The sequence below is a fragment of the Pempheris klunzingeri genome, chromosome 22, assembly GCF_042242105.1.
Source record: "Pempheris klunzingeri isolate RE-2024b chromosome 22, fPemKlu1.hap1, whole genome shotgun sequence".
Taxonomy (NCBI): Eukaryota; Metazoa; Chordata; class Actinopteri; order Acropomatiformes; family Pempheridae; genus Pempheris; species Pempheris klunzingeri.
Genome location: NC_092033.1, coordinates 6,018,965 through 6,163,143, shown reverse-complemented (window position 1 = coordinate 6,163,143; position 144,179 = coordinate 6,018,965). Strand labels below are relative to the sequence as shown.

At 42.6% G+C, this 144,179-nt stretch overlaps 3 protein-coding genes across 5 annotated transcripts in view; 1 reads left to right on the top strand and 2 right to left on the bottom strand.

Moving 5' to 3' along the window:
- The window catches only part of mdfic (MyoD family inhibitor domain containing), a 20,103-nt gene extending 8,096 nt beyond the window's left edge, over nt 1-12,007 (bottom strand). The window contains exons 1-3 of one of the 2 annotated variants that reach the window (XM_070853781.1): nt 11,774-12,007; nt 11,300-11,497; nt 9,201-9,311 (exon numbers count right to left, since the gene is read on the bottom strand). In XM_070853781.1, coding sequence (XP_070709882.1) covers nt 9,201-9,311; nt 11,300-11,393 — 205 coding nt within the window. In that variant the 5' untranslated portion in view covers nt 11,394-11,497; nt 11,774-12,007. The remainder of the gene's footprint in view (nt 1-9,200; nt 9,312-11,299; nt 11,498-11,773) is intronic. The other variant, XM_070853780.1, reaches the window with a different exon arrangement.
- Nucleotides 12,008-33,681: 21,674 nt separating this feature from the next.
- On the bottom strand, nt 33,682-127,108 carry foxp2 (forkhead box P2). The gene is made up of 18 exons (XM_070853602.1): nt 127,097-127,108; nt 126,319-126,384; nt 94,840-95,026; nt 76,762-76,851; nt 67,368-67,505; nt 65,585-65,674; nt 63,293-63,479; nt 61,687-61,981; nt 59,813-59,917; nt 53,705-53,792; nt 51,818-51,901; nt 47,947-48,157; nt 46,710-46,813; nt 46,420-46,521; nt 43,784-43,905; nt 43,415-43,484; nt 42,137-42,444; nt 33,682-37,448 (listed from the first exon to the last, which is right to left on the bottom strand). Exons 3-18 carry the CDS (start codon nt 95,014-95,016, stop codon nt 37,304-37,306), a joined length of 2,316 nt encoding a protein of 771 aa, XP_070709703.1. The 5' UTR covers nt 95,017-95,026; nt 126,319-126,384; nt 127,097-127,108; the 3' UTR covers nt 33,682-37,303.
- A 15,272-nt stretch (nt 127,109-142,380) lies between these two features.
- The window catches only part of LOC139222094 (protein phosphatase 1 regulatory subunit 3A-like), a 6,464-nt gene continuing 4,665 nt past the window's right edge, over nt 142,381-144,179 (top strand). Inside the window, exons 1-4 of one of the 2 annotated variants that reach the window (XM_070854066.1) lie at nt 142,381-142,896; nt 143,136-143,215; nt 143,986-144,035; nt 144,153-144,179. The exon at nt 144,153-144,179 is cut by the window's right edge and continues 62 nt beyond it. In XM_070854066.1, coding sequence (XP_070710167.1) covers nt 142,440-142,896; nt 143,136-143,191 — 513 coding nt within the window. In that variant the 5' untranslated portion in view covers nt 142,381-142,439 and the 3' untranslated portion in view covers nt 143,192-143,215; nt 143,986-144,035; nt 144,153-144,179. Of the gene's footprint in view, nt 143,216-143,985; nt 144,036-144,146 lie in introns of both variants that reach the window. The other variant, XM_070854065.1, reaches the window with a different exon arrangement.

Below are 144,179 nucleotides of genomic sequence, written 5' to 3'. Positions count from 1 at the left end.
TTACCTTTCCTTTTGAGAAAGTCAAGCTTTCAATTTACCAAAGTATAAATAGTTATTAAGAAACCACCACGTAAACCCAGAGTATATAAGCGGCGACTCAGGTTTCTAACATACTGCTAAGCCCTGAAAAGTGGTTTAAGTCTGCAGAGATGTGTGCCTCAGTAGCATGGTCCTGGATAGTCTTTACACACTGTGGCAATCTTTATTTTTATCCTAATGAACACGATGACTAAGATGAATGGATACAAAGGAATAATATTCATAATCATTGATCATGATAATGATGATACTGTCAAAGATGACAGTGACAGACTTGTACAGTCACCCTGAGACAAATGAAGACATAATGAGAGAAGGTAGAAATACAGTAAGTCCTGCTGGAAGTTGGGGAATCAAAAACTTTCACTGTACATGCAGAGCGATGAAAGAAAAGATGTATAACATATGGTGCGGCTACCGACTGAAAAGCCTTTGGTTGATCGCTGTGCACTGTACAACTAAATGCGATATAGAGGAGCCTTCATCATGTCCACTCTGAAAGGTATCGAGCAGCCATCATGCATTTTGATTGTATTGTCAATCCTAATTTCAAGATAATGTATGCAAATATGAGCTGGGACTAACGGAGCAGCACAGACGGAGTGCTCTTGCATTGTTCCTATACAACACCAAACACAACCTGCATCAGAATTTAATATGAACAACTCCCGGCAAGTTATAAAAAATTGTATGAGTTGTGCAGGTGCAGATGGGTATGTGTCCTGAGATAACCGAATGTTCACAACCTGACAGGCTGCATTAAAATACCATGTTTTGAGGAAAAAAACTGGACACAGAAGCACACACACACACACACACACTTACTTCAAATTGGACTTGTAACCTCCCTATTTCTAGCACATCAACAACTGTTGAGAGTGTACATTTGTAGTTGAATAAAACATGGTATTCCCCTACACACGCTGTCACACACATCACAGGGGAAACTAGGGGGTGAGTGCTTCTTGACTGTCTAAGCAGCATCCCAATTTGGTCCCAGCTACTAGTAGCTGACAGCCTCAAATATCTGGGGAGCATTTTTAAAAGGCCAGTGTTTGATGGATTCATGAAGAACACACAAATATAATTGCCATTTGTCACTGAGTCTTCAGTGGCTGCGCCACACAGGGACCGAGCACCGGAGTGCCTGGAGAGCGCTGGAGCTGCGCCAGAGCTGTACGGGGGATCGCTCTGTATGTAAAACTGAGTATATAAACACCTCCATTTTTGTCACAGAAAATAGGTCCTACAGGAGGGAGCTGGAAATTGCACCCAAAAGACTGAAGAAGAAGAGGAGGAGTATATATGTGTCACAAGCCTACCGGATCTCACACACACACACACACACACACACACACACATACACAGGCAAAGGCACACCTACCAGGAAGAAATATGCATGCATGCATGTCAACTAAAACAGAGCTGTATAAACAAGAACTCTAAAATAGTCAAGTACATGAAAAATATAACACAAAGGTCAAACAGGGCAGTATGGAGATTCTCATTTGCACACTGCTATGCACAGGTAAGGCATGGAGCGGATTGAACAACCACACAAGCTCTGTGTTTCTAAAGCTCAGTCCTTTTTAATATTAATGCCCCTGAGACAGGGAGAAAGAGGGAGAAGAGAGACGAGAGGTGTTTGCCTAAGCTTATTAGAATGCCCATCATAGAGAGCATACAGTTATTCAAATGTCACATCATGTCAGCCAAATAAACACCACAATCCAGATCTTGTATTTATCTCCTAATGGCCGTTATTACACAATGCTATGAGTTTGTGAGTGAACACTAATGGAATATGAGAGTGGAAGAGGGGCCTTTATTTTTAGTTATGAGTCCCAAACAGCAACGGGTAGGATCCACGGAGACAGTTAGCTCTGAAATGCTAATTCTACTAACACGGCCAGTGTTTTGTTTATCTTTTTGTGCCTTGTATTAGAAAAGCATGTATATTTTCTGCTCGGCTGGCCATGTACCTGTATGATTGAAATGCTAATTTGTAAATGTGCAATGACCTAGCCAGGCTCCTCTTACCACCGCCACCACCCCCTCCTCTCTCTGCCAAAACAGCCTGAGGTATCATCTCTCCTCCTAACAAACAGCAGCGTGTGGAGCAGCCCCTGCCTTTCAATCCAAAGGGATATATTTTCTCATTAGAAATTATACATCTTCCCTGCCCATATTTATAGACGCAAAACCAGGGGAATTATAGTGCAGAGAGAGTGTGGGGGACAGAGAGAGGAAAATAGTACAATGAATGTTATTACAAAGGGCTCTGATTGAAATTTTCCTTGGGCGTATCAAAGCCTCGTTTACCGTTTGACCTTCCAAACTTCGGAACAAGGACTTTCTAGAAGGACGCATTGGAAGAAACAGTCAAGGGACTCTAGGATCATCATTCAAGTGTCTCAAGACAACAAATCCACCTAACTGTGATTAGCATCAATATAATGCAGATATCAGTAGTATGAAATGAGAGCAATTTGACGATGTCAACGGGCAACCAAGACCTCGCATTTGATTAGAAAATTAGACTCCCGTAGTGTAAAGATGTGGGTGCCATGCAAACTCTGTGGTCTTGTCTTGAGCGTTTACACAGAGTGGACGGCAACCTGACACGGGCTAACAGAAATGTCACTTGTTCCAATAGATATGAAAAAAAATACGTCTCTGGACATCACACAGCAATCCTGGCCCTGTCAGTTCACACAAACGCACATAATGTTGTGTATTTATCCAAGATAAAATGATGATGATGGCGGCTGCACGGATGGTGATGACCGCTGAGGATAGCTAAATTACCTGCTCTGATATTGGATCCTCATCAGCCAGTGACATGCACTGTATGTGTGTGTGGGCGTGTTATGGTAACCTGCAACAGAACTCTATTAGCTGTCTTCACCTGTCAAGGCTGATCATATTGTGTAGCATATCATTTAAGTAGGAAACATCACATTTTTGTCTGTTTTTCTATCCCATTTCAGGACAGTCAGTCTGAATTGCTCAGCTCATTTTCAGTGGTGACACACTTATTTTCCATTCTGTTTTAATTCTCTGTGACAGTCATTCAAATTTGGCTCCGCCAACCTGCTGAAGGGGAAGTGACATGTGAAGACAGAGCTTAATATTATTTTCACCCCCCCCTACCGCCACTGCTTCCACCCAACAAAAAGAGAAGCAGGGCGTCAGGGATTTACTAATTTCAAATTTTGCTTCTGATTGAGTGGAAAAAATAACCCCCTCGGACCTTGTTCTGCTTAATTACATTTTACAGTAGCAAAGGCAACTTGAAAGACAAGAGCTTGATTTGATGACATGAACCTCTCAGCGTACTCGGTGCGTGAGGCTGGTTAAGGTGTGTGTGCGTGCTGGGAAGGAGAGTTGGTGGTGAGGGAGAGGGGGGTCATCAATTATCCTTTGATTTCAAAACGGAACATTTTCCCAGATTAATATGTCTGACTGCTATCTAAATCATTGAAACTCCCAATGAGATGCCATTTTCTCTTACATGAATCATGTTGAGGGGAAGTCATTCACACTCAGCCCACCACCCCCCCCCACCTCGGAGCTCAGACCACAGAAGTCTCTGGTCTCTCCACTGTTGTGTGGAATTTGCCACGGTGCTAATTTGGGTGCTTCTAATGTAGCAGAACGCAGGACATCAAGGAGCATTGAAAGCCTTGCAACCTGGCTGCTGTGAGAGACACTAAATGGTGCCTTATTCTCTTTCTCTCCTCATTTCTGAGATGAATTTGTACGAGACTGTTTCTGCATTAAGCTTTGTCAAACGCCTTTTATTCTCCCTCATCTGTTTCTCACCATCCGAGAGGGGAGAAAGAGTGGAGTAAAAAGACAGCCGAATGTGCAAGTGCAGTATCTTTAAAAAGCTGCACATCTTGCACGGATTTAGGCTTTACACGGCTAGCTACCACAATTTCTAGAAAGATCAATTATGACGTGACTCAGAGCAGGCCTGAGGGAGCTGCCAGGCTCCATACTCCAAAAACGTGCTCCACCCTCTCCTCGCTGACGACTCAAAACAAAACCGGAGCAACAGAGCAGGAGTGAACGGGAGGGGTAGAAGGGGGGGGGGCAGGGGAATGGGAGTATTTTCAGTTTCAGTTACATCGATGACTCAAATATTCCACCAGCTTCAAAATCTCCTTGCTGAAGTAGAAGTTCCACAGGAAACTCACTTGTTTGAAATTCAACGGCAGGCGCGCAGACGTGCACATGCGCACATTCGTACTTGTACACATACACACAAAAGGCACACACACATCAAAACGGCAGACGTACAGTCAACCACACACACCAAATAAATACAGTGTGCAACTGCGGCAGATCCACTAACGCAGCCACTAGTGGAGTCACAGATGAGGATCTGGCAGTAGCGCTACCACTCCCTAAAAGCCAAAATACAGCAGAGGTCTGTCTCTGGGTCAGAGAGGGGATAGGCAGTCTATCAAAATACCCCCACACCTAGTTCCTTTATTTGCTCAGTATCAATCTCAGCATTAACCCTCTGCTAATGGGACAGCTGTGGGTCAGCGCCTCACATCTTCGGGATGCCAATCAAGGCCTTAAGCTGAGAGATCAGCCTTTGGGACAGAGGTGCTCGTCTGCTTCTGAGTGGCTTTTTAAACACGGAGACGCCCGTATCGATTTTAGCTCTAGCCTGAAAGAGAGGAGGAATGGGGGGGTGTATTGCACAAGTCGGGGCCTGTGTCGGCTGTGGCTGTCTGTGTGTCTGGACGGGAGCCACCCCCTGGTCCCCGGTCACCCTCTACTGATCAGGGGGCCTGACAGAATGACCTAGCAGAGAGGCACTGAACCTGCAAACACGAAGGGGGCAAGGAGCTGGAAGCTCGAGGGGGTCGGGGCTGGCGGGGGCAACATCAGCAGAGATCTCAGTAATAGAAAAGGGTTTTAACCTTAATGTTGGAGCCAAAACCCTGTTAGAGGCCAAGTAATCCCCCCTGCGCTGCTCTCATTTGAACTGGCTGATTTTTTTTTTCTCTCCCTTTCTCATGAAAGGCACTGACACCGTCTTGTGTGGTACTGGTTAGGGAGGCGGTAAACATGAGCTGAGCAGTCCACATACCTTACCTGTGCTAACCAGATGGGCTGAATCACTGAAAGAGCTAAAGGAGGCTAGGTTTATTCCATCTATGTATTGTATAGATTATAGAAAATCCATTATAAAACTGCCAAAATGCTAAAAATGTACTATGCAGATGTGCAGTGATGAAAAGTGACTTAATCATACTCACGTACAGTACTTAAGCACAGTTTGAGGTACTTCTACTTAACTTGAGTTTTCACACTGTAATTTTATTTCACTACATTTATTTTACTACTTAGCATCTAATTGACTTACAAAATGTGATGCATTATTATAGATTCAACCAACGAACAACAAAGTAAGCACTTATAAGTTGCACCAGCCCCACTAAATGCAATATAAAGTGCTGCATTCATGTAAATACATCTGTATATTTACATAGCAGACATTTTAGATGTAGGGACTTTTCTTTTAGTTTTGCACTAGCCAAGTAAAAGATCTGCATATTTCTTACACCACTGCAGATATGTGCTGCACAAGAGCCATTTAGACAAAAAAAAGTCAATTAGTGTTCAAATGGCTTGGAAAGATTACCCTTAATATCGAAATACTTTGCTATAAAGTAAAAGACACACTCTTTCTCCACAATCAAAATCCATATATGTTGCTTTGTATCTAACATAAGCACTTAAAAGACTGCGGCCCATGCATATCTAATCATTTGGCTCAAGTATTTTGAATATCTTAAAAAAAAAATTAACAGTGAATAGGCTCGGGCACTTCGGGTAAAATATGCTAATTAACACACTTGAAATTTCCCATATGAAATCTATCTGCACCAAGACAATGAGAAAATAATTACAACAGAGGTAGAATTACAATGGCCATTTTAATCAACCCCTACACTAGCATTTCACCCTATTTATACAGTTTTTGATTCTATGACCCAATGGTAAGTAATCACTTGAAAATTATGGTTTAGTTTATAATAGGCCTATGCTTTAGACACATTATTTCTGCAGAGACAGGGCTCTGAGGACTACAATAGAGATGAATCTTGCATAACAACAATCACCATGCACTTCCTATAGTGAAAAACATTCTGGGAAAAGAAAACTGGCATGAGGTTAAAAAGTCTCTTAAGTAACTGGAATATACATGAGGCAAAGTGCGACAGTCTGAGAATGTTGATTCCACACTTGGGCAGCAAAAATATTTCAGCATGATGGTGATGAAAATGATAATGACTTGGCCTTTGTTTCATCTTATTCTAACTCTGCCACCTGTCTAGTATCATAACACTTTATAGTTTTGTATATCATTTTAATTGTTACACTGTGAGGAATTTGCACAGAGGTGCAAGTATGAAATACTCTCCATTTAAACAACCCCTTTTACTACATTTATTAGGGGTCACAAATTCACTTCCAAAAGGTCAATTCTGCGCACAGGTAACCTTGAAGGTGTGCCACTGAAGAGCCCAATCAGAGATTCACACAAAGGCCAGACTAATGTCTTTCTTTAAAAAAAGAGAGTCATGTTATTTGACCTTTCTTTCACAATACAGAATTTCACTGAGATAAAAAAAAACAGACCTGTTCTTCCAAAGCTAGTGAGGTCATCTTTATCAACCACAGAAGCATTTAAAAAAAAGTATTTGACAATCTGGTGAATAATGTGACGATTAAACTCCTAAAACTGGTGCTGTGTGGCAGCAATTTATTCTGAAGCAGGGGCTGGAGAGCCGGAGCCCTGTTTGCAGGAGATATCAGCTGCTTGAAAACCCAGAACGGTCTCTTGAGGAATGTCTGTCTCCCCCACAAGATTCTCCCTCCTCCCCCAGGATGGCGGAGCCACAGAGGAACTGTTCACTGACAACGGCCTTACAGGAAGGGCAGAATTGTACTTTTTTTGTCTAACAAGCTGCAGCGGTTTGCAATCCCAGGAACCACCACACAAGGACATTTTTTTTCCACTAAGCAAATTTATGGAACTTCCATTCATAATAATAATCTTAGTTTTTTAGGTCACACTTGATGATTAATTGTGTGGTGAGGTTCAACTACTCAGTGTAATGTGCACTGTGGTCCATGAAGAACAATAAAAAATGAATATGGACTTGCTGCCATGTTTATGTTCCTGTTTTAAGGGGACCCATTGGTTACAAAGACAACTTGTCAAAACAATGTTATCATAACTGAAATAGGATCTGTGCTGTTATTACAAGATTATAATAAGCTTCCTCTTGTTGTGAAAACTCGCCATCCACATTCTGAACACAAGCTTTAAAGCGGACATCAGGGGGGAAAAAACAGCGAGCGCCAGGATGCAGGCAGGCAGATGATTTCTTATTGATTTCCTGTTTCTGCATTGAAGAGGGCTCTCAATTACCCGTGTCTGTGAGCAATCTGATTGGTCACATCAACAAACAAAACCACAGTGGGACTATGGCACAGATAGTTTAACTTGAGGCCTCTTATATGTGAGAATTTCTTTGATTTAACCACAAACTGACACGGGTACATTACAAAGATTATCATAGCACAAATTTGGGTTTTTGCCTTTATTTGACATGACTATTTTATGTTCTTCTAACTGTCTCAAAAGAAAAGAGAAGTAGCATATCTTCCCCCCTCTATAATTCCCTTAGCAGACAGTCTGTGTGTGGGTGTGTGTGTGTGCAAGACAGAGAATGTGTGGATGTTGGAGGGGGGTGACATCAATTACAACGCAAAACTGTTGTCACAGGGGTTTATCTGCTGAGATGAAAGAAAAGCATGCCTCCCTCCAGAAGTGCAATACTCCACACACCTGCCAAGCTAGAAAGACCTCTTGACAGAAAATCTTTTTTTTTTTTTTTTCTTTCTTTCTTTTTTATGCAACTGAACCTCTTTTCCTCGCTGATTCAGTAAACAAGCCACTGGCAAGTCATTAAGCTTAATACCAAAAAAGGCAGGAAAAGGCGCCCTGGAAAAGTTAACAACCTAGAAACAAAAGAACTGTTGTGTCAAACGCAAACACAATCCTTATTAAAGCTAGGCACTTACATGGATGGAAGCAATCAGCTGCTATTAGCCTTTGCTGACACATCTCACTCTTCTTAAGAACAATAAAACACACACACACACAAAGCTTTTAGTCACTCTCCTTTTGTGACCTGCACTCCATAGCTCAGTATCAACTCATTTTACTGAACAAGAGTGCACCTAGACTTAATTAGATCTGCTAATAACTCAAGCAGTTCATTGCCAAATAATTGTTTTGTAAAACCTCCCAGTGTCAGGACATTTGCATAAAAAGAATTTAATTATTTTAAGTTACAATACAGGTTTCATAAGTTATGAAATCAGATCATAAGATGTCATCATCATACGACTATGCCAGTGTGTTTTTAGAATGGTAGATAATTGGTAGGAAAAATACACCCCTGCAATGTTGTTGCAAGTCTGAAAGCTGAAGGACACTGAGGACACAGTTCGACAGAAAAATGCCTCTAGCAGCTGGCACAATTCTTCTCCAAAAGGTAAGTGTTTGGTACAGAGCAAAAATATTGTGGCTAAGATGCAATCAGTGCGTTCAAACAGTCAATGCCAGAACCACAAACAGGATTTCCCCACTTCCAAAACACAGGACTGAGGCTTGGAAGGAGAACGGGGGGGGAAAAAAAATGGAGAAATAAGCCAAGTTTTGGTCATTATGGCAAAATAAGAGAGCACGCATGTTACCACTCACTTGCCGAGAGACCTCAGTGCTATCTTGATATTTTTTTTTAATTGGAAACACTGACACTAATATTGTAGTTGGCCTATTGACAGTGCCTCATGCATGTACACCGTGCAACTGTTCTAATAACTGTTCTTGACAGTTGGAGCGTGTTCATAAAAAGAGGATGAAATTATAAGTATTTAAATGGTAAATAAAACGATGATAAACACCCACTACTGTTCAGCTCCACCATCTGACTAAGTAAGTAAAATATGTTAATCATTTTCACTCTCTCCAATAAAACGGCTCATTGTTGTTTATCATAAAAATAACACTGAGATATCCTGCTGTCCGCCCACAGCTTTCCCAGGACTTCAGAACTTACTTCTTACAGGCTCGCAATAATTAGGCTTCTCCTCTGTCATGAGACTTTGTCCCTCAGATGTTGGTTTCCTGGGCGACGGTGTTCTTCCTGATGATTCACTGTCACGAGTGTCTAGGGTCATAAGTATTTAACGTTAAACATGGTTGCAGAAGGAAAACCTGTTGCACACAAAATTAAGCAGCAAAATAGTATGGTGAGGAGAGGAGAGGACCTCTGGTGTTTACTCAAATGTTTTATCCTATTATGAGCTCAACTGTTCTAAATTAACATGTATTACAGCCGTTCCTCCAAAAACAGATGTAAACTTTTACTGCAGGGTCAGCCACAGTGGACGAAATATCAGGGACAGCAGGACGAGCCAGAGGTGCTGAGGCCGCTCTGCCTACATTTGCCAGAAAAAACACAGGCCGCTGGCAAATGGTTGCACAACATGGTGGGGCGGTTCAGGTAAAGGCCTTGCCAGAGCTCTGGATCTCATTTTCTCTCCTTCTGTTCCCGGGTGCACTCTACCTGCCAAGCTTCTTTTTTACTGCCATAAAGGCTGCATTCATCTAAACTGGAAAAAGTATGTGGCTAAAAGCTCTAGGCCTGATAGCTGTGCAAAAACACGAGAGACAGTTCCACTCATCTCTCTAAGCCGTGTCTTCTGGCTTCTTGACTTCAAGACTCGCTGACGCTTTGCTCACTGCACACTGCTGCTTTGTTCAGTAAATAAACCTTCCACAATGACTTTATTCACTGGGTTGGTGCCAGATGCCTGTTCATAACCCGCTGTTTTTCTCATAGCCTTCAGGTTTCTCAGTAACATACTGCATCTTGTGCCACTTTTGCTGTGATTCTAGAAAAAAAACAATGAAGAATGATTCAGCAAAACCACATTTACCAAAGTTTGATGTGTTTGTTCCAACGCTACAACGCTCTCTGTTTGTAAGCAGTGATGGATGTGGGGGGGGGTCGGAACAGATTGGCGGAGGCCAGTGGCCCCAGATAGATGTGACACATATCTCGGCTTGGAGCTGATGTATGGTAGCAGCAGTTGCGTTAGCAGCAGCACTGTGTGATGCATCGCAGTATTTAGTGATCACAGTTAGAAATAAATTGGTCTATTCTCAGTACATCTACAGTCCCCTGAGAGGGGAAATCCAGTCTTAACTGCAAACGCCTTTGAAAGTCCAGCGAAAATCCATTCGCAATCCAGCAGCCCCAGTGATTGCTTACTTTGTCCTACTTTGCTATTTTTTGACAGTGCCATAATGATGCTTGGTATAAATAGGATGGTTAACGGTTCATTGCTTGTTTGAAGAAAAATGAAAAGGGGGTGTGGGGGTAAGCTTATTTTACATGTGATAATCTTAGGGGCAACTAGAAAGTTAATTAAAAACTATAATTGGCTGTGGTTGCTGTTAATAGTCACCAGGGCGTTTCTTCAGACTTTATTGAGGGGAAAAAAAGCAAAAACATTATCAAGGTTTAACACTGGAGCACAGCCACTGATTTACACTAAAAATCACATGAATATAATTTAAAGACAAGGCTTATATTGTCCCAAGTAGACTGATAAACACTGATACGCGCCAGTTATCTGTTCTACACATTCACCGACTAATTTTCTATATTTGGTCTTTCTCTCGTTTTCTCTCATGTTTGACTGTTCGAGCAACTTGAGCTCTTGACAGAATATGTCACCGATATTTATAGCTCCGTTTCAATGCTGGTGCTCTGGCAGCACTGGGGAAAAAAAAAAAAAAAGCAATCCACAAACATTCACAAGTGAGAACTTCATGTACACGTGAGCTGTGCTTTCTACACAGCAGGGACGTTTTTGACTTGTGGGCCACAATTTGGGTGACAGACTCAATTAGAGAAGAATTGCGTTGTTAGATGCGATCCAGTGCAGAGCTGGACATACTTACACTTTGAGAGGTTATTAAACTCACTCTTCTACCAACTTAATGAAAAATCAGTTGCATGACATCTTGCTGAGGGACCTCTGGGACTCTTCCATGCCCCCCAGGGAGCCCCAGACCCCACTTTGGCCACCTAAATTCAGCCTTGATCTCCCCTGCTGCTCATGTCCCAGCTGCCCTGTGTGCTCTTACCTTGTGCAGCTGACAGCAGGGGTCTGCTCTCTTGCTGAGGGCCCTTTCCTGGCCCTGCCGGCCCATCCGGAGGACAGACGGTCTCCTTGGACATGAGACAGTCGTCTTTTTGGGACACACACAGCAGAAGAAGAAGAAGTTCCTCCTTTTCCTCAGCCCTCAGCGCTGTGAAAACCAATGTCTCATCGTCAGCACGGACTTGAAAACACAAAGCCACACCGTGTGGGTCATTACTCAACTCCAGAGAGAGACGTCTGCTTATTCACACGAAGAGAAAGTGACGTCGAGCTGCAGTAAAACTTAGTGGAAATTTCCCCCTCTCTCGCTTTTTTTTTTTTTTTTTTTACATAAACTTGCAGTAAGACTTCCAATGTGCAGCCCATTTGTTCACACACTCCCCTTTTCTTTATCAAAACGCCTGCAAAGTGCCGTTTAAAGCTAAAGCGGACATTTTGTTTATAAAGCACGACTTACCTTTCAAACATGACAACTCCCTTGCTTCAAAACTGATTTATTCCCATCATTCCTTCCTCCAACTCTTTCCCAGCGAAGAAGAAAAAAAGAAGAGAAACCGGGTGTAAACAGTAGCAAAAACTTTTCCGGTAACTTAAAGTTGCCAGTCCCACTTTGTCCAGGTGTTGTTGACGTCTAATAAAAGAAATATCAGTAATAATCCTGGCGGAGCCTTCGACGGTCAGTGGCGGTAGTTTTCTGAGGATAGTTGTGTCTCAAACATTTTCATCATATCCGGATTCCTGTAGTAGCTCCAGCCAGTCAAGTCATTTTTCCCTGCCGGAGCTTCCCTTAACGGCAGAAAAGCGTACAAAGCCCTCCCTAAACATGTGTCCCCACAAATAAAGTTAGGACAAGCGGGAAAATAGAAAATAAAACCAAAAAAAACGGGAGCTTTTCTCCCTTGTTCTGCATAAAATGTGTGAGACGTAATGAAATAAAATGCTAAAAGTACAAATATCTTTTAAAAATAGCACATTCAGTGGAGCCGACTGTGAGATTAAAATATCAAATGAAGGTGTAATAGAAGCAAAATTATGTATGTGAATTATAAATATGTGTAGACCAAAAGAAAACAAAAAACATTTTAAAGTTTTTATCAACTTCCGCCATAGCCTTGTTGCTCAGTTGCCTTGGAGATGGTTTGATTGTTATCACGTGACCTAAGACAGTAAGTCACGTGAGAAGGCCACACGGTTGGCGCTTGTGTTGACTTTTTTTTTTAATGTGCTATTATTATTTGTCAAACTGTTCCAAAGTCAAGATAACAATCAAGTTTGAATTATATCCATTATAAACATTTCAAAATAATAATGTGTTTTTATTCAGTAGCATAAAATGCTTTTGAGCTCATCTGATACATAACACAAGTCAGTGCCATCAAATAAAACCATCACTTGTGATCTTTAAAAATGTCATTCAGTAAAACTTCATGTTTCTAAGGCTTTTATTGCCTAAAAATGATTAATATAAAAGTTCCAATCATGACAAATGTGATTTAATAACCGTAATGTTGGGCTCCTGGGCATCCTCAGTCCTCTTTAACAGTTCAGAAAACAAGTGAAACATTGTTTTATCGGCGTAACATTTCATTACATCTCCTAATTTTATTACATTGGCTTGTAAACATCATGACCTGAACTGATGATGTGTTTCACAAGCCCACCACAGAAAATGTCACTTTACTCCTATTTCAGGGTTTCAGATACAACAGCTGTGAATACAGTGGATTCTTGTATATGTTCTTTATGTGTAATTGCGTTGACAGCACTTTTAAAGCAGTACTACATCTCCCAAATCCCAAATACAGTAAGTCTATTAGGATTTCTGTTGTTGTTTTAGCTCTTGACTTTGTTGACCTAACCCTAACTCTATGTATAACCGATTTAAAGTAGGTAAGAAGCAGGGAGTGAAATATGAAATGTGACCCCAAACACTAGTAAAGTTACCTCGTAAGATGTCTTCTTGGAAAATGTCCTTTCGCAAACATTGAAACCCATGTTTGTTTATGCATATCCCATTTACAATTTAAAACATTAATCATCTTTATTTAGTGCAGTAAAAACATTGCCATGTTGTCATCTTCATCAAGTCCAGTCTGTGGCAATAGGAAGAGTTACCACTTCAGTACTTTTCAAACTGGGTTTACATTCTGGGTCTCTCTTGGTGGGGCCCCAAACAATAAGGAGGAACAACTGCATTTCACTGAAACTTACAGTGTCTTAAGTGTTGCTGGTTGAATCCTTGTCAGCCTGAGTTATAAACCCAGCCCCTGATCAACCCAAACTCTATGAAGAATATAGGCATCAACTAACCTTGAGTTAAAAGTTGGAACAACTATAATTATACACTAGAATCCTATTCTAAATAACCTCTTTAGTACTAACTGCATATTTTACTTTTCTCAATTTCAATTCATGTATAATTCACTTTAAATAAATGGCAACGCAGCCTCATGCTGTGTCCTTTGTGTAGTCAGTGGGGTATTGTTTAGTGCAGTGTCTTGCTGATTGCCATCATAGCCATTGAACCCTATTGGTAACAGTATAAGTGAGATTTAAGCCTTGGTAACATGAGAGTGTGGAGGTGATTGATGTGAAATATGCCCTCCCTCATTGACTGGCTGAACTCCATTTTCTGCTCCTAATGCAGAAATCACTGCGGGTCCCCAGCATAATGATTTACGATGAATCTGTGTCAATGTTGAACTCGGCAAACCCCACGTAATCCATCTTGCAGATATACCTACCTACCTACCCCGCCCCACCTTGCCTTCTCTCGCCCGCCCGTCCCCTGCCTTCGCAATGGGATGGTAAGGAATGCAACTCTCTCTCTCTCTCCATCTATAAGTGTTGAATCCATTACAGGGCTGATGTGTAATCACAGAGGACCCCTGTGCCCCCTCAGACTGTAATTACCTGGATACAGATACTCCCTCACTCCATCCCCTAGAGCTGCTCAAAGCCAAGAACTCTGTTAACCAGCATGCAGTGCTTTCAGCCTGCCTATCTGGGTGGCAATGCGGAGATATATTTGAGAGATGGGGCCTGTAACAAAAAATCATGGATAAAATTGCATTTAAGTAATGGGATTTTGACCTTGCAGTGTGTAATGGCCATAGTTCACCTCGGAGATTGAATCATGCACAGAGCAAATCAAAGCCTGAACCTCGAAAAACTGACTGCGAGGTCTTCCCCCCCGCCCCTCCATATGGAAATCTTTTGAGGACTGTAAATGCAACATGACTGCACCGTGAAATCAACCCCCGTTGTCTGTCTTTGTCTCTCTTACATGGTGACATCGCTGTTGCTGCTGACAAACATTATCTTGTGTGTGATCATGTGCATAGTGTCATCCCCCTCTCCCTCCCCCTTTCCTTCAAAATAAGTCAAAGTGGAGCCGGCTGTGTAGACACAGTAGGCTGTCACACTGTGTCAAGCGTCGGTGTCAGCGTTGCATCTGTTGCAGTCACATCTCAGAAGACACAAGGAAATGTCTCTCTGTTGACTTCATCTGTTTGTTTGGCAGCCTGCCTGATTGCTGGAGTGTGTACTGCGGAGAGGAGCGCCGGCTCAGTCGGTGCACACGCTCCCGACAAGGCTAATCCTCCTTCACTGGGAAAGGAGGGATTCTGGCCCCAAACAAACATGCATCTCTCTTTGTGGCTTTCCCTGGCACACACACACAAACACATACACATACACAGACACACACACACACACACACACATCCCAAAAACACTCGCACTGCAAGCTCCTACACTGCACTAATCCTACCATCGAAACGCTTTGCTGCTTGTCTTGAATACATTTTATGAACAATATAACAATAGTTAGTTTATGCAATACTTTGACATTTTAGGAAATACGCTTATTCGCTTTCCTACTGAGAGTCAGATTAGATGATTGGTACCACTGTAGCAGGAGCTGGCATCCTGTTAGCCTAGCTTAGCATAGCCAACTAACTTGGCTCTGTCCAAAGTTAAGAAAATCAAACAAACTGACTGGAGGGTTAAACTATGAATCTCAAAAACAATCTGAAAAAGACATTTTGAGTTTTAGTTTTAGATGTGCCACTATTTCTTGGCTGGGAGTAGTTCCCAGGCAAGTGGGGGGACTCCAAGAAATAGCTAACTGAAATAAAAATTGAAATGAAATATTCTGGCACATAAATCCCAACAGTCTGTCTTTAGAGGTGTTGGTAGATGAATTTTGTTACTTTTGATTAATGCCAGGCAGCTTCCAGTTTGTATGCTAAGCTAAATGTCTCCTTGCTCCAGCTACATATGGTAGCTGTACACACTGTAGCCTATTTAGTGTACAGACATAGTAGTGGTAGCAGTGATCTCATCTAACTCTTGGCAAGAGAGTGTTTCCAAAGCTGTGTAACTCTGATACACTGATAATGGCATGAGAGCAAGAGTCTGGGCAGTCCAAATGTTTGGTGATACACCTTTAGCATTGACTCCGAAGATCCTCTCTTTTCATGAGTTTATTGCTAACCGCGTTTGTTTCTTTGTTACAGACTAAAACATCTGCAGAGCCTGAGTTGAAAATTAGAAATGATTGTAGGACAAAACATCTGTATTTATCACTAATGAGCGTATCCCTCTGCAGGCTGCGATTCTAATAGAAATGCAAAAGTCGGCCCACATTGGCCTTTGCGTCGACTTTAATGGCCAGGCGAAAGAGTTGAAGTGTCGCTTTGAACAGCAAGAACTGGCACCTGTACCTGATCAAATCTTCAAAGATTTTATACACAAGTGCACAGAATGAGTAGAACCTAATAAGTAAGGCTTTTTGAAGCTGACCGTGACACCAGCTGAACCCTGACGCCCTCACATGATTAATAGCAATATGGTAAGTGCTTTTTTTTCCAAGGAAAGGATTGTTTGAGGCTGTCTGATCAAAACATTCAACCTTTTATTGGTCCAACTGTCAAAGGAGGCCGACTTTGTGTTTGGCAGTTTGAATTATTCTGTCTGGATGGGGAATGGACATGAATAGGGCATGAATTGATGGACTCATTAAAGAAAAATCTTTCTATGATCAGAATGAAGCCTGTTACTGCAATTGATTACAGTTTAAATGCAAACAAACACCATATTCCTCAAGGAACATGGGCTCTGGGAGTTGAATAATGACTGACTTTCTGCTTAAATAGCTGCACATCTGGACTCCAAGTTTTCAGCGAGAAGAGTGCACATAATCAGTTGCAAATGTTCACACAAAAGCACCAGACTTCATAAATATGTATCCCTCGGATAAAGAAAGAGAATAGCAGGTGATTGACGATTAATACTGACATTAAAAAACAAAAGGGCCCACTCGGAGGGTTATCACACGCGCTCCATAACTTGAGCCAGGCGATGCGAAATCCACATGTGAAGAAGACGCCTGTGCCACAGCTTTAGAGAGGATTCAAAATGGCTCTCGCCGGCTCCTGGAAGAACATGAGATCAAAGTTGACATCCATCTGTGATTAATTTCACTTTACTGACAATCATCCAACGCCACCGAGACAACAACTGTGTTTGACCCTTCATTCAGGCTCAGTGCTCTGCCATATGCTGATATTTTCATGATATGTGGAAACCAGGAAAAGGTGGAATCTGGTTTAAAACGTATGTCTAAATGCAGAGACCGCTCGATATGAGGAACATAAGTACTCATTTACTGATACACTCACATGCCAGCGCCGTCTCTGCCTCTTATTAGCCACCTTTTCTTTTCTCCAGCATCATAACACATGGAACCAACACATCTCACATGATGACAATTTACACTGTGGGTGTGAGTTACGACATGCTACTTAACATCACATACGTGCCACTCAAGCTTACGGAGACGTTGACTTATTAGACTACGTTGTGACAATTGATGCAATGTTACAAGTTCGTGACGGAGACGACTTGTAGCTGCTTATGTGATCTGAACCTTCAGGCACACTCTCAGTGAGAAACACCCGTGATCACTGCAGCTGTGAATTAGGAGCAGCAGCTTAATGCTTGTATGATATTATTCTTGTTTTTCCAGATGCTATTTTATGCATTTCTAATCCAAATTCCACTAACTGAATGAATTAAATATCTGGACACATTGAGTTTGTTCTCCTGAAAGTTTTGTGTCTTCTTTGTCCTTTGCTGCCTTTGTTGTCCAATGTGGGATGATAATCAAAAATGTCAGACTGTTTGGATTTCTATGATCCTTCACAGATTTGTGATTAGCATAAACCATAAGCCAGGCTAAAGCGACACTGGCTAAAATCACAGTTGGATCCTTATTTGTTAAGGCGTGACGCTTCATAGACTGTGTGTCCTGCTTTGAGCTTTCTCACATGGTGCCAGCACATACCCCTGAGTCCTGTTAGCCAAACCCCCTGGGTTGAGCCAGATCAAATTTTACTCACAGCCACCCACATGCACACGAACCCAAATGCGCAAATGATAGACAAACAAAGTACAAATATGCTCCCATTTTCATGCAGTAACTCTCTGTCTCACACACACATACACATGCACAGACACACTTCCCAGCACGCTCCTCCACAGTCCACAAACATACCTATTTCTTGATTAATTGGATGCCCTGCTAAAGCTTCCTAGATTAGGCTTTGACATAGGTTATAATTAAATAAGACAAATTCAGGAAGTGTATGAAATCTCTCATTTCCTGAACAGAAATGTGAGTTTTAATTTACCTCATGCCGAGACGAGCTGTGGTCACCTGCAGGGAGCCAATTCACTGTGCATCGCTCGGTGCATGATGTCTGGCTTGGACAGAATGCGTCGTTAAAATAAACCCCCAATGCCAATTTATGGAACAGCGGTCAAATATTTATCCAGTTGATGAGCTGGGCTGTGTGTTCCTCCCTGACAATAATTAAAGACAAACCAGAGCTAAAGGTGAGCAGCAGCCATGACATCATTTCACGACGGCGCTCAGATGGCCTGGTTTGAATAGACAACAGCCGACAGTAAAAAAAAAAAAAAAGGGCTCTGATTTGTTATTTTTCTTTTCTTAATGTCATCCATCATAAGTAAAAGGGGGTTGTAAGATGTAAGATGCTGCTTTGGTTATTTTTTTCCTGTTAGGATGTGCTGATGCATGCTGGGTAAACATCCTAAATGTCAGAGTGACTGCTTAATCAAACTAGTTTAACCTCCTCAACAGCTGCGGCAAGAACAGGCACAGTCAGTCTGGAAAACAGAAATAAATGAGTTTGCCTTGTTGATCTGAACCTTTCACCCCAACCAAAGCACAACATCCTCCCCCTCGCTTGACATGACGCAGTGGAATATCAGTCTAATCTGGAAAAAGGAGTATATTCCCCATCTACCACTGCTCACACAATAGACTTCAAAGATGTGAGAATGAGCCTTATTCCCTTATGGCGGCCCGCTACCTCCTCAGCGGAAACTATTGAGACGTAGGCATGAATGGGTATGAATGGGGCGCTGGGCCGTGTGCTGTGGGAAGGGCCTGTTGTGAGAGCTGGGGTTTCTCAGACAGGGATCACAGCCTGAGGTGCTGCGCGTGTCCAATGAACAGTGCTCAGCACCCTGGGATAACAATGAGAGCAGAGCACTTCTGAAAATCAATAAACTGCTGGAGCTCTCCGTGGTCTCCTTCATAGAGAAATAACAGCATGCCAGAGTCTATCCATGTCTCTTTTTCAGTCAATTTCTTTTTACACTCCGTTTCTCCTCAGCTTTTGTTTTCATATAAACACACTCATGTAAAAATGAAGTAAGGTCAAAAGAGTGTGGACCAGCAACATAGTGCACCACATACAGTAAACACTAACCATTCTGCATTTAATCTTTATGCATTGTGAATATTTTCTATGCATCTTTCAGTTAAATATGCCCTTATAAATGTCACATCTAATCCATGGACTCACGGCATTAACGTGAGGATTGCGAGACGTGCATGGAAACAAGTCAGGACGGGAGAAAAGAGGGATTTGGTAAATCTCCCATCAAAGTTGTCTAATTATGTTAATCAAGAATTCTCCAAATGTCAGCATTGCTGGAGAGGATGAGATTTGGAGAGAGAGTACTGTAAATGATGAGCCAACCAATCAGCTGGACCACAATGATAGTAATGACATTAATTAATTTAAGTTGGACATACAAAAGAGGCAGGCTTAAATCATTGGCACACTTCAAGAGTGAACACATGAATTAATATCAAGAATCAATTTGTTGCAAGATAAATGTTTTCTTACGCTGAATCAGCAGAGATTTCGCTCAACGTTTATGGAAATTAAGAGTTTTGCTCAAGAATGATAAATCCACCATCTGTGAGGAGTGACAGCCACAAGAATTTGCTGATAGAACTAAATTAATAGCAGCATGTGTGTGAAACATTGATCCCCCCCCCCCCCCCACTCTCAAGTATTAAAACTGATCAAAACTCTTCAAATATTATGTCTGAGCATGCATTCAAAATAAGGGCTGCTGGAAAGAATTGTCAGATAAGATCATTGTGGAGGACACATGCTAGTAAGAGACCAATTTGACCGCAACACATCACATAGAAATTTAGAGCTTTAATTCATTACCCTTGAAGGAAGAATTCAGCATTTGGGAAATATGTTTATTTGCTTTCTACGGCCTGCAGCCAGGTGGCTTAGCTTAGCATAATAGTCAGAAACATTGGGAATCAGCTAGCAACCCTCTGTCTGAAGGTGAATGCATTTCATATCTTTAATCTGTATCTATCTTCTTTTCTTTAATCTCCTATCTTTCCAACTTTTAAGACATTTCTGTAGTAAGGTGTAAAAATGGCCTGTTTTTACTCTAAATAAACAAAGATTGGCTGAAGGTCAAGAAGTTTCTGAAATTTGCGCGGGGAAAATAGATCATTAATAATAGCACAGTGACACATGCTTTCAGACTCCAATAAGACACTAGTGTTGTGTGGGAGACAGGGTACAGTAGCAGGCATTAAAAACAATCAAGCTGTTTATTGTGTTTGCAATAATTAGATCTTTAACTGCGGGAGGCTTTTTCCCTCTGATTCTGTAATTTGATACAGTATCGTCTCATCACTGTGCCGCAGGTTAGCCACATAGGGAGGAAACATTAATCTAATCTAACACTTCATTCAAAACTCCGGGGGATCTCTGCTAAGCGTTGCAATCTCTGACTATTAAATGAATGTTGTTGTTTGTTTCATGACGGAACAAATACGATATACTTGATGAATTAGTTCCTTGGTTGAGCAGGAAATTAGATGATTAAAATGACGAGCGGCCGTGGTGGCAGCATTATTACCGTTACCATTACCTGTGGGCAATATTGGATAACTAACAGATTGCAATTCAAATATAGTGTTATCACTTAATGCTAGTATTTATCACAGATTGATGAAGTGGATCACATTGAGTCTTGGAGATTTTCTGTGATATATGATCCAGAGGCACACAATCATTTGTTAGATCTGTTGCCAGGGAACCATTGTAATTCTTGATTACTGTCTGCATTTAATGATTGAAACTCTTGTTATGTGCATTTTAAGTGTGTAACTGGATGAGAGTGGCAGATAAAATGTCCAAACTGTAAATGAGAAATGGTCAAACTTGTGATTCCTGGCAGTCAGTGACGTGTCAGCCATTCTTTAAGACACATACATAGACTGTTGTATAATTCCCACGACACCACAGAACTCTCTGGAATGGGCTTGAGACAGAACAAAACATTACACCCTATTTGCATGTCATTAGGAAAATGGAAAGCCACCTCCCCCTGTGGGTTTAACCCCTTATAAATATATTTAAATATATAAATATCATGAATACATTAATTGAAATTGCCCTCACAACACACCCACTAAAAGCACGCCACAGTCCCACTGCGAAGCTGCTTTGCCTCTCTCGGGAGGGGTCATGCATGCCGACTGCTCCACACACACCTGGAAACATGCACGCACACAAACAAAAATCATTACAACTTCACCACACATTTCGCCCAACTTATCCCTGACCTTCTAATAAAAGCACACAGAAAGGCTCACACTCCACCCTCCATAAAGTAGTCGCACACACATCCTTCCTCACCACCCACACCTCCCAGCCCGCGCTCTGACTTTACAGCACACACTGTCTCTCTCCGTCTTTTGCTACTTTTCCCCTTCTCTCCCTCGCCTTTCTCTCTGTTTTCATGGATCAGCGGAGAGAGCAATTACATCAGCGTCGGTCTGGCGGCCTGGAGATGAAGAGCTGTGTGGCTGTGGGCAAACACCTGGCCACGGTTAGAGGAGCAGAGCAGGAGCAGGAGGAGTAGGAGGCATGAGGAGTAGGGGGAGGAGGAGGAGGAGGAGGAGGAGGAGGAGATGCAGTGTAGACAGATGTGCTGCAGGTTCTTTGGGCTGTGGGGAGGCCTGGAAGCATGGTGTGTGTTGGGGGTTGAGTTTTGATGGAGAGCACTGAAGCACAAACGTGAGAACCAACAAGATGTATGTGTGTGTGTGTGTGTGTGTGTGTGTGTGTGTGAGAGTGTGTCTATTTGTAAATTATGTGTGTGTGGCTGAGTCGAGTCAGTGAAGCCCTAAAACAACCCCCCCATCACAAGCAGTTAACATTACAATCCTTCACAGCAGTCAAAACTCTGCACCACCAAAGTTTCAGGCTATCCATTCAGCATGCGTCTGCCTTTCTACTTATTGACAGAGTCACTGTCATTTGCATTACAAAAGAAAAGTGTTTGAAAATATGCACAAAACATGTCATCTCTGATATGGCTTCAAAAATGCTTCAAACATGCCCAAAAACAGTGGAAAAACTGCAGTGAAACTCAAATGTAAAGGGGACAATAGTATGTAAAACACTTCCTGTGGTGCTATTTCCTCTTATCTGTTGCTGAGGGATATTTAAGTTTAATGCGAAGAGAGAAGAAGGAGTGAAAGAAAGAGAGAGAAAGTGCATAAATGACGAGAAAGAAACAGGAGTGAAAGAAAGGGAGCGGCAGAGGGAGGGAGGTAGAGAGCGAGGGAGCGGGGTTGCGTGAGGATCACAGAGCTGCTCTTTGACCTCAGTCTAACCTCGAGGAGACCTTAGACAGACATGTGGTTGCCATCTGGCCTGGCTTACCATGCTATTATACCAGCTGATTTATTCTTAAATGTTACTTGGATTGTGCTGCTATGGCTGATTTAGCTTTAGTTTCATTCGTGGCTCAAATTGGTTTAACTCTTACTTAAAAAAAATGCATTCTTATATTGTGTATATCTGTGAATTTTAGTGATGATATAAATGACAGCAATGCCTTCAGTCATGTTATTTGTTTGATTTGATCTGATTATACTGATACGTGTTGTTCTTCAAAACATAAGTATATTCATGAGGTGCTTTTTACTCCGTTACTTTTGTATGAAGTTCACAGTTAGTAACGATCTTGCAGACAAAGATTCTCAATGCAAAACATATGATAAGATCACAGACCTTTAAAAAGGAATCAGATGTGTACTTTAAGCAAAAGATGTTTGAACAAAGCTCAGATTTTCCACTAATGGGCAGCCACACTGTGTTTACACATACATGTTAAAAAAAACGACACTGAATGGACACGAAGCATAACACCATCGGGCAGGTTTAAGTGGCACTTCAAATGTAGCTGTGTTGGGAGCTTGTGCAGACCTAGTGTGGACAGCAGCAGGACCTGAAATGACATCCAGAGAGACAAACAAGTAAAACACTTGGATTGGATGCTGCTGTTGTAGAGTACAGCAACATAAACTATATCTGTTCTTTTCTTAGATTCTTGGCTTAAATTCAGCTCACTACTAAGGGCAAGTTTCTGTAATCCAAAGGCATTTTTTGAAAACTTTGCAACTTTCTATTCCTTTAATCAAACAGTATAATCAGTGCTTACTATGTTCAGGTGAAATTCAAGATTATACCCAATATATCATACCAGTGCTCCTTCAATGTAGGGTTTCTCAAGCAAGGAGTGACTTCATTTTGGGGCCTATTTTATTTACAAGAGTATGGAAGAAAGTCAACATTGTACACTTTGCTTGTGAAATTGGCCCCTGAATAAGGAATGCAGACTCATGAGTGGGAGGTAGCAGAGCAACAATGGTCTTTATTTAGCAGTGACAGCATAGTTGTTATCGGAAAAGCAGCCAAACAGTCTCAGCATGAGGGTAGAGAAGGCAGTCAGCCTGATAAAACAGGTATGAGGTCATACAGAGAGGCAGGCCAACAGAGGAACTGCTGGATAGCAAAGACTACACAGACTATATATGTGTATATGGTCTGCATCGACAGAGCAGGATGACACATTAAATTCTTAAAAGGGTTTTAGAAATTTATAAATGTTATTTAAATTTTCATGGGAAACACCCAGAAGCTGTACTTTTACTACAATTAAGGCAATGTAGAATTTGGCCAGGAGTTATGATAATATAACAATTTTGTCTGCCCACTATAAAATGAAATGCATATTCAAGATGAATATTGGCTCAACTGTTGATGATTACGCTGCTGGAATGACAGATCCAGTTTGTGGAGCTCTGTGTATAATTGCTTTGCAGCAGCTTTAGCTTGAATCGTACACCCAGCTAATGCAACTCTATCCGAGGACGCTGATGTTTTTTCCCTGCAGCTCTAACCCAACTCAGCGGCACTTGTTGCAGATGAGTGTAAAGCCAGAGCACGCCTCCTAGCCAATTAACAGCAAAATCAACCCAAACAGATTTCCAATTGATAAATCTTTAATGATACCAGGGATTTTACACAAATGCACACTTGACAGTGCTAATTTAAAGCAAATAGGAAGCTTGATTAAAAATTCCCCCGGCATGGTGGGGGAAGATAAATGTTTGAATAATTTATCAGATTTAATTGACACGACTGCGATGTTGTAAACAGAAATGTTTTGATGTTCGTAATGCATTTTGACACGATAAGATTTTGGGACGGTTCCAAGGAAGAGAGCGGAGGAATACGCGAAAGTGGGGAGAGATACATGGGGGGAGAAACTCCAGGAAGTGAGAGAGGAGGAGGAGGAAGAGGAGGTAGAGAAATCGAGGATGAAGGGTACTCATAGCACTCTCTATTTACATATTATTCCACATCAAGCTGCCTGTACAAGCACTACTGGGCGTTTTATCATAACGAATAAAAATAAGGTAGCAAAAGTGTGAGGATATGATACACAATGATACACAACCCTGGGAGCCAGCCTGAGGCTACAGCACTTTGGTTTGACCCCAAGAATGTGACACTAAACAAGGATGTAAATACTGTGAGAATCGAGGGAGGAAAGAGGAAGAGATAGAGGGAATGAAGGGGGAGGAGTGGGGAGGGAATTCTGACGCCAAGCGCATGTTTGTCGCAGCACCGCACACAAAAGTACAAGCGCACATCAAGATAGACAGAAGAGAGAGAGGGGTGGGAAGAGACAGGGCAACCATGTCGTATTCCACGGGCGCATGTTCTCCAGGGGGCCTAGCAGGGGTTACATGGCCGGCAGGTGCAAGGCCACCGCTTGTCCGATAAGAAACCGATCTGCATGTGTCTCTCTGCTTCCCTGTCTGCTCGGCACCTGGTAAACATCCCGGTTATCTGCAAACAAACAGAGTTTACTAGTGACTATGAATGAATACATCAAATTTTGATGGAATTGCCATGTTGGGCTCCCTCGCGCTCCGAATGCATCTCCACCATGATACAATGTACACCTGAATACATGAATAGCCAACAAGAAGGGCCTCGCTGTTTGTAGGGGTAATGTTGACTGAATTTTTAAAGATGTTATTTTGATTTGACACGACTGCTGGCTCACTGGAGTTCGGAGGGTAGGGGGGGGGGATACAAGACAGCCAGAGGAGGAGACGGAAAATCATCCAAGGCGGCCTGCGTCTGGGGAAAGGGCAGGATAAACAGCGGTAGGAGAAGCTAGCAAGGACGGAGACAAAAGACAATCAGGTGGTGAGGATGGAATCGCCACACTGACTGTCATGGGGACAGACAGGAAAGGAGGAGGGAGGGGGAACAGACAAAGATACAGAAGCCAGCAGATAAACAGGTCCGGAGATGACAGGCTCACACTGACAGTCCTACACACAGAGACATAAAAGCGCTAACACGTAAAGACAGCCAGATGCAAAGATATACTGTAGAATCAGATGTCAGCATTACAGACAGCAAAATAAAGTCACCCAGACTGCCTTCAGGTAATGTAGGTAATTGGCACCATTTGTTTTTTCTTACACCTTCAATTTATTCCCAACAATGACAATAAGGGGTGAAAACCACAGCGTGCCTCCGCACTGTACTGCATGCACAATGCAAAAGGGGGCTAGGAGCAAAGCTGACATTACAACAAATGCGTTCATGTTGCCTGACAATGTATCGCTTCCACATCAAAGGGAGCCCTTCCTTTTTGCAAAAGAAGCGAGGGTGAAATAAATGGAGGCCCTCGCTTTATTAACTCCCAATCAATAAACATGCAGTCGGTGGCAAGGTAATCAGGAAACACTGGCAAATGGCCTGACAATGTATCAAAGCCGGTGCTCCGAGGCAACAGCACAAACTCTAACAAGCATTTTATTACCGGTAGCTGTTACTGACATTAGTCAAAAACCAAGAGAGATAAAATAGAATAAGGAATGCAGCGTGGCTGGCTGAGAGGGGCCCTTGGCTCAGAGTGCCTCGCATGTTTGATAGCCGCGCGCCTCCTCTTTGATATGATAACAAATATAAATTGTTTAAAAACATCAAATGGGCAGCGATCTGGATGCAGACTTGCTATGACGGATGTCTGATCTAGGGGGCGATGAACGATTCTGCTGCCTCTTTTTATTTGAGATGCAGGATTTTTAAGTGTTGCTCTGCCGAAATAGCTCTTCTGTGTCAATTCTTGTCTGTTTTTTGGGTTTTCCTGCATATCCAAGGTCACTGTGGTGTCCAGTGCTCACAGTGGAGGATGTATTCGGGGCTCTAAATCAATTAAGAATAGCAATACTCTAATGTAAATACTATACTCTACGACAAATAAAAGACCTGCATTCAAAATCCTACTTAAGTAAAAGTACAGAGTATTATTAAGTATTAGTGTGGTATCAATCTTCTCATCCTGACTGTGAGTTGCCTAAAATGTCAGACTATTCCTTTAAAAGTAGCTGTTAAATACATAAAGTGGAGTAAAATGTAAAATATATCAGTCTGAAATATTTGTGTGTCACCCAAAGGATCACACACAGGTGAGGGACCGAGATTGAAACTCGCTCCTCCCATCAGTTAATTTGTTTGTTTCGTTCTAGGGCATGGCTGATATTAAAAGGAGATCTCGAGGAGCGCGGCAGTGGGGAAAGAAGGATGGAGGGAGCTGGGGAAAGAGGGAGCAGGGGAGTGGAGGGGGAGGAGGGATGAGTTTACAAGCCCCAGGTACGGTGAATGGGTGAGTGAGAAGATGCAGAAAAGAAGGCAGTGAGGGGGGAGAGAGAGAGAGAGAGAGAGAGAGAGAGAGAGAGAGAAAAAAATCTCATCCAAATAATTTTCACCCGTGGGCGCTAAAATGCAAATCACAGATCAAAGAGGTTTGGAATGGAAACTAGCAAGATTGGGAGAGAATATCATCAAGCTGGGGTTATATATGTATGTTCAGGATGTGAGAGAGACATGCCGGACCCAAGTAATGGAGCTGACCTGTACATGAACACAGCCCCCTACTGCCACTATCATTTCCCCTCTCCCAGGATTATAGCATGTACAGTACACTGGAAAGTAATTTACTTTCTCCTTACAGTACCTTTCTTCCCTTTCTGTTTCCCACAACCTGTGTTTATAAAGCCTTTTCATCAGCCGGCGAATGTGCAGTTTACACAGACACAAACCTCCCCTCAAAGCAGTGGCGAATTCCCCTCTTACATGTTGACACTGAATTGATGTTTGGCAACCGCAGCGGCCTGTTTGCTTGTCGCCCTGTACAATGAGATGCTCCCCCCACACCCCTCCTCCTTGCCTCCGTCTCTAGAAATGTCAGGAAGGAAAGTCAAGCAGTCACAGAACATAACAACAACCGGCGTAGGAATGTGTATCTGACGAACAAAGAACTTTGCCAGCGTAAAGTGTCTGAAAGAATGTGTTTGATTTAGTTTTATAAGACAAATGGAAATGGAAGCAAACAGAATCGTCCCAAAATGCACCTTGCTAGAGCTGCGGTTTAGTTCACATCTGCCTCAACATACATAGACAAAAGAGGAACCGTGCAGCGGGTAGAGGAGGTGTGGGCACAGAGAGAGAGAGAGAGGGTTCTGAGCTATAGATAGGCACGCAGTGGAAGGATGGGACTGGGAGAAGATGAGGGTAGACTGTACAAAGAGTCCCCACATTAATGCCTAATTAATGTCTGTCTCCCCGTTAATGTCTAATTAATTATTCATGTCTGTATCATCCACCTGAGGCTGTCATAACTTTTCTTGTATTCTGACATTAAATGTGATAATGTTGTCTTGTGGCGCATACTATTGTTGTCGGCTTCTGACTAAAACTGGCAAAAGAAAGCATTATATTATAATGTAAATATATTATTTCAATTATTTCAATATGTATTTTCAGGCTGCACCAACGACGTGCAACTCACAAAGTGTACGTTTTATGTTTTGGAGCGTAATTCCCAGCCTGTCAACATGCATGAAGTCACATTTTAGAGCTGTACATTGACAATATATGACAGAAAGTACATTTCATCCACTGGTGAAAACACCTACAGGAAGTACTCTAGCTTACCTCAGCACTAAATTCATGTATAGTTGTGAGTTACTTCAACTTTACTTGCACATTTTTAGTTTATGCCACTTTATGGTTTCAGTACATTTCACAGGGAAATACTGTGCAGTTATTTTTCAGGTTAAGATTGTACATAAATAAACATCCGATAAGCTTCAAAGCTACAAATTTGTGCGGAAAGAAATTCTCCTCTTCAGCCACAGACGGCTTTTTTCTGTAAGATGACTACTTTATATGATTGATGTGCATTTTGCAGATGATGCCTCTGTATTTCTACTTATGTAAGGGTTTGAATGCAGGACTTCACTAGCAATTACATTATAGCACAGCTTTTACTTAACTAAGAGTCCACCACTGATTTCTTCACTCTGCTGTGCTGGAAGTGGTGAGAACCTATTTCCACTACCCTCCAAGCTGACAAAAAAAAGACCTCTTCTTTGCCCAGATAAACTACCAGAATCCTTTATTCTGAAAACAAATAGGGTGCCAACACACTGCACAACTCTGCATTCTGCCATTTCAACAATCCAATTTAAAAAAAACCCATACACATCAAAAGGAATACCCTTTTTTCCACAAATTGAAGGTTAATTTTCCAAAGCTTCAGTATCTCTTTTCAGAGACAGAGCAGGTATTCAGGTGCAGTTTTCTGTTTGCCATCTGCATCAGCACCAAAGCCCTCCACTGATGTGGATTAGCGGTTCACAGCACTTTGACTCTGACTGCCACAGGATTCAAAACACAGCTGGTTTTTATAGTTGGTCAGCACAACCTGTAAAGGGCCGCTCTCAGTCTTCATCCAGCCCTTCTCTAAGACTCTGTTTCTTCTGCACTGTCGTCTTTTTCTCTTGTGGTATTTGCTTTTGAATGTAAATCCTTAATCCTCCAATCTTTTCTCCTTTCTCTCCACCTTTTCCACTCTTCTTTGTGTTTGTCCACCCATCCTTCTGTCTCTCCTCCTCCTCTTGTGAACCTCTCCATCCCCTCGTTATTGCCAGCCGTCCACATCTTCTGCACCCGGTGTCACCTGCTTTGTAATCTGATTACTTCATAGCGGAATTAGTATGTATATTTAATGCAGTTTTTTTTTTCTTTTCTCCTCTCTGTCTTTTATTCTTTTTAAATCTTGATGAGTGATGCAGGGAGGAACGGAGATGGGGTGGGTTTGCTCTTCTTGCATGTCTGGCGGATATGCCAGGGCCATGCTAATAAATGACAGCTGATTTATGCGTCTGTATTCTTTTATTTATAAAAAAATAGCAAGCGGGCTGATTTCTGATATTAATAATACAAGTGGATCCACTTTGATTAGGCTTCTGTGGAGAGCTGTGCATATTCAGCATTACAATTAAAGCCTCTGATGTGAAATAGGAATGACACGCTAATGAAGCGAGCTAGCGAGCCTGAACCGCGACTGTCCAACAGCATTACGGCCCATCTCGGATGAAGAGTAATTATACGAGGAACACTGAAATGTCATTAAAAATCTTCAGTAAGTGATTTAACCCACCATTCCTCACTAATGCTAGATATTTCTTTTTTTCTTTACCACCCCCAACCCCCATATGATCAACTCCCAAGGTTTTCCTTTTCTTTTCTTTTCTTTTCTTTTTTTTTTTTGAAAAACATCTTCTTTTCTAGAGGGCCAAGACCAAACTTCTCCTTGAGAAGTTCCATAAACAAAAAAAAAGGGCACCAGACTTCTTAGACACAAACATATTGAGATTTGAGACAAAGACATACAATTGCATTGTCCTAATTTAATTGCAGAACTCACTGGTGCCGGTGGTGGTAGGTAATTGAAATCATTCCATTATAAATTCCATTATGAATTGGTGATTAAGGCCAGAGGTGATTACCATGGATTAAAGATGATAGTTTGGGTTTTTTTTCCCCAGCATAACCTCTCCAGCCACCTGCATGCTATCCACCTCAAACAGCTTGATTTATCGCAACTAATATGTAAGAGAGGAAAGTAGTATGAGGGAGATATAATGTGTGAAAAAGGCAAAGATTGTGTTTGAGGGGCATGTTGTTTCTAAGAGGATTTAGTTAATCTGATTCTAACCCTTCATTCTTGTTTGATGTGCTCATCTTCACAGGCAAAAGCAGCCTAGGAGGCTTGTTGTTGTTGTTAAAGCATAAAGAAAACAAATAATGAGCTATATCATGTTCCCATATCATATTCATTAGGGCTATTGTCAAGTCTCTCCAGTGGGGTGAGTGTGTGTCAGAGACAGGGGGAGAGAGAACCTGATAGGGTGTGTGTGTGTGTGTGTGTATGTGGTAGATAACGCCACAGGCAAGAATTCATGAATATCAGCAGTTTCTCACCATTTTGTTGGGTTAATCCCTTGTTTCAGTTGGAGAAATAGGCATTTCTCTTGCATACATTAGACCGGTGCCTGCACATCACATCCACACAAAGTGAAAAGTACCTTTACGTCAGGCCCCTCTGATGTAATGATGAGTGAAGTTTTATGTATCGAGGTCACACAGTTTTTGTCTATCTCAGCAGCTCCTTCGACAGAGTGGAAAATCTGATGTGTGGTGATGGGGCAGGTGAGTTTGGACTCAGGTTTACTTTAAAACACAGTGGCCAGTGGAAAACACAATACTGGAGGAAGCATTAAAGGAGTCTGATCTTTTGGGAATTTTTGGTCTTATTTGAAAGCCATGTCTTTATCCTTTGGTTTGAGTGAAAATGTGCTGAGTGCAAGGACTGAACGAGGATGTTTTTTTTACATAAGAGAGTGCAGACACATGATTTACTTTAACCTAAAAATGCACCAAAAACTCCTGCTCGTTGCTGACAAGACAAACACGTGACTTCTGTGATGGCATCTGATATGGAGCACAACGCCTTGTGGCATCCAACTTGGCACCGGTGGTTGCAGGAGCTGGGTGGGACGGGGAGAGGGCACGAGTCCCCTCGCCCACCACCGAACCGAGCATCATGCCTCCGAGCTATGCAATTATTTTTGCACTGCGTCCAATATCAACTTGAGAGCAATGCAAATTATTTAAGACGCGCTTTTCAGGGCTCGCAATTATAATAATGATGATCTCAATTAGCGTTGCCATTGCCTCGGACTATTTAGCAGGCAATTTTGCAGCCTGGGGGCGAGGGTCTTCTAGGGAGCCGACACGCATCGTCAGGTCAGAAAGGGTGGAGAGAGACAGAAAGAGACACAGAGAGAGAGTCTGCACTCTTAATCAATAAACTGTGAGACTGTGAGATATTTACCACCCAATCTCACAAGGGGACGGTTCATAAATTGACCTAATTGGTCAGAGTTGGAGATGAAATGAATGATGCCAGGATGCGCCGTCTTATTCAGACGAGCAGAACGTAAGTCGTTTGGTCTTTTGCCACTGCACTGAGATGTAGCCCTTTTCAAAGAGGTTCAAAAAATAGACAAGGCTGATACCACTCTCATGTCTGTTTGGTCAATATGAGACCCCAACCAGCACAACAGCTAGCTTAACTTAGCCTAGCTCCTTCTAAAGGTAACAAAATCTGCCTACCAGGACCTCTGTTCCTTCTAAATTGACATATTACATCTATTTTTCCCAGAGTGCCATGTCATTGTCCCGAAAATGTCCCACTAGATAGAGAGCCCATTTGCTTAACAACCCATTATCTAACCCTAAGTCCACAGAAACGTAACCCCCACCAACAACAATACAGCAATGTAGCCTTACCTTGCAGCCTACATCTAATGCCTTGAGTGACGGTAGTGCACCAACTGTGGTACAACTCTCACGATTTTATTCCGACATCAGAAATTTGCCTGCAACGGTAAAAATGCTTGAAACGTTCATAAGTCCAGATAGATAGCCTATTGAGGGCAATCCCCTGCTAATTCAGCACTATGGACAGGGCTGGCTGTCAATGAATGAACAACTGCAGGGAGAATGTGTTCTTGGAACAACGGACATTTTTTTGGACTATTGGGATGTCAGAATAATGGATCCCCAGAACAGTGGGTAGTAGCATCTTCATAGCTACCGGACAGACATGAGATTGATATCAATCATCTCATCTAACTCTCAACAAGAAAGTGAATAAGCATATTTCCCTAAACTTCACATTATTGCTTTAAAGCTTCCGAAACACTTACTTTTTCAAAAATTAACTCAGATATCAGTGCATTCTGTTTCCCAGCCTGTCATGTAGTATACTGCACTGCCACTGTATATTAGAGGGACTTCTTTCCCCCACCATTCATGTGGAAAAGGTTTGCACCACCAGCTACCCTTTCTTTTATTCATCGTACTGTAAATAACTCCACTTTATGAAAAGCAGCCAGTGTGACTCACGGATACCTCTCTAACCACAACCCATTATTATTTCATGGCCTTTGAAAGAAGGGTCTATAGCAGGCGCTCTCACACTTTAATGTCGGAGCTCCCTCTGATGTTGTGTAGTACACAGCGGCCCTTGTTGCACTCCGTATGTGATCCCTCACTTGAATTCACAAACACTTCCAAGTGCATAAATAGCACGGAAGACGAGTGCCTCGCGAGCTAGCTAATGCTCTGGAACGCCATTGCTGAGGAGATAACAGGAGCCTGCCATGGCTGATGCCTGGGACTGTCATTGGGGGGAAGAGAAAGCGAAGTGTGTCTGTGTGCTTTTATGAAAAATGCTGTTGTTTTCTGACCCCTCATGGGACATCATATGGTAAGGAAAAAGAACATGCATCAGCGTCACAATTAAATGACCAGCGGACATGATTCAAAGGGTCCCACGATGTCCCTGAGCACCCTTTGGAACGTGTAGAAAGCTCTCGGCATACAGACGAGCTAATGGGCAACCTATTGGTCATGGTAGATTCAGTTTGAATCTCAATGAGGGTGTCAGTGTGTGGCTGCTCCATGACCGACAAGGTGTGGTAGGCCTGCTGGAGTTGATTTAGCCACATGGCCTGTCATAGCGTTTTACTAGTCAACATCCATCAATCGAAAAAGGCTAAAAGGCATGTTTTTTTTCTTTTGAAGTGTCAAGAGGAAACTGCTGTTTTGAAGATGGATGGAAAATGGAAGACGTCTGATGAAATTTCACATCATTGTTTTCTCTACATGATGCAGAACCTCGATGCTAATAAGGCAGATATTTTTTTTACATGAGCATGACAACAGACTTAATAATGTGATTTGTGCCAAAACCACTTTTGCAGCATGTAACCCAGAAATGAGTCCTAGCTGGGTAAGTCACTTCTTACAAAAGCCTTTCAAAAGGTACACAGCGGCACTTCTGTGTATACTGGGACATGCTAGTGGTACATGAAAGCAGTGGGCTTGAATCATACAAAGGCTAAACCCATTACAGGTCCAGAGGGGTGGGCAATACAGTGCCTTGTCCCGCTCTTCTAAACAAGACTCTAGGTGCTAGAAGCTGGAACAAAGCCTTGTAACATATACATTAAACTTTAATTGTTTTTTTTTTCCCCAACTCCTTCCTTCATATCTCTGAAGTAGCAGCTCCTGAAACGTTAAAAGTGTAATGCCAGCTAGATTTTCATGGCTGTGCCTTTGTAGAATAAAAGATATATGTGTAACAGTGGAGGGAAAAATACTCTGATGCTGGAGGTAGACAGTTGCTTTTCAAATTCCAAGTTTTGGTCCTTTATTTTATTCAGCAGTGAAATGCCATGAATACAGAAAATAATAACGTCTGTTACAATTCTCAACCATGACCTTCTAATGTCAGAGAACCTTTAACGTATGGACACAGTACACAGTAATGAAAAGTATCAAAAAAAGTAGCTGAATCTCGATCAAAAGGAAATGAAACGAAAAAAAAAGTTTTCACCAATTACATAAACATATGTTTGCTACAGTCCCAATTTACTGTATACATAGGGGGATCATATTCCCAATTATTAGAGAAGGATAGCAGTAGAAAGGATACATGACTCAACTGCCAGACATAATGCTTCATAAAGTATGCACAGAGGTACAAGCAATAAATACACACATTAGGTTAAGCCTTACAGCTACGCAAAGCAGATGCAGAAAAAGCAGGTTTGCTATTCTTAGCGAGCAATGAGAGAGAAACAGTAAAAATTCAGGTAAGTCAGAAAAGAAACACTGAGATTTTTTTTTCCTCTTAGAAAAAAGTCTGGTAAATTTATGGGTCCACCAACATTTTTTTACATAAGTATGCACAGTTATCAAAATACAGACAAAATCAACCCAGAAAATCCAGACAATCCTAAAATCTAGTGGAGGAGCAGATCGCAGTTCTGGAGGTCTTTCTGGTATTATGTGCAAGCAACTATTTTAGACATTTTTTTTTACTTAATTTATACAAAACCCATGCAAATCTACAGGTAATATGCATTCTGTGGCTGACAGGTTTTATCCCTCCCAAAACAGTATATCTGAGGTAATGCACTCCTATGCATTGTACGTACATTTAGGCCATCGTCCCGATGATTTTTATTATATTGTTTTTATTGGTTCTTGTTTCCAGTCCACCAAATGATTTTTAGACATGCATTTTTAAAACACAATATTCCCTTACAGGTAATCTATACATTATCATTCTACAAATGTTTGAGGACAACCTATTACAATGCAAATCTTCCATATCTTGACGCAGGGAATGTAAACGTTGGTTTGAGCCACGTCCTATGAGACAAGCGTAGTAAAGTGTAACAGCTCTTGTGGCATTCTAATAACTCGTGCAATCTGTCATAATTGTTCTGAATTTGTTGTGCAGAGGTAGAAGCTTTTAGAAAGCCTTTTTGGGTAAGTGGGAGAACCCTTTTTTTTTTTTTTTTTTTTTGAAAGACGCAGCGTCCTTTTTATTTGGTGTGATAAGATTATTAAGAACGTCGTCTTCAAGTCGTTTTGCTGACTCCAGCTAAGTATTGAAGGGATAAGCTTTGTTCCTGGGCCCAGTACCCTCTTGACGTGGAACTGGTGTGTGTGTGTGTGTATGTGTGTGTCTGTGAGTGTACTTTACATGCTGTGTGTTTGTACAGCACCGCACTTGTCTGCGTGCTAAGCTCTTACAGCCAATTCCTCGGCTTGGCGCAACACTTGAAATCAACATATGCACAGTGTTTCCACTTTGGTCAAAGCAGGCAGATGCGTTGCTCGTTACAGCACAATACAAAGCCACTCGTCGGTTCTTTGACAGCGTACATTTTCTGCAGCTGGAGAGTTAACCGAAGCCCGAAAGTTGGCAGACCAAAAGCACGGGGGTCTGTGTGTGTCTGTTTGCGCGCCATGTATGCTAGTCTCTGATAGGGTGTGTGTGGTTAGCATTTCTTTATCCCATACAAGAGGAGGCAGAATTTTGTGTAACTTTGGTTTACTGAAAACAGAAATGACCATTAAAGCAACAACACTTTTCTAGATGACATTAGCCGTGAGGGAAATGATGTGACGTAGTCTCCACAATAACTACGCCTCGTTAATTGCCAAGTGTGTTCTAAAAAGCTTGCTGCCTATACAGAGTACATCAGTGCTAACACCAGCTGTATCTATATAGTTAGGAAGCTGTGAACCACAGTCAGTATCTGATGTCAAGTTAAAGCAAATATCACCTAGAAAAGGTTAACTTTCACCTTAGATATCCTCTTCTGCAATGGCTATTATTATTTGCTTTTACATGGTAACCAAGCCACATCATTTCATATCAACTTGAAATCATGACTTATTTGGCTTCACTAGATATTTTTCATGTTTGGTTAGCAATGTTTTCAGTTTCGGTTTCGACGCGGCTCGGAACAAAACCGCCATGGAAATAAGACGTGACATTATTTTGACAGTCCCACTTAGAACATTACATATTCACCAGGTTAGAAAAAAATCATGAAAATAAAAAGAACGACTTCTGATGTGTAATGCATAACGAAAAGTAAAAAAAAAAGAAAAAAAAGAAGAAAATAAACTTCACAATAACACAATGTTTCTGCACTTCCATTGAATACACAAATGTTTTGTTTTGGTCATAATCCACTTTTACAGTTAGCTGCTCTCTACCAGTCAAATCACCAGCACAAAATGTCTGCAGTTCAAATATCACATCACCTTTTACCTACAGCACATCTGGCAGAAAATCTCCAAAGTGGACGTTCTAAGAGTTATCAAATTACACATCAAAATCAGCATTTATTTCCCCTCTCTCTTACTCGTGATCATCTTTGTATAGGGCTAAATGAAACAATCCCAGAGGTTATTCAAAGGTAGTTTGCGGAACAAAAGCTTCTCTTTGTACTAGTTTAAAGTCACAGAAGACGGACCAAGAGGAGTTTGGTGGCTTCTGTCTATAAGCTATTGGCCATTGCTAGTGTTGGCTTTGGTTTCTAGCTGTTGCCTGTGACTGTTTGCAGGTAGACAAAGCTTTAGAACGAGGAGGTAAGGAGAACAGCAAGAAGAAAATTATGCAGAAATGCATTTGTTTTGTAAATGGTGCTTTACACAAACTGTTATTTTTTTTTCCCCATCTGAATTTCCAGTTTTACTTTTAATCACAAACAGATAATAGACTGGAAGCCAACTTTTTTTTCTTTTTTTTTTTTCTCTCTTTTTTTCTGGACAGCTGCAACAACAGTCTTGGTACCGCAGTTCCGTTACTGGTGTGATTCAGGGAATGGCATTTACAGTTGGTGGTGTCTAAAATCATATTTTGAAAATTAACAATGGTTAAAAAAAAAAAAGAGCTAAAAATAATATACTGGTTTTCATAATAGTAGCAACATACAGGCAGTGACACAAATATCTGAGACTACTCCTGTGCAAATGATAACAGAGCAACAACTTGAATTGAACCAGCAATTGTCTCTAGACATTAACAACTACTGGGGGTTGGATTATTCACAAACATAAAACGTCTTCCTTTTTGGCAGTATATGAGGCCGCTAGCTTTCAACGGAACATGATTTGCTCGTTTGTTTCATGTTTTTTTCCCCATCCATGAGTCCATCATCCTTGTACTGTATGTGGCCACGCCATCTCTAATGAAATAGGTCTCAAAGAGTTCATTTTTTTTAATCAGACATCTCATGCCTGTCATGTTTGGGGATCCCAAAGGGCTGCAACAAAGAGTTCCTTTGGATCGGTCTCCATCCGGATGCATGCTCAATAAATAGTCCCAGTGGTGAGAGAGAGACACAGAGAGAGTCAGCTGTGGTTGCTTGGACTGTGGAGTGGTTTCTAGTCTTGCAGGAGGTCTGTGTGAGAGAAACAGTGTGGCTGGGTGAAGGGATACGTCGACACAAAACTGTATCCTAATCACTCCAGGTCTTCTGATAAGTTCCCTTCCTCTAGCTCCCGGTCGTCGTCCAGCTCTGGACTGTGATTGGCTGTCGTCACCAGTGACATCGGACAGTCGTCGTCATCCATGTTAAGTGGCTCCTCCTTCACGTGAATGGGTGGCCTGTGACACAATCAAATTGGCGATACATTATAGATTTTTAATTAAATCTTTTTTTACATGTTTTATGACTAGTTCCTGCATCCGATAGCACTTCTTTGACCAAGAACTCACACACACAATTTTAAATAACATGCAAAATGCACAGTTAGAGGAAAACACCTGAGAGTAGAAAGACTGAAAGAAAACATGGTGATGCTGCTTGTTCCAACTATAAAGTAATATGCAAAAGACAGGAAGGGTTTCTGGTCATTTGTTCCCTTTGCTGCACATGGAATACACAAAGTGGTGTTCAGCTAACAGAAATATTTTGTTGTATCAAAAAAACATATAACCACCATTACATGTATTATCTAGTGAGAGTAACAACCATGTTGTTTGCGAGACGCTAATTCGACATGATGCCTCACGTCTACTGTAAGTAAGTGCATGAAAATTGCATGAAAAACATGGCCTCTGTAAGGCCGATAAGCTGTGATGTTCCAGACATGTTTGGCATTTAAAAGTTTACTGATGACACCAGGTTGAAATACATGAAAAAGGAAAAAGGGAAAAAAAACAGGCCACATGATAAATAATGGAGAATTTCTCATCCCTGAGCCCCCTGGAGCAAAGGCAGAGGAGAGGCTTTTTTATCTAGTTAATAGAAAGCGCAGCCACTCGTTAATATGCAGGGGCTGTGCGTGTCGCTCCTCAAGAGGAAAAACCGGCAGCTAGGTTCTGCCATTAATCAACTTCAGCCCCGGCAGTTCGCTCGGACACCATGATACATGTTTTTAACTCTAAATGGATGAATATCTTTAGCCACTGTCAATAAGCGCTGGGCAGGAAGCAGCAACAGCGCTGTGAGCAGGACGCCTCTCTCTTCAGAACAACAGAGGAGTGGGCGAAAAAAAAAAAAAAAGTGTTGGGCGACTAACAAGAATAATAATGCTGTCACACACAAACAAGGCATAACATGATCTGGGGCCCTAGACGGGGAGAGGGGTTTGTGCCACAATGATAAATCTGACAAAACCTAATTATTTCTGACACATCGGATGCATCAGAAAATCCCCCTAGACTTTGAAAAGGGGGAGTGGGGAGAGAGAGGGAGACTTATCAAGTGGTGGTACGTTAGGGCTCGTCTCATAGCCTCTCTCCTGGGCTGCCTTCATCAGTGGAAGGGGGGAGAGCGGGGGGCTTTGAATTTGAAAAGAATTTTAAAAGGTACAGATGACTTTAATATTCAGAGCCAAATACTGTAAATTAATATTCTAATGTGGTGGGATGAAGAGAGGAGACTGATCTTAGCAGGATGCAAGCGGAGCGATGAATATTTCTGTTTCTGCTCCTCAGATTCACGGAGGCAGCGAGAGGCTGTAGAAAAACACCTCGGCCAGAGGTTACAGACACAGAAAAACACCAACTCAGCTCCCTCTGACATCTGAGTCTAATGAAAAATGATGAAAAAAATGAAATGAAAAAGACTTGAGTAAATAATAACACTTTACTTATGTTAATTATTTACTGTTAGTTAATGAAATCCTTTTAGTTGATCATTCATGAAGCAGAATAGCCAGGCCTTCGCTGTCTGCAGCTTTTCACATGTGGTTAATGGCTACTTTTTATTATTGCAAACTGAAAATACTTGAGCTTTGGTCTGCAACTCGAAGACCTCAATTCAGGCTCACAGAGGTATTTTCCCTATTTTACGGTATTTCATAGACTGAATTATAAAACTTACAAATTAATCCATTCAGGAAATAATTCTTAACATTTGTATACTGATATCTTTGCTACTTTCTTATGCTTAATTCAAACTTAAACGACCATCAAAATCATTAAGAATAAAGGTGCATGGTAACACTTAAAGCCCCTTTATTTAACTTCTATAAGCAGCATATGAACTTTTAATGACATTGAAGTGATTAATAATGTACAGTATTTGTCAAAATCCATAACTTCTCCTATGAGGATACATTTTACGTTATCACAACTGTGTTTTACTATATTGTCATTTCTTATCCGTTCATCCTTCATTTATGTATTAGTCATACATTAACATTACAAAAATGAAGCGTAAAACTTGGGCAATGCTGTCACGGCTTGGTTTTCTAATAAGATCCTGATCGTCCTTTAGTCACCTTTACTTAAAAATCACAATCTGTCTTTACTTGAATGCATCACATTGATCAGTTGGCATGGCTGAATGTGAGATGTATCACAAACCGAAGGTCTCCTCTGTTATTTTAATATGCAGCTCATTAGGTGTTTGTGTGGCTTTGAAGCAAAATATGCAGCACCATATTCACAGGCCTGAGCTTTCTGACACTTTATTAAAATATGTGGATGAGCCATTTAGTACTTAATGGCTAGCTGCCATTATTGAGTCACTCAGGAGTAAACGCCGGACTTTGCGGTGTAATAAATACATGGTGCTCTGTGCGTATGTGTGTGCTCTCGAGATGCCTGCTCTCACATCAATTGGAGATTAGCACCAGCAATCATGCGGAGGTATGTCAGGGATGCAAATAAGGTCATTAGTCCACAGGCCTAATGGTAGGTTGGGGGACAGGAGAGGTGGTGTGCTGAGGAGGGCGGAGGACGAGAGGGATGGGGGCGGGAAGGGGAGGCGAAGCAGGGGTGAGGACTTGGGGGAAGTGAGGGGGGTTGGTGGGGGCCAATCAAAGACATTTTTAACATCTCTCTGTGATTCATTAACTAACGCCAAAGAAGGTTGGTCACCAACATTTAGACTTGTGACAGCACAAGACAGCTGATACAATAAAGCCATAGTAAATAGATGTTCTTGCTTTTTTCAGAGGATGTGATGAAGCTGGTACTCTAGGATACATGTTATAGTTCATTTTAATTTTCAAGTTGCTAATTTGCTCGATGGAAACCCCAATTTTACAGTTGCAGAGTTTTAGTCTTTCTTGGTCTACTGTACTACTTCTCTTAAGCTTACCCCTTAGGGTGTACATGAGTGTATTGCACACACATACACACAAACGCATACACATGCGCACAGCCACCCAGAATGGCCTGGGGCGATCTGGTTTGCGGTTAAGCAGATAGCATTAACCTTTAGACACTGAGGGGAAGGAGAGGTTTGTCTAATTGTTGGATTTACTTGGTTGTGCTGAGGGGTCCTCTCCTGAGAAAGGCCTTCAAGGTGATGTACTATTTAGTTTAGTGCTACAAGCCACTCCATTATTTAAACAACATCCTGGAAAAGCCAGTCATGAAAAACACATTTCTTCCATTTTGAGGTTGTCGTGGCTGTGTAAAGGCAGGCGGGAATGGAAGGAGGGAGGGAGAGATGGATGGATGAATGCATCTCATCCTCCATAGCCACTGATGTGTCAAGGCGGCGTGACCAGAAAGAAGAGAAAGCAAGCAAGAAAGAGAAAGTCAATGCTGTCCGGTTACTAAAAGTTAAATGACCTGGGGGAGTGGTAACACCGGGATTCTGTCTAGAACTGGGCAGATTTGCTCTACTTAACACCCCATTTCAGAGAGGGGTAAACACGTCCAAATAGATTAATGTATAGACGTCTGGTAATGCCAACCAAACACTGTTCTCACAGATACACTAAGAGCGAGGCATGGAGCCTGAGTGCATCCTTTATCCATTACAGAAGTGGTTAGCTGGCTTTGCAACATGAACTTTGATGGACACTGTGTGAGAATCAGTCATGTGTAATTTCTGGGAATGTGTCAAGGTGTGTCCTGCGTGTGTGTTTCCCTGCGTGCTACTTTCACCACAGTGAGGGCTCACGCAGACCTCACTGACATTACTGGCTCAGGTTGTTTCAGACATTCCTGAAACTCAGACATCAATTTCTTTTTTAAAAAACAGCTCCATTAAAACAGAGATGGGAAAGAGAGAAATGTGAAAAGTAATTAATGCTACACTTGCTCAGTATTAATAAGAACAGTCTTGCATAAAATATTGCAGCTAAACCCTTATAATGCAGACAGTGGTGTAATTAAAGACGAATGTGTAATAGAGCCTATTTATAGAACTGTTATCCAAAACGTCAGGATCACCTCAGGTATAAGCACAGTGCCATTGAAATTACTTATTGAAGTCTGCTTATGATACAATACATGCTAGAAATTGAACCTTGCCCTCGGGTCACGGCAAACTGAAGAACATACTGGTACGGTGGGTTAAATATCAGGCAATTAAACTAACAAAGGGCATAAGGACAGCGAGTGAATTCATTGGATGGGGGGGGGGTGAACATGTGCTTGCATTCTCAGATAGGTTCCCTATCTCATAAAAATGTGAGATGAGCGAGTGTGTGTGTGTGACACAATTATCTCTCAAATGCTGCAGTGAGTGAGAGGGGTAGGATTCTGGGTTAAAGGATAATGAGTTCACTACACTGGGTGTCAGTGGCTGTTGTGGGTTTAGAGAAGTTTTTATACCATTCAAGGTGCGTTATCAAGGCAGATGTTTGGTTTCAAGGAACAGATCAGTTTTAAAGAAAATATATTGCAAATTCTTGTTTTCACTTTTAAATCATCACAACAATAAATGATATTTTCATTTTTTCTTAAAACAAAAACAGTAAATAATGAGCTCTAATTATCAGGTAATCACTGTGTACATCCATGCTTGTGTGTAGCTGTGATGCACACAGTACACATTACTGGATGTATCAGCTGCAGGAGAAATTCTTCTATGTGAAGGTACTTACATGTGTACTGATGGGGAGTATCCAGGGCTGCTATGTCCGTTGGTGTCCAGGTGGTCGAGCGAGCCATTGAACTCCTCGTGGGCGGACTGCGACAGCATTGGGGGACTGCCGCTCAGCGTACCTGGGGGGCTGCCACCCATCAGTCCCGGTGGACTCCCGCCCAACAGTCCGGGTGGACTTCCGCCCATCAGGCCGGACGGGTCTCCACCCAGGAGGCCGTGGCAGTTGCCTACCATCGGGCCCGTGGAGCCGCTGTTCATGAGGCCGGGGGTCCCCAGCAAAGGCAGAGAGGTCTCTGCCAGGGCAGCCTGTGGGAGAGAGAGAGAAGGAGAAGAAATATTGAGGATTAGAGGTTGAAGGAAGGTAGTTGGAAAGGGGAAGTTAGGGAGTGGTGAGCATTACATGAGGGTTGAAGGTAGACAGAGGAAGGATATAAGGATATGAGTTCAAGAGTCCAAAAACGTAGAGGGCAGGTAAGGTGTGTGGGAGGGAGGAAGCAAAAAGAGCGATATGGGAGGAAAAAGTAGCAGGAGAGAGAACGATAAGATTTAACACAGTAATTATTAAAATACAGTTGTCCTGTGCTTAAGTTTTTATTCTGTTGCAGACTATTTTTCCCCCTGTGACACCTTGCTGACAACTAACCCCCCCAGCTGCCATTCATATGCCCTTGTGTGGTGTGGCTATTAAAAAAGTCCCCCAAAAACTTTACCTCAAAATAATAAAAATCTCCTGACACTTTCGCCTGCTGCGCATTAAAGTTATATACAGTGATTAAATTTTTAAAGTTTTTGCCATGAGCACCTCGCCGGCGTACACTATGAAGCCAAATCATTTATGACAGCTTAGATAAATATTAATGCACATGCCCTTGCATTTGCACATGCCGCTATCAATCTAGGGTGGCTGCCACAGTTGAAAGAGGGGAACAAGACTGGAAAGGAGGGAGAGTTGCTTCCTGATTCGACCACAGGGTGGCCTTCTGAGTCTGACGGTGTACAGGAAAGCAAGGGACAAGGAGAAAGAAAGAGAGAGAGAGAGGGGGAGGTTTGAGAAAAGAGATACAGAAACACACAGGCAAAGAAAGAGGCAGAAACGTGAGTTAGAAAAAGAAATTGCTCTCATGAGTGTGAGTGCTAATGTGGAGCCCTATTGTTCACAACAGCCATACTCATTCAGGCACTCAATTGGTCAATCAGTCAGGCAGTAGTCCTGCCTGTCAGTCAAATACGCAGGCAACTGGTGAGTCAGAAGTTCTCGGAGGCTTTTGGTTCATACCTGTAAGCTGGCGTTTAGTGCAGTTCCATAGCCAAGACTGGAGGGCAGGTTCTTGACAAGTGATGGGCTCCTGAACACATTGTAAGGACACAAAGAAACAAAAAAAAAAGAAATTCACAGTAAATTTCCATGAACATAATAGATGTACCAATTTAAACTGACAATATGTCAAATATTGGTAACTAAAGAACAAACTGCATAGCAGGGACACGATACAGTATATATAGAGAAAGAAATGGGTAGAAAGAGCGAGACAGAGGGGTGTGTTTCAAAGAGGAGTACAGGATTTGGGCCCTCTGATTTTCTATGATCCTCTAGATGTCTTTGACCTTCAGATCTAGATCTAAGGAGAGGTGACAGAACTCATACCCTGTGATCTTCTGCGACCTGCGTTTCTGGTACTCCACCTCATCTACCGTCCACACCGCCCCCTTCACGTTCTCCACACGCACAAAGCACTTGTGCAGACTGAGGTTGTGGCGAACAGCGTTCTGCAGAGACATGACACACCGGTCAGACGGATGAGGTAAAACGAATCATATTCATTCATTAACCATCAAGAAAAAAGAAGGCTAGGAAATTGATTTTTTTTTTTTTTTTGCATTTTGAAGAAATTCTTAACATTCACGCACCATTGATTTAATTAGTAAAAATTGAGTGAGAGCGAATGCTCTTACAAGTCCTGCACACAGTACATATCAATCAGAGTAAGTAGGCTAAAAGGAGGTAATCAGCATAGCGAATGGCTTATGGTGGTGACAGAAGTGGTAATGCCGGCCTTGATAATGGTGATGTCAGTAACCCTTTCTGCTCCAGAAAAGCATTTCTCTTAATGGACACATCGCTTTAAAGATGACAGTATTGCAAGAAAAAAAAGACAGACATCGGGAGGCCCTTGTGTCAGTGTGTGTGTGTGTGTTTTTCAGAGAGTGTGTGTGCGTGCAGAATAAGGAGGATTAAGGTGAACTGTATGTGACATCTATAGGTCCAAATATTTTCCACGTGGTGTCACATGTGGTGTTGAATGCATGCTTGCGTGACACGATTATCTCTCAAATTCATTATCAAAGCTGTAAATTAGAACAGGGTATGTCTTTCAGACAGTAAGGTGTTTTCATTAATTACAAAAACCTATAGAAAAAAATGCCCTCTTATATTAATATGACTATATGACCATATGACCATAATTAAAACATGCATCAGACTCTACAAATAATAACCTTGGCTTTAATATCCCTGCCTCTCATATTTATCATCTCCTTTAGCTTGGTGTGTACTGCTCTTTCTGTAAGAAAAAGGGATTCAGAAAAAATAGAAAAAAAACTCATAAGCAGATCTCGCATCTGACCTGAAAATCCCAGGATTTGATTGATCTTAATGCCCATGGCTCTGAATATGATAATTTTAATATTAATGAGCAAATGAGCAGTTTTATTATGCATGCTATATAGTTAGAACTAATAAGCTTCTGGGTGAGAAAAAAGAGAGAGAGGGGAAAGTGGGGTGGGGGGGGGTAGATCCCTCTTTTGAGCTGATGAGACCAAGCTGAGATATTAAACTACCTTTCATTTCTTCCTTTTCGTTTTTTTTTTTTGACAAATTCTCTCCATTAATCAAATGACAAGCCTATCGCTGATCATCCCACTAATACTTACAAAGGGAATTGTGGTGCTGTAGATGTAAATAGATCACCTTGGTTATTGTGCAGGGTGGGAGACACAGAGACAAGATATTTCTAATGTCACTGTGATATCATTGCTATTGTATCACAGGAACAAAAGAACTTTTTTTTTCAGGAAACCAAGAAAGAAAAAAGAGCATTCAAAAAAGTACACGTGCATGTGGTTGTGTTGTTTTGTGCAGCAAATGTAACAACAGCCACAAAACCCTCTGAGAACACATCTTGTCATAACATTATTACACAGCAAAACATCGCTCTTACTGTACCTAACAAACTGGAAAAGGGCACCGATCTTTTTGCATGCCCTCCTGAATTGGTGATCACACGCCCATGTGCTCATTTGCATCCCAAATCCAAATTAATTCACTTTGCTAAATCTAGTGCTGTGCCATGTCTTGCATACTGATGAGCGGCTGGTTGAGTTTTCCCTCCAGTCCTCTGTGCAGCCACAAAGGCTAAAGGCGGCTAACGAATGACGCGCGGGGGCCACGGGATAAAACACTGAAGACACAGACGCTTAGCGAGGTTTTCTTTATCAGCAGGCAGACACACTTCTGGTGAAAACATGTGCTGCAGGAAAGACATTTTTTACCATCTTTGTGGAGGCAGACAGGACAATAAAGTTGTCGGGACAGATATACAAATGGGCCCTTTTGTGTGGGTAAATAAAGAGTGCTCCTTCCATGACAGGCCAATTCTCACTTTCCTGCCTGCTTTAGTTCTACATGAACACACCCTTAACCCCTCTCTTAGACAGAGTTTATGTGCTTGCGCGTGTATACATGTGAGCTCGTGTGTGCGTGCATGTTTGGCCTACCCCCCCCCTTCATACCGCTGAGAGCTGGTTAACAGGCAAACAGCCATCTTTCTTCCTAATTAACCAATGATATGCGAGGGAAGGTGGTTTCAGGAGTAGGAGGTGGGGTGTCTCTCTCAACAAAAGGTGCTGATGATGGAGTGGCTGCTGTATAATTAGTGCGTCAGAGCCCTCTCCTCTCTACGCCAAGCCTCCGCTATTAATTGCACCAAATTAGAAAACGATATCTGAGGCAGAATAATTCTTTCAGCTGTCATTTCCAAACAGAAAAGGCAGAATGGCGGAAAAAACAAATAGGAGAAAGAATGGGCTCTATTCAAGAGAAAGGTTACAAAGAAGGGGAGCGGAGTGCAAATTGCACAGGGCTGAGTAAATAGATGCTTTCTTGAGGTTTTGCTTCTGACTTCAGCGAGAGGAAGGGGTAGTCTTAACTGTAAGAGGAGTGAAAGGGCACAGTGGGGCGGAGGTGGAGGGTTTTGTAAGGGGGTGAGGGTTCATCAAGGTTACCTTCCAAGTTGCAGCATTGCGTCTGAAGTAGGCGAACGTGCGTGTGAACCAGCTGTAGATTTCATTAAGCGTTAACTGCATGTCGGCAGAGTCCATGATAGCCTGAAATGAGATGACATCAAATAATGGTTTACTAACGAGACCACGGAACTGACACACACACATGTGCGCGCACACACACACACACACACACAGATTGAGAGAGGAGAGAGAGAGAGAGAGAGCGGCCATGATTCATGCAGCAATTAATTTTAATCTAATCAGGCAAAGTTAATTTATTTCCCACTCACCTGTCTTATGAGGGTTGCATAAGTAAATGGCGGTCTGACATCTGCGTTCTTATAAAACTCGTAGTTTGGGGCAATCTCTGGAAAAATAAATACTGTGTCACCACCTGAAATAATTGGTAAATTTTATTCCTTTAGGTACTGAATTTACTCAAGGTTTCATCAAATTAAAAGGGGGGAGAGAGAAGGGGAGAGGGGGGAGAAAGACAAGGTTGGATGGGAGGGGGGGGAGATTGGAGGGGGCACATCAAATCAGCATTTTCCATGTCTAACAAAATGCATTTTTAATTAATCTCTCTCATGAGAGATCTTAAACACTAATACATCCATAAAATGAGATCCGTGTAGTTAGTTAGGGTGAAGTTGAATAATTTATGTGTCTTCACACTAAACACAGAGTGTAAATATAAACATCAAAGACAGAACGTTTAAAATGCAAGGCTTAATACATGGAATGTCTTAATGCAATAAATATTGTATTTTTTCACCATTATTTGAACTTAATTAACATTCATGTAATATTTATGCACAGAGGAAGTTCTTGTCTATTTACATATAGAGTGATTAAACATAGGCTTGCTTTTATAAACCCACCAGACATCTCACACTGGTAAGACCAATAAGCCTCTGTGGTTGTGTGTGTATGTGTGTTTATGTCAGAGTAGATGTATTCACTGTGTGTGTGTGTGTGTGTGTGTGTGAGAGAGTGTATGTGCACATGCATGTCTGTGTGCGTACTAGAACGCCATTATGGGTTGAGTGCTGTTAATAGTGCAGTGCTCAGGGTTTGGGTATCACATGTAATTTGCAATTTCATCATTATGATGTCATTAAATTTGATGCCATTTCAATTTTAAACAGAGTGGAGCAAAAAGTCTGTGTTCAAGTCAACAAATTCTGAATTGAATTTTAGTCAAATCAGTGAAACAATTCAGAAACAGAATCCAAATGTGACATTCACTGCCCCAATGCCTTAATGTATCTGAGCGCGTGTGTGTGTGTGTGTGTGTGTCAGGGTCAGACTCAATTCACATTTTATTCAAGCAATTTAGGAGGTGAATTTTCCTTTCAATACAAAAATCAAATGACCTTTATGTTGCTTTTTTCTAGGGATTCACGTGCAGTCATTTACACACTGTGAACATTTTGTGACCAGTTTTGCTTGACAGTGAATTGTCTGCACTGACTGAACATATTTGTGTATCTGTAGTAACGTGCAGTGCTGAGTAGTTGGTCCTACCCGACGACAGAGGCATGGAGTATTTGTCCGAGTGGCGTCTGCGCATGGCTCCCATACTGGGGACGTTTGCTCCTCCCAGTACTGATGGCACCTGGGGCATGGCGGCCATGGGTGTGATCGGTGCGGTGGGCGTGGTGGGTGTCTGAGGTAAGTTGGGGGGCGATGCTGAGGGCAAGTTCTTGGACATGGTGACGCTGGACACCAAGTTGAGCTGTGGTGGTGAAGGGGGGGGGGGGGCAAAGCGCAGGTGGAGGGTGGGAAAGAGACGGAGACAAATACGAGTAGCAGGGAGAAAAAGGGAGGGGGAGGGACAGAGAGAGAGGAAGGTATTATTTTGTGGTTTCTCTGACAGAGCCGAGTGTCTGCTCTCCTCCTCTCTAACACAGCTGTGTTTCCACTAACAAGGCTCGTGGAGAGGAGCCAGCCCATCTCCACTAATTACAACCACCAAATTGTATCATAAGAATTCTAATTAGAGCACGCTGTTCAAGATTATCCAACGATCAGCCTCCGTGTTATCCCGGCCCCATCTCCCTTTATCTCTCTATTTATCACTCCCTCCCTCTCTCCCTCCCTCCTTCTCTGTCTCCCCCACTACAACCACTCGTAATCCTTTCACACTGAAGCGATGAGCTGGTAAAATTGTTTGCAGTTGGTCTGAACTGGTAGACTGGGTTATCCGACCCTGGTCCAGAACCACAGTCCTACTCATGATGCTAAGTTCCACTTCAGAAAGGGTGACCCAAAGTTACTATAGTGTTACTGCTGTGATCCTGCTATAACAAGTGAAACCAGTGAGTAGATTGTGCAGTGAGTGTAATAACCATATTAGATAACCCCAGTGGATTGACCATTCATAAAAGATTAGTACTGATAATGGTTCTAAATCTAGACTTCTTTCACAGCCTTGTGCTGTATGATCTACTGTAATTCAATAGAATGTGTTTTCATTATTTATTCGCCTTTTTTAGTCGTGCACTACAGTCATGTTCAAGCACCTTTGAGGCCAAGAAGAACTTATAGAACTTAGAGGACTACACCTGTTTGAGACTGCAGTCTAAACGACTCTCTGGATGGACACTTTTGATCCCAGAACTTCAACAATCAATACCACAACTGGAAGTCATTTTTTACTCCACGAGAGGTTCCAGTTAGAGTTGATTTATCAGCCCCTAATCCAGTGTGACTGCCAGTGCACGAGGAAGTAGAACGAGTAGAAGTTCATGTTCTTTCTCAGAGTCAGGCTGGAAAGACAATGCAAGTAAAAAGAAACCTGCATGGACAGTAATGGTGACTCCAGACACACTCACATTCACTCTGTCTTTGTCTCTTCTGCTCCTTCAACATTAGGGACCAGAGAGCGTCCGTCACCTCTAGCATGAACGCCAACTGTGCTCACTAATCGTCCAGCTTTACCAGCACTTTTGCGTTTGCTTTCCAAATCTCATGTGAGAGGCTCTAACCGACTGGAAAATTCCTAACTGACCTTTTAGTCTCTGCGCTAATTTAGTTGGAATGGTAATGACATCGTTACATATTCAAACCAAATTGCCTTAATTGTGAGTCTACAAGTGGAATGCATTCGTTGCGAGAGTTTGAATTAAAACCGACTTGAAAGATTGAAGGGAATGGGAGGCCGAAGGCGCTGAGAGATGGAGGAGCAAGGCTGAGGAGAAGGTAACAGCGGTCATTTGTGGCATGTGTTGATAAATACGATAAAATGTCAAGTTTGAGAGACTCCGGTGGAGGATAATTATATGCCCACTTGGCTGTAATGAGCTGCTACAGTGATGAGCTGGGACAAGCGCTGGTTGCATATCCAGGCCTCTGCTGAGTACAGAGAACGAGGGCTGGGGTGTTATGGAAAGTATATACATATACGTCTGTATCAATGATTTGGATTGACTATATACGTTCATTCTCCTAAAACCTATAAGTATTTTTCTGTTACTGCTTTTGCTTCTAATTGACAGATGCAGACCACACATACACACACTTGACTAGTAAAATCCTAATATTAATCCATTTCTCTACCTGTAGTGGAGTCAATACCAACTACAGTTTTCTCACAAGGGAAGTTGATGAACACTCACATGCTGTACAGCAAAGAACACTTCAAATTATGCAAACTAAATTCAAAATAAATGCCTTCGTGTGTGTGTGTGTGTGTTTGGGCATGTATATTTATAATGTTAAAACATAATTTCCTGTCCCTTTCGCCGCCTCTCAACCTATGAGACACAGCAACAAGCGTGACATGTTTGCAGGCATGCAATCCCATTTTTGCAAAAAAAAGACTTGATTACAGGCAAACGGATGAAGGAGGGAGAGGGGATTGAGCACTCTGTCACCTCTTGCTCATCTGAATACACACTCAAGGTTGGGAGATGGAAGTAGAGAGAGAGAGAGACAGAGAGAGAGAGAGAGATCTTATTATTCAGAACTTGTAGCTTTGCTAACTTTGATTCTCATCCATCCATGGCATGGCCAAAAGGTAGCATTTAATGAAGTGCAATACAGGGAATAAATGGGGTCATATTGGAGACAGTGCACTGGTGTCTTGTATTTGTCTGGCTTTGGTTGCACTAATGAAAAAATAGGACTTATTTCCAGCCCTGATAGGCTAACACAGACTATTCAGATTTATCAAATGTCTCTGTTTCTTTGCGTGTAAATCCATGCTGCCATTTGAAATCCACCAGTCGTCCCCCTTTTGTTATGCCTATTCACTTTTGCATAGACGATTCACATACATGTTATTCCGCGTACCGAATTTTCATCTTACCTCCCCCTAAAAAAATGGGGGAGCCTTAAAACTGAGGACTTAACTGTTCGTTTAAGAATGCTGTCTGAATTGCCCCAACCATCAAATGCAATTAGCTGCTCTTTCATGTGTGCTTTATGTAATGCAATACTTCATTAGCATCATTCATTCATATTCAGGCATGGATTATAGGCTGCAAATTCTTTATTGGACGAGATGGAACCAAGCTGCTGGAGTTCTGAAGATTAAAAAAAAAAAAGCTACAGAGAGAGAGACACACAGAGAAAGAGAGATTGAATAATAAAAAGGGAGTTTGATTCCTGATGGAATTATGGGATAATTATGCTATCTTGTGATTATCTACATTCTATGATGAGAGGTGATGAGGAAAATTATTCTATTGAAAGTAGGCACTTACTAAGCAGCAGAAACACGCTAACAATGTTTTGCTCTCCAATATTTCAAAACGTCTAAAACGGTAAGGAAATAATGTCTGCAAAAATGTATCGTCTTAATATTAAAATTCAAATACTGGTTGGGAGAAATGCATTTATAATCATTCAATCTAAAAGTAAAAAGGCACAAGAAAGAAAATGCAAAATGACATCATTTTTCTTCTTCAATGACCCCTTTCACAATTTTGGATTTTCTTTTTTGTAACCAATTTCAGCAGCACTGTGGGTATTTATGTCAACATCACACCATCTTCGCCACTCATCTGTAATTTTCAGGTGTTTGTTGTTAAAATGACATATCTTCTCCTCTCTTATTTCACTTTTGAGTGCTGCTGTGGCCACCGAGCCAAACTGTCATCAGCAGCCAACAGGTTGTTTTGGCTATTATATCCATCACAAAGAAATGACCCTGCGTTTTAGCCAAGGACTCCACCACTCTGCCATCTAATACACTTCCAAACTCTATTGTCCTCTCGTGGCGCACAATACCTGATAAGAAGCAGATGTAACTCAGTATTACAAATCCCATTGCCCCTTTCATCTTCTGTCCCTCACTGCCACAACTGCCTGGCGGTTAAACTGTTCATTTTCTTTGTGGGGGCCTCATTCATAGCCAAGCTTGTTTACGGTAGCCAGAGCAATATGCACTCACTGGTTTGGGAGATGACTTGGGTTCCGAGGGTCGCATGTGCAAGTGGGTCATCATCGCCTGGAGACGCTCACGTTCTTTAGAAAGCTGTTAAGAGAGTAGAAGAAGAGAGTACATTAGAGTAGATTAGAGAGGAGGAGAGGAGAGGAGAGGAGAGGAGAAAAGAAGGGAAAAAAGGATGAAAATAAAGACTGTGAGACATAAAATTGGGGCAGTTGAATGAGAAGAAAGAAAGAAAACGGTTTGATATAAACCAAGCAGTTGAACATATGAGAGGCTGGTGGAAGGAGAGGGTGCAGGCAGGTCAGACAAAACAAATAGCATTTCATCTTTTTGTCAATAGCAAAATTTAGGTCAGCGAGGCTCTGACAGTAACAAGCTAGTTGGGCCATAAATTAGGTGTTCCTGAGTGTCTGCTCAAAGTCCTGTGGACACTGTTAGGGGGATGGAGCGCAGCCAGCAGCTGCTGAGAGGTGAAGGGGTCTTCCAAACAGGGTGCCAGGTGGCCCCGCCTCCCTGGTCCAGTTAGTGGCCCAGCCATCGCCTATCATCAATCTAATTCACAGGGAGTGACAGGGACTAGACCATGTGAAAGGCTCAACCCCCCCACACCCTTAATACACACACACACACACACACACACACACACAAGGACCAAACACACAGAGAAACAGACAAGCAAGTAGGCGTGCACTCACACAGAGGTGCACACATACACAGAGCTGGGCCTCATTACTAGTGACGGCTCTTGTGGAAAAAAAGAGGAAGAGAGGGATGGTGGGAGTAAGGAATGAAAGAAAATAGAGAAAAGAGAAGACACAGGACAGACAACACAAGTGCACCACTGTAATTGGTCACACTGTAAAGTGTAAAGCTTCAATAACTTTTTGTTTCAATGAAAACAAAAATGACATAAATAACATAAATCCTTTTTTCTGTTCTATTTTCAGAATTGATTTACTTTTAAGATACCCCCCCCTCCCCAGATGCCAAACAATTAAATACAGAATGTTTATCGGACTAGAAAATAACTATGTGTGGGAGGAAATGCTTGACATCAAGCAGGCCTTAGGACTCTGACTCTGGTAGAGGGCAGACAAGGGAGGGAGAGAACACAAGTCACAGCTGGATCTCTTTATAATGCACACCCTACACTTTTGCCATCATATTCCTAACATTTTTTTATCATAATAACTATATATTTAAGATAACTGGTCAGTTCTGGGCCAAAATAGGTAACTATGCAAAGCCTAAAGAACTGGTTTCAACTGGCAGACTGAATATTTCCAGCTGGCACTTTGTTGGAGCCGAGTTTAAAACATACATATCTATTTGTTTCTAAAGGAAGAGGAGTGGTTGTCAGCAGTGCTGAGTAATAATGTCGCTCAATCAGCGCTCTCATTATCTAGCCAGCATGACTTAATAAGGTCACGCTCCACCTACTGAAAATAGTTCCCTCCTTTTGAGCTTTCTTCAGGTGCAAAGTGCAGTTAATTAACACAGCAGACCGGGAGAGATGCGCTCGCTATTAATTGGAAAGAAAAGGAGGGGAAAAAAAGAAAGCAGAGAAAATAAAGCACACACTTAATTCAATTAAAACAGCCATAATGGCTTTCGTTGTAAGGCCTGAGGATTCCTTTGTTTAGTGGCTTTGTTGAATTCAGCAGGTCCTGCTTGTCTGGGAGTATTAAGCAGACCACAGTATGGCCTTTCTCTCGCTCACACAACTTTCAAAAAATAAAAAGTTTTTACTGGATGATTAGTGACTTAATGACTTCACTATAGGAAATGTGACAATGGTAAAAAAAAAAAATGAACAATACATATAGCTTTGTTCCAACTCCGCACTGAGGTGTGTTTTTGCTCATGATTACCTGAAAGAAAACTTACTTGTATTTCCAGCTGCTGTACAACTTGCATTTGAACTCTACACTGGGCTGTGCTCCGATCATCAAGAGCATGTTCACTGTTTAGGTGCCTGAAGGTGGAGAGAGAGAGAGAGAGGGAGAGGGAGAAGGAGAGAGAGAGAGAGAGAGAGGGAGATGTTACACACAAACTTCAAATTCTATCAAATATGTCAAAGATAGCAGAAGACAGCAAATTATATTCATTTTCACCATGATCAAAATTCTGGAGGATGATAATTACAGTATCAACTTCACCACTGTTTTGTTTTAATGATAATATTTCTATACGGGGACAATCATCTATAGGATTCTGTTAGGAACCATTGTTCTACTCTGAAATGAGGTAATTAGAAATAACATGACGGTGTGCGGTGCCATGTTTAACATGACAATAGGCCTGCGTCAGTTTAGATGGCTAACTTCGGTGCCACCCTGAGCGCTGCTTTCTACAGAGAATAAAAGATGCTAGCCCAGCAGAACGGCTTTGTCTCCTTCGTTTACCGAAAACAATACACACAATTTAACACCAGCAACATTTGACACACAAAAGCAGGTCTTCGACTGAAGTTGCATTATCCAGCAGCAGACATATTAAATGTATCTGGTGTGTTCGCCTCATTAGAAGAAAAAGGCAGCCAGACAGCCATAACAGTCAATGAGGGTTTTTGTCTTGATTGGATTTCGTCTGTAGGACACAAAAGAGCCTCGCCATTAAGATAGACCTTTATTCCTGGTAAAGCACACATAAGCAGACACACACACACACACACACACACATACAAATATGGGGCGAAAAGGGGTTTCTAAAGTGTTGTGATGCTGGGTAATGAGCCTCTATCTAAATGATCATTGGTGACAAACTCACAAAGCAAGCTTTGAGGAGGCATGCTTATGAAATGCCAGAGCTGCCACTTTATCTCCAGTAATTATAGGTTAGCTTGCAGACCCTTCAATGATCATTTACAGCGCTGCCTCCAGTGCATTAGAGGGAGTACAAAATCTCTCTCTCTCTTGCTGGCTTTCACTTTATCTAAGAACACACACACACACACACACACACACACACACACATACACTTGCTTATATTATCATGAACTTGCACAAACACAGATTGGCACAGAAAAAGTGTGCACGCACTCACACAGGAATAAACACCCCCACCATGCATTCCTCTATTTTCTTTCAAACCTCTCTCCTCTTGTTTATCTGCAATGTGCAAAACAAGAACTCATTGAGCCAGCTTCTCGTGGCCTGCCAATCAAAAGCTGGATAGAACATTTGTAATCAAATAGCCCTGTACCTTTCAATTACACTGCACACATTTAAAACCATTCCATCTCATCCCTGCTTATACTTTTGTAACCATTTCAGGTCTAATGCTCAGAAATGTTTCATTATAAATCAAGAATGAGGTAGCATTAAAAAAGGAGGGGTGGGGAGTGGGATGGATGAGGGATAGCAGTGGAGAGGGGAGGGACGAACCAGTGGATTTCTCCAGCCCTGTGCCTAATTGCTGTTTCAGAATGCGCATGCAAAAAGGGGGCATTACATTAATCATTTAATCACGTCCCTCGCAGGATGAGGGAACTAATGTTGCAAATACCCTTTTCATTTCACTGCCCATAATGCTATCTTATGCACTTGATGTATGGCGTGTGTCATGAATTACAGCTGCTTCAAAAGCACAGAGCGGGCTGCTCGCTGTCCCTGAAGATACCTCATTACAAAAAAAGAGAGGGGGAAAAGTCTTTATTAAGTTTGCCTCTCATCGACAAGCAGCTTGTTTTTCTTTCATTTTGCCAATGTGTGTGTGTGTATGTGTGTGTTTGAGTGTGATTGTGCTAGGACCTCTTGACAGCCCTCCAGCCAGTTATATCCTTACACACTCACACACAGACACACACACACACACACCTTCCACCACTGGCCAGTTAGAAAGGAGATTACAGGCAGATTACTACTTGTGTTTATGAAATATTCAAATGGCGGCATATCCTACTGTGCATTAATAATGCCACTCAAAGACAAAAAAGGAGGGGGGTTGCAGACAGGGCAGACAGAAAACAATCATGAAAGAGCACCTTATTTACTGATGTGGTCAGAAAAGTACTTTGTGTTTCTCTCCTCTCTGAACTATAAACTGTCTTCTCTAATTACATAAAAATCCCTTCACACTTATCTCTTAGTTCATCTCCTTCCAAGCCCTTTCTCTCTTTTGTGATTTTTCTATAATCTTAAGGAAATTGTCATTGAACTGCAGCTCTGATCTTTGCTGCCTTGTGGTTACCAATAATTGTAAACAAACAAATAATGTGAAGGTGAAATGGACACAGAAACAGAGAAAAGACTCATGTTAACTGTGGAACCCAGGTGTAATTGTTTAAAGCTAGAGGTGGAAGGAGGTCTGGCTGGCTCCTGTTTGTGTTTACCGTTAGTGCCTTGTTTTGGAGGAACATTGATTTCTGAAGAGGGAGTGGCTGATTTGAGGAAGGCCGTGTGAGAACAGGAAAGAAATGACGGAGCTTGAGAGACGTAGCAAAGGTAGAGAAGTCAGACAATTAACAGCCACTAAAGAGACCCATAAATAGTGGGCGAGGGGGAGGGAGAGGTGAGACACAGCTGTTGTTTTTCAACCTCCAGATAAAGATTTCTTTTTTTACTGGATGCTGCAGTTCCTCTCTACTCTTTAAGAGAAGAGAACAAAACATCTCAAAGGTTTTTCCCCACAGCTGTGTATATGAATATGTATAGGCCATCAACGTCCACTAAGGGCCCAATAATAAATCTACTCAAGCCAGCATATATGGATGATACACTTCTGCTAATTGTCTGTGTGTATTATCAGGGGCTACAAAGGCCCAGAAGAGAACAGCAAGTTAGGCCCCCTGACTGTCTACATGTACACAAGGAGACGAAGCATACACACAATCATATGTAACTACACGTGTGCTGTACACTAACTACCATGCATAAACAAGCGCACACACACACACACACATACTCCCTGTGGTGGTGGTGCATAAGTAATGCCCTCCGTTTTAAAGGTCTTGTCACAGTGCAGCAGACATGTGGAGTAGAGGGGAGCTCAGCTATCCAGGGGCCAGTGGCCTGCCTGCCTCCACAAAGTGTATGTGTGTGTGTGTGTGTACATTATATAGAGACGAAGACACTTGGCTGCTGCCTTGTGGGTTTAATTAGCAGTGTGTTACAGACACCAATGTTCAGGTTAGCGGCTGAGCTTGCCATTTTAACATGGAGCCTGCCTTCCTGCCAGTAATAAGGAGAGCAGAGTGGTGACAGAGAGTGGAAGAGTTAAGTGTGTATGTGTGTGCGTTGGGGAGCAACTATCTGTTTATGTGTAGATAAACATATTGAGGTGGGAGGCCATCGATGTAAAAGGTTAAAGGGGAATTGTGAAATCAGGAGCTATTTAAGTCTGTAAGCGTAGTGGTCTATACAAAAAGTGCAGAATGTAAGACTTTGTACAGACAAATCTGGCTCCATACAGCCTTGAAAATTATACATGTGAAGTAGCTAAATGTTTAGACATTGCATTTTCCGTTTTTTTGTTTACCATAAACTCTCCCAACAAAAATAGCTCCAGCACACACACTAGTAGCGTTAATGTTTCTCCATCTCTTTTTTTCATTCACACAAATAGACACACACATACATATACACACACACACACACACATGCAGAAACCCCAACACCCACCACTCAAGAAACATTCCCAGCAATATTATTTCATTTTGAACTTCAGAGAGCTAATTCAGGGTGCCAGCCACCTCGCGGCTACCTTTTCCAGGTGAGAACACTTAAAAGCACACTGAAGAGCTATTAAATGCTGATCTTGACAAGTTTCTTCATGCAACAAAACAATAGATGACTAAACGTGTCACCGCCGCTGAGCTGAGCTCCTTCTGCAAGCTACCAGACGCCTGCTTGACTTGTCCTCCCCCCTCCTCCTCCTCCCCGCGCACGTAACCCACACCCCACTACCAACATCTAAACTGTCATCTAAATCTGACACCCACTTTATGTAACCCCGTTTAAACTGTGCCTGTGTGTGTGTGCATGTGCGCAATGTGTGTGTGTGTAGTCGACTGGCATCTCCGGAAACATGAAAGGACTCCCTCTGACACCGACAATCACTGCTCCAAGGCACGCCACCGAGCAGCCATCTTTGTTCTGATGACGAGTCTGCCTTCTTTGTTGGTGCCTGTTTTCATGTGCTGACTGGGTTACAGTATAGAACCAGCCTCTGACTTGCAGTGATGTGTGTGTGTGTGTGTGTGTGTTGGGGGGGGCATTGTACTGTTTTGTAGCAGCCAATGTTCTGGCAAGTGTTCTTACAAAACCATCTGCCAACCTGTGTTCTCGCTTTCAAGTTTGAAATCTACCTGTTCTCCCTCCGTCTGTCTTTCTCGTTCTCTCAGTTTGTCTTTACAACCATGCATCCTTTTGCATTGGCTTGCCAGCTTACCGGATTCACAGGCACGTTGCTTTATACAGTGCATCTCTGCCCGTCACCCAAATAACCAGCTAAGCTACCTAGACACAGTATCCTCAGAGCACACAGACTTACGTTTTGTTTGCGTGTAAGCGGAGCGTACAGTGCAGAGGGATAGACTGATGTCTTCTTTAAGTAAGTGTACTGAGGTGATAGGACAAGATATCAGAAAACCTACTAATCCGATACAGGCTTGCCTTCTCACACACACATTTGTTCCCAAGCTGCAAGGCAAACTCTTCTACCTGGACTAGTGTGTACGGAGTCCAGGCTGGACAAAGCATTGCACATGGAAAGCTGGCTTTTCATAAGCATGGCTTTTAAAACTATAGTAGACGATGTGTATGGATGTGCTATGTCCTCTGTAGTCAACTGACATTGACATGTATGTGACACATTTTCCGCATAAGCAAACACACTTGTCAGGCTATAGTTGTAATACACTGTATATTCATCTGATTCATTTAAATCCATCTCTGCCAATTATGGAGTGTACGTGTTGATAGAGTGTGACAATCCAGCTTAATGTCATGTCTGGCTATGTCTTTTAAAGACTGGTAAACACTATGTTTATTAGAGTCATTTCGTTTCACAGATACACCTTTTAGCTGTAATTCACAAGCTGATGTAGAATTAGTAAAAGCCTGACCTAAATCCTACAGCAGCTCCCCATGGGTGGAATAGTTTCTTGTATCAGTAATTTTTTTTGCTTTCTGCAACTTATTACAGTCGCTACTGTAGAGAAATGCATAATTTGGAAAATACGCCGGAACAATGTCCTGATTTCAAGAGTTTATGCGAATTCACATGGACATTTACAGCCCGTGAAAAACACTCGCCAGATCGTTATTTCACAGTTAATTACAAATCTAATTAGAATATTCAAATTAAAGCTTTCCCTTTCTTTTCTTCTCTGTGTGAGAGCAGGGAGCCCGGGAAAGAGTGATAGCGAGAGAGAGGGAGAAAAAGAGCGAGAGAGAGAGAGAGAGAGAGGGAGAGAGACTCTCAGTGAGTGGCAATGTGATAACCTGTAATCGGCAGTGCTGCAAACACCTTCTTCCTTTGATGTCCCCCCACTAACATCCTGGCAACAAAGCCGGCCAATTACAAATGAGCTAATTAACTAAATTGTTGATGGAGCATGAAGAGTTCATTCGCTCTGGCGCCTGCACCATGACAACAGTGAATAGGGGCCTTTGTTGTGGAGGTAAGTGTGCGGCCGTGCGAGTTGCCATTAGCTTTTGACGCTTTTTCACAAACCTATCAGGCCCTTCCACGCCGGGAAGGAGATTTGTTATGGATCAGAGTTGGTTTGAATCCTGCACCGCTAGAGCTGAACCCTGTCAACTGGCTGTCTGGAAGGTCAAAATGCGCTCTATGAAAGGCAGTGATGTTTTCTTTGTTAGGCCCCTCAATACCCACAGAAAGGAGGTGCTGTGCTGTAGGGGATTACTTTTGTGTGTTTCACAATAAAATAGATATTAGCTTCTTGTACGGACACACAAAATCCCACATTGTGTTAACAGGAGGACGTCTGTGAGCAGACATCATCTTTGGTGTCATAGAGCATGCTCTTACTTCAAGAACTGTCCGAAGTCCTCGCAGATGTTCTCACAGCCGGGCCACTTACACACACCATGACCATACAGGGGGTGGGTCCCTCCACTCTCTTCATGTAGTGAGCTGAAGATAGAGAAAAAAAAAAAAAACAACAGAGAGAGCAAAAGGATAAAATAAGTGAACAAGAAAGGAAAGAGGGAAGGCGGTAAGGAGAGTGAGAAAGGGAGGGTAGCATCAAGTTCATCACAGAATCTGCAATGGCTTGAGGGAGCTACTGCATGTCAGGCTACAAACAGCAAGTTCAGTTTAATTGTCAAATAACCAATGCAAACATATTGTCCTAACTATTCATTTCCAGTCCATCTAAATAATCACAAGAAGCAACTACATCAACTAAGACACCGTGTAGACCAGTGGCTGACTTCAACTTCAACATCCCCAGTGGAAATCTAGAGTTAGCTGTAGCTGTGTCTCCACCACAGCCACCATCCCATCTTGAAAAGCTATTACAGGGAGGAGGGGTGGACGCTTTCAAGTAAACATTAAAAATCCAGACAGCCATATAATTTTCATCAGGAGATTAATACTCTGTGTAACTTATGTTCTTTGAGGACAAGGGGAGCAGGGGTGCTCTGGCGTTTTTCAAATGGCACCCAAATAAGTTACGACCCTGCCTAGACAGCACATCCTATTAAAGATGACAGTTTAACCTTTAGGCTTTGCACTGGTGTGTGCGTCTGTCTGTGTGTGAAAATGTGAATGAGAGTGTGTTGCTTACAGTGTATGCGTGTGTTTGTCTGCTCATAGGTTATGCATGTGCTTGTGTGCACGCACGCCAATGTGTGTGGCCCAGTGAATATGTGTGTGTACTTGTGTGTGTGTGTTAGTGGCGGCAGAGCTCACACTGTGTTTTACAGAGGGGCTTTCCCCACATCGATCCATGGCATGTTAGTAAGCAGTGCTCCTGACAATACTCCTTGTTCGATCATTATGAGACGCCACACACCCCTCGGGACACAGGCAGATAAAAAGTCTTTTTCCCCCCCCCTTTCTTCCGTCTCTTCTCCCTACCTCTCTCTTTCTCTCTGACTTCCTTCTAAAGGTATCTTTTTCAAGCCTCCTTTTAGTGGTACTGGAGAGATAGCATCTACTTTAAACCAATTACACAGCACTTCCACCTCCAGTGTGAGTCTGTACCAAGCATCCACACAGACACACACACGCCGCCACCCTAAGTCCTTATTATAATATCGCCCAAGAAAAGCCTTTGAATAATGCATGGGCCAGATAGGCAGATATGTGAACAGTCAGTGTTTTGGCGCTGGGTGCATTTATAAAAGACGCCATCACAAGGATAAACATCCTGGAAACGCCACTCAAGGCATCACGTATTCTGTTTACATGACAAGCAAGCAAGGAAGGTAATTTTCAAAAGAGAAAAAAAAAAGAGAGAAAGCACTAAATACTTAATGTACAAGGAGGTTACCTTGTCTTGCCTGCCAGACAGGCTTGTTGTTAAGTGTGCCTGCCTGCATGGCTTCCTCTCCCTGCTTTTGATATCTGTGTGCAAGCTAAGTGCGTTCAATGGCACATGTGGTCCCCTGGGAGAACAAGGCTCTTATTTTTTGAATATTACCAAGACACTAATAAACTATTGAACAAATAAACAAAACATCATGTTTCCCTGTTGTAACAATGCTGTTATTTTAAACGAGGACAAATACTCTGGATGGGAGCACAGAGTTCTGATGTGTTCCTGCACTGAAGCATGGCATAAAAACAAGCTCGTGTGAAGAGTGGCAAACATGCTGCTTGTAAACTTTTCATCTTCTCTGCCTTTTTCCTTGGTGCTGTATCAAAAAGGCGTGTGGATGACATTTCATTCATTTTACCTCTCTCGCTCCCTTTCGCGTTCCCTTTCCCTTTCCCTCTCTCTTCTGTGGTTGAGGATGGGGGACTGTCCGTTGGCGATGGAATGGTGAGAGATGGGCGGCGATGCTTTGGCGGGATTAGAGGAGGAGGTAGTTGAAGAAGAGTTGTTGGTGGAGAGGTCTAAGCCGCCACCACCACCCCCGCCGGTGCCGGTGCCACTGTTGCTGTGTTTGATGCCATTGTCCTCTATGCCATGACCGCCGCCTCCGGTCACGTCCTTCCATAACTGCTGGAGCTCTGCGGGGCTCAGGCCAGCTAGAGAAATCAAGATGGAGAGAGAAGAGAGAGAAGACAGGGAAACAAAAACAGAGAGGTGCGTAGGTAGAGGAAAGCAAAAGGGGGTAGAGGAGAGACAGAAAGAGGGACAGAAAGAATGAAAAAGGGACAATTAAACTTCATGTGTACAGCACATTTTATGAATATGGCTGCTCATCCAAATACAAACTCTCATATCTGGTGGGAGACAAAAGCTGAGGCCTTCACTCTGCAAACTTTACTCAACAGCCAGAAAAGTTGCTTATGACTCACAGCCTTGCCCTCAGTGAGTGACTATCACGGTGTGCTGCTTCACTGCAGACCAGAGTTTGAACTCCTACTGTATTCATCGATAAAACCAAGTGTGTTCTTCCACTACTGGGCCCTGTTAGATAGTGATTTTAACCTGTTAACAGATCACTTATGTAGTCTAAAAGATTTGTGTGTTTTTAATGAGAAAGAGCTATAAATCATTGATCACAGTGAGTGTGTGCATGTTCAGTCTGAGATAAACCAGCTTTGTCCACTGCTTGTTTTCAGCGTGGCGACTAATTAGGCAATATTCACTCCTTTGATTTCCTTCTAACATCTCCTTGCCCGTTGTTTTCCCGTCTCCGCCATTTTGGTGGTAAACAACAAACACAGGTGTTTACTTGGCTCTGGAGCAGAAAATGGTGCCTGCTCTCCTCTCTCTGTCCTTTTATTCTTGTCTTTCTCCTCTTCCTGGCTCTCAGTGACGGCAGTAAACAACAACAACAACAACCCGGGCAGGAAGGAGGGGGTTGGGGAGTGGGGGAATAGAAACAGAGCTAGAAAAACAACAAACACAAACATAGGCAGTGCAGGGCTGAGAGGGAAACAGAGGTAGACAAAGACACCAACAAACAGACAAAAAGAGAGAGAAAGCAAGAATGGAAGACTAAACAAAACAATCATGTGGAGAGTTAGGGACAAAGTGAATGGCAGAGGAGCATACCAATGAGGTGAAGGCAGACAGACAGACATACTTAAGAGATAACGCAGGGGGGACACAGGTGCATACCAATGAGAAAAACAAAGACAGGCAGGATGGAAAGACAGAAGAGGAGAAGGACAGACAGGTTTGGAGATGTAAGGTGGAAATCTGACAGCAGGAGGGAACAATGACAGTGACATAAGCAGACACTCACACCTGCAGACATAACACAGGAAGTATGTGACCAACACTGCTGCAAGTCACGTGCTCAAGATTAACACGACCACATCCCCCTCTCCCTCTTCCTCCTACTCCTTCCTCTCCTCCAGTCCTCCTCCTCCTCCTCCTCCTCTTACCTTGCGGGGGCAGGGTTTGTCCGGGCAGGGCGGCTTGGCCGGGAGCGGGCCCGGGCAGCGAGAGCAGGCCCTGCCGCTGCATGTTGAGCAGGTGCTGCTGCTGCTGGAGCTGCTGCATCTGCAGGAGCTGCTGCTGGAAGACGAGCTGCTGGGCGGCCAGCTGCTGCTGCTGCTGCTGTTGCTGTTGCTATAGAGAGGAGGAGGAGGAAGAGAGGAGCAAGAGAGGAGCGGAGAGGAGAGGAGGGAGGGAAAATTACTGGTGAATTAACAACAGAGAGAGGATGGAGAGGACGGAGTGCCGTTTGTGCTCCGTGTGTGTGGAGAGTCTGCACTCATTCGCCTCTGCTGTGACCTTAGCTATACCTCTCTGCCTCTACTTCAGTCTCTCTGCACGTTCTCCCTCTCTGTCTGTGCCCACTTTGTCTTCCCTCCTGTTTTTTGGGCTGTACCACAGTGCTGTTGCCTTCTCCTCTGTTTGTGTGTGTTCATGCCTGTGAGTACACACACACACACAAACAGACACAAAGCTGATACACCAGCTCGCAAGCCTGTCAGTATATGTGGCTTGTGATTGTGTATGATACTAAGCCTCTGGTATAATCCCCCATCCCACAACCCCCTCCACCATCGCTGATAGTTAATTGTCTCGCCTTCACTGATGGTCTGTTACAGCTTATGTGGCCAGAGGGAGCTGGCAGAATGAGAGATTTACAGCATCACATGCATGTGAATGCATAGACACAAGAGCAAACACACACCGATGTGCACACAGGCATACACAACACCCCCCTTTCCACCCCCTCCCTGCTCTCCTCGCTGAGTTGTTTATCGCTGGGCCAGACAAGTGATTGCGTAAGCCCTGTGCAAAACAACAACAAAAACAACAACAAAATGAAAAACATCAAACTCACCGAGGCAAAACAAGTCAGAGAGGGAGTGAATTTTATGGAGAGACAAAAGCTTTGAATCTGAGCTCTAAAGCACTGGAATGTCTTGCGTGCTTCTGTAACACCTATAATAAATTATGAAACACACAGAAACTCAGGTAATAACTGGTTTTAAGTGCACACTATTAAATTTTGATGTCATGGTCTTTTCTTGTCTGTGATGCCAAAGGACGGGATGCATATAGGTAATTTTTTAACTGTGTTTTTTATATGTTCAGTTGTTCTCTTCTCCTCTGCCTATAGCCTACATGTGTATGTGCACACAGTGTGTCATGCTCAGGTGTTTCTGTATGTTTATATCATAGTGGACCTGAAAAAGCATGGACGTGGAAAGGGGGGTAAAACTTGTGATGCGCTCACTGGAAAACAGGCTGCATAATGGTGTGATAGAGGTGGGGGGGGGGAGTTTACCCCCCCTCTCCACCCACCATCCCTGCCTCAAGAGAAATAAGGGAGCAATTTCTATTCCATATTTGATGGCAGGGCCTCTGAAAAACTCTATTCACAAATCCAAACAGAAACAAAGCCGCCGGGAGGTCAGTGGCGGCTTCCTGTAGGGGCAGCATAATGGGCTGCTTGAGGAGACACTGAGAGGTGCAACAGAAAGAGAGAGAGAGAGAGAGAGAAACCATAAAAGAGGAGAGTGTGTGTGTGTGTGTGTGTGTGTTTATGTGATACCTTTTTTTTCTGATCAATTTAACTGCTTCCACATGCACAGTATTGCCTGGATGCGGCCCTGGACTGCCTCTTAGGGTTCAGCTCTGTGTGGCACTCAAACACGGCTACGCAAATGTGGCTAAGGTTGTCCTGCTCATCTTCTCTTCTCTGATAGCCAAAGAGAACGAGACAGAGCCATGTCTGTCGACCGGCTGCCTGTCACCGTGATTTATGAGCATCGTACACTGTAATTTCAGCAGTGGTGCATGTGTTTGTGTGTTTGTACGCCCACAGAAACAGTTCATTAACGAGTTGGACCTGGAACCCTTTGTTTCTGGTCTCCTTTCTATGAATCAGTGAAAGTGTATAAGTATGTGTGCATGAGTAGTGTGTGTGTGTGTGTGTGTGTGTGTGTGTGTGTGTGTGTGTGTGTGTGTACGTCATTTGAAACAGATTATAAACAGAATGAGCGTCTGGGTCTCCAAAGGTCGGGATGGTAGCAGGAACAGACAGAAAACAATAGTTGGTGGTGTGAATGTTTGGAGGTTTGTCTAATTGATACTGACAATTTTGCCTGTTGATTTTGTTCAGTTTCTACTATCTCCGACTTTTTGCCTCCTTTGAGTCATTTTAAACGACGATTGCAAAAAAGTGTGAGTGTGTGCATGTGTGTTCGAGGTGCACCTACCTCTTTGACCTGCTTGCCAGGGTGCTGCTGCTGGAGAAGCTGGAGATGAAGCTGCTCCTGTTGTTTCTTATAAAACTCCTGCAGGTGTTGCTGTACACACACACAGACACACAGACACACAGGTAAATATACATTTCTCTAATGATGCATATCTACATTGTCTCATTTATGAGCCTACATATCGCTGTAGTATTCAGGGTTGCTCAAAGATCTATTTGATTTCTTTTAAATGCTCTGATACAACTCTAACTAACTTATTCTTATTGATTTACTTGCAAAAACCCTCAAAGCAGATCTCTTACAATTAACTAGACAATTTCTCTTACTCTTGCGTGCACTACCACAGGTCCAGCTGTGCTACATATGTTGGTTATGCAGATACTGTTGCACATCATAAATGAAATATTCTCCTGCTTTTGGCATTTGTATCTTAGCTGTCTTTCACAGTCTTCTCCATATGGACCTTTAATAGTCCCGCAGTTCTGTAGAGGGCAACGATTCATCATATTAACTGCACATTTGACAGCCAGAATGCACTGGCTTCATTTGGAGTCTGAAATAAACAGAATAAACCCTCCAAGGACCAGGTTCGCTACATTGAACTGATTCTTTTAACACACATACTGTGATAGCTACTTAGAGCATGATTTCAGTCTTATTTCATATAGTCGTCAAATGGATTTTTGGCCTGGAATAGAGGTCCATGTAGGAGGCCAGTGGAGTGCATGATCCAGTTGTCTGCAAACTGCCATAGAAAGATCCACATTATTTCACAGACACTGTTATTAAAAATTAACAGGAGCCCTTGGAGCAACTCTAAAATGTTTGAGAGCTGTTGCTGTAGCCACTTAATCAACATAAATCAACAACAGAACTTTAATCTGTTTGACAGACTCCATTCAAGATGATAAACTTGGCTATGTTAAAACTGACCATGTAATTGTTAGTACTGCACAAAAGATATGTAAAACTTTAAGTGCATTTTACTGTAGTTGCTGTGAAGGAGGCAGCGCAAAGGCAGTCCATTGTACTGAAACCAAATCTCGACTGAGCACTTTTAATGAAGAGGAATAATCAGAATGACTGACATTCTTAATTAAAAAACTCTCTTTCCCTTAATCAAATCTATGAGTGACAAATGCATTTCAACTCTGACACAGGACTGTGCCAAGTGTGTGCTTTCTCAAGCTGATTCCAAATATTACATCATCCATCACCTATCATTCAGTTTCTGGTATTCAGCCCAACTGTGCCCTACTCTCTCAGTCCCTGATGGATGCTTGTCAGGGAATTGAACCAGTGACATACTAGAGACGGTTAATTAGAGGTGACATGAACAAGTACGTCAATTTCAGAGTCCTCTTGGTAAGCGTGTCAAGGACACAAGGCTGTGGTGAGTTGGCATGAGTGACTGGTGGCTGCGATATACTGGAGCACCGGAGTGACTCAGGGTTGTGTGGGGGGTATTTTTTGTGTTTTTGTGTATGTTTGCTCACACACCAGACAGGGTAGTCGTCCTACAAATGTGTATATGTGTCTCTACAGGTCAGTGTACGTGTCCCACTATGTATATGATTGTAGGTGCGAGTATGTATACATGTATACTTCTAAGTGTCTGTTTGCCCATCCAAATCACTGTACGTTTGTGTGCATGTGCAGCATACCAGCCTACTGCTGATGGGGCACAGCTTGTATCCAGGTGTGCGTGTGCCTGCATGTGCCGGAGTGTTTGTGCCTAAATGTCTGTCTAAGGGTGCATGCGTTTAAGAGTGACTGTATGTACCTGCTGCAGCATTACAGCCTGCTGCTGCTGGAGCAGAGCCTGGAGCTGCTGGGGAGAAAGCACCTGCTGCTGGAGGATCTGCTGCATCTGTTGCGGTGTGATCACCTGGGGACTCATCATGGCCACTGACACTGGAACCTGGACAGGGGGGGACAAGAGAGGAATGGGTTGAATGAGAGACAGAGAATTGAGAAAGGAGAGGGTAAACAATGAAAGCATAGGAATGGAGTGATCAGTAAAAATTGAGAAAGCTGGAAAAATAGATCATTAGAAAGATGCGTCAGGCCTACTGGCATGGATCTACTGGGAGAGTGGTAATTGGTGACTGAGAGGTAGGGAGAGAAGGCCTCCCATGGCCATGACACTTGGCAGCCTGGAGGAGATGCTGAAGGACAGATGGGTGCTGTGCCTTTGTGTTGCTCATTTTATTTTGCACTGCCTCCACCCCGCTGGGAAAAGTAAGGGATTTAAATAGACGTAGACCTTAATTAGCAGGACCCTTGAACTCCCCCACTTCAGCATGCCTATCAGTACAGCTATTGTGAAAAGGCGAGAAAATACACACGTCTAAAGTTGATTGAAACTACACTGATGAAGTGGACACGTCAGCATGACGTGGTGGGTCAGGACTTTTCCAACCTTTTTCTTTAACGTTGGAATGGAAGAAAAACACGAGACAAACATGGGATATGATGCAGCAGGCAGTTTTTCTTTACCAGATGCCTTCTGCAGTGAAGACGTTTTTCAAGTTTTACATTGTGCCAAAAGCAAAATCGTCGTTTGCCGTTTGCTGACATGCCATTTTGTCATTTTTAGGTGGTAATTATTAAAGGACCAGCTGTCAAAATGCAGTAGAAGAACTTCACCAAAACAAAACAAAGATATGCATCCCATATCACACCAAATTCTTCTAAGACGGCAGCGCAAGCAATTTCTGAGGCAGAAGATCAATAGAGGATGAATGTTTCTCTTCGGTCTTTGATTGTGTGCACACATTCTAACTGGGGAGCGTCGGCCGACGCTCATATTATGGAGTTTCAGCTTTTATTGAGGACTGAGAATACTGTGTTAAATTTTGTTTACTTTTCAGTAGTTATGGAAAATTAAATCAACCTTAATATCAACACACTGCAGTTGATTCTCCTTGACTGAATAAGCCTTATATACACACACTTCACTTGGCTGATTGAAGTGACCCAGATCACCTCTTCCTTTTCTCTGACCTTTAAATTGGAATGTAATCATTTTAGACCCAAAATGTTTCTGACACAACAATGCACTAATGTCATTTTGTTTGGGCTGGACGCTGCATCTTGTCAACAAAGATTCTTGACAGACAAGTCTTATGCTACAATAACACAATTCAAATATCAACATGTAGTAACACCTTCACAGACGCTAATTGCGACAGTATTTGGTATAGAGCTGCCATGACAGTAGCTAGCCTATATGGTGTGTCAAGGGGCCAATAAGACATCCCTGTCCTCATCGCCAGCTAATCAAGCTGCCTTGATTACTTTCCATGCATGTCTCTCCTCTCTCCTTCTCTCTTCCTCTCTCTACCCCTCTCTTTCTCTCTCTCTCTGTCAGGCCTTGACACGTCCTTGTTTAGCTCTCCTCTCCTCAACGCCCACCCCCCACCCCAGGTTTTCCCCCCTCTTTGATTAGCCGAGACATTTGCATGGTCACTACACATTTTTCATTTTAGAAGTCATTATGCATTAGTGGCTCCTGATCGCCCGCCTTGACTAATCCTGATGAACTGAAAATCACAGCTGAAGGTCAACTTCCAGCCGGCCCCGCTGCACATTCATATTCATATTCAAACAAATCCTGCCTCCATTGTTCATTAGGGTCTTAGAGAGAAGGGACTCCATCTAAGGTGGAAGAGGTGGAGGAGGAGGAGGATGTTGTGGTACATCTCTTTTCTTCTCTGGGCTCCTCTATGCAAGAGTGCAAAAAGAGAATGCATTCACAATAAGCGAGGTGCTGAACAAAAGACGTCAAAAGTTGCAAATTAAACAGTCCGTGTGTAATTATGCAAATGCTGTGCTTACACCTTCAATGTTATTAACCCTTAAAGGTACATTTGCTAGGTAAGTAATTACCCCCGCAGTCACTCCTGGTTTTGTGTTGGATTGCCATGACAATGGGACGAGTGCAGCTGAGAAACAACATGAGTGATGCACTCATTAAGACTATTAATTGGATGCTGGCTCAAAGATGTTTTGGTTCACAAAAGGGATGCAGGCTTAGACATGCAGGGTTTGATACCAATGTATGCGCATGCATATATAAAGTGGAATTAAATATAAATTCTATATTGTACTTCAATCAGAGTAAGAGGTGAAACAAGAGCACTCGTAGTCAGATACCTGTAAATTAATAATGCAGGATTTCAGCAACAATGAATAAAAACGAATCTAAACAACTAAGTTACAAAGGGAAGTTCCTTTTACTCTTTCGTTTTGAGAGAGATAATGGGTGATAATCATTTCACCATTGCTCCAAACAAAAAGAGGGGAAGAAAAGGGGAGGAAAGGCAGGAAAAAGAAAGAGGGGAGAAAAGGCACTGGCCCACGTCCATTGTGAAGTGCAGCACAATGCTAATTCCAGCATTTAACTGCATGCTTTTCTGCTTGACGTATCAGAGGCTCCAAGATGAAAGCAGATAAGTAATTGCTCTCCTGGTTCTTATTCTTCACTGACAACCCATAAATTTAATTTTACACACACGTTCATTTACATTTTCGAGTATATGACATGATAATTGCAGGAATATAACACCTCCATTTTGCAGGATACTGCACGAGGGCTTGATTGACGTGAGCGGTGAATTGAAAGGAACAGGAGGCTGAATTGCCTCTCCTAGAAATGATTTTGCCACGACGGGATAAAATTAATGAGCATTTACTAGACGGTGGCAGTGGCGTAAACATCCACACACCATGAATAGTCTCTCTTTCACAGAAGAGGAGCCATGGTATCCAAATGGGTTCTGCCTGTGTTTCTCTGCAGTCCAAAAGGATATATTTCCAACTCTGGTGCACAAAAAATATAAATGGGATTTATTAAATCGTCTTAAATTAGCTGCAGCTGATGTGGCCACTGGGGACATTAATAACAAAAAAGGTGCTTCTCCTGTTTTTAATAGTGCAAATTAGGATGGAAAAGAGTAGTCTGCAAATTACTTTTGAACAAGTCATTTGAATGAAACCCCTGCTTTGCAGACATTTGTAAGAAACAGGCTTGTTTTTTTTTTTTCATTTGAACCCCCATTTGTTTATGTCCCCTGAATAAAAGAGAACGATGAACTGTATTGACATGAACTTTGAAGCCATGTGGTTTGCCCTGAAAGTTGGAGAGCAAAACAAAGGACCTTTAAATTGGCTCCTGATGTGAAAACACTGGTGGGGCCCTCACCAGAACAAGCAGATCATTACACCACTCTTGTCACACCCGCAGCCTGTAACCAGCCTCTCCAATGCCTTGCAAAAGGTCAAGCTCTTCCATGGAGAGCTCAGGTATCTCTTGCAGGCAAAGCTGGCACCCAAGTCTCTTGTTCTGTTTGATTTAACTGGGCATTCTGGCATTAAATGCAAAACACCACATCTCCACTGCAACCTGCTCACTGGCTGGCTAACACAGCTGTGCACCGCAAACTATCTGGACCAATGGACAAATGCACTTCAAGCAATTACACCCACTCCACTGTGTGCCGCTTTATCTTTACAGCAATGAGTTTTTATTAGTGAACTCAAATTACCTAAAGCAGGAAGTGGTGTATCAGGGTTCGAACTTAAACAATTAAAGTTCAGCAGAGAGGAATTCCCTTTATTCGATTTCCTTCTGTACAATTCATTTAGCGGTAATAAGTGTGTGTGTGGGGGGGGCGTTGGTGATTAGATGTCGACCATAAACATTGTGGGAGACACGAACTCGAGGCAGTTATCAGCGATAGAGGTTGTTCCTGTAGCAGTGGACAGGGGACTGAGCTGCGCTACAGACTGCTAAGATAAATGCAATGAGAAATGGAAGGGTCCTAGTCGGTAATTACAGTGGATCCTTGGCAGGGAGAGTCACTGCTAATTAAGCCACTAGCTTCGTTTTACACACAGGAAGAGAGAAAAAGAAACTGAGAAAAAAAAAAAGGAAAAACTCCTCCACTGCTTCACCCCCCATCCCCTATTTCATCTCAATGCCCCCAACCCCCCTCATAGCTTCTGGACTTCTGACCTCTCAACTCCCTTTCAGCTGATACTGCTCATTTACTAGCCAATTACAGCCAAATATGGCCACATGGTTATTGATAGCTGGGACTCTCCTCTCGACGACCACCGAGGCTACAGGGCAGCTGGCCTGGTGAGTGCCTCCCTCTGAAGTTCAAGTGTGTGGTCTGCAAGAAGAACATGTGCACTTGCTATGTAGAATCAAATGGGTGCACATATGCACGGACGTGAGCCACACTCGCTCAAACGCATGTCGTGTTTTCAGCTTAGCGAGATCAATACTCCAGATTGTCAGGACTAAAGCTAAGTGGATTATTGAATGTTTTCCTAAATCAATTTCCATAGCGGTTTGGCAGCAGTGCATGGGAAGTACAATTTATCATAACATAAAGACCCATCATGTAAAAGCCTCTAATAAAAAGCCTGAGGAGATTGGGATGGGCTTAGCGCAATTTCCATATTGATTTATCTCTACATGCAGATAGTCATTGATACACCACTATAGCTGTGTCACTGTGGCTCATGTGCATTGTTTGTGTCATTATCAGTACAAATTGTCGAACCTTTATCATTAACCTGGGACAATTCACTCCCGACTGATGCCTCCCTGCAGGTGTACATGTTTCAAGAGGAAATGAGAGTGACGGATAGAGGGGGAGAGGGCTAGAGTAAAAAAAAAAAAAAGAAAGTGCAGAGAGGAGTGCTGGGATAGAAAGAAAGTGAGAGAGAGCACAAGTGAGAGCGAGAGAGGGGTAGACACTTCCCTCTGATGTTGCAGGTAATATGGCCTCCACTGGATCAGCCTCTTCATCAGTGACACACAGTAAATTACAAGTGCTTCAAGCAGCTCAGTGAATTATAGTTCATCACTTGGAAAGGCTTTCCCCCTCACCACCGGGGCCCAGGCGTATCAGATCTGCCGGTTAGGATCCAATTAACACCCTGGCCAGAATCATCTGATTGCATGTGTAAGGGCTGGTATAACTCGTTTATTGCACCCATGTATCTTCTGTCACAAGGTAAATTTGTTGCTGCTACATCAAAGGTCTGAGCTACTTTTTTTTTTTATCCTTCCCTCCCTCTCACTTTCTCTTGATCCCCCAAACTCAGCTACCTCGCCTTGGGGTTGCATTTCAACTTCTTTTGCATCACAATGATGAACCTGCTCTGTCCTCGCAATTTAGCAATCTTGTCCTGTAGGTGTTGTAAATGCAGGAAAAAAAGAGAGGTGGGGTGGGAGATGGGGAGTGAAAAAAAAAATCTTGTTTTCTGGTTACAAAAGCAGTAACCAAGGGTGTTTGACTTAAAATGTGCTGACGTTTTTTTTTTCTCCTCTTTCTCTCTCAGAGTCAACAGAAGTTTTCCTCATGAATAACATATTATTTTCCCCCCTCTCTTTTTTCCCTTCGCAGTGATAATTTTTCTCTATTTTCAGATCCAACCAGAGGGGATGCAGTGGAAAGATATATTCATAAATGTAAATGTGAACTACCATCCTTTAGCCACGCACGCTGGAGTCAGCTAACCTATACTCGAGCCTTGCGTTGCAGCCCTTTTCCCTGCATCTGTGTGTGTGTGTGTGTGTTCCGGATGAAAGCCAATAAGCAGATGAGTGCCGCTATCGAGATGATATTGGCTCAGTGGTGAAACGTGTGGACCTGACCTTTAAAAGTGTGACACTTCCTACGATGGCCCAGTGCCCAAAACCAATCTGACTGGCCAGGGCAGGAAGCTGTAGAATTTACAGAAAACGCGGCTAAACCAACATCTCTCCCGATCCATAAACCGACCATAAAACCTTAAATATTTTCATTCAAACTTAGAGTGGAGCATTGCACAGATGGGACTGAGGTTATTAGTCTTGTAAAAGGGTATTCACAGCTTGATAGTGTGAAAGGGGCAGAGCAGCAGTCCCAACACTTGGTCAGTGTAAGCTCTCAGGTTCTCACTGGTTAAGAATTGGTTGTTAGCTACTAGAAAGAGGGGGTCAGGGGTTATCCTCACACCGTCAAGTCCCAAACAGACTCATGAGACAGAGTGACATGGTCATTCTAGCTGTTATATGTGCCTCTTAACATTTGGAGGTGGTGGTTTGTGTCACAGTTGAAGCCTCTGGATGACATGTGGTCGGGTGTGTTTAGGTCTGACACTTGTTATGGTTTATTTTGTGGGATTTCTGGCGAATCTGGAGCCGTTCCTCCAGACATGGAGCACAACAACTGCTCATCCGCCAGGTGGTAAGATGCTCTACATCCAGCTCTGCCCTGTTCCTTACAAAAATGATCAACAGTGCCACTAACAAACAAAGCTTGCACAAAGTCACTTCTGGCCGTGTGAAAACTTTAAGTAACTTTCATTGCGCTCGTGTTTGTGTATGAGTGCAGGCCGTGTGTAGATGCATTATGTACGCGTGTGCGCAAGCGAAACAACTGTCAGATTCATAGGCCACTGTAATCCTCTCCGCCTCTCCTTGTCCGCGTTTCTTTATTTGTATTCCAAATGTCAGTGTATAAATGCCTTTCAGAGGGGGGATATTGCCACACAGGAGAGGAGAGAGGAGCAGAGGAGAATGGAGCAGAGACGAGAGGGTGTTGTGTGCCTTGGGAGAGCCGTGTAAGCAGCATGGCGGAGGCAGGGGGATTTACAGGGAGAAATAGGTGTTTATTGAGTGCTCCCGTGGGCTTACTGTGTAATAATAGACCTGTCACATTACGCAAATGTGGAGAAGCAGCTTGTGTGTGTGTATGTGTTTGTATGTGTGTTTGTGCGACTGTTTTTTTACATGTGTGTGTGCGTGCTTGTGAATGCCTGAGCTGCCTGCCTCCGCATCATCAACTACTGCGAAGCCGCGATGAGCGAGCGGATGGAATTAGTCAGGCGAGAGCCTTTAGCCACTAATACGCGTAATTAAAACTGCAAGCTGAGGCACTTAGATGCTTGTGTACTAAATAATTTACATGCCATGATCTATGGATCATTTCCCACTCTTAAATACCAAAGATGGGAGAACAAGAGGAAAAAAGACTGGCAGAGGATTTATCAGTATCTCTACCATAAGCAGGATGTCATGGTAATATTAATCCCTTTCCCACTTTCCACTGTGCTAATCATACAAGGGGATCAATCCGTGTGATTCCTCCGGTGGAAAACATGCAGCTTGATTGCCACTGACTCTTATCAAGCTGTAGAGCTAACAAAATATTGCACTATAGCACCCACTGTGGCCTCATAATCCAGGTAAATAATGCAGCTTTATTGGGTAAACCCCTCAAGACAAGAATTAAAATGTGGCTCTGACAGAAGGGAGGAAATAGAACAATAAGAAAAGCAAAACAAAAGCTTTTTAATCAAGTAAGAGTTTCTGCTGCTTTATACTGATATTTGCACAATGGAGTATTACAGCTAAAATGTCATTTGAAATGAGTAGATTCAAGGGCACATGGCAGAATATTCCCACAGTTAAAATGAACCAGAATGCGCTGTGCTAGTGTGCAACACTGGGAGAGCAGGCAGTGCCTCTCTTGTGATTCCCTGCATCGAGACTTTTTGGAACAAAGAGGTGAGGATGTTAATAAAAGCTGGATCAACAGATGGACTAGTTGGGAGCCGATCAGAAGGCCCTCAGATTCATATTGATTCATATCGCCAACGTGAGGCAAGGATGGAGTAAGCAAATGTAAATATTCAATATTTACCATCTGGTGGTGTTATTAGAGGCAGGGGCTTGGACATGGGCTGACGTTTATCATGCACCCACACTGCTCTCATTCAATATTGTTCTTCCTGCCATGTATGTATTGTACTTGGACACTATGCAGGCATTTGTAGATCAGGATCCCATTTGTTTGAATCTATTTGCTTCGGCATACAGAACCTCAAATAGAGAAGTGCAATGGAGCCAAACAATAAGCTACAGAAAGCTTTAGCTTAATGAACAATTCTTTCTTTCCTGCAGATAAATCAATACAAAGATATACACTCAAATAAATAAACACCCTTTAAAAATATGTTACAATAATTCTTATGCCATTGTGTGAGAGCATACTGGTAATATTAATGCTCTTGATGAGGTTTTGTTGAATTATTTAAATGCAAAAGCATGACTGAGTCTTTGCCAACCTTATCTCTTCGCCTGTACGTAATTAGGTACACAGGGGTGTGACTCCAATTGAAGGTGTCGCCATTGTTAGACTCTGTGAAAATATCAACGGGTGAGGTTAACGCCAATTTCCCTGACATTAATGAAATGCACAGAGCCCCTAATGAGGTAAACCATTGCTCCTTGATAGTACTTATTAGCCGAGTGGAGGGCACAAACTCCCACACTTCAATTTCAAATGGCTAAAAATAAATTAAATAGAAAAAAAAAAAACTAATAATAAAAACATGGAGCAGATGTCAAGGGGCCTTACATAATTTGAGGCAGGAAAACCAACTAACTGTCTTGTTGACTTAAACGAGCAGAACGAAGTGACTCGCTATTGTGAGAAAAATCTGAACAGCAGGAAGAGAGAGCATGGCAGGCAATGTGTTAAAAGTGTATATATGTGCGAGTGTGGTGTAAGTGTGCAACTGTTCCGGTGTGTAAGTGCATATGTGTACATGTGTGACCTTTTCGAAATCAGCGACAACAGAAATAGACAGCTCTACGAATCAATAAGGCAAATTAGTGTTGAAGAGTGGAAATGACAGGCAGTTAAAATTAGCTGTCTGTATAACCCACTAGTCAGGCTGACATGTCTTTCAAATAACTAACCTCTGAATCTTCCAGCATCAACGATGGATCTAGTGTAGCCAAACAGGTCATACAGGGCATCCTACCAAACAGCCTTTGGATATACTTTAAATATGAATTATTGTCTAGTTTAATAAACAACATGCAGCAAATGGTTTTGAAAGCCTCACTGAGAAGTAAAATGTACACTTGAAAATAGTCAGGTGGCCTATGGATGAAACTTTGCTCTCTGTGAGGTCTCTGTTGTGTTTCTCTTGTGTCCATGACACCTCGCTTCCTGGGGACTGGCTTGTCCAGCTTTAGGATTCCAGTGGCAGGTCCGAGGATTGTGTTGGCAAATCAAACACACTTGTGGAACAGAGGAAATCTTCTTTTCGGAGGAGCATGTATTATGGATGGACTTAAGAGATTAGATGGGGAGCTGATTTACCTGCAGTGGACGCTGCTTGTCCTGGCTCTTTGGAGATTTCAGGCCACTGCCTGGCTGCTGCAAGAGTAATTGCCTCGCTGCTTGTAGGGCCTGGGAAGAAAGGAACACAAGACAAAAGGCAACGTGAAAAAGCAGGAAAAGAACGATGGGGAGGAGGGAGGAATAAAGACAGTGAAAATAATATATATATTAGATTTCCTGAAGCTGACTGCAGATATAATTCAAATTTTCAGGGACAAAACAGTCATCTGACTGACTCAAAACCCTGTCAAATATCACTTGGTATTTTCCGCAGCACATTTGGGTTAGCACTATGCTGGAGATACGTTTTAGTAACGATTCACAGAGCTGTGATCAAGGATAAATACAGTCTAGAGCACCCCTGAAGAAGAGGGTGGAGGGGTGGTGGGCTGAAAAAAAAAAAAAAAAAAGGCAGAGCGTCAGTAGAATTGACCTGTCTAGTGTGTGCTCAACTGAAATACCCACTTCTCTCTGCAAATTACCACCACATTTGCATATTCATAATATCAATTTGAAGTAGAGGCAGCACCATGTGAAGTGTCCCTGGGAGCTGTAATTAAAGTTGACAAAATCAACATCAGATTACATTTAGAGTGAATTAACTAGCAGCCCAGGTTTTACACTGTGCATTAAGGGTGCTTATGAGCAGAGGATGGGTGATAGATAGATAGAAAGATGGATAGAGAAAGAGAGACCTTTCCCTGCGTGATGAAATGAGTTCACAGCTGTTTACACAAGGCATAAAAAAAAAATTAGAAAAATCATATTTGTAAGTTGTAAAATTTGTCATCAACACCCTCTGATGTGTTTGCCAGACATGGGTAAGATAAGAATCAGAGACGCTGGGATGTGGCGTCATTTATTTCTCTTGGGCTTGATGGGATTACAGATACCCTCGTGCCTGACGGTGTGTGTACAGAATGTGTGTGACGAGCAGCTCCAGCTTCACAGGTATGGTGGCAGCTGGGCTAGCAGCTTCACTCCAATTCTTCAAGAGCAGATGGATGAAAGAGTCTGGCAGAAAAGAACATTGTGCACAGCTGCTACTACTGCTGCTGCTGCTCCACACAGCCGTATACCTTGTATTCTTCAGGCCCATGAGCATCAAGTGGGAGAGGAGGAGGAAACACACGTATGCACAGATGCACACACACACACACACACAATGCAACACACCACAACACAACAACATCACAGGTGTGTCTTTTTTGAAGAAAAAAAAGAAGAGGACGAGCAGGAGAAGCAAGAAATAATAATAATAAAAAAAAAAAACTCAGATGGAGAGTGACACTTCCTCAGGAATCAGGGGTGCTCATTTTATTTTCTGGTGCTTGCCAGTATCCATGACAACAGCTGCCTTGACAGGGCGTGCATATGGTGCGGCTCTGCCAGCTGGCGGGAACAATGTTTGAACTAGTACATTGAGATCCTGAGCAAACAAGAGAAGAACGAGAGAGAGAGGGAGGGAGAGAGGCAGTAAAAAAAAAAAAAATGAGAGGGAGGAGAAAAAAAAGATGCCATGTCTTAACCCCTTAGGGAACGCAGCCACCCCCTGATCAATTATGAAAAGACAGGGCTGGGAGGGGTGCTTGGAGAGGTGGTGCTGAGTGGGGTGTCTGTCTGTCTGGGTGCTCAGGAGGAGCCAGGCTTTCTGAACTAAAGTAAACAAACACATTACACTGGCACTGGGTCCTAACTGCATTGATCCGTCTCCCTGGTAAGAGGAGTCTAGTCGCCAGCGGTTTTTATGTGTGTGAGTGTGTGTGCAACATGACATCTGTAAGCTGAGCCATGGCCTTTCCACACAACACACACGCACATAAAAAAGTTGCTTGTAGCACACACTAAAGTACACATCAACACCAGCAGCAGGCAGGCACATCAAGATTAAGTGATTTTTTTTCTAAATAGAAGGGAGATCAAGCGTTGCTTCACGTTTGCTTCCTTTTACCAAAAGCAAAAGACAAAACAAATTCATTGAATGCAGCCAATCACTTTGCTAATTAAAACACAGGGCCTAATTAATCTCGCCATGATTGGTAAATCAAAGTAATTATAAGGTTTATTGAGTCCTACACACAGCAGTTAGGGGGAAGGCTGCTTGATGAGTGCAACCCAACAGAGCTGTCAGGAGGAAATGTTTATCCATGTGTGAATCAATAATGACTCACTGTGTTATATCCAAAGTCAAGAGAGCCACTCGATATATTACACATGGTCAAAAGTACAAAGAAAGAGATGTTTTTAACTGCACTTCCAATATCCATGCCAGGTAAATATCTAGGGAGGTGTGGGTATGAGAGTTGACTCACAAGGGTGAAGCAGAGAGATCAACTACACCCGGCTTATTAGAAAAGAAGTCTGGTCAGACTGCATAGAGTTCTTCTCCAAACATAACACAGACCTATCAACATCAGCCAAACTTTTCCAGAGTGGTTTGTCATGCCTGAAACTGTCTGTCACCTCTTGCGTGGAAGTGGGGTTAGCCATTTTTCTGAGAGTCTGTGACGGTGTGGAAGGTAAGGGAGAGAGAGAGAGAGAAAAAAAAAGTCCTGTCCCTTCACTTTCGCTGGCTCTGAGTATTCAGCCATTACAGTAAAAAGCACCAATTTGTGCCACCCACTTCCCACTCTAGAGAGATGGCAAGCTGAAGCCCATCTCAAAGCACAAAAAGCACAAAATGCCAAGGAAAGTCATCAAAAGTTTGCTGAAGAGCTGCTGGAGCGGACAAAAACACAGACGAGTGCAGGCACACCGTCTATTTAACCTGGGTTGCTATGCAAGAAAAAATGACATCCCCAGTCTATTAATGCACACATTGTATAAACAGCACAATGTGACACATTCTTCAGAATGAGAGAGCAAGCCAGGCAGAGAACGAGAGGAGAGAGAGGGAGAGAAAGAGCCAGACCCTGCTATATAAATAACAAGGCACTCACAGGCATATTTGATGTTGATATCCATCACTGAGGTTGGAAAAGAGAAAAAAAACAAGAGGAGGGAAAATAACACACAGAGCGACCAAGGCCGCGGCACGGGGATCCTTATGAAAATAAGATTCAGCCCAAATGGATCTGGTGTAATTGGTTTCAGATAGTGAGGTCAGGAGAAAGGCGATACAGGCAACTATTATGCGAAACGGACTGAGAAACAAGAATGTTTACACAGGCATTCCTCTGCTACATTAATAGGCATGCAGAGATCACTGGAGAGGGAGAAAAAGAGAGAGTGAGAAGAGACTGACAGAGAAGGGAAGAGAGGGGTAACTGGAAAAAAAAACATATCAGCCATTCATCCCTCCCTCCCACTATCCTCCACTCTCCTAGCCCCAGTGTTTAGACTCCATACAGAACATAGTAATAAGGAACACCGATCACAATGCACCTTTGTAAGGAGCATGCAAAGATCTTAAACAAGCATGAAATACATTAGCAGGCCCCGCAATACTGTGCCAAACCATTACAAATCTCCAGATTGCTTATTGTGTGTGTGGTGCTGGGGGGTGGGGTGCAAGAAATAAGCCATCCACTAAGAATGTCACTCTTTCAAATCCACCTGGAGACTGCACAATATGCAGCCATGACATTGGAATTGGATATATCTGAGGGGCTGTGACATTGTATTTGGACAGTGCAGATCACCTCCAGGCTTGGGTCACATTGGGAGTTGTTGTTATTAGGGGATAGAGCGGATATTGGAATGATGACACAGGTATGAAATAAGCCCCCCTCAACAGGTACATCTTCACTCAACGTTGAGGCCTCAACAGGGTGTTTCCATGCTCCAGAAAACAGCTGTAAACATGGCGCATCAATTGTTGATCAATAAGAAATGGGTTGTACCGTGATAACACAGCCTCACTGTGGTGTGCAGAACAGATGTTTTGTGTGTATGCATGTGTGTGTTTGTTGTAGGGAGTAAAGGGCTGCTGTTCAACACTAGGGCTGTCGGCCAGAACAACTCCAGTCATGCTGACAGCTTTGACAACTCCCACACACACACACACACACACACACACACTCTCTTAGAGCATGCCTAAGCGCGCACACATACACAGCACTGCACCACCAGGCTTATCTATCTTTGCTTCCAGGAAACACAGACACAGAAGGAGGGGGAGAAGGAAAAAAACAGGACCAAAAAAAGAAAAAGTGTTACACTTTATCAAGCTGGAGAGAGTCGCATGCCACAGAAAAACAAGGCACAAACAGTTTAAGCTGAACAAACAAACATGGCTGATTGGACTGAGGCTGTGGCCCGCTGGCAGGGGAGATATGCGCTGACACTCCACACCAAAATATTTACACCCTATCTCCTTATATAAGTGGATTCAGGGCAGATGGATGGATGGATACGGATTTGGAGGGGCTGGCTAGAGAGGATAGACAAATGAGAAGAGAAGGGAAGAAGGATAAGATGCCCCACACAATGTCTGAATACAAAAGTGGGGCCGGAGTTTGTGCAAACAAGCAAAGTGTGACCAGGAAACACTGTCGGAACAGCAAAGGCCCTAAACAGGCTTCATGCACGAATGGGAGAATGGATGCAGTTGGGTGGTGTTAAGATTACAGAGACCATCCTGAGACAGAAGTTCAGTCGCTCAACTGACAATACAGTAGTTGTCTAAAAGGGATTAAACTTGAAGAGTGGTGTCGCTCCATGCCTTTGCTTGTTTTGTACAACGTTGCAATGTTGCAAGTAGACAAAAAGGCAAGAATGATTCCTTAAGTATGGGTGAGAATATCTGTAATGATGCTTTGACACTTGTAAATTAGCACAGTTACTAAAGTTTTTTATATTTGGGTCAATGCTTGATGTCTGTGGGCTTCTATGGTTGCTATTGACCAAATTCCCCTTAAGTAACTCAGCCACAGGAGTAGAAAGACTCCTATCCTTTTCTAAAGGTCAGAACTGGTGATGACGTGCCAGTGCCTCAACAATGGCTCCAGATTCACTTCCCTTATCGCCACCACAAAGCCCACACAAAGCACGATACACACCTGGATTCAGTCACCTCTGCTTGGCTGAGTACTTTGAAAGGAAATAAAAACGATGACTTCTTTTGACTGCAGTTGCAGACACAGATAGCAGCAGGAGGAGTTGCAAATAAACAGACGCCAATGTTGTCATAAAGGTTGTTGCAACGTGACAAGACTGGATTTGGTCTTTTTTTGTGTCAAATGCAAATGGGACTGATAAGTGTATACACAAATCAAAATCAGTCATGGCAATAGTGGTTGGCACTTTCTCATCACTTATTAGATCCACCCAGAATCCAAACTGCCCAAATTTGGATCATGTGGCTCCAAAAACTGCAAGGATGGTGGCAAAATTCAGTTCTCCAAATTCCCAACAGAAACGTGTGGGTGATTTTTCAGCTGGTACTTCCATGAAAAACTAGAAAGGACGAGAGAAACTAGAGAGGAATAAAGAGGGGACAAAAAGAGAATTTGGAAAGAATGTAGGAGTAATGAGCATTTTAATGTATGACTCAATAAATCAACAGTCTGCAGCGAACGAGGGAGGTAGAGAGAGAAAGGGAGGGAGAGGTCCATGGAGAATCTGCTTGGGCCTCAGGATGGAGGTGAAACTATCCAGCAGAACAATGGGCTTCTGTATCCTACTCTGGTATCTCTAACTCAGTATTTTCAGCTACTTCAGCGTCCCATGTCTCAAATCTGCCTTGTGCTCATCTGTGGTTGAGGTCTTTTTTTGTCTTTACTAAGTGGATAATAGGTGTTTGGGACTAAAACCCTCCGTACTGATCACTTGTTCACTTCTATTTCTTTCCACCTTTTCACTGCACTTTTAATTCATCTCAACTGCTTTCTGTCTTCCCTCCCTCCCCCTCTTCCCTACTCATATCACATTATTCATTTCTGCCTCTCATCTTTGTGTCTTTCTCCCCCTCCCTCTCCCCTGTCTCTCACCCCTTGTTTATTGATTCTCTAGATTAAGAATTCCTAGGGTGGAGGATTGTAACACACAAGCATCAAATTATTTTGGGGTGTGCTTATTTGCCTTTCCCTTGCATCTATTTGGCCTGTGTCTGTAGACAATTATGCCTACCCAGCCCCAGACTCAGGTGCTAATAATGAAGGACAAATAGAATCATAAGTGTAAACTTCCCCCACTGATGAAAATTTATATTAACTTTCTGCCACAGTAAACAGAGCTGCATAGCTACCCCCTCACGGGAGGATTGACGAGATGAATTTGCTCACTCCTACCCCAGGAAGAAAGCTCGTATAGAAGAGCGGTGGTGGATTGGGGGGGGGGGAGCTCAGGGGTGTCTAGCTCCATTGTGCAATTTCACACTTATTTTTCCGCAAACGAAGAAAAAACATGGGTCTGTTTTGTCCATCACAGATAAAGTGTGTGTGTTTATGTCTGTGAGAGGGAGTTGAAGAGTGCATATGCACCAATATGTATGTGTCTGCTGAGATGTTGGGAGGCCGTGCCAGTAATAACAAAGAGCACGGCCTGCTGTCGCTCACTGCAACCGCTAACATCCCACCTCCTGCTGTTATCACCATGGATATTCTGTGCAAATACAATGATATATGTGTTCCAGCAAGGGAGAATCATTATTTTCAGCTACTTTCAAGCTGAACTTTAACACAACCCTCCTGAACTGGGGTGAAATTTGAAACAGGACTGCCTTGTCACAGTAAAAAAAAAAAAATCCATTTTGATGACAGATGTCATAACTGGTTCTATTTTTCAGCCCATCTTCCGTCTATTGTCTCACTGCATCTCTAATGCCTCTTCACTTTCAGTTCCCCACAATGCCCACATTTCCCTCACTTTCTCTCGCTGCTGGTGGCTTTCCCCAAGTCTTTACTTTGACCTGAGCTGTACCACTACGTTTAGATAAGGTGACAGCAGGCCTATTCAGCAATGCTCTTTATCTACTGCTGCTCTTAGGGAAGTCCTTTAGAGTGCGACAACCGAGAGCTACCACAATATACTATCACAGCGAGACAGAGAGGAAGAAAAAGAGAATGGCAGAGAGAGACGAGACTGGGAAAGGTATTTGTGTGAGTGGAAGAAGGGAGAGGAGTGTGTGCCTGAGCATATATGTGTGTGTGTGTGTGTGTGTGTGTGCGTGTGGTTTTGTTTGAGGTGGACAGTGAGTGTGTGTGAGGTCAAGTGTTCACTTTGCAAAAGCAAAGCTGGCACGGGGTACGAGTGTTCAACTGTGCAGGCCCCCAGCCCGGCAGCCACACAAATACACAAATACACACATTCTCACTCTATTACACGCTCTTTCACTGTCCTGAAGCGCTTGATTTCCTCTTCAGGTGATTATGATCCCGCTCCTTTTCACAGTTCCAGGAGAGTGGAGGTCACACAGCTGGATGAATACCTGATATGAAATGTTGCATTCGGGCCAGCCATAGTTCATTAGGAAGAGAGGCTAAGCCTAGTGGAAAAAATGGAATTGTAGGATGGGAAGAAGATGACAACTGCTCAGAATTAGTTGCTGATAAACAGTAGATTACTCACACTCACAAATTGAGCAAGCTTAATTTCATTTGATAAAGTACCATACTGTCTATAAGACAGTGTGACACTGTATTAAAAAAAGATCTATATGCCTATTTTAGCTATTCAGTGAGTGACACATCTGTATTTCAGCACAGACTAGGCTTTTCTCATCATTCTTGTCAGAGGATCAGAACGAAGAATTAAGTTGTTTTTCATGGAGCTGTCTTTGTTGACAATGCCTTATTTTAAGAGGCTCCCACTCCAAAAAACATGGCCAGAGGCGACTAGCTATCTGACTGTGGCACGAGAGAACAAGCGGCTGCCACAGAAGAACTAATTTTGTGCTGAATGCCAATACCAACAGACGCTGTTGAAAAGATGAATGCACTGACACAGACGCGTGTATGTGCACTGTACACACAAGGCACTCGCACAAACATAAGGGCTGGGGCTATAGAGGTAAATAAAAGGTTACTGCATTCTGTGTGGGTAAACAGCATTTAAGTGTGTTTATCCTCAATTAAACCACTGATAAAGACACACAATGTATGAACACAGCACATATATACTCAAAGCCCACACAGGAACACAAAACAATGATTAGGAAAAACAGGAAAGCCTCTGAACGTCAATGTCATCTATCTTTATGCCAACCAAAAAAGGGGCTGATGTTTTTTAAAATCTAAACTGCCTTTGTTTGTGCCAGTGCACATGCACACACAAGCAAACCGAGCTTCTGTGCCTGCTTAGTGCATGTGTGTCTGTACGTGGGTGCATGTGTGTACATCAGATCCCGTCTTGGGGGCTCTGCTGTTGCAGGTCAATAGTATGAGTGTCTGTCTGTCTCGTCCTGGAGAGCTCAGGTTAAGTGCTGAGTCTAAGTGTTATCCTGTTCTGGGGTCGATGAGAGAGCACCCTGACCTTAGCTGTAAATGACCTCAACTCACCCACTGCATGGCTAACCCCGAAGTTATTCTGCATCACATCAGGTGAGGGAGGAAAACTTGATTCTTTTTTTGTTTCCTGCCAGTGAAGCATATCAGGACAGACTTTTAATGGCCATTACATAGTTTACACAAGTTTATGTGACTACTTTGTCTTGCCATTAGCCCCTAGTCACCTCAGCGAGGACTGCTCTCCACTGAGGGTGATGTATCTTTCAATGAATGCTACAGTTAGCCCAAAGATCAACTCAATAAATAGCCACTATATCTGCCTGTAGAAGGGCAATGGATCACATTCACCCTCCCTCTCTTCTCCCAATCTCTTTGCTTATGTAACACCTATCTTTTCCCATGCTCCTCCTTCTCTCTTTCTTCCCTCCACCCTGCATTGTACCTCTGTAGTTGTCTTGTGAATATTCCAATTACAGCGATGTGTGTTTGACCTTTAAATGTCCTGTAGAAGATATAGTTATCTGCCTTCCACTCTGACACCCAGCGTCTATCAATCAGTGTTCCACCCCATCCCCCCATCTCTACCCCCACCAGAACAGGCTGCTAGACTTAGCTAGGTCTTGCGCGTGTGTGCATGCATGTCTGTGTGCGTGTGTGTGTGTGTGTTTACATGTGAAAAGTGAGGAAGAGGTGGAGAGCGGGAGCTATCACGAGCACAGACTGCGACTGGGGGTAAGAGAGGCAAAGAGGCTTGGAGAGTCCCCGTGATAAAAATGTAGAAAGGCATAAGGTTTGTGTCTGAATACATAAACGTACACCACTTATACACAGAGAGAGAGAAAGAGAGATGTTTAACATTTTTTCTTTAATCTGCCACCAGCCTGACTGAGCCTTACTTCCATAAACAAAGCCTTTTCCAACAGCATCCCATATCACGCTTCTAAGAACAAGCAAGCGTGAGCAGAGTCATACTTCTTTAGTTTCATTCTTGCTCCCCGCCCTTTTCCAAAGGGCTAATCTACATCTTTCATTGAATCAAGAATGGAAATTCACAAGAAATGCTTCTTTTTCAATTTCATGCTGAAGTAGCTCAAGTTAGTGGATGTAATTTCTCCTAACAAGAAAATTTATCACTCTGTCGCACACTTAGTCCGGCTATGTGAGAAAAGGGCCCCCTTTCTGCATTTTTTTTCTTGGGCTTTGATAAATGTGCCAAAAGCATGATCGCTCCCTTCATAGCACTCAATACAAGGACAGAACAATTACAGTGGTTATTAAAAAAATAAAACCTCTGGCTGAAATTTATATGAAAGATAAATGACAAATCATTTAAGACTGTGAAGGCATTACAAAATTAAGTCAGGACTAAGGGATGGGGTCATTTTACACATATCATTGGGGCCTTAACTTCTGAGTGTCAGAATTATGTCATGGTGCAGACACACGCTGGTTAACACACTACTGACACAAAGAATATGGAAAGAGTGAAAAGAAAAACAAGCAGTTTTTTTTTTTTAGAGGGAATCTCTCCTCACACATTTAATACTTGTGCCAACAAAGAAGTATTTCCTCTCTGTGACAAAAATTCTGGGAAAGACTAACGATGCACACAACTCCAACAAATCCATTTGAAGTTTTGTGCAAATTAGGATTATCAGGTTCACACTGAATTGGATGATGAAGTCCAAACAGGTGAAAAGGAATGCACGAAGAATAGTATCGCTGAAACAATACCACGCATGGCCAAGCCACCAAGCTAATGTATATTTATCATGTAAACTTCTGATAAATGCATATGCAGAAACAATCAAATCTCTGGGTTTCAATTGGGAGATTCTGCACCATGGACTCAAGCGTGAAACCAATATCAGCTTAGTGTCTAGTCAAGCTTGAAGTGCTGCGCCGAGCCCACAAAGCATGTTCTGCATATGCTCATGGGCGTCACTTTTATCAGGGTGGAACAAGCAGCTTTTCAGTGCTATCACTGATCAATTCGTGCGAGTTAAGTCCCCCAGTGTGGGTAAATAAGCAGTGGTTAGGCCTTGATGAGGAATGGCAGGCTGTTTGAGCACGAGCGTGGACTGGGGAGAGGCGGGCCTGTCTATCTCTGCTGCACTGGATTCCTAGTGTGACTTCCACCATCAACCCTCAGTTAGACTGCATCTTATTCTCTGTAAACAAATGCTCAGTTTACCCTCCCAAAAGAGCTGGCTGTAAGTGGATTTATTTTTTAAAAATCACTCCCCCAGGCTTAATAGAAGACGAACTGCTTGCTCTTTTTACCCAAATTTAAAAATAAAGCAAATAATATATATGGTACTATTATAAAGTTGGAAATGATATAGATGTCAGACCACCTTGACAGCAAAGTGAGGACCTGACCTTGGCTCATACACTATAAAACCCGCCAGCTTCAGCTCTAAAGCCTGCAGTGAAGAGAGCCAAAGCCAGCGCTAAGTGACATGTCAGTCAGTTCGTCTGTTTGGAGCCTTCAATTCCCCACGGCCTGAGCTTATTTACTGCATTTGTATGAAAAGCTGTGAAGAGGAGAGGACTGAGAGCCGGGCTGGCTCTCTTACATATGTATACAGTGTTTGGAGGCAATGCGTAAAGAGCATCTCCCCTTGCAGCCTGGTAGCGTTACAACTACAAACAACTTGGGAGAAGGATAGAGCCATTTATATATTCAAAAATGGGTCAGGGATGAAGGTAATTGGAGCAGCTGAGAGTGTTAACAAGTGCAACAAAAAAGAAAAAAAAAACTGTGACGATACCTGGAATCTGTTAGCTGAGATTCTGGGCGCATTAGAGAAAGAGAGCATCAGTGACATTAAAGATGCTACTACTTTTTGCTAGTCATCTTCTTAACCAGATTTGAAGTCATTTTAATATTAGTTAGGGAAGGGGAGGGGGGTACACACAACAAACCATCAGGCATGCGTTTCAGAGTCTGATTTGTTACTATTCATGGCTAAAGCAGAGAGGAACTGTAATACTAGACATGCTTGTTAAATTCACAACACTCCAAAGCTGCCTTCTAGCAAATCCTGTCTTTTGGTTGTCAGCTTAAGACACCCCGGCATATGCATATGTAGGATTTTTAAGCTCTGTTAAATGGATAGCGGTGTCGTGGCCTATCAAATGACTATAAGCCACTTGCCTTTTTTGGGGGGGAAGGGAACCATTTACAGAAAAAGCAGACAGCAATGCATTACCTTGTATGCATTGGAAATCACCCCCCACCACCCACCCATGTTTTCTCTATCCTGTTAACTCCACATTAGAGGAAAACAGAGCCATTTACATGTACGTTTCCAGGCTGAGGGTGACAGTAACAATCCGCACCACCATATTAACGACTGGTATTCTGTTAAAGCCAACAACAGGGGAGTGGCAACAAACAATGACAGAATGCCTGTTTTCGATTGTGAGACCATGAAAGATGAACCGCCATTCACCACCAAGGCAGTTTGCAAATAAATTATTGTGGAGGGTATTGAGCTGAAGCAATTGCTCAGTCCACTCAGATAATGTGCGAGTGTGTGTTTGTATGAGTGTGTACACATTCCTGTATATGCGATTGTGCTTGTGTGAGTGGACTTATAGATCCAGTGCCATTTATTTCCCAGAGCTGGAGCGGGGCAGTTAGGGAGGCGTAAAAGGAAATGAGTTGTGAAGTGGCCATTGATCCTGGCCTGTACTAGGCTGGCTAGAGACTGCAGGACTACTGGCCACAGTATGTGCTACTGAATGGCTGCCTCTTATTTACACTGTGGTGGTTAACCCTGGCCCAGTTCATTTATCACTGGGTTAATGTGCTACACACGGAAAAAGAAAAAAGAAAAAGAGAGAAAAAATATGTGTCAGGTCAAACAAAAGGTCTTATGTAGATTGAATAGTGACAACTGTCTTTTGTTTAATGCTTTTATCATTGCTATCAAAATATATAATGTACGTGTGGGGTCTGTTTTACTTTACTTTTATATTTCATTTCATATGAGCAAAAAAGCGTGTCACAACAAGTGACCTCTGTGGCATCGATCTGATATCCTGTATGCACACAAAGGCATGCACACACACAGAGTCCGTTCGGTTTTTTTCTACCTTCGCTGCCCCATGACCTGTAGAACACACCGCCTATGCCACAGCTCCCGACTGCTTGAGCATAAAATACCCATTAAGTGTTTATTTCCACCAGATTTCACTCTCTCATCCTCTCCTTCTCAATTCATACATAGCTCGCTCTCTCTGTCCCTTTCTCCTCGTCTCTCTTTCAAGCCTTGCAGCTTGACATTTCGCCATTCTCTCAGGGGACTCCTGTGCGAAATGGAGTTACCGGGAGAGCGCCACTGTAAATTCCAGAAGGCCACATGTAATGTGTCCTAAACATAGATGGACAGCCCAGGTTTCAAGGAGCTGAAGAATGAGCTGGAGGAAAAAAAAGGGGAGAAGAGGGGAGACAGTGGGAGAGGAGGAGGAAGAGGTGGCATCTAGGTAGATAATAGAATAATACTGTGTTTTGTCTGGGGAGGGGTGAGCAAACAGTAGCTATGCTGTCATTCACACCCTATATCTTTAGTGTCATCGCGAAGGGGGAAACTACAGGCCTATATGTCACAGGCCTGTATGTACTATTCTGTTGAGACTGTCTGCCACTAGCCAGGCTTGAAATAAAAAGGATGGCTTTCATTGTAAATAAGTCAGACGCAAGGATTGCTCGGGAAAGAGCTATCTTTTCACTGAAAGGGGAAATAATTTTACAAAGACATACAGCACATGCTGCTTCCCTAATGCTTCTCCAGCCTTTACAGAAAGCCCTTATCTTCACACAGATGATGATGGTTAACAAAAGGCTCCTTTATGAAATCGCTCATATTTCAGCGGAGGTCTGTCTCCTGTCCTGAGAGGTGATTGATGCATCAGGCCAGGACCAGTGTCTTATTTACACAGTTGAGTGGGGCAATCTCAGGCCTGAAAGATAAACCTAATGAGCTTCTTTGTGTAAGGGTGCAAATGAGAGACACCATCCTCCCTCCCTCCTTCCTTTTTCCATCCAAAGGGACAGTCTGGGTGATTAGGCCTTTAAATTATGCTCAAGGGCAAAGCCCAGATTTGCATCTTAGGTGTGTATGCGTGTGTGTGTGTCTCTTCTCGAATGTGGTACGGTGAGAAAGACAGAGAGGCAGGTGAAGGACAGAGAGAGAAAGATGCTTGAGGCTTGTTTGTGAGAGATGATGGTAGGTGAACACTGCGTGTCAGTGTTGTGAGTATTTACTTACACTAAACAACAAACTTGACTTGTTATAAGAGGGAGGTGAGCTCATGTGTGTGTCTGTCAAATGAGACACACACACACACAAATACACTGTCATTTTGTCCTTTGTCTGTGGGGTAACTTTCTCCCTAATGACTTTCATTTTGGGGAGAATTTCATTTGCCCCTAAACCCTAAATATTACCCATCACTTGCTGTCAGATTTCTCATCCCTTCTATTTCCTCCAGCTAAACAGCTCGGAAGGCAGGTTAATTGCTGTCACTCTCAAGTTGGACCACTGCCTAACTCTCATGTAGCGACAGGGGTAGCCTAGAAGTAAGATGGCACCTTGGCGCACTTATTGTAATTTATGTCAAAATGCTGCAGTCATTTAAATGGGGTTGGATAGTTTGCATTTTGCTGCATCATGTGCCTCAGGAAAACACTGCAAAATTGCATACCTAATCAGTTTACCAACATGTAGACCTCTACAACACTCTCTTGTAAACTGCATTTTTTGGGGAAAATTAAATAAATTATTCCCACAAACAAGCAAAGTACACATTTCACATACAAAATAAACACAGAGCTAGTTTTCATGAAGTCATAAACAACTAAGAGCAGAGAAAATTAAACGTTTGATTTTTAAAGCCACCATTTTCTCATTGTGTTGGAGTTTAATGAGTCAGTGATCTGTATGAGTAGTAGGCTGCAGTGACAGAAGGCTGTCCCTATAGCTATCCAGAGGTCTCTGGTTGAAACAACTGACCCGGCCGCAATAGATAAGCCACAGACTCCATCTTGCTCTGTATATCAATAGACTCTGTACAGTAGTGCCCCATTTAGAGGAGGCAGTAGTCGCGAGTATTGGCTCATCAATCCCGCTGATAACCCTGGCAGGATTAAGTCTACAGAGCACTGTAATCAACTAACAGCCTCATTATGGGACATTATGGTATAGATCCAAAGATCAATGCATAGCTCCAATGTACATACCTTGCAGCATCTAATATTAAAACTACGAATGATAAATGTATTGGTAATATGAGCTCAGCAAAATTTTTTTTTTTTTGCTCTTTTTTAACAAGGGAGCTTTTATAGTGATCATTTTAGCATAGTAATTAGGGCTGTGCAACATTCATCATTTGCTCTGATACATATCTGCAGCTGGCAAATTGCAATCAGATACAGTGGGTATCTAATCTGTGATCTCAAATCAAATTAGGTCTATTTAGACAACCTTGGGAACGGGGTGATGAAACCCTGACAGAAATTAGGGTCTGGAAATTCAATTGTGACACGCTGGTTATTATTCAGATACATGGATAACAGAGTGTGTGGCTTTTACACTGAGCACAATGACCTGTTTAAACAACAATACAGATTGTATACAAGATTTGCAGTCAAAAAAATCAAAAGGAAAAAAACTCAACTATCAATATTTGAATATGGGAAAATTGCTCCTGTGTAACATAGTCTTGATCTGTGTCCAATAAGCCTTTGGCCGAATCTGAGGCGACGAGACCTTAAGATGCTGCTTTTCTAATTATAGCTGCAGGTGGTATTTTGGAGCTGCTAGGTAATGGCAGAACCCACAGGGACAGTGGAGAATTCATCAGTGCTTATTATTAATCATCCCCCCAGCAGCGTGATGAGAGACTGGAGCTTCTATACCCACTGGACCACTCAATGTCATTCCAAATATGGGTGGAAAATTACACCCAACAGCCTTCCTTCAAAATGGACTCAGAGCAGACGTGGACTGGAATTTTTTAGCTGCGCACAGGTGTAAAAAAAAAAAAAAAAAGAAAAGAAAAGAAAAAAAGACAAGTACAAGTGTGGATGGACGCATGAATATATGACCACACGATTGCATGCTTCATACACACTGTCATTCACCTATGCAAACCTGCCAATATTTCAGACGAGCACGCTTACAACTGCAATACAGCACAGCTCTGTGCTAATAAATAAAAAAGAAAAAAAACTCCATCTTTTGCCGTCTTCCTTGGACTGCGCTCTCTCTCCGAGGAGATGCAGTGTGAGGGGGCCACAGGAAGTGTGTGTGAAGTTAACAGCACAGGGCCCCTGTTTTAAAAAGCCTCCAGAGACCTGTTAGCTGGACTGCTCATTTCAATGTGTCTGTCTCTAGATTGGGAGAAGGCTTGGGCTGGCCTCTTTACGAGAGGCACACTGTCATACACCCCCCCACCCCACCCCATCCCATCCCACCCACCACCACGAGCTCTTAGCCGTCCGTCCATCTCACACAGACTTAACTAGACACTTCATGCTTACGTCGCTTTTTCTCTCTGTGCTGTGGCCTTTCTTTCTTTTTTTTTTTCTAACAGGGCAGCTTCTTTGTTTTTAGATGACTTTTTGAGTTTACATTTATATGGACACATTCATACCTGCTTTCCCTGCTTATGTCAACCAGACTAATCTTTGTGATGTTTCATATTAGATTTCTAAATGTTTTACTAAGATGCAGGCAACTCTCAATAAAATAAAAACCACAAAACATTTCTCAGATTATTTACAACTATTCCTTATTTCCATATTTTTAATTTATAGCATTTAAAAGGAATTGTAATTAAAAAAATACTACTAAAATCTAACAAAAATGCTGAAAAAGATTTTTACATAATCAATTCCTTCTGCTCTCTAGTGCAACGTACTGCATTAAAGTGGGGTGCTCTGGTACAACTGTTGAACAGCATCTTCTTATCCTGCTCTCTATCTCTTTCTATTTTAACCTCCATCTGCGGAGAGAATCGACACAGATGGAAAGCAGCCCTCTACCCAACACCTTCAAATGTAAAAGAGTGATGACTGAGAGAGGGAGAGAATTGACCCCAATCAGGTGTGAGTGTGTGTCTGTGAGTGTGTGAGTGGCAGAGTGGTGATAAATGGGGGGTAAGGCTACAGTGCTACGATGCCACTGCAGCCACCAGCAGGACCACTGAGGTTGTGCTCTGGATGGTGGATGTGTGTTGAGATGGGATGGGGGTGGGGGGGTGGAGGAGGTGGCGTGGGGGTGGGGGGGGGGGGGCGCCTGCAGGACATGCTTCATTTTGCTAGTCCACCCCCCCCACACACACTCCAAATCCCCGTGCACATACAGATGCAGGCACACAACGCTGTCTATTGTATTGCCCTGACCAAACTGACCACGGGCTTTCAGCTGCCTCCAAAAGTACACACACACACATACACACACACAAATACACGCTTGCATGAAAATTCCCATCAAACGCAAAGGACAGCACGCATCATTACAAACCCGCGGCGTTGTCCCCCATCCACCCTAAAGCACGGCCCTCTGACCTCCTCTCCCACTGCTCTTTTGGCAAACTGTCAAAGCCATCATTCACCGTGAAAAGACACGAGAGACACTTGACTCCTTTACTCTGCTGGCGACTGACTTTCACAACTCCTGCCCCCCAACCAGCACCTCCCGAACCCTCCCGCGGTTCATTCACCCTCAACTTGCTCTGACTGAGAAGAATGGAGTCAGTACAATCTAACATGGATATGAAGAAGGAAAAGTTCAAGAGACGGAGCGTCAGATATTTGGGATTAGTTAGTGGTGCCAAAACAGCTGAAACAATTCAGTTAAATCTGTATGGTAAATAACCAACAGAAGGGAACAATATTATCAGTGAGAGAAAATGATCTCCAAGTGTGTTTCGAAAAGTCTGAATTATATTCTAGTTGAAGCAGAGTGAGACAGAGAGACTGCATGCAAATTAGTCTTTCAAAAGTGTCCCGGTCAAAGGTTTTTCTGCCGCTGGTGGGTCTGTACGTCTGTATCTGTGTGTGAGCCTCAGACTAGTGCCGAGTTAGGAGGCCCTCTGGTGGATACAGCACTGCCATGACACACACACACACACACACGCGCACTCCCCAAAGTGATCCGTACGATCCTTCAACACACAGTCTTTCCTTTTCTGTCTAGCTCTCTCTCTCTCGCACACACTTACACACACACAGTCTTGCATATACGCACACTCTCCCATGGCCTCACATGGCTGCAATGAGCCCTCTATAAATACAAACTGAAATGCCATCATAAAAACCACAGCAAAATCTATAACCAACTAAGCAGTCACTGCAAAACATTTTCATCACTCTACAGGCAAAAAGCTTCAGGCAGAACATGCTGACAGCACGACAAACTGCAGAGAAGGTTTACCAACAACACAAACAGCCGATTATACAAACAATTTTTCCATGTACTAAAAAACACAAACAAAAAAAACCCAACATATTTCATCATGCCTCCTGTGCCTATGTAGAAAACCCCAGCGCTGCCTCAGAAGAGAGCAGAGCAGAGCAGAGTGGGAGAGCGAGGGGAAAACAGAGTGAGGGAGAGAGAGCGGCAGAGAGACGAGACGGGGGAGAAACACAACTTACCTGCTGTTGTTGCAGATGCAGCAGCTCGACTGTGCTTACTTCGCTGCTCGTGTCACCAGCGCTTGATCTCCCATCTCTACTGCCAGCCTCTAATTGGCTGCTGCTTAGGGTGCTCATTCCATTTTGACTCATTGAACTGTTGCTTATTGTCTCTGTGGCCGACTCCTGCATCATCATGATTTAAAACCTAGAAGTGATTAAGAGGCACCGGTTAGGGCTCTTCTTGTTACAATTCCCCCCTTTTTCCCTCCTATTTCTTTTTTTTTTTTACGCTTCCATTATCAAGCCCTCGGTCCCCCTCTGCAAATTAAAGCATTTAAAGAAGAGGGAGGGGGGAAAGGAGAAGGGGGGATGCAGGAGGAGCAATTATGCATTCATTGTGTAAATGAAGCAATACAAAGAGATGCACGTCCTGGTGCTATTTAAAATGGGAGGGGTGCCTAAATGTGGCAATCGCTTTTATCCACTAAAATTTGGGCATAAATCTAAGCATCTGGCTTTAAGAAAATATTTTTGTTATTGCTGTTTTTATTAAAACAAATCATTCGTAGGAAATTAAAGACAAAATTATGCTTGAACAAATATGTGATTTGCAATTGAGCATATGCTTAATTCTTAGGATCTCCCTCACGCTTTAGGACAGCCAGGCTACACAGACAGAAACACAGAAGCACGGGCACTCCTAAAATATTTGCCGTCTTGAAGCTGTCAGATTTTTAGTGTGTGTCGCATCTGAATGAAGTTGCCTAATGACGCAAAGCTAATCATGCAAAATTAAAATTTGGTGGGGGGCAGGAGGAGGAGGAGGAGGAGGAGGCACATGGTGCAGGGATGGTGCTGAACACTATAATGGGTTTGTCATCTTTGCTGTGGCTAAATAAAATCCGCCTCACAAGCTTCTATATGGGCAAGATGCTCATAAGTCATTCATTGGCTTGATTCCTCTTTTCCTTCCTCTTCTTTAATCAAACCTTACATATTCATTTATTTTGTGACATAAAAAAAAAAAAAGCATCACTTCTCTCAACGAGATCCAATTAAACCAATGTTAAGCTGCAATCAAACTTTATGGTGGGAGATCTACAATCCGGGACAACATTTTTAACAATGGTAAATAAATATAGCATATTGAATTAATTCTCTCGGCATCTATGAGATATGGAAAAATGGTGAAAGAGAGAGAAAAAGGGAAGGAAGAAAAGGAAAAAAAAATCTATCACGAATATCACTAATGATTGTGCTAAAAACAGCATAAATTATGCATATTACCTCCTCTCTCTCCAGTAATAAATGTTTTATCATTTCCCCCCGCATTTAATGCTCTGTACCTTCACTGGGGCAGAGAGGAGCCCCACCAACATCAGACGACATTCTCACAATAAATAAAAGACACAGGGACTCAACAAACGGCAACTCAAAATGCACTGCAGAATTATGGATTTTGTGCTGCGCCTCTATTTGTAAAATAATTGTTTTCAATATTTAAAGTTGAAATTTAAGAAAATCTGAGACAATTAATATTGCAAAAGAATAAAAAATACTGTAACAACTATCACTGCCTTACAGAGGAAGTTGCTTTGCAGAATCTTGGTGGCACGCCATGATTTCAATTCCTGTTTAACAGCTGTTTTGCCACTTCCACATTTAAAAAACACACATTTTACAGCTTTTTTATTTTAAGAAAGTGCAAGAGCGACCTAATGTCTCATACATGCAACAAAAGAGTGATGAATGGTGATTATGTGTGTGTGTGTGTGTGTGTGTGTGTGTGTGTGCATGTGTTTTTGTGAGCATTTGTGCCCATGGGTACCGTGTGTATACTTTGGCCAGTAAATACCATTTTAATAGAAGTGAGTGCACGTCTTCAATGTGTTTGTGTGTGTGTGTGTGTGCTTGTGTGTGTGTGTGTGTGTGTTTGACGAGGGGCAGATACAGGACAGGCCTTAAAGGATGTCCACAGCCAGGATAAACAGGATCCAGGCAGGGAGAACAAACAGGGCTGAGCTGTTACACAGAGCAGGGCGACAGCTGCCCGGGACACAAGTAAATAGGGAAGAGGCCAGGACAAGGCGTGCTTGTGAACAAACAGGCCCCTGTTTAACACCGCACCGCTCACTACTGATGGAGAGAGAGACACAGAAAAAAAGACAGAGAGAACGAGAGAGGGAGAGAGAGAGGAGTAGAGAGGGTGGGGGGTGACGGAGAGAGACAGATGAAAAGAATGAGAGTGAAAGAGAGAGAAAAGAAGAGTGAGTGGGAGGGAGCACGGAGGTGGAGGTGGTGGTGGAGGGGGAAGACTGGCACAATGTGACATCCAATCCGGTGATGAATCTCAGCATAAGAAACTCAAGGCTGCAGCCGAGATCAGCCGGCTAATAAGTATTCAAATTAGGCATAAATTTTACATGCCCGATGTTTAAAATATTCAGAGAAAGACTGTCTGATTGCCTTTACTACAATTTTATGAACATTCTAATGGAGCCTGGATCTCTCTTTTTTCTGCTTTCTTTCTTGGACCAGCGATGGATGTTCAGAAAACTTGAAGATATATGAGACAAGGAAATAAGGATTTTAATAACATGTGAATGCAATGCAAACTGCTACGGAAATCCAAGAAAAATTGCTACTTTGATATTAACAAACCAATGAATTTTGCTTTTAATGTGCTTACATGTGATTAGTAATGTATAAAACATTAATATTATGGAATGAAAAAGGACAAAAAAAAAAATCAGACATCATGACTTGATCAGGATATCAGGAAACATAATTTGAATTTAATACACAAACAATAAAAGCCCAATACCCAGTTTCATCTGAATACAATAATCTTCCCTCCCTCCTCCAAAATAAAATCTGTGCAATATGTCTAACTGCAACATAATGATAATGCAGATATATGCAAAGTATATTCGCAGAGATCAGATGGTGCTTTAACCTTAATGACAGCGGTGAGATAAATTAATTAGCCATCTAAAGGCGGCATTCAAATCTGCCAATTAGAATGTCAATTAGAAACACAGCCAGGCTGCAATGATGAGCGGGCTACCGAGCTGCAGATCTGACTGTGGGGGTGAGGGAACTGTCACAGATAGAAAGAGCGACACACACACACTACTCAAGAGAGACAGATAGTGACAATACTCTGCACCTGAGGGTGTGACTGCATGCACGCGTATATCTAGATTTGTGTGTGTCTGTACATATATGTGTGTGTGTGTGTGTGTGTGTGTGAGCGCGCGCCTACCACCATACCCTGTACCCTCTCCCTGAGGGGTACCAGCCCTGACCCTGGCTCAGCCAGTCCTAAACCAACTGGGTCGGAAGGAGCCACGCCCCCCCCAGCTACAATATCAACTGGGGCCCCATGCTCTGATCTGCAGGCAGTGCAGCCAGATTTAATGCTGCATGAGTGAGGGCTGCCGGCTTGCCCACACGTGTGTTTGACATCCCATAAATTGCCGGTGTCCTGCATTTCAACACACCCGCTATTTGATGCCATTTCCTCAAGCCATAATCTTCCAATGAGGGAGAACCAAGACCACTTATTATCATGATCGGAAACAGAGAGGAAGGCTGTTAGTGCCCTGGTAATACGCTGGTAATTCTGTGGATGTATAGCTTTGGGAAGGAAGATGATAGTGATACTAAGTGTTTAGGTTGTGAGGTGGTGGTAAGATAGTGAAAGACGGAGATAACTCTCCCTCTACATTTACTGTCGTCAACGATCGCTGATGGCTCCAACATTTCTATTAAGGTGGAGGTTCAACAGAAAGAAAGATGTTTCTTGACGAAGCAAAGACAGACACAGACAGACACTTTATTTGCAAAGCTTCAGACCTGCAGCTTTTGTCTCATTTCTTGTGCAACCATACCCTTGCTTGCTATTCCTCTTCAGCTTGAGCAAATATTTACGCTCAAATCTTGCACTACGCAAATCTGTCTCTTCCATCAGGTACGGAATCTGAAAAAGGGTCCTGGCGACGCATTTGGCCCAGAGATTGGCAGAATTTCTCCTTTTTCTTCATAGAAGTGACACAACAAAGGTGTAAGGAGAATTGAGCCTTTCATTGCCTCACTCTCACACACACACACACACACACTCTCTCTCTTTTGCACATACACACCAAATGCACACGCGCACACACACACACACACCTATCATTAAAGGGGAAAGAAGCAGCCCTCTATCTTTGTTTGCGAGCTCTAAAAGCCCTTAATGTAGCCTCATTACCTGGCCTGTCTCCCGCTCTATCATGTGCAGTAAACACACACTATGACACTGGCCATCCATCTAGTGGGAATACACAGCTGTCTGCTCTGCTCCAACACTGTCTGCGGAACACTGGGGAATTTAACACACACACACACACACACACACACTCATACACACACACACACTCATACACACGTTACGTTGTTAACACACAACGGGCTTGACACTGGTTTTCGTTCTGAGTCTCTGGGCTATCCATTTTCAGTGTGAGGATGTTCTCTGCTGTGTCTCTATCTAGAACACTGATCCATTCCCCTATTTTATATGCATGAGTTACAAAAAATGTTTTCCTTAGGACGACAAAATAGAAAGAAAAAAGTGACCGGTAAATCTGTGATCCCTGACGTCCGTTCATTATCAGTTCACATTTCAGGTGGCTGGCTGGAATTCTTTTGGTTTGTGAGATCAAAATAAAAAAAAAAAAATAGAAATTACATTTCACAGTCTGCTGAGTCCTCACAGCTCTCTGATCAAGTCGGGATATGGTTACCATTTAAAATAATCACAGATTCTGTGCATGAGTGAAATTAATTCATCATTGCCATAAGTTACTATGCATACAAAATAAAGAAGTAACTGGGCAAGGACTCACATATTCAATACTTCAGATTGCTTAATAAATCAAAATGCCACATATGTGCTGACTAAAAAATGGTGCTTAAAAATCATTGTATTTCAAAAAGATACATTTAATCTAAGACCAAATAATGGGGAGCAAAAAAAGTTTTAAATAACTTAATCAGCAAGGCGTACCATAAATGTATGACATCAAAGATTCTTTGATAATGATCATATGTTTGTTTGTAGTTGGGTGTGTACTGTAGTTTTTACTGGTTGCGAGCTGTCACAGCACAGGGACACCACAAGCAGTTTATTAGAGCCTTCAGCTTCAAGCAGCGAGTTTAGAGTCGGAGATGGAAAAACGACCACTTGGAAAGCTACGTTCGACAAAACCCAGTCCTCCGGATTAAGTAAGGCAAGCCAGGCTGCCGTGGCTTTGAATTAAAAGCTTCCTTTTTGGCACTAAAGGGCCACCATAAAAGAGCATTAATGACTACTTCTTATAAACCTGTGTATGGTAATGGTTTCTGCTCTCAGATAGAGGAATTTCAAAAGTGTTTCACCGGTGAATAAAGATTGCTTTGGAAAGAAGGGGGCTGAAGAAATCATATTTACAAAATCAGGAGTGGGGCCAAATGAAAAGAGATGAATATGAATAATGGACTTTGCTTTTTTCGGGATTAACATTATTCAAAGCAACAGAATCAAATGTGGTTATCTCCTGTCCAATGAGCCCTACATTGAGAAAACCTCAGTCATATTTCAATTCTTCATTTGAGCTAACAATAAATCGTAGTTCTGTGATAGGAGACATTCAGTCAAGAATGTTCAGAACTTAATTCTCTTCTATTTACAATAAGGAGATGAGACAGAATAAGATAAAAGACAGACTATTTGCCACAGTGTGTAAGTGTCCCTAAATGGAGTGTGAGTGTGTGTCAGACTCAGTTTTTGTAGAGTACAGAAAGGGAGAAAAATGACAAAGAAAACCAGAGGAAAGGGTGTAAAGTGCATGTTCAATTGTACAGTCTGCACAATGTCTCCTTAGAATCAAATGCAAGAAGCACTCATGAATAGTGTGCATGATACTATGTTAATACAAATTCATATTATATGAATACAACCAGCTCTGAAATATGACAATAGCAACAGTCATTGTACATAGGCTATTCAATTACTAATAAAAAAAGAGGCTATAGTGGGCCAAAATTGAAATGTTAAATTAAAATCAACAATGTGGTAAAGTAAAAAAAAAAAAAGTCAGTAAAAAGAGAAAAAATATTTCAAGATGAAATTTAATTCCTAGTTTATCCAATTTTCTTTGCTCAACAAAAAACACCACTACAGCAATAAATGCACGCTTCTTAAATATATTAGTATAGCGCAGCACTCCCCTCACAGAAGGAGAAAAAGAGGAGGAGAGAAACTAGTTTTCTCCTGCATTTAGGCTCGTCCCATATCATTTACATGTTACCCATCAGGCACCTCATTCTGCTGAAGCAGGAGACAGCCCCGCCGCTATGGGTGAGCAAGACAGTGACGAAAGCTGATCAGTCGGCTCTCATTTGCATATTTGCCAATTCCATTAATTAACTCTGCCCACCTAATCAGGGCTAATTGACCTATAAAGGGGGGAGGCCTCATTGTCTCGTCCAATCATCTTTACCAAGAGCAGAGGAGGTGCGCCACTGAATGTAGGGTACTTCTGCCCTAACTGTATTTATAGACCTCGCGGGTGGAAGTATTCAACTCAGAAAAGACGTTTCATTGCCTACCTGAACTAAAGCGATCAGGACTGAGCTGCTTTGACATGGAGGAAGAGTTGGAAAACAAAAAGAAGAAAATGGACAAATGCTTTACACTGGTCTGGTGTCTTGTCAAGGGGAGAAGAGAATAATCAGAGAATCAGAGAGTTGGATGGCCTGACTCTCCGGTCCTCTCCACAGCGCGGCAGATCCAGCGGACAGGCGCAGGGAGCCAGCCGCGGCCGGCACAGCTACAGAGACATAGCTCATTGTGACGTTTCCAGTTATTTCTGGTTGATTAGGGCCATTATGTCTCCAGCTCTGATTTATGTTGTCATTCCCCCTCAGCAGTCCTGCATCGATAGATCTTAATGAATTGGTAAATAAGGGTGAAGATTGCAGTTGACAACACCGCAACATTCCTCATTCATACCAGACAAGATTTATGTAACCAATTAGGAGCATAACAGGGGGGGACTGGTCAGGGGAAAAAATAATCTTTCCACAGGAAAATTACCAAAGTCTAACCCTCAACAAAACAGATAATGGGCAGTCTTAAACACCGGCTTAGTCACACTTTCTCCATGCCCGGTTGGGGACTTTAAAACTGAAGAAAGGATCACTCCTGCTGCTCTTAGGATTAAGAAATTGATTTTACAAAAAAAAATACAGAGACTGGTTGACAGTGTGTACCTGCCTGACAGCACCTCTTCATTTTAAAAACACACCAGAGCATTCAATCTACATCTGAATAATGCACAAACCACAGACGATGATGGAATCAACAGATTACAAATTAAGCCCTTGCCAACAAAGCACCACTTTGATATGGAAATATTAAATTGAAGAAGCCACTCTCCCCCACAACCATCCAAAACAGAGCAAATGAAAATGAGAAGTAAGGGGCGTGCAGCTGTGTGTAGGTCTGTGTGGAGAGGGCACACAAATCAATTGTTCACTTAATGTTTGATATATCGACTAAGAAATAATCATTTGCATTTTTTAATAGTCTCATATTTCCATTACTTAATTTCTCTACACTACACTAGGAATCTGTTACCAGACAAATAAAGACCTCTTTGTCATTAAAAAAAAATTCAGATAAAAGTGCTGATCATCAATAGCCAGCGACAGGCCAGGAAGACCCATAGGGCAGAAGTGAACAGAGGTGGAAAATTAAAGCAGAGTGATACGGGAGTCGGCTCCTTTCAGCCCCTCTCCCTTCAAGCACATGCAAATGAGGCCGTGCTGCTTAACTGCATCATTTATGTGGATAATAGCGGCATCATCATTACGGGAACTCAAATTAAATTACATCACAATTAGCATAACAAAGTGATTGGTTAAACTTTCAAAACAAATAACGCGGCTCTGCTAATGAACAGTGTTAATTGGCCAGTGTGCATTTTAAATAAAACATGTAGGTAAACATGTGTTTTAGTTAAACAATTTTAAAATTCATTTTCCCCAGTTTTTATAACAAAATCAGACAGACGTGGGAAGAGAGGGGGGGGGGGGGGGGGACCTGAAAAAGATGACTTAAACTGAATATTGCCAGGGGGATTTGTAAGCTGAAATATAAAATGTGTAGCATTTAATTTTATTGTGCTAAAGAACCTATTATATGCCAGACTCTGGAGAACAATGTAAATTATCTGCCTTCAAAATGGAGTTTGGCCAATTCTCCATGAGAACTAATCACATAGCTCATTATGCATTAGGGTATTAAATTATGAAGAGGAGTCCCTTTCGCATTCCTGCACAAAGCCCTATGAAATGTTAATAATATGCCCACAATAGCCCAATACCATGCCTTGCTCACCCTCATCAATATTTAAGTAAACAAATTATCTCACTTGCTTTTGATAAAGATAATTAGTGCTTCACCGATTATCAGTCTTGTGACCTCTCTCCACTTCAAACTAAACATCTGCTCCAAAGAGTTTGGGATGTTTTTTCCCAACACCAAGAGATGGGAGAAAAACAAATAAGTCAAACTTCAAGTAAAAGCTTTGCCCTGTCAAAACACATATCCACAAGTCATTAATATTTGATAGTTTTTAACTTATGAAAGGTTATAAAGTGGCTGTTTATTCTGTTTAACCATAGTGGTGAATCCCTGTCCTCTTGATTTTAATGATCAATGATTAGCTTAGCAAGCAAGTAGCAACATCTGAAAAACACCACGACACACCGACCAACTAATACATGAGCAGAAAAAAACCACAGTGAGTGAGTTCACAGTCACATGCACACACTCGTACAGCCACACAAACACAAAGCCACATCGGTGCGCACACGCACACACTCACTTGTGCGCATGCACTCATGCAAACACACACGCACACACATACAGGCGCACACACTGAGCCATTCATCAGCACTAATTAAGCAGCAGATTAACAGAGCCTGCAGACCAGGGCTGCACGGTTACACAGTGGGACGACCAGCGGGGAAGGCAGGAGACACAGCCCGGCAATAAAACACAACCATTAAACACAGCAAAGAGCCTGGAGTCGACTATGGATGACACAGGATTGATGGTTGGATGGATGGATGATTGATGGATAGATGGCTGGATGGACGGACAGAGTCTGCCTGACTTTTTTTTTTTTTTTTTTTACCTGAAGGTGAGGAGTGCCAGAGAGCTTGACCAGAGAACAGAGTGCTTGCCTCTGCCACCGCCGAGGGTGTCTAGCAGCAACGGCCGCAAGTCGACTGGTGTCACCCCGTGGAGAGGCAACACTATCTGTGTCATCACTTCAGCCGTGTTTATGGGGGATGGCATCATAAACAAGCCAGCTCCCCCCCGCCAGCCGCCACCCAGCCCCCGCCCCAGTTCCCCCCGCTCCCTCTCTCTCCTTTCCTCTCCCTCTCTCGCCACCTCACCACCACAGTGCCATTCATGCATACTTAAATCACCCTCGCCCCATTAAAAAAAAAGAAAGCCCAGACGCCTCTCCTGACAATTATTCTATCATTTCCAGTTGTCACCGGGGCAATTACCGACCGGGGCCCCTGTGCGGGTCGGACATGCAGGCCCGATAGCAGAGGCTTGAATTGGGGGAGAGAGGGAAGAGAGTGGGAGAGGGGACAGCGAAGGGAGTGTGCGTGTGTGTGCACACGCGTGTGTGTGTGTACATGAGTGTGAGTGGAGAGGGGGGTCGTGTACAAAATGGAAATTTATGACAGAGGCACGGTGACTTCTTTCTCTCTCCATACTGGAAATAATTAGACCATCATTTCTTATGCCTGCCGCTGATGAAATATATCACAATTACTGAAAAACACTACCTATCATTTCAGTCCCCATTTCACTAGAAATAGGAGACATGGTAATTATTATTTAGATCTCTATTTTTCTGTCTTTTAATTTAGGGAATAGCCTTCAAAATCTGATTACATCCATTTATATCAGTTATTTTTTGCAAGAAAGTTTAAGGAAAATTTTGTTTTTCTGTGCATTTGGGTGCAAATGGGTAAGAGCGAATGTGTGTAGAGATAGTCTGTGTGTGTGGGTGGATCCTGTGTGTGAATGAGAGTGTGTGTGTGAGTGTGTGAGGGGATCTTCACACGCGGAGTGCTGTGACTCCTCGCAGGATGCTTGCCGGCTCTCCCCCTGCACCTCGGCTGCATGCTTACCAGGCAGCTCGCGCTGCTCTCGCTCTAATCGCACATCTGCTTCTCAGGGCACTCTCTGTTTCTCTCTCTCTCTTGTGCAAGTGCTCACACACACATACACACAGCCGCCTGCTGGACTGGCTCTCTGCTCTGGTCTATGTACTCGGCATCGATGAGACAAGAGGGAACACGGACAGAGAAGCAGGGCTGGAGGACGCGGTTACGAGAGGTGCATTCGCTGCAGAGGTATGTGTGCCGGCTTTATTCTAGTGCAGTTCAGTGCTTTTCTTTTAAGCTCTGATTGTGTGCATGTCAAAGTGTGTGTGTGTGCGTGTCTGCGTGTGTGAGAGTGTGTGTGTAGATGTAAAGAGTCTGAATGGGATTAGTGAAGGGCTGAGCGGCAGTCGGTAGCCTCCACACCATGCTCTGGCAGAGAGTGTATAGGGCTCTTAGAAACAATTAGCCATATCACATCCATGCATTACCCAGTAACACGCTATCACAAAGCACTGCTACGATACCACAAGTACACATCCAAACAAAGTCATAAATGGTCCATAACTGCAAAAGAGAGAGGGATAGAGTGACAGATAAAGTGACCTACCTTTCAAACAATGAGTGAGAAATCCACTCTTTCTGGTAAGAAGCATTTGAAGAAGTATTCTCAGAAGCCTGGAAGCATTAGTGTGTATCAAAAATGAAGAGAGGGGGAAATGCCACTGGTAGAAAACAGAGCATCAAAAGTGGTGAAAAAAAAGGGGAAAGAAAAAAAAAAGTAAAGAGAAACTAGCTGACGGTTACTGTCAAAGACATCACCAGAGAAGTATTTACAGCGGTATTTACAGTAGTGCGAGGGGAGAGCACCTCTGCCTGGTCACGTCTGAGAGACAGTTGCCGTTTCAGTGCTGCCTAATTAAAACAAGTCAGGCAGCCCCGCTGGATTGTTTTGACGCCTGAGGACCAATAGTACACAAAAACCAGTGGCTTGATCGGTGGGGTAGGGGGGCTGGTCGTGGGGAGCGGAGAGGAGGGGGCGGAGGGTGCTGAGAGTTGGCAAAGGAATGGTGGGGTGGGCGGAGGGGGGGGTTGCAACTGTGTGTGTGAGTGTGTGTGCACGTGTATGTATTAGGGGGGGGTTCAGAAGAGGCGTTTTGTAGAGGAATCTGAAAGGGGAGGGAGACCACAAAGGTTCAGAAGTGGGTAGACCTCCACATGCCGAATGCTCCTTCACTTTTTCTTAGACATAACAGTAAAATGACGCTTTTCGAGGCTCTTTTGCCAATATGCTATCACCACTGTCTACTCTCCAAAAACTGATAAATTTGAAACAATATACCTGGCCAAAGTCATTCTCAACACAAGTGCACAGTCTACGGCAAAAGGTTTTAATAAAAGTGAAACACACAAGCTGACAAACATTTCACAGCTTCTGCCCTCAGCCACAGTTTTTAGAAGCTTGGTTTACCACTTGATAAAAGGCAAACATGTCTGTGCAGATGTCTTACACGAGGATTCAGATATTTGAACAAGTCTCTCCTAATGAATTAGTTCAGTATCTCTAACTGGGACCGCAACAACCGCCGGTCCCCACTGTCTGCTTAAGAAGCTGATGAAAGCTGAGGCGAGCGGAGCTAAGCTGGGCTGGGCTCAGATGTGCTGAATGTGATGTATCCACATGTTTCTCCTACTGTAAACAATGCACAACAGGCAATGAGCTGGAACGTTTGGGGCTAATGGTGTTTGCCAATCCTTTTGTCATTTTTTTTTATTCCCTCCTCTCTCTCTCGCTCTCTCTCTCTGCTTTCCTCTGTCTCTCTCCCTTGCATGCCACAGATGTTTTTCTTAGTCGCTCCAACAGACAGGAATCTACTGGCAAGAAGAAAGGCTCGGTCTTCCCCAGGAGAGAGGAGTACAAAGCCCCCAGTCTGCATACAGCAGATGCAGAAAGCCAGTCCATCTGCCACCAGCTCGCTCTGCCACATGGGCCTGAGAGATTTAATACAAGAGGGGACTTTTTTCTGCCTCTGCCTACATAAGTTTGTACCATATACATAGAAACAAATACAAACACCCATCTAAATCTGGCAGAGGTGCAGCTCCAAAATTAAATTCATAGTTACACATCAAGAAACACACATGTGCAGACATACAGGCAGCCACAGCACGAGGTTATATAGAGTGCAAGAACGTTTATGTTTTAAAGAGAGGCACCCAGGGCAACTATGACAGATTTATTTTGGAAAAGATGTAGCCCCCAACGCAGGGTAAAGACCACTTGAACTTGCAGCTCTGAGCAGTGCACTGGCATGATTTAACAGGGTCTGAATAGCACATTATCTCCCAGGCTCCACTGGAGCATATTTCAGCCGTATGATATCATTATTGAGAGACCAACACAGACCAAAAGATGTAGCATTTTCATTAGTGTCAACTGTCTGAGCTCTGAGGCAGGGAGGGTAAACACTAAACAATCATGGCAGAGTGAGGGAGACAGTGGGAGTTGAAGCAAGCAAGAGAAAGAGGGGGGGGGGGTGCAAAAGCAAGCAAGAGAGAAAAAAAAGACAGCGACAGAGAGGCAAAGGGGGCTAATATTATACAACTGCTGTTAATTGCTCTAAGCATCCACATTATGGCAGTAATTTCTCCCATTTCTCTTTCAGCACTAAGGGCTTCAGGCTAGAAAGCTCCTTCAGCCCCTTTAATAAACTACTCTGAGTGCCTCACTGGAAAAGACAAACAAGAGGCCCCTGGCCTTCGAAACATTTGCTTCACTAGGGGGAATGCTATGCCTGCTTCTACACTTCTGTGACAGTTGTGTGCCTCCTCCCTTCAGGTATTTATTCCCTACGTCTCTTCTTCCTGTGTTTTCTGCTGCCAAGGTCAACGGAGACGAACAGGCCCACCAGCGACTTGATGTGGTGGCGGCAGAGCAGTGAAAGGAGAAAGAGAGAGAAAAGGGGGGAGAGAGATAGACATGTGTGGTGGGTACAGCGGGGAGGGGTGACGGTGGCAGCAGCTGGCTACCAACCCTGGCAGGAGCAGCAGCAGTGGGGGAGCAGTGGATCTGTGATGCAGTGCAACGTCGTAACAACGATGGCGACGGATGCTGCTTCCCGTCTCTGCTATCATTTTCACAGTTTACACACACACACACACACACACACACACACACACACACTACCACTAACTATTCATTTTCAATTAAAGCCACCGTGAAGTGCATTGCCTCTGGGGCATTAGACAAAGTCAAGCGCCCATCACGGCTGTTTCCCTCGTCATTTCTGCCACCATCACTTCAGTGCTGCCGAGCCACCTCAGAATACATGCACAGCCCAGCCTTCAGCCACGTGAATCACTCTATTCACCCTTTAGAGACCAAGAGCCTAAAACTGGCATTTAATGATAGAAATGAGTGAAAATTAGAAAATAAAAAAAACCCTTTGTATGTGTTTAAATATATAGGCAGGCATGACCTTTTAAAAATACATGCATGGAATGAGGACAAAAGACAAAGAGAATGGTGTAAGGACAAAAAGACTTTTCTGTGACTGAGTGTCGTGTTTATTGAAGTGCCAAGAGCATCAATGATGTTCACGTTGCATTACGGAGGTTATCCGTTTGACTTCCCTCCTTCTTTCTCGCATTGAAGAGCGAGTCAGACAAAATGAAGTGATTTTACCGTCTGCTAAAATCTGTTCAACTGCTCCTAACAACTCCCACACAGTGATAACCAGTGTTTCACAGGAGCAAAACACCACACGTATGAAATGGAGCCCACACATCAGCACCGTTCATTACTTGTCACACAAATGTTCCACAAGCACAATTCATGAGCCACTTAGTCCTGCCTACAAATAAATAAATAAAAGTGCCAAATAAGGCATAATGAGGGGGTAGGGCTCTTTTTAGTCCTGGGCAATGCTGATCACACGATATGTTGCTTATGGCCAGAGAGCACAGACCATTACGGACCGGTGATTATATAAGTGGTTGGAAGGCAGCACCATTTTAATATACTGTACTCAAGCACCAGGGTATCCATGGCAACTTGCCTTGCACTGTGCATTCAGAAAATCCCTAATGAAATGCCTATTAAGTGGCTGATAATGACAGTGTCCAAATACATTTGCATGTGTATTTCACAGCAAAAAATAAGAGCAGTGAATGAAGTTAGAGAGGGCCTTGATTACTGCAATCACAATAATAAATGTGGTTAGTTTTGTTTGTTGTTTGAAAAAAAAAAAAAATACAATTTCTAAATCAAAATGTAAGGCTTGGTCATTTGGTCGGCACAATAACTAGCCATTACGTTTAGTTAAGTATTGCTTTTAATAAAACGAGTACAAAAAAGTAGTGGCGATGGGTGTGAATTAAGGCCTCATTGCCTTCCTCTGGGAGTCTCCACATGTGACTTCCATTTGCGACTTTGGCTGAGTGCCCAACAGGACATCCCTGAGAGAGTGTTTGCTTGACTCAATATCAACAGTCCAAGTAAGCAGCCGGGGGGCGGGGGGATTGGGGTTAGACTCTCTGGCCCAGCCCAGCCTCAGGTTCCTATTGAAAATAAACCAGGCTGTACATTCACTGGCCCCAGAAATATCAACACGCACTGCGAGGAGCCTCGTATAGCACTCAGCAGTGTTCCGCTGGTGCTTCTCCAAGGCTTAATGATACCTGCACCTCCCCTCCAGCTGCTTCTGCCGCCGATGCTGCTACACACAGACAGCAGGCGGGCGGGAATTAAAGTATACATTACAGCAGAAAAATAAAAAGAGATCGAAATGACAGAAGTCAGACAGTTCAAGCTGACCGGGCCTCTTGAAACGAAGGAGCTGGTAGACTAGCAACAGACACTCCAGGTTAAATTGGCCCTTCTGTGCCTCCTCTTATTTTCCCACCACCTCAGCTGCCTCCAATGCCCAACCCCCCTTCTAAAAAAAATAGCTTTTCTTCAAAAGCGTATTTGAATTAAACGAGATGCTGAAATCAAAGGCTCGGCTGAGCTGGGTAAATTTAAACAAGCAAGTGCGACTCACAGCAGTTTACCTGTTATACAGCAGATTGGAATTAGATGAAAGAGTAGAGCATGGAAGACAAGTTCCCTTTTTTCACAGTAGCAGATATTATCATATAGTAAAAGCTGTTGCAGTTTAAATTACATTCCTTTTCTGAGAAAAGTAAATGCTAGTGAGTTGTTGTTTTTTAAGGTTTCTAGCCGCTGAGATGTCATCAAGATGAAGGAACGGCTAAAAAAAAAAAAAAAAGGAAGATATAATAGTCGTTTCACGCATCCAGACTTCCTGTTCGGGATGAATCTGAAACCCATTTATGACAGTGATCTGTAATGTCTGAGGATCCCACAGCTCCAGCTCTGCCAAAGAGATTGTCATTCCCAGAACCACGGCTACACAGTCGAATGGCAGCAAGACAAGCTTCACTGACTGTCAAAAGAGCACAACACCTGTATATGCTATGCAACAACCGCCATCTAAGGTCCAAAGAATCCTGTCAATGCTTTTGCAAGTAGCAAAGAAAAATACTTCCATGCGGGACGACCGAAAAATTAAACACTGACCGTGAATTTGATAATGGAGAAAGTTTGGGCATCGCCTCCAAAAGCTATTGAGATGTGGAGCGTTCTGTTCTTGTTCTGGAGAGTAGAGTCCTCTGATTACCTTGGCCCTCTGACATACTGCTGACACAGTGGCTATCCATTCATGACTAAAACACCATTCAACTAGACACCAATAACACCTAAAAACCCCTGATCAAATTAATTCGGGAAAACGGCATTCCAGCAAAGAATAATAAACTCATTTTATGGAAATTTCAAACTCTTCTATTCTCCACACCGCGGCTAATTCAAACCTAATTTTTACTAGCCACTAATTTGAGGGCGAAGGGCGGGGGATAGGAATTACATCTGGAGGTAATTCATTGTGTGGAACTGAGCCCAGTGGAGGCTACGATATCCCCCATCACCCTACCCCCCACCACAAAAAAAAGAAGAAGAAAAAAGAAAACAGAGAGACAGGCAAGACATAGAGAAGGAACTATTTAGGTGAGTGGGACTTCCGGAGCACTGAAACGACACTTTTCACAAAAATGTTTTCATTGCGCTGTCACCAGACACGGGCTGGAGAGGATATAGGTGCTGCAGGCACAGACACAGAGACAGACAGACACTGATAAATAAGAGAGAGGGGAGAAATATTTTCAGGAAATGTGGGGTTCTTCCAGACAGCTGCACTGTTTCAGGATTTACTAAATAGCCAAAGATGTGGCGTTTAAGGAAGGGTGTGGGTGGGTTAGGGGGGTTGGGTTAATTTTGACTGTACAGATGGGTGTTGTGCCCGCTCTAAAGGCTCAGAGTTTATGAGGACGTCTCCCTCTCAAGTGACCAGCTACATCTGGGCTGCCTAAGTGGGCTGCCTAATAAATGGCACACTTTTCCAATGATCTGCAGTTTCAAAGCACTGAGTAAAGGGTATCCAGCTGTATCAATTTCACTGTATGGATGCAAACTGTTTTTTTTTGCAAGGAAGTATTTGTGAGGGGGGGGGGAGGACTATAAATGGACATGTTTGAAAGATTTTTCGTGATTACACTGAAAGAAGTCACACTGATCAAGTTGAGAGAACGAAATATAAAGTTTAGCGGCCAACAATCAGGCACAGTGAAAAATCCCCGCAGGAGGACATTAACATGTGATAGAGAAACTTGCCTCAGTCCCTTCCACATCAGAACCCCCTGCTCTCCACTTCCATCCTCTGCCACCCCTCCAACGCTAAATGTGTTTTCCAAATGAAAATAAACGGAGTCCGGCCGGTTTGAGGCAGTCATACTCTGGAATATGAGATCAAATAAAGGCTTCTGTGGAGGCTGAAAGGAGAAATGAAATGGCTTCTGAGGGGAGATGTACCGAGTAATAAAATTACTCCTTTATATCTTCCTAAACAGCACATGTTCCCCTGGAGTGGGTGAGGGCTTCACTTTGGTCAAAGACAAGTATGCAAGTGGCAATTTTTCCTTCAGGGAAGATTCCCTGATACACTTCTTGAGACTTGGCGCACTGCAATTTTCTTGAAAACGAGAAACTATTTCGGCAACAAGTTAAGCGGAACTTTGGAAGTTTTACTTTGATGATGTGCTGGTACACGCTGTCATTGAAAGGTATGTTCCATTAAATTGGAACAGCAAGATGACTCATAAGCCTATTGCTTTTCAATGAGTTCAAACTAGGCTGAAACGTTTGGATGAACAGTTGTATTTTATAATAAAACATACAGTTGACTCGGAACTGACCATGATGTCACTACTTGAAATTGGTTAGCTATTCCAGTTATACAAGCACCATTCCATTTGGCATTGAGGGAAATTTACAACAAAAGTATGAATCTAACTACTTAAAATCATGCAATTGATTTGTATTCTTAAAAAGCTGGTCACAATAATATTCAGATGGACTTTTTTTTTGTTATGACGGAAGGGCTGTATTAGAGGACATTTGCAATTGGAGAGAATACATTATAATTCATTATACAGTAGCTATTAAACCTTCAGTAAAAATGCTCTAGTACAAGGATTGAGCCACTTATCAGACCTACTCACTACCTTTAAAAGCTGTCCATGTTCAGTACTCTGAGTGGCAAAAAAGCAATCGCTGATGACTCTGAAAATAGGACTAGATGTACAATTTATCAAAACAGAAACGGCTGGCAGGGATTTCAGAGAATCAAGAGTTGTAACTGTTTGTTCAAAATCACAGGAGAAAGGAAGACTGCAATTTACGGAATTAAAAAAAAGAAATCCAGCGACACCATTTTTAAAAGTTATCAATAGAGTGGTTTGGGTTATACTGTCCAAAAAGGGCTTGAAGAAATTTAAATAAGAAAAGTGTATTGTTCACAAAATTGATTCATCTTGTGAGATATTCACCGTATGTTGCACGGATCACAACCTTTTAATAACAAGAAGTCTCTGTACCTTTCCAGCACTATGTTTTACTGTGTTCTCTTACAGAGGTTAATCTACGAAAATTATACAACAAATTAAATAAATGAGTTGCAGACGCACACAAGTGTCCCCGTTTCCCTTTGTTTTATGCAGTCGTGGCTTGCAATTAAGTGGTTTACACCAGGTTGATAATGTTTGTGCCGAGACTATGAATTAATTGCTGGCACGAGCATAATATAGAACTCGACTCACAGTGACAATCTGAGAGACTGCTGTTTACAAACATATATATGTAGAGAGCAGACTCATTAGAGATCTCATAACACCAGGCCCCAAAAATAGTGTGGCGCATGCATCAGTGGCGTAAAGCACTTGTCACGCTATCATCATGGGTGACTTTTAATTTACGCAAAGGCACCCAATTATACTTGGAGGCAGCATTTTCAACACTTTGCGAACTTGCGAAACACCATTAACTTTCTCTCTGTATTGCCTTTTGCCCCTGTCGAAGGCTGTTGCCATCTATTCAAGAAGACGAATGGCAAAGGGGATGCTTCTGACAGCTTAAAAGTACCCATCAGCTGCCTGTGAGACAACTCCCCGCACATCCAGCCCCGAACCTCCCCAAACAAACAGCAGGCTCCACTTCAAATACATAGCAGGACTATTAGGTAATCTTCTCCTTTGTTCACTCTCCCTGAGCCTTGGTGACTAACCTCAATCTCTCCCTGTTCCATCTCCTGCCTTCACGCTGACAACACAACACTTAATGCTGCCAGGACTATAGGAGTGCACCGTGATGAATGGCAAGGAATTATCTGGAAATATACACATGCTATCTTATGTATTCAAAGAAGTTGTGTTTGTTGTGTTATGGTGACAGTACCAGTATGGTTTTGAACTAAGAGGGAAAAAGAAGAGGAGGGCGGCAGCACAAGGGCTCTTTGTTTTGGGACGGGACAAATCTGAGGTTTCCTTTTGGATATTCAATATCCTGCAAGGTACAAAACAGAGTTACAGTAGTCTAGTGTCTGGGCTTTTTTTTTTTTTCGGGAGGGGTGCGGAGGCTTGCTACGTGTGTCTGTGAATTGTTGCATGCTTCTTAGTCAATTGCTGTGTGGCTTGCGTGAGTCGCTTCCAACAAAGCCTGGGAAATCAATCAATCTGCGAAGAAATACCTCTTATGCCAGATGTGGCACTTGAAAAAAGAAAGACTTAAAAAGACTTGCTTGTATTAGGGACTCTAAGGGTCCAAACAGTACAAAATCATGTTGAAATGAAATGTTTATTACAAATGAATCAAGCTGTCAAAATGCTACCTACTCCACTTTGAATTCCTGCTTGTTATTTTAGGTGGCTTCTCTAAGGCAAAGCATGTCAAATCTCTAAGTGTGTAAACGTCTTACTCTGAAATATATCTCCACTGTTTACTTAACAAGTTGCCAAGGAGAATGAAAGACAAATGTTTCATTAGCAGGTGACTTTTTTTTTTTGGTTTCTTTTACAAGTATTCAGTAGTTCCATTCCCTGACACATATACGCGTACTCTTGCATACACGGAGTATAATTATAAATGCAACGCTTGCTATAGGGAGCTGAACTTTTCACACCTTTCAAAGCCACAAAATTGGATGGTTTTGTGGTTGTGCAGCTGCCGCTCCGCGCTAATGCAAGGCGGTGTCATATGAAAAATATTCCTCTCCCCAAACCACAGGGCTGGTCATTAATGAAACACAGGCCGCGCAGTGAGGTCATACAGAGTCTAGATTTCAGCAGCCACACTTAAAAACCGCTCAGAGAGAATAGAGAAACATGAACACAAATCAGATTCCAGCTCCAAGGACGGGGAAAATAAATAAATAGAGAAAGGCACTGGCCCCTCTCACATTTTTCCCCAGCGCTCTGCAAACAACCGTCAACTGCAGCTCAGAAACAGCTCACAATGAGAGCAGACTAAACAATCTGGTCCAGGCCAAGGAAAATGCTAAGCAACTCTGCACACAGGATGTCTCACCCTAATTGCCAACTATCAAATCTCACAATGGAATCTATCCATTTGGCAAAATCTTCACAGCAAACTTGGCAATACACTTTTGCTTTTAAAAGCATCAACTTTTGTGATGAGGAGACAGGACGAATAAAGATGGAGAAACACAGTTGTCGAGAATTTCATTTCTACCTTGGATTCACTGAGGTTTATTGAGCTTACAGGAAAACTAGCAATAATGCGTGCTGAGAGGAAAAAAAAATTTGATTAGATAATGGTGTTAGGGGTCTTGTAAACGAGTGATTAAAATCCTCAGCATTAAGATATACAGACTAAATAGGTCCCCAAAGACGTGCACACTCAGGAAGGAGAGGGAGCAAGGGCAAGCCCAAGTCAGCAAGAGACTGACAGGCTGCACACTGGAGGTGGGCATGGGAGCGTAACTGGAGCCTTGGGACTGGTATAAGAAACAGGGTTACCAGGAGGGACCGGGCTTTAAACAGGAAACTAATGGACAGTCTCCACCATCCACCATGTGGCATTGTATTTTGCAGCCAGTCAAAGCCATGCTCGCAGAGACCCCATGACTTCAAACAGCCAAAATAGCAGCACATTCATGAAACAGAACAGAACTACTGGGAATTAAAGAAGGCAGGGAAAAAAGAAAATGCACACACACAAAAAAAGGTAGCAGGCCTCGACAGCAGATGGTAAAATTAACATTTCAACAGTTCCTTCCCTTTCATGTAGGTCTCGGCAGAACTTTTTCTTTTTTGGAAAAAAAAAAAAAAAGGGGGCTTCGGTTTTGGTAAGATACAGTGGTGTAGAAGGCATCTGGAAAAGGGGAAGAGGAATATTGGCTTATTGCTCCTGATGGTCCACCTCTATGAAAAATTAAATAGGTCTGTTTTGCAGGTTTCCCCTCTCTAGAGTGCCCTAAGCTGTGTTATGGAAACATCATCTTGGTAATTTATACGCCAAAGAACACCTGGTGATGAAAGAAAATAAACTATTTCTCCCTTTCTCTCTCCATTTAAAACCTAACACTTTGGCTTTGTGGTCTCTCCCTTTGATGTTTCTTTTTCCACCTTTTTAATGTCCATCCATTTGGCTTATTTTGCAAGAAGTTGGCATCTATTGTAGTGTTAAGTCGTTCACAAAATGCTTGTCAGATTTCATTTTGAAGTCTTGATATACACTTCAAAAGGTGCTGTAGAGATGTTATCATGGAGAGACTTGGAAGACTGAGGCATCTCTAATAAAGACCCCAACAATGGACAGCCTCTCTCATTTCCAACCCTGTCCAATGGAGCGTCTCAGTAGTACCCATTAATTTGGACACAGTTCTAGCTAAATTACATGTGTTCCACCTCTGTGACATTTTAAATGCAATTAAAAGCTGGTTATGGAAGTGTGCACGGACTTCCCTGTGATGAAGGGAAATCACTGACGTGATTAACATGCAAACGAGCTCATGCTGGCAGACTAGATTGGGGTTTGAAAACCTCAATTACTTTTGTGTGATTATCTATTTACCAGTACACAGATTTCCATTTCTCATCTCCAGCCGAGTTCCCCGTGCACGAGCCTCAATTATACATGGCACACCTTTATTTATGATGCGCACGATGCTGAAATACAAGCTGTGGTTATTTTTCACTGTGATATATTGCGTCTTTACAGGCTGCTCATGAGGCAGGGCCACCAGACCAACACTTCCTAATGCTGAACCATTTGCTTTGTGAGCACTTAATATGATCTTGATCCCCGCCACCCTGCAGACCCCCAATCCATCCATCCAACCCCTATTTAAACTCACTTTAATCCCCCCCCCTCCCGTTAGACAGCGGGGAGAGTAATGGACAAACGGCAACCATTTGTCCCTTTCAACTGAATTTTATTCTTTAATAGTTTTTTTTCCAACTCTAAACTATAACACTACCAAAAATATAAGCCCTTTAAAATGCATGAATATGTTTGTATGTGTGTGGGTGTGTGTGTGTGTGTGTGGGGGGGGTCTATTATCTGTGGACTAATTGCAGGTGAAGATGTAACTGTATCAAGTGGTGGTTGAGAGGAAGGTGTAGATTGAAATGAACTGCAGAAGCACTCCAGGCCTTATAGTATGTGTCATCTTGTTGATGCAATTATTAAAAAAAACGTCTGGCAGCACACGAGGAATGCGATTTAATTAACTTAAACGGCTCAATAGTGACAGAATTCCAGTTTTGCTTTTTTTAGGCCAAATTTACATTAAAATGTACATTACATTTCTTTTATCAGGCAAGATTTTCAGATACAGAATAAAACCTCCAACTTTTGTAAAGGAGAACAAGCAGAAAGCAAAAGAATGAAATTATCCCAAAACACACAAAAAATTAATGAACTACAGTACAGTAACTGTGCCGATGTGTACTTTCTTTTCAACCATTTTATCTGAAGTGTAATGATTTTTTAAAAATTGTACAGTGCATGATTTTATTGTTTGTCAGTCTTCCTGCCTGTTTCTCGGTGCCCAGGGACAAGAAGAGAAAGGAAGACACACATATCTGTGGCACAGCCAGGCTTTTCACATTGTGCCCAGCATACATAAAACATGCCCTGTTGCTTCAGCTGGAGCAAAAAGGAAAACAGTGCCATCAAGTGAAATTTCTGAGGATTCCTCAAACACCTCAGCACACAGATATCACCTTGACAGACTAAAGGCAGTAGAAGGAGAGAGACCCATTTGGTAAACTTCAATAAATATTATATATTTATCCAGAATAAGAGAGATTCTTTCCACACCTCACCACTGTTATCCAACACTTATCAAACACACTTTTTTCAAAAGTGTATTAAAATCTAAAAATCCTGTGCATCTATCCATCTGCATATTTTTACAAATAAATTACCTTCAAATCTTTACTGTTGGGAATGTTCGACACGAGAGCACCTCCCACTCAAGTAGTGAGATGATAAGACAAGAAATGAACATGATGCTTTGCTGACTTCATGTTCAGAATCTTGTTTGAGGTACCTCAGCAACAAAGGGAATCATTATTACTATTTGAACTCAGTTGCCAGGACTTGGCTACAACACTGGTATAAGGTTGCTAGAGTAGCTAGAAAAAAAAATGCAGTGGATACAGCGTATTGAGTGAGTGAAACTGGTGGTGACGGCTGGAATCATGAGCGAGAGAGAATAAAAGAGTGAGAGAGGGGTAGAGCTTAGATAATAGTAGATAATGGACAATTAACTCAGGCTGGTAGTGCCGGCTGCAGTGAATAGCAGCTTGTGGTGCAGCAAGTCCCCGATCACCACTCAGCCATATTCACATTGGGAATACAGGCGATATCAAGCTGCAGGCTACTGGGCCTCAGAGGTGTACACGCTGCATTAGCAATCTCCACAATGCCTTCAAACAATGCTTGATACCAACAAAGTGTCCCAAAGTGCAAACGCAAGCACTCTGCCGATGGGAAGTCTGTGGTGCCATAACCTTGTCCATTGTTTCATGTCCTTTCACCATCAAAATAAACCCAGGAGCCGTAAAATCCATTTTAAAAAAGTGACATACTGCTATTCCTGGGTGCAGACATAGAAATTAGCATAATTAAACTCATATAAAAGCTAATTGCACAAATAAATGAGTGAATGTCACCACCGTGCATCACACAAACAATGCATGTGTTCATATCAGGGGCTTCAGAAGTGTTTTAACGGCCCACCCAGCCCCCCGCCCCCCGCCCCCTTCTGGCTCCTTCTAAATCTATTGATCTGTGAAACACAGGGACCCATGGGAGGCAATTCACTTAATATCATACATCTAATGATGAGATGAATAACGATTATAACATTTGGTAATTAAACGTCTTACAAACCATTTAACTGACTGTGCGTCAGGAGGGGTCGCTGGAGGTTGTGACGATTGTTTTTCTTTGCTTGCTTGGCACAGAAGCAGGAGACACACGCAGGAGGTAAGGCGGTGGCGGTAGAAAACAGTGCATGACACAATGGTGAAAACACACTAATGATTGTTAGCAGCTATGGCACTAATCCTTAATGCTGTCAAGACTTTGAAGGGAAAACAATTTGGAGGAGTGAAGGAAATGGAGGAAAATAAAGCCAGACAAACATCTTAGCTTCCCTTTCCTTTAAAAATCTCATTAGCTCGCTCGTGCATCCTTTCACAATAAGAGATAAGTGAGTGAGAAAAATAAGCCAAAATAAGCCCATATTTATTGGTGAACTGTAAATATGTGACAAGGGAGACGTGACAGAAGAGGGGGGTTTATGTACAGACACCTTCACTATTAGCAAGAATGTGTCTGATCCACACAAAGGTGTGTTAAACACATGCTCTGAGAGCCAATTTACTGTCAACATCCACAACCCTAATCCCTACTTACAGGCAATAATTATCCAACATTGCCATGTCAGTGTGTTGTTGTATGAAAAGGCAAACTCCAAAGGCCTGTTTGAGACTTAGTTTTGACTGTACCATAATGTATACATTAAGTATGGGAGAGACAAGGAGGTTAGGTGAAAAAGTTTTGAGAGGTTTTGGGGTTACACATACAAACGTCCAATCATTTTGTCGACTTAGCCTCTTCCTTCCATCCTTTCCTCAGAGGGCTAACAATACCTTTCTTCTGTATCTGGCTCTAGCACATTCACACAGCATTTACTGACAGAGGGATGTGTGTCATGCTCCTGGCTCCTTATTGAATGATAGCTAGTAAACATTGTCATTCCGAAGAGAGACAGGATTAAAGCCTGCTTTGCCCATTGAGGGGAACAGTACGCGGAAAGAGAACCAGAACAATAGCCAAGTGGAGGACGGTATCACAAGGGTCCAATGTCTGCAGTGATGAATATGTGGGAGATTATAACACATTCCATCATTTCCATAATGTAAAACTCTCTTTCTTCTTCACCCGCCGACTATTCACTAAATAAATGAGAAAACTATCACCCGCGCAGAAATATTTGACAAAAGGCAGAAGGGAGGGAGACTGAGTTCTGAATGACCCCCGTGCCTTTGACAATACAGGCGCTGTCCGGACACATTCGGAAGCAGCAGAGTGAGTAAGACCTGGTAGGGTATTTATCACTGGGCACAATGCAAATGTATTACCATGTCACCTATACCACTTTACGGCACAGAATGGAACCACGGCAAACACAAGGGGGTTTTATATATCACCAGGTGGAAATGTGAATGTGGCGCTCTCTCGATGTGTGGCTTTACTGCCTCGCTAGAACTCTAAACTGAGGGATCATTCAGTGGACACTGGTTTAAAAACCACAAAGAGTCGGCCCTTGCATTTAACCAATATGCTAAGTAGCCTTGCTAATAAGTCTTTCCAACAAAAATCATTTGAATTGGGCTGACTGGCAAGGGTTTGAAAGAACTTCTGACAGAAAAGTAGAATTACAGAGTTCAGAGTAAAGAGGATGTGAATAAAAGAGGTTGAAATGATCGAGACTACCTTTGGCTGAGGATAAGGTAATAACTTCTCTTAAAGGACTTTTTGAACATCTGTGAAAGCTATCTGGCTAAATATGGCTTCCAGGAAATTCACCAAGCAAAAAAATAAATGTCATTTGCATTACAAAATTAGACTATATACAGTGTAGGTTATATACTACGGACAATATAAGCAGCCGGTTGACTTCAGGCCCTTGAATCCAACTGCTACTTTTCTAGATAGCTTCTCAAAAAACATTAAACTTGTGAAATTCCTGAGCCATAGAAAATATGTCCCCACCCCGAGCTCCGCTCACATCTCAACAACGCCGACACCTTTTCACCCATTCACTGGATGTATGTGTGTCTGTTTATGTGTGTGCATGTGAAAGAAAGAAAGCCCCCATGCAAGGGTGTGTGTGTGTGTGTCATCTGTCGAATCGCTGGAGTCTATTCCAGAGATTTCTCCCATGGTAACCTAGTTTATTTACTTTATCTACAATATAATGCTTCAGTGAACATTTGCAACTTTGAGACACAAGTTTCAATCAGTCATCTAGCGGCGGTGTGTGCATGCTCGTGCGTGTGCTCAGCCAGGTGCAGAGAAGAGATGAACACCGCTGCCAAAGAGACAGCGCAGCTTTATACCGAAGGACTGACAAAGAGGTCCCAAAATAATACAAAATAAAAATGGACGGCAGGAGGAGAGGGAGAAGGGAAACAAAAGGATAGCAGAAAAAGTGAAGCAGGGAAGAAAGCCAGAAAAAATAAACTGTACAGGACAGCGGGGAGAAGTACTGGAAGGAAAGGTAGTGGTGGTTTTAAAAAATAGAGGAGGGAAGCTAAATAAAAAGCGATATTGTGCTGAGAGACAGGGAGAAGGAGTGAGAAAGACGGACAAAGGGGATGATAGAAATAGACAAACAAAGTGAAAGAGAAAGCATTGGAGAGAAAAGGAAAAAGGAAGGGAGACAAGGTGTTCTCCCTGGGTAGTGTGGAGCAGGTCTTGTCCAATAAACACAGGTGAGCAGCTCAACAGGCCAGGACCACCAAGCTGACTGACAGCTGAGAGCTCTCACTGACCACCAGCTTTATGTTACATGACATGAGGAGTGCAACTCAACTGACAAAGAGAAACTGCCTGCACCTCTCAGACTGTGGGAGGGAGAGGAGCTGGCACAAGCACACACATACACCCTCACGCACTTGTGCACCCACGGCTGTTTAAAGCGGCGGCATCCACACACCGTGGCCACGAAGTTGCAAATACAAAAATATCCACTCTCGCACAGACCCAGACAGGAGGAGAGCCATGCCATTTCCCTTCACAGGTGAGCAGAAGAAGGAAACACGGCGGTGCTTCAGTTACTTAGTAGGAGAAAGTGAGGAGTTGTAGGGTGGGGGGTAGAATGTATGCTGTGTGCCGACTGAATCTTTTCCACATGACGGGCCTCGGGCTGTTTTTGTCAACTGCACTCTTGAGCAGCAAGGAGTCAGGTAGTGTGACCACATGATTGCCCAAGAGGCACTGTGGTGAGAGAGGGAGAAATGGGGAGAGAGAGGGAGTGAAAGGGAAGAGAGGCAGAGAGAGAGAGAGGGAGAAGGATCGGGGGCCAGGGACAGGACCGATGCAGCACGCATGATGAGGTGTAATCACAAACCCCATTCAGAGTGCAGTGAAGTTTGTCAACATACACACATTCACATTCCACTGTCTGTCAGCTCTATGACCCAAATCGAGCATGCTGTGTGAGTGTGTGTGTTTTTCCACACACACGGATGCTTTCTGCCCATTTTGCCTCCAACCAGGTAGTAACGGTTGCACTGTCTAGGCTTGTGGTTTGTGGTGAGGAAGTGAGATTCCAAGCTCTTGTAGGATTTCACTGCCGCCTGTATCCCTTTTCAACCCGCGATCAAGTGATCATTATGAACAAAGGACTTGGCTTGTTGCCTCTGGAGTAAAAGCTTTTTCAGTGGCTGTGACCGTGTGGTTTGATTTGAAACTTATTTAAAAAAAATAAAAAATTGTGAACTACAGCGGAGGAAAACATGAAGGAATCTTGAGAATGTTAAGTCACAGACAATACAAATGTGTAATTTTCATAATAAAAAAGTAGTTTAGACTAGATAGTTTAGTTTAAATCTATTCTGAGTGAAACCATTTGAATGCTGTTGTCATTCCATTTAATGAAGGCATGAAACAAAATCTCATAAACATGACACAGAATAGAACAAACGTTCTCATTTACATTTATACAAACCTTTGTATCTCGTTAGTTAAACAATGCAAGCCTTATTTCACCACAGGTAGCCAAAATCCCATTGTATTTCTTCTGAGGCTGCTGCAGTACAAAAAACAGAGATGTGTTTCCTAGAAACCAATTTCTAGGGATAACATATAGTATGTGACAATATTAATAAAATGTTCGTATTTTGTAAATGCCTAAAAGTCTAAGAATTCAGCATTGATATGTCAGCAACTCAAGATAGTTCCACACTCTGTAACATAGTACGCGCTCCCTGAGATAAATAGAGATCATCAGTAGGTTAAAATAGTGTGGATTTAGTTTATGTCATAATGACAATATCCCTATGAAACACTGGACTGTGAAGGGCTAACATAAACTGTGTGCAGGCTGAAAAATGAGGCTGCGTGACAGTTTGGTGATAACACACGAGTTCAATCTGTCAAGACAATCAGCATTTAGACCTTGGGAGAAGAATGCGCGACTGTGTGCAACAGATTCATTGGACACGATCACCTGCGAGTGAAGCCACTCATAATTCTTCCCACCTGAAATAAGGAGTTCAAACTAATGTCAGGCTGCTCTGATGTCATGCCTGCCTCGGGTTGGGTTTCACAATAATCTCAGGCTCTTGGAGAGATGCCATCGAGCCCAGCTTCCGCACCCAAGATTTCTCCAATTAAATTGCAGGGAAAGAATAACACGTGAAACACTAGATCCCTGCTCGTTTATAGAAATTAAAGCGTTGCATGGAGTATTTGCAATCAGTCACTTCTAAGGTATCAGTCATCTCTACTATGAGGTGTACATATACAGAACTATTGGAGGGGCCCCAAAGTATGCTGAGGCCACCTTTGCTGAGGGCAAATGTAACCTTTTTCCCTGTTATAATCACATATCTTCTGCAAAATAGCATGAAGATTTGGCTTTGTAAAAACAACTGGATAAAAGACAGAGTGGGGGAAAGAAAATGAGGGGGAGAAGAAGAGCATAGGCAGCCATGAGGATCAATAGACTCATTGAGCCTCTTTATCTTCTCCTTAAAGAATGATGGCAATACTCATTCTGAGCCTCCTCACCTCACAGCTTTCTAACTCCATTCTCATGGCAACTGTGCACTCTGAACAAACACTCTCCATGCAATCTCTTTTCTTCACTCCTCACTGTCTCCCATACATCTGCACATCCTCTCTTGTTTTTCTTTTCTGTCCCTCAGTCATTTCTCTTAAAACGTCAGACCTGTGCAAGATAAATACCTGACACTTGCTAAGAGAAGATACAGTACAGAGAGAGAGAGAGAGACATATCATATGGAGTAGGAGATCTGGACTGAATTCAGTTGTTATGGTTATATTTTCAATGAGTGATGAGTTTCATATGGGGCGTTCTCACCAGCAAAGGACCAAGGGAAAAAAAGCTGGGACATATATATATATAAAGATATATACATATATCAGGTGTGAAAAATATTTCCTCTGCGGATGTAATCTAAGTGCAATTCCGGAGTCTATTTAAAAACAGAACAGGTCCTAATCCGAGGGATCAGCAAAGGGCAGGACGTCATTGGTCGATCCACTTTTGCTCCAATTTGCTCACAGCATGACACTATCAGACCCCAAACCAAACCTCATTAAATAGAAATATGGAAACTTGGGGAAGTTCCAAACTTCCAACTTCTCTCCCTCCCCCTTGCCTAAGTGTGAAGACAAAACAGTGGACCATAGAGAGAAGGGTGCATGGAGAACGGCAGCAGATCCTTGGGACCGAGAGCAAAAGGGAGGAAGAGAGGGAAAGTAAACCTTTGATGAGTAAGACTTTTTTTGTTAAGCGAGGGGGCTTAACTTTAAAATATTCTGGGTGGCAGTGAATGGGGGATTGACCAATGGCCCTGATCTCAGCCACACACTGGGGCACTGGGGTTAATGGTGGATAAAGATTAGAAAAAAGGGGTTGCTTTGCCTGATCTCCATCCACCCCCACACTCCACCCTGCAGTTTTCACCTTCTCCACCAATCCCAAATCAGCTAGACAATGGAGGCTGCCAATGGGGAATGATCCAAGTCCCTTTGATTTCTGTCTCTACCCCCTCGACTACTCTGAGTGCCCAGGGTAAAGACCCGTGGAGGTTCTCCCTGTTTGCCCACTCAAAGGGACGACAGTTAGCAGGCTCAGAGAAACCATTTGAGGATTGGAAATGGAATGACAAGAGGTCTCTGATCTATGACAAGAAATCAATTTCAAACTGGAAATGTGAGCAGAGGGCTGTTCAGTCCGAACTGAAGCTTCTTTAAAGCAGCCAAAGATATATCTAATTGCTGTAGATTTTTATATATATCTACATTAAAAGTACAGCTTCCAGTGTTGGGGCAATTACACTTTTTTTGCAATGATTAGAAGGACTTTTTTAGGCCAGCAGATATGCAGTAAGAGTTCATCTTTGAAGATTTAACTGAATACTAGACAAATTAAGAACTAATATTTAAATCTCTTTTAGGTGGAAGAGGAAATCTGGACTCTGCTTCACTCTGGAAAAATCGGACTCTTGGGGAGGTGGACTTGGCTCTACAGCCGAGCCACCCAGCATCTTCGCTCCTGCCCATACACTTTAATCATACTGTATCTATGACTCAAAGGCTACTACTTCTCAATTATACACTAAGATAAATAGATTTCCTCCCTTAGGTTGGGGATGGAATATCTAAATAAACCTACGGCCTGGATTCGGAGAAAATTGGTCTTCAAACCAAAACAGCCCCGTCTATATAAAGTCACTATACTGTGTGTGTGTGTGTGTGTGTGTGTGTGTGCGTGTGCACGCCTATGTGCATGCCCTCGTGTGCCATGGATGCATGAGTGTATATGAGAGGTCTAGTCAATAGAATAGCCACATTAGTGTCGGAGATATAATTGGTGATTCTCATTACGTGACCTGAGATTCCTCACACTCATTGCTGGACTGACCTGGTGACAAACACCATATTGTATCATTAGCTCATACAACGAAGCCATCTTTGATCATGTCCAAGCTTTCCAGAACCACAAAGTTGGAGGATCAAATTGTTTATCATTAAAATTTATGAGATGTTAACTGAGTAACAGATAACATTTGACAACACCCATAAATTCCTCTCACATTATTCAATATTCAGCTACAACAACATTGTCCTTGAGAAAATATCTGTCTACTACTGGAAAAATGTACATGAGTCTCTAATATCCCAACAACTGTTTATATTATGGCAGTTTTAATTACAATGGTTCTATATGATGTAAGACATTAGGTCTTTTTTGCAGCTTTTAACACGTTAAATTTGAAAGTGGTTTTAAAAGAGATACTTTTCAAAATACTTTCCATTGATGAACAAAACCCCTTGTATAACGTAAAATGGTAAATTATGGACCAAAATAACGCCTTCCAGTGCATTTAATCCATATTCATAATAAAAATATGTAATATACTTTTGTTGTTCCTGGCGCTGCTGTTTTGCAATTTCAGCACAAAGGATTGTGTTACTCTAAAGCCAAACTCCACCAACAGCTATGACTGACTGTTGCTCATTACAGTGGACACATTAATCTGGGAAAGGAACACAACACCAGGCATGCAAGGACAATGAAAACCATTTTCACTTACCACTTTGGACTTTACAGTGTGTGTCGTCTGCTCTTTTCTATGGGCGCAGATTGCGCATATTTCATCCTAAAAAATAGAAATAGATGTGTGGACTGAAAATATGAGCCATGTACTGAACAAAACTGCAATTGTGCCTCCTCGATTTTCTGTACAGCCAGCATAGAATAAGCACACCAGGTACACTAACATCAGGTTAGGGCTAATATAACCCTGTTCACTTTATTCTGTTCTGTTCGGCTACAAATCTCAATCAAGACATCAACAAAATAAATAAAAAAAAACCTGATACCCAAGCTTGCCCACATTTGTCGGCCATAATGCATATCATAACTTCTAAGCTAGAGTAGATTGAAAATCCTTGGGGTGTGAAAACCAAACAGGCACAACTGAAAGGTTGCCCAGTGGAGGGGCAATTCTATCAAGGTGGACAAGATGAAGATTTGTTACATTTGAGCTGGGAATGGGGCTCCCTTGACCTCCACTAGCCACTACAATCATCCAAACACAGAGGGGCTAAAAATACTGTAACAGCACAACCAAAGACGCAGTTAGCGTCTTGATAAAAGAAGAAAATCAGTTTTTCATTTTATTCAAACAAAAGACAGACATTTCTTAAGAGTTTTACTTGGAAAGGTGAATGATCTTGAGAATACACTGTAGGTTACTGTTAATTTTAACACTGATCCTTGAAAAGACATTGTTAATGCTACTCTAATCTTTCTCAAGGTTAAGGATTCTTTGACAGACAGACATGAAGGGACCATGTTCAGATACTTACCCTTAGGGAGAGAACTTGCTGTTGTTGTCCGTCAGAGGAGTGGAAGGAATCCAGCGATGTCAGCTATCTGAGACGAGACAAAACAGTGAGTATACCATTAGTTGAAATCTATTTATGAAATGCTGATCTTTTTTTACATTTCCTAGGCACATTCAGTGCTGGTGTGGACATGTGTGGGATAGGTTGTGTCTTGCATAACTATTGTCTGTATGGCTTATAGGTGAAAGCCAATAAACTTTGGAAAAACAAAGTGCACCTGGATTTTGCTGTGAAGCATGAGAGCAAGTGTGTGTGTGTGTGTGTGGGGGGGAGTGCATGCACAAACAGGCAATGTACTGTACAGTACAAGCTGTAGTCCCCACCCCCCCATCCTTGAACCACACACACACACACACACACACACACACACACACACACACACACACACACACACACACACACACACACACACACACACACACACACACACACACACACACACACACACACACACACACACACACACACACACACACACACACACACACACTCCTCGCTCTCTCCCAACTTAAAAGGTGCAGTGCCTGGAAGGCTCAAGCTCTCAACGCCAAGTAAATCACACTGTTAACCTGACACGATTGATTTCTCATGTAGGTCCATTCAGCTGTCTGCATCTAAGTACACATGCTATAACATCCATATAATTTAGAGACCATTAGTATTGATGACTTTTGGTGTTAATCACACAACTACAGTTAGAGTGTACAAAAGAGCGACTGCGGCCACAGATTGCTCTGGACACTTTTACTGCAGATCACTTTTAAAGCATTAGGGTAAAAAAAAAAATTGTATTCCCTTCTTTGAAGAACGCTGTGGGGACAAGGTTCTGCTGCCGGGGGCATGAGGGGCACAAAATGGTCTGGATGTTCCCCTCGCTCAGATTTTTTTTTTCTCGCTTTTATTCTCCCAGAATTCCAATGACCCCTACAGGCAACCAACGACTGCTGAATCCTAAGGAATGTGCTCTCTGAACTGTACAAAAAGCCCTCAGCTCAAAGAGCACAGCTGAAAACAAAACATGCCAACTGCTATAATTTTTCACTGTTCTGAGTTTGTGGAAAATGTTGCACAGATTGCTGTGCAACATTCACTCAGAACAGGGTGAGAGGATTTGAGGTGGGGGTGGGCACCAACAAATGCGCTCTACGTTGGGAAAACAGACATGAAAAGGTTTGACAAGTTTAGAATCAAGTAGGGCATTAGAAAATCATGGGAATACTTAGCGCTGTGTATGTTTGTTCTGTATATCTGAGAAACACAGTTCTGTGGACACACAGCACTAACATAAACAAAAGTCTAAACACTGTAATGAGATTTTGCAGAAAGCCAAGATACATGGGATCACTAAAACTGTCAACCCTAAGTGAAGAGAATCAAATAGCTTTAAGTATAATTTAGATATAAAACATTATTTCAAGTTAATACTCCTTAACTTAACATTATTTGCTGCCGACTAGACTTCAATATCACACCTCTGGGCTGTGCAGATGTCATATTTTATTCACTGAAAAAGCATTAGGAATGCTATTAGTCTGTATGACCTCCAATTCGTGGGGATTTACAAATACCACACATATCTTTATGCCAAATATAAAACCACTGGTAAATTCTATCAACTTATAAATATGGCAAATGCCTTCAAGTATTCATGAAGGCCTAATAATGCTATAGGCTGATATTTACATAAAGCGCTCGTGCACTAAGTCAAGATAAACTATTTAAGACCCGGACCACAAATACCTCTACACTGCAGAAAAAGGAGGGTCCTGCGATGAAAGGGGACATTATGCTAACAAGTCAGATTACTGTACACAATAACTTTATCTTTAAAGTAAATACCATCCTTGGTGTTGGAAAGGGGGGGGCATTATGGAAAGTCACTGGCAATATTTCTGTGGGGACCAAATGCTCCTTATCAGTGTTAGTCGAGCAATTCAGGCCTGCCCGAAGAAAGATGAGTCTTCAAACTCATTCTATTCATGGTCAGACGTGTAATTACCCTCAGCTCACAGTCTAGACGTAACCGCTTTCACAGTATTTAAGACCCCCTATGCAACGCGCGGACGCCTGCTCCTACCACCAAGCCCTGCACGTTAAATCTGTGGGCAGATAAATTAGCGAAGAATGCAATAAAATAGACACAATGAGAGGAACTTTATCCTCCCTGCTGCTAAATGAGATTTCTTTGAAATGCAGATCAGTGGCTCTAGATTAGTGAATTTTAGCTGCTGTCAACATCATAACAAAATACAAATGCAATTGTTCACTGGTGCCTTATCTCCTTGCTTCCATCTGTTGGCTGGTTATTTACTCCCCCCTGATTTACTATGCAGATCTAAATAAGTCGCATCAAAAGGAGGGCTTACTGCACAATGCCTTCTTAAGCTTCTACATCAAGGTATTTGAAAAACCGGTAGTCACATGAAAAGGCTGCCCATCAAAGGCACATCTCTAATGAACTCTCCCATATCAGAGGGGGCTTGTGGGGCCTGGCTTTAATGCCGTCTGTGTGGAGAGAGAGGAGCAGAACTACAAATCAGACCCACCAAGCCATGGCAGAGAAGGGAGGAGGAAGACAGAGAGGGGGAGAAAAGAAAGGAGAGGGAGGAGGAGGAGGAGGAAGGCCTCAGTTATCAGATGAGATTAGCTCAGCATAGGGACTCGTCCTGGGTCTTTCCATCCATCCATCTAACTCTTAGGTCCAGGCTGAGGATGGCACTCAAGAAAAGACTACAATAACACTAGATTAGAAGAAAGTTACAGTGGATTAGACTGACTCGGACTACGTTAGTCGAATTGGACAACCAGCAAAGAAAACCAAACCAAAAATGTTATTTCAACTTTAAGCAACCACCTTCAAAGTTACTCTAAATGCAGTGTCCGTAAAGCTTTTGATGCCTGCAAATCAAAGAGTATTAATAAATATCTGTCAAAAAATGACAAACCAATCAAGTTCTCAGAGGGAGAGGGAGATTCTTAGCCAGTCGCAAACAGGAAAGAAAAGCATTCCCCCCTTTTCATTCTTCCAGGTCTGCAAACAGCTTGGTTAATCTGGAACAGAGCTTTTGCATTACGCTCCTGCAATAACCTTTAATTTCATGGTGTATTTGTTGCATTCAGCACACAGGCCGGATTACAACCGACAATCTTCAGACTTATACGGGGAAAATAAACTGCATAGAGAGATCATGATCTGTACGCCCCCCACACCCCCACCCACCCACCCACCGCCATCGTCACAGCCACCATCCTGCTTTGTAGCAGTGTGTCTGGATGAAGGGGAGACCCCCACCAACAAGCATGCAGTTTACCAGTGAACAATTAGCCCCGGAGCAAGAGCAGGCCCGGCACTGGCACATGTGGTTAAGAGGCGAGCGCTGCGGGAGAGCGCCAGATGATGAAGGGATGAGGAGGAGGAAGGGGGAGAAGAGGACACTGAGGGGCGGGGGGAGGGGGGAGGGAGGCGTGTTGCGTGTGCCAGACACGCGTATGCCAGTTTTTGGCTACTGGGCATGTCCTTCATCATTCACTTACAGCTACTCTTTACAGAGCAGATAAAGACAAATAATGGGAGGTGGAGTTACCCCCGACCTCAATTCCAAGACAATTTTGACTCCGAATTAAAGTAACCCATCCAGATTGAGCTGTAATGTGAAGGCATCCGATGGCTGAGTCGCTTTGCTACAGAAACCCAACTTCTCGTCCCTCCCCTAACCCCGCCTCGAGCATCTCTCGGCTGTGTGGCATGCCAATTGGGCCCAGTGCCAGTCGCATTTGCAACCACAAGGGACCCTTGTCTTTTTGCCTTGCCTAATGAAATGACAAAACAACAGATTTGCATATGCAGAAACAGGTGTTGTAACAGGTTTGACTCCTCTTGACCCAAGCCGTGTTGAAGAGAGAAAATGCAGAGGAAAAAAAAAGTTTATGACCAACAGCTGCCTGGAGGTATTTAGGCTCTAATGGGCACTCGAGTTTGCACCATCTGCCCTGCTGCTTGCCAGAAGTGACAATCTAAATTAAAAACCACTCATCACATATCATAAAAATAAACCATTGTTTTGCGGCCTCCATATGTTGTGGCCATTTTATTTCATTCTCAGAGAGCAGCATCGGAGGCTGAGCTCCGAGGCCTATAGCTGTGATCCAGGGAAAATCCAGAGAGCCGCACAGTAGCCTGTAATTACCCTCCCAACGATCCGCTGTCTTCAAACTAGAGCCCTGCGTCATCCTACACATTATCCAAGTCCATCCTCTCCACATTACAGAGGAGAAAACCTAACAGAGCCAATGTGGTGAAAACACGGTCATTGTTTACAGTAGGATTAGGAGCTGCCATCAAAGAGCAAAAGCTGGGTGTTCGGATGGTGAAAGAAAAGAAAATCACTGCACTATACTTGCTTCTAACTAGATAACTGACATTATATTTTATGCAAATGTCTATTTGCAAAGCTAGAAACAAAAATTGTGTTTATTGCTGTGAAACAACTCAAACTAAAAGTGATGCATTTCTGAAAATGTCAAATGTCTCCCCTCACCATTCTGCCCAAATTATGTCCTGACCTAAAGGGCTGGAATGGAAACATTCCTTTTGTCCTTTATATTGAAAGACACAGCTACTGTAAAACACCCCTGCCCGCCAAACCCACTCAGCACTGCCGCCGCCACCCAACCCCCCACTTTCATTTTTCCTCCTGTTTTTATTTAGATGAGTGAGACAGAAGGAACAAACCTGAGACAGTCGTGACCCTGCGCGAGTGTTGTAACTTGGTCTAGAGCTACGCCGGCAGAAGGCAGCACCATATGCCCTCAGCCCCGAGCTGGATGCTCTTTCTGCAGCCTAATGTGCCTGTCAAAAACTGTTACTGTCACGAATCCCCCCCATGTTTTTTTCCCCTCTCACAACATGTTTGAAATAAACATTTTTTTTCTTCTTTCTCTCTGCGTCTCTCTGGGTACAGAGGAAAGGTCTTTGGAGATGTGATTGTTTGTGCTCCTGACCAGCAGACAACTCGTGAATACTTAACAGTGTATGGCTGAAGCTCAGCTGTCGTACACATGCAAACGTTAAAAACTAATCATTGTTTTTAGATCATTACACTTTGCTTGTCAAATGGGAGCAGTCAGTAAGTGTAGCGATCCTTTTTCCACATTTTACCTGCATTGTCAAATGTGCAGCATCACTAATAATCAAATTATGCTGTCATACTAAAAGATGCAAGAGATGCTTTAATAAAAAGTCCCTGCAAATGATGATTGGGTTAGCTATCGCCTCAGCGCTGTCTCACATGAGGTTTGACTGTTTACAACTGACAGAATGATGGCTGAATGCAGTCTGAGCAAGTGTGACCTTGCCTTTTACCATGAGTGACCCTCTATCTTTAATTCAGGGCAAGACCCCAAAACCAACACATTTTTTCACACCAGGACACTGTCCATCTGACCGTGACTTGAATAAAAGCTGTCATGCCTTCACACCACACTGACCAGCAAGTAAACATGCAATTGTTAGCTCAACAAGGAAGAGGGGGGGGGGGTGCTGAGGGCAGAAAAAAAAACAAGGTCTGTGGCTGCTGTTGGTGCACTGTGATTCAAATGAGAGCATAGTTTATTGGACAAACAGACTGACAGGTCAGCTAGTGTTACAGGCCAGACTTACAGTATGACAGCTCAACAGGAGACTTATAACTACAAGGTCGCTGTCAAGACAAGATTGCCAATAGGTGAACGCTGGAGTTTATAAAAGAAGCATAAATTATTCTACAAAAGGCTTAAAAAAAATGCTGTGTACACATACCAAAGTTTGTTTTGTCCCTTTCCATTGCAGAATCTGACACACACTGGATTACACACACCAGCCAAAAGCTACACTTTTTGGGTTTGTGAGAGTTGGATCATTTGTTTGTGGCTTTTTACAATCCTTAGAGAAAAGTATGATGACGTCAGATACGATATTTCCAAAACAATCTCTGCAAGATATTTTGACACTTGATTGTTTTAAGTAAATATATAACCACATGGTCTTTTTAAACTTGGCCAAGCAAACATTAAACCCATAAAAATAAACTCGAGCAAATTCTACATGTTACTATGAACTGAGATGAAATGGCCAGAGTGAAAAAGTCCCTGACTGACTCTTTCCTCGTATAGTTCTTAACTCACCCTTGTGTGGGCAGCCTACAATCTCCTTTCTAATCCTCACCCCCTGACCCCACCCTGCACAGCTTTCTCTGGCCAGCGAGTCACAGCGTTGCTCGTTCAAACAGTGTCGAGTCGGGCTTAAGAAGTGACCCATAGCGTAACTAAAAAAGTCTGAGCTGTCTCAAGACTCTTAGCAAATGTGGCACACAAAACATCATTACTGCGATGTGGATAATTACAGTGCAAAAGGGTGGCCTCTTAAGCATGTAATACACTCTTTTATCTTAAGAAGTCAATCTCTCTGAGTCTGACAGCTTGCAGCATATGATCCCGGTAAACAAATACTTTTGAGCGGCACAAAAGTGCCATTAAAGGCCAAAACTGTCAACACAAATTCCATTCTTATAGGGGAGTAGGGGGGAGGGGGGGCGAAGTGGGAGGGAGGGGAAGGAGGGGGGGAAAAAAAGGACTTGATCACTTCTGGTTGCTTTAACTCGCATGGAGGTTGTCATGGAAACATTTCTATGAAGTTAACGGGGATAAAACCTGAACATTTGCCATTTAATTGCCTTTAAGCTTGGTAACATGGCCAAGTTGGCCACATGTGGAAACACACTGTAGGTTGCGTGGATGAGCTCAGTACGATGTTTAGAAAAGTAAAGCCGGCACACCACTCCCTTGATTTTTTTTTTTTTTTTGTACCCATTCCCACCCCCAAACGCAGCAACACCTCAAGGGTTAAGCGAGCGGTCTGTTTCATTACTGAGGTGCTGGGGGATGGGTGATGGTGCAATTCAAAAGCTAATCCAAAAGTGAGCAAGTGTTTCATTGCCTGAGAAGTAAACTGACTCAGAACAGAATTTGTGATCTGTGCTCCAAGTCCACTTTCTGGACTGATCCTACATTTGTACTACGTCCGTTTGCACCCAGCATGAATTGTCAGTCTGAACAGTTTCTACACTCACACAGCCAATGCACAAACTTTCCATAGGGCCCTCAGAATTGCAAATAAATTGCAAAGCATTTTCTGCTTCAGCTCAGCTGGAAGCAACAATTTCCATATCTGAGATAAAATCATGCATCAACCGGTTGTTCATTGAGCTGAAAGCTGAATCTTAATTTTGATAAATGATTGAAATGTATGACAGGGTATACACATTAATCCTGTGGAGGACATTCATTTTCCTATTACCATAATGTAGAGCACAACCGCCCGATGATAAATGCAGCAATCAAAAAATGGACGCAGAGTGGAGAGAGTCGGGGTAATAAGTGCACTGCTCCCAACAACGGTCAGTCTTGGAGGGAGACTAATGGCAAGTCTCTCTCCGTCTCTCCCGCTGCCTTGGGAGGGGAGGGGGAAATGCATCCTGTTTTACAAAAACAAGTTACCTTGTAAGCAGACACCACCCCGGCAACAAGTAAACAAGAGAGTACAGGCTGTTTTAAACATGTTTTAAGAAATGATTACAGGGGCACTTCAACAAAGGGGCTGATTGTGCACTGTCGCTGACATATTTCACAAGGGGCATTTATTGCCGCCTGGCCTTTGAAGAGTGAGAGCTGCTGAGTGAGGGGGGAACTGGCCCACACCTGCATAACTGAGGAGGGAACACCTGTGCACCCTGCGGCTTGAACAAGGAGGGTCGATCCAGCTAATCCAGGGGTGAAAGCTGATCAGAGCACAGGCCCGAAGAGTTCAGCAGCTCCCACCACCTTGTTAGCCTTACTTTACCAAAAAAAAAAAAGAAAAAAAAAAGTTACATCTATTGATTTTTGGGCCACAGTGATTGCAAGAGAACAGTGGTACGACACAGACTCTGGCAACTCTGGCTTGTATGAGCTTTTAGTGTTTAGCTTGATTAGTTAGAATTTTAGGTTAATCATCATGAAAAGTGATATGCTACCAGCAAACCTGCTTGTTTCTGGACATGGAAAAAAGATGGAATATAAAAATGGAGCAAGCAAGCACGGTAAGGTGTTGACTGCTGATAATCATAGATATTGATCATGCAGATAAAGCTTTGATAATTATACTGCAGCCTGCGCTTGAAATCTAATTGCATTTCATTTTTTTTAGTGTACGGGCATGACCTTAAGAAACTAAGAGAATGGTAATTTAAAAACATGGCCATTGATGGAAAAAATGCTTTTAAAACTATATGCAAACCCTGTGTCACAGGTGACAGCACCATGTCTGCAACACTAAAGGAATTTAATAGGGGAAAAACTGTGGTGATCCTTCTCACTATCAGTCACTATCAGAGGATTGAGAAAAAGAAGATGTCATATTGATTTAATGCACGACATACGTGAATTGTATTAAACCTAATAAATCAACTGTTTACTTCAGTTTTCTTATTGCTGCAATAGAGCAGCACACAATAAATTACAGCAAACATTAAATGGAAGTTTAAAAAAAAAAGCTTCCAGTGACATTAATGCAGATATAACCTGACATTGTGTTGTTAAAGGCGCGTGTAGGTGAAATATAAATCTAACAGGGCACTTATCAATAATAGCACCTACTGCAGCACATTCGCAGACCGAATCCGCTTTAAAATAAGTTTTCAGATGCGCCTTTTATCATTTGGTGGCAAATTAAAAATGTGTTTATAGGCAACAATTTGCATGGCGCGTTTAAGAGCCGAACTGAAGGTTAAAACAATACGGACAGGAAACAATAAGTCGGCTTTACTAAAGTCAGCGTTCAGCGGTCAGAGCAGTCAAAGCCTGGGCAGCGGTGTCCGAAGCTCCTGGCACGGGGGGGGAAGCCGAAAACAAGGCGAGGTGAAGTGTGTAAGCAGCTGCTGGGTAATTAAAAAGCACAGGAAGTCCAGCGCGACGCCTAAATAATAATAATAATACTAATAATGTTGCAGAGCGCTGCACAAACTTGTGGCCGGCGGACCACTTCCTAATTCAGGCGCACCGGACAGAGAAGTACAGAGTGAAAGTGCGGAGAGTAAGAAGCTGCTGGGCAGAAAAACTTACCACAAAAAAATGGCAGGTATATTTCCCTCACGGTAAAGTCAAAGGGACACACCAGGTGAGAAGCCGTCGTCCTCTATACTTGCAGAGATCTTCACACGTGACTGTCCAAGTTCACCATAACGCAGAGAAAATGAACAACAAGCTGCAGAGTAAATAAAAAGCTGAATATTCCTCCGCTGGGCACCGCTGCCGGAGACACACACACACACTCTCTCCTGCTGTCTCCCGTCAACGCCGCTGTTATTACTAATGCAACAGAGGGGAAAGCAGTACACTGAGTCCTGTTTGAATGACGCGCAATGCGAGGAAGACGCGGCTTGTTTTTTTTTTTTTTTCCTCTTTCGTTACGATTCAAACACACATCAAGCTGTATCCCAGCAAGCAAGTATATTTGGGACTAGAAACCCCCCCAGGGGAGGCACTTGCTTGTGCGCGGAGGTGTTGTTATTTTTGGGCGTACTGCGACCCCGTGTGACGTCAGGGCCACCTGCTATCTAAAAACAAAGTATTTTTAAAAGTTTGTTTCCTCTTGTTTCTTTTTTTTTTTTTTTCTCCTTCTCCCGCTGTGGTGTTTCTCTGATAGGAGGCTTCAGCCGTCCTGCACTAGGGACGGTACCCACACATTGTTGTTGTGCGGGGATTGAACCGGTAACCCTCCGGTAACGGGACGGTCCCTCAGACCCAAACGATCAGTGCGCCTCCTTAGAAACTTGCGATCATGTGATGAAGATCACCAAGAAGTCGCTTTCTAGCAAAGACAAGTGGAAAGTATATGAAAAAAATGACTATATTTCCCCTGTAATATTGAACAAGAACTGTCCTCTGTGGTGTCCTGCTCCACAGCGACCACAGCCACTCACCCACTTCAGACGGGATTTTCTCCCCCTTATTAATCTTTAAGATATTATTATAAAAACTTATCTTTAGTGTTATAATTGTGAAGCAAACTACGTCGCGTAAAGAAAATATATCACCATTGTTGAGGAAATTACATCGATGCTTAAAAAGATCTTATTTGTATAAGACAGCATCGTGGTCTCACTTTTTTTTTTTTTTTTTTTTTTTTAAATTAGCCTTAAATTTTAAATGCATTTTACATGCGTCTCGTTAAATAATCAGTTTTTGCAGAGCAAAACAGACTAGTGCTCATGTGGAAGCGTGTGCATACAGTAAAATGATAAATATCCTGTACGTTGTTATTGTTGTTCTTATAATAGAAATATGCATTTAGGTATTTTAATGTAAGCACAAGTACTTGTCATGACTTCTTCTAATTTCCATCAAATAAAATGACTGCTAAATAAATACTTTATTATCAAAAGCAGATATAGCTGTACTGTTTGACTGAAGGAATTTCTCTTACCCATTCTGGCATAACCTTCACCAGGTAATTTAGCCTTTTTAATTGATTTAATAGTAGATCCGAAGCCAGTCACACAGTGAGCTGTAGTTAAAATGGTTAGCTTTGTTCTGTCTCGTCTGTCTTTTCTGCTCCCCCCCCCCAAAAAAAAAAAAAACGCTGAGACGTTCACGGTCAAGAAATGAATGACCAGATTATCATCAAGTGAAAGAAAGTACTGGTTGGTGGGGAGGGGGGAGGGGGGCAAGTTTTTAAACATGCAAAAAAAAACGCGAATTGTTCATCTTGTCTTATTCTCTGTTGTTTTAAAACTCAGTATTTATCATGTTATTTATATTTATATGAATGTCTAGTCGTGAGAAATGTGGAAAAGAGACTTTTATTTGTTTTTGTTTTTTTTTTTTAAATGAAAACGAAAAACAGCTTGTAGCCGGTGTGTCTTACTCCGTATGCCAGAGTGAATTTCAATTTTTTTTTTTTTATATTGACCAAAAACAAATATTCGGATATCTCCTTATTAGCTATCGTTGTTAAAATAATATTGTTAAGGTAACTTTTCCCCAGTACTTGTAAAACTGTTTCTCCACCTTGGTGGTCAGGCACGGAATATCCTGCACCCGTGCTATACACAATATCCCAAATATCCTACATTTGGCCCAGCTTTGGAAAAACAGTGTTAGTCAAATATCTATTGCATGTGATAAAAAACAAGTATTGTTCTAGTTGAGTTTGAGACACGCTTATTACTTTAGCCGACTATGCAGTAATCTTAGTCTATTAGATTTGTGTGTTTTTGTTTGTATCACAGATCCAATTATGCAATTCTACAACCCAACAAATCTAAGTAGGAGGAAGCAGCACCTGGGAGGTGATAGGATTAGAAAACAAGCATCACGGAATTGCGGTGTATGCTGCCACCTACTGGCCAAATGTGTTATTATCATTATTGCTGTGCTCAAGGCAACATATAAGACAATGGGCTGTAATTTACACTTTAAAAAAAAAGTTTTCCCCATTTCCTCAATCCCTCTGTGTTGAATTCTTTTTTTTCTGACACTATCTGCACACCTTGAACTCGTTATCGCAACAGAAGTGCAAACTGAAAATGCTAATTCAGGAGGCTGATGTGTGGCCGAATCTCACACATCTTCCTCTCTGATCACATAGTGCCATCTACTGATAAACATTAGACATACAACGTTCAAAGAGTTGACAAAATATCAGGTGCAAACACAGTTTTTTAAAAGACAATTAAAGATCAATTCATCTTTCTTATTCTTATTATTATTGATCAGCAGTTCCTGATATTTTGTTGAATTCCTTTATAAAAGTGAATAAAAAAGAATAACTCAAGCAGTTTGTGTGAACAGCAGCTTCTTTTAGTTTCAAATTATTACAGTCTGAAGGATTGTGTGCATGTGGTGTTGACAGTATTTTCATTTTGTGTATCTAACTATTAATATATAGCATTTTTAACACTTGTTCATATAATATATATGCCTTTTCAAAAGTTGCGAATGAGAACCTCTAATACTATTTAAAGACCAAAACTCCAATTAAAGGTAAAAAGAGAACCTCCTTGACTTCAAAACATGGAACAAAGGGTCCTTTGAGGACAAAAAGCTGCTCACCTACCTGTGAAGGATTGTATAACCAGCACTAAAGTCTATTTACAAGATATACTGGATTTTGGGGTATAGTTACACTGCATATCAAGGATTAGTTGAACTTCCTATCCGAGATGGTGGCACACACACGCAAACTCAATCTGCCACAAAGAACAGAATAATCTTCGGTCTTCTGTTCTGAGATGCAGTGAACCTGAAAGATGAAGCCCGCCTCCAAAGGTATCTGGAGGAGTATCTGTAGATATTTAATCCAGACGCCAATTCTACCTTAACAGAGAGGCCTTTCAAGCACAGTAATAGAACTGGTAATTATTTCAGACATTATTGATCTCAAGTTTGAAATGTATTAGTTATTATTATGATTTTGATGTTGTGGCAGTCTGCATGTGGAGGTCAGAGGTCAGAATCAGCTCCAGAGAATTTCCCCTCCTGCAGGTGGGGTGACATCGTCTTGGGGACGCTGCAGTCGTTGCCGCCTTAAGTGATTAAACTGCCGGTCAACTTTTTGCAGCACAACATTTTGTAAATTCTCCAAAACAAATAGTTTAACAACCTAAAACCCCAAACTGAAAAAACAAAAAACTTTTTAAAAAAAGTCCAATATTTGACAGCAGCTCTTGTGTGTAACTGACTATACATGACTGATACCACTAAACTATAGAATATTATTACTGTATAGGTGATATAGTATCTTGAATTGTCAAACTCGGTGAGGATGAACTTCAGCACAGCAGCATTTTGAGCTAAATGCTAACATCAGCATGCTAACATGCTCACAGTGACAATGGTGACATGCTGATAGTTACCATGTGCATCATCTTAGTTGAACGTATTAGCGTGCTGAAATTTGCTAATTAACATGAAACACAGCAAGTACAGCAGAGGCTGATAAGAACATTTTTTTTTTTTTTAGGTGTTTGGCCACACACCAAAGTATTGAACAAATCAAAATGTTTGACCTGAGGATGGCGCTGAATGAAAAGTCGGGGATCACCACAGTGATTACAAGAGGCCCTTTTTCACAGCAGATGTTTTGAGTTGTCGTTGCAGGAAAAACGCAGGTGTAACCACTCGCATTAATGATGGCTGTGTTACATTAAGTGTCCTCTCCAGCAAGTCAGCATGTATTAAAACCAGATCCAGGGACTGGCTCACCTAAATGGAATACAGCCAAATCATTAATGTTATTGATTACATCTGTGCTTTTCCTGCTTTGACACATCAAATCGTTGAGCCTTTAGCACAGCGGTGAACCAACCGACTGATCGATCGACAGACTGACACTGTCGTCTGTACTATAAGTTGAGCTGACGGAAAACATCTTTATATAGAAAAACTCGTTGTGCACTTTTTTTCCTGACTCTTAGGATGAACGCATTGCCACGGCTGCTTTCTCTCTTTTGCTGTCCTCCTATAAATGTCCCAGTGTCTACCTTCAAATTCCTGAGCAGGCTTGTCTCCAAATTTATATACCAAAACAAAAGACCGAGACTCAGCATTCTCTGCTCTCACAAAGTGAAGGGCGGCTAAGCTTATTTCAGAAGTTAATACTGGGCACCTCAACTTAGTAATATTGGTCTCATGGATTAGACTTGATGTGGATACAAAATGGGCGCACACAGAATGAGGCTCTAACCAATATGTAATTTCTGTTCTCCTCTTTCTGAAGGCAAAGGCATGGCAGACACTTAAGATACAGTATGACTGGGTAAACTACACTTTAAAGGTTTGGGGTTAGATAAGAAAAAAAAATTACATTCTACCTGTCTTTATCAAGGGCAGCAAAAGTAGCTTCTATTTTTTGACTTTTCGGCTGTCAAGCTGGATGGTGGTTTTATTGAATGGGAAAAGAAACTTGTGACGACAGTAAATCATGTGTTTGAGAGAACGACCCAGTACGGCATTACACCTAACCAACTGTTATTTTCATATACGACACACGAGGAATGGGGGGAAAAAATCATCGAAATACCAACCAATTGTTGATGGTTCTGGATTGAGATGGTTGAGAATTAAATACTAATTGAGGAAAATAATATCTTGTTCATACAATAGGATTTACATGGATTCCACAGACAATACATTAAGACAATCCACAAAACTTTAAAACTTAAAGGGAAACCGGGGGCCAACTATATGGGAAATGGGTAAATGGGAACTGCAGTGGGAGATGTCGTGGACGTCTTGGCATGAATGCTTATGTAGCACAACTTAGCAGGAATTTTGTTATAAGTTGAGAATTTAAACACCAATAGTAATATCCGACTATGACAATAGAACCACCTCCTCTCTGTTGAGGCCTGATAGGACCTTTTTGCCCACGTTTTTTTGGATTGTCCCAAATTTCAAGTTTAATGAGGAAAAGTTACAAAAGGAGAAACTCTGAACCAAGACAGACCGTTTGAACCACATCAGTGAATTCAAGGCAATGTATCTTTTAGGGAGGCGGTTAAAAAAAACAAATTAAATATGCTCAGGGATCTTGTGTTCATCGCCAATAAAATGATTAAAATAAACTGTCTTAAGCCTCACTTACCTTGAACCAACTGACTGAAGCGGATGATATAACATTCACACCACAACTCTGGAGGAAAATGTATTCAGAAAGATTATCTTCTATTATATTGTTTCATGTTTTTGTATCATGTCTTATATCTTTATACCTAAAAAATACCTTGTGTACCTTGTGTTTGTTAAGTTGTGTGAGACTTACTGTCAAGTAACTTTTAATACATGTAACAAAAAAACCTTTTTGTGTTCACTCAAAGCAAATAAAAGTAAATTAAATGTTCAAGATAATGTATGTTGCTAGCAAGCCATAGTCCAATATTCTGACTGAAGCTCTGTCTCTGTTTAGCTTTAATCAGTGTCAATCAGTGCTTTATCACAGCTTTGTTTTCATTTATTTGTTTTGTAACTAACAAACATATATTGTGCGAGAATAACTGAAAGGATAACTGGCCTGCCCTGGCCTAGTTATATGTGTCCTATTAATAGGCCTGGCTCAGACTCACAATGTTCAGCTGTAACCGAACTCCATCTGTCAAGTCACGTCCTCTCCCTGCTCTCCCTTCTACAGTATCACCGCAGCCAGGCTAGGGGCACTCTGGTCTGTGCCACCCTCCAAGCCAGACAGACGGCAGGACAGGCAGACAGCTGCCTCTCAGAACCATCGCACATTATGGAGGCTCTGTACATCCAACCATTGGAAGAGGATGGGGTGATGATGTTGGGGGAGGAACAGGGAGAAAGTGGGGAGCAAGAAGAGGGAGGAATGGAGGCCTCCTATCCCATGGGTTCCACCACGGACGAGGAAACAGACGAAGACTCCGAACCAGAACCTCCACCGGTCGTTCGGAGGAAGGTGTCGTTCGCTGACGCGTTTGGCCTCAACCTTGTGTCAGTTAAGGAGTTTGATAATGTCGACGTGACAGAGTCAGACGTCAGCCAACCCCCCGAGAGCGAGGTAACCCATCTCTTGGAGCAGTTCTACATGTCCTGTCTGTTTACAGTCCCCTCATCCCCAGAGGAGCTGGACCAGAGGCTACAAGGACAGATGGTTGAGCTGGAAAGCATCGAGCTACTTCCGGGAACCACCACACTACGTGGCATCATCAGAGTGGTCAACCTCTGCTACAGTAAGTCTGTTTATGTCCGGATGACCCTGGATCGCTGGACAAGCTACTTTGACCTGTTGGCGGAGTATGTGCCTGGATCCAGTGATAGGAAAACAGACAGGTTTACCTTCAAGTATACATTGATTCCTCCCTTTGAGAGAGAGGGGACCAGAGTGGAGTTCAGTCTGTGTTATCAAACTTCGATGGGCACCTTTTGGGCTAATAACAAGGAAATGAACTATGTGCTGTTCTGCCACCAGAAAGGACATGTAAAGGAACACGGGCCTCAAGTGCAAGAGGAGAGTACCAACCATAAGAGGAGCTGTCTGAAAGCTAACAGGTGAGAGAACCTAATGCTGAATCTTTTTTTAAAACATACCTTTGTTGAAGGAAGTCGCATCACCCATGTACGTCAACAATAGAAGTCATTACATAGTCAGTCAGTATTCAAGTAAAGTGGAGTTTATTTGGATCTAGCAGTGCAGACCTTTCATAGGAATAAAGCAATTACAAGTTCAGACTGCGAGTGCCTGGCAGAAATCAACCAGAAACAAGATTAAGGTCCCAAATCACTGTCATTTGCTGTGGTAGGAAATTCAGAAATATGACACAGTGTGAGCATCTGCCTTCTCATTAGGTGGAAACGTTGCCTGCTGGGCCTTTGCGTGTTTACAGTAAGCTGTTATGTAACTTTTCGGTGATGGATGTTTGGACTGTAGAACACATATTGTCCATTTAAGGTCAGGTGTCTATCCAGGTTTCCATGACGTCTCACCATGGCAAGGGAAGCCATGTGTGCTTACTTCATCCTGTTTTTGCTTTAGGAAAGATAGTTCCCCATCATGTATATGTGCATGTTCTTGGCTGACTTGTTGCAGTATAAAATTTATGGAAATGTGATGACATGACATTTACATGTGTGAATAGTATTGACGTCTGATAAAATATACAGATGTGGAGAAAGCTCTGACCCCTCTTTATTCTGTCTTCTGCCTTCTATTCTGATACCTTCACTAAACGTTTATCATAAAAATGAGATTTACTATAGATAAAGTGGAACTGGACTAGTTTGGCTCTTACAATTTGAAACTACGTTATTTTGAACCACAGGAGGGGAAGGGCACCGGAAAAGACCAGTAACACGTCAGCGGTTGTTCCAGGTATGTATACTTCGTATTTGTATATGCATGCGTACATGTACACGAATGTGTGCGTTTGTTTGTAAGTGTGTGTATAAGTGTGCAAGCATACTTTGACCCTTGTGTTTGCAGAAGCAGAGGCCACATATAAAGCAGAGGAGGCTG

Excerpts from the sequence above, each read along its gene's own strand:
- foxp2 (XM_070853602.1), bottom strand. The coding sequence starts at position 95,016 with ATGATGATGCAGGAGTCGGCCACAGAGACAATAAGCAACAGTTCAATG. Across the intron at positions 46,522-46,709 it reads ATGCAACCCTCATAAGACAG|GCTATCATGGACTCTGCCGA; the intron begins GTGAGTGGGAAA and ends ATCTCATTTCAG. Across the intron at positions 43,485-43,783 it reads AGGTCGCAGAAGATCACAGG|GAGCCCATCACTTGTCAAGA; the intron begins GTATGAGTTCTG and ends CAATGTGTTCAG.